Source organism: Rhinoderma darwinii, chromosome 10 (genome assembly GCF_050947455.1).
Source record: "Rhinoderma darwinii isolate aRhiDar2 chromosome 10, aRhiDar2.hap1, whole genome shotgun sequence".
Classification (NCBI taxonomy): domain Eukaryota; kingdom Metazoa; phylum Chordata; class Amphibia; order Anura; family Rhinodermatidae; genus Rhinoderma; species Rhinoderma darwinii.
The window spans coordinates 65,935,979-66,080,157 of NC_134696.1; the positions used below are offsets into that span (position 1 = coordinate 65,935,979).

The 144,179-nt window shown below is 42.2% G+C and overlaps 1 protein-coding gene across 1 annotated transcript; it reads left to right on the top strand.

Moving 5' to 3' along the window:
- The first annotated feature begins 50,488 nt into the window (after positions 1-50,488).
- On the top strand, positions 50,489-114,787 carry IL11 (interleukin 11). Its single transcript, XM_075840818.1, has 6 exons — positions 50,489-50,596; positions 86,653-86,662; positions 90,498-90,661; positions 91,669-91,755; positions 107,305-107,463; positions 114,620-114,787. Exons 1-6 carry the CDS (start codon positions 50,489-50,491, stop codon positions 114,785-114,787), a joined length of 696 nt encoding a protein of 231 aa, XP_075696933.1.
- The last annotated feature ends 29,392 nt before the right edge of the window (positions 114,788-144,179 follow it).

The following is a 144,179-nucleotide window of genomic DNA, read 5'->3' on the forward strand; positions in this document are numbered from 1 at the left end:
CCTCAACGTCGTCGGTGGGTGTCATCTTCTGCAGAGATGTCTGTACCGCTGCACGAGTGGTTTGGCGCAAGCCATGAGGCCCCGCTGACCTCTCCACTGAGGCCTGAATTTGGTCTTGCAAATGGCGATTAATTTGCTGCTGTCCTTTTAAGGCCAGTCTGTGGGCTTCACCCAGCAGAATATTGGTTTCAGCCTGTGCACACATGGCTTCCTCATGCACCATTCGCTGAGTCGCGCTGGCTTCTTGCAGAGCTGTGCTTATCTTCCCCTGGTTGATATTAGCCTGAATCAGCTGTTTAAGTATTTCATCCATTTTAACAGTCTCTTTTTCCAGCCCTGTTGCCGCCGTCACCCAAGACATACACTTCCAAGCACTCTCGGGGAGAAAAAAAAATTGTGTTGTTGCCCCTAGCAACGATTTTCTTTTTTTTGGTTCTGCAAAAGTCCTTTTAAATAGGTGTATGTCTCTTTAAGACCGTGCCCGCATCGGCCACCATATGTGAGGGTTTAGCATCAGGAGAGGTTGGTACAGCGGTTTCTTAGTAGCCAGAGACAGGGACACCGTGCATTAAAGTTCATAACAGGGCTTTGCCTGTGTTTTATTCTTGTCAAAGAAACAGCCTCTTGTACAACAAGGCAAAATACAAAAATAAATCCTGCTCGTCTGAGCGCTAACTAAACAAGAGATTATCTAACTATACTAAGTGCCTTCCTACCAGGCACTGGACACAAAGTAACACAGGTCTTTACTCACATAGAATACAGGCTACTCCAGACTTAGTAGTCTCCGGTCTGAGTCAGGGGTGAGACTTTCACACACTGTGTCTGCACCTTTTTATACACAGGCTGCAGGTGCAGCTAATTGAGCTGCAGCCTTGTCCTACAACCAGAGATGGACTAGGGATTGGGGAACCCGCCCTGCTCTTCCCCAATCCAACTCCAGGCCCTTTTTCCGGCTTTTCCTTAAGCCGAGATTGGAAAGCTAGAGCTTTCTATTGCAAAAAATACTCATTCCCTGGAGCCTAGGATACATATGACAGGATTCTAGTGGAAATGTACCTTCCCTCAATGACTTTACCTGTCACTGTCTCACACCATCTGTTTTACAAGAAGGTGCATTGAAATTCTGAAAAATGCTATTTTTTATAAATGTTATCTAAATTTTTACATTTTTCACCAATTAACACTGAATATATCGTCCAAATTTTACCACTAACATAAAGCCCAATGTGTCACGAGAAAACTATCTCAGAATCGCTAGGATAGGTTTAAGTATTCCGACGTTATTACCACATAAATTGAAATATGTCAGATTTGAAAAATGGACTCTGAGCCTTAAGGCCCAAACTAGGCTGCGTCATTAAGGGGTTAAATGGCAGTAATGCCCTAGGAGTGCTCCTTTGGTCTTTTTCTGGTTTTTTTTCTTGAATCCGCATTTGCTGACCGTTCATCTGGAACGGTTAATTAGAGTGAGCAGCCTTGGTGTGGAGCATTCTGGCATACACGTGGATTAATCATTGTCTCAACACAGGGTTGTGTTGGTCTTATACAACTTGAAAAGGTGAGAGTTCCTCTATTTGCCCCTGAGCCCACTCCATAGAGCGAGTGTGTCAACTGTGTGTTGCAGCCGACACTTCCGGGTAACGAGCGGGATCCCGCTCGTTTCCCGGAATTGACGGCTGTAACCCGTTAAATGTCGCGGTCAATAGCGATCGCAGGATTTAAATGGTTAAAAACAGGGGGCAGTCTGACGTAGGCCTGGGCTTCATAGGATCTTGCTGCTGACACTTTGAATCTTGCTACTGGCGCACATTGCACTATGCTGGTTACTATCAGCAGTGAACATAACTTTTAATTTCTATGTAGTGTGTCTTTGCTATAATAGCCTAATAAAAATTTGTTATTTTATCTTGCTTGTAGTTGTTAAAAAGGGCCTTTTGCCGGCAGGCAAATATTTCTATTCATCCAATACTATGGAGCAATTCTTACAATCGCTTCCCTTATGGCGTCTGTCTGCCGCACAGAAAATTGAGTTGGATGGCCCGATTATAGTTGAAGAAATAGAAACTGCTATTCAATCGTTGCCTTCTGGAAAAACTCCTGGTCTTGATGGATTAGGGCCAATTGTGATATTCTGGTACCAGGACTTCAGGACGTCTATTCTAGTGCTTTTGAGTTTGGCATCTTGCCGGCCTCTATGCGGGAGGCACTTATTGTGGTATTGTTGAAGCCAGGGCGGGACCCTACTTTATCGGACTCTTATCGTCCTATTTCACTTATTAACTCAGATGTTAAGATACTGGCCAAAATGCTTGCCAATAGATTAAAGAAGATCATTTTATCCTTAGTTCACCAGGATCAAACTGGCTTCATGCCTGGGAAGGGTACGGACATTAACATACACAGACTGTTTTTGAATATTGAATACCTATAAATATACGTGAGGACATATAATATATCCAAAACTGAATAAATACCACAAAGTACACAATATGTACCGTGAAAAAATATAAATACTTTATTACAATAATCATAAGAACATATTGACCATCAAAAGTTAAAAAACAATTATACAGACAGATTAAAAATAGTGTGGAGATACGACGAAGACTACATAAATGACATGCTAATACCATATAGACATCATGTGATGCGGTAATGTACAGAAAACTTGGTTCAAAAGAGATGTATGTGCACTGAAAAAAGTATCATAGGGCAAAAAGCCACGTATAAACTACACAAATGGCCAGTGACACAAGAGATTGTTCAAAAATATATAGATGCAAGTCCAATATAAGATTATATAGGTCAAAGAAAGAATCACACAAACTAAAGGGCCAAAGAACTGTACCGACTCACCATGTAACCAACGGGTCGGTGGAGTTCTTTACATACTCCAGAGGATGGGAGCATTAACTTTGGATAGTTGTTTTCACTGCCAGTCAGATGTTGGTACTTATATACATTGTGTATGGATGTGTACCAGAATTGCCCCATTCGGTCGGAGGTAGTAGAGTTCCTTCATAACCATTGAATTTCCACCACTCCTTACACCTCAGATATGCCTTTTGGGCATTATGAATGAAGTTACACAAAACCATTATGATAAGATATTTTTTCGCTTTGTTCTTTTCTGTGCCAGAAAGATTGTGATTATGGCTTGGAAGAATACGGAGGGTCCGAGTTTGATACACTGGAAACAATTGGTGAATAAATATGTAACTATGTATCAAAAACTTTATCTCAGCAAAAAATGTCCAGATAAATTTGGTAAAATCTGGTCAAGGTAGTTAGAGACTGCGGTTTAAATGTTACTTACATGAGCGACAAAGGTTTGGGGGGGTGGGAAGTTTAGAGCACTAGGATGAATGTAAGTGTATGTTAGTTCTGAGTTAGAGCCGGTTCACATCAGCGTTGGCTTTCTGTTCAGGGGTTTCTCAGAGGTTTCCTTCGTGGAACCCCTCAACGGAAAGTCAAACGTTAACCTTAGCTTCCGTTTGCATCACCATTGATATCAATGGTGATGGAAACATTGCTAAAAGTTTCCATTTGTCACCATTCCGGCAGGTTTCCGTTTTTTTCAATGGAATCAATAAAGCAGTCGACTTTGGCCGAGGATTCTGCTCCTGGAGTGCTCCCCTTCATGACTCTATCCATATATGGACAGTGACATCAGGGGCAACTCCTGAAGCGGAATCCCCGTACACAGCATTGTGTAGACGGGGATTCCGCTTCAGGAATTTCACCTGATGTCACTATCCATACATGGACAGAGACATCAAGCGGGGCACTCCAGGAGCGGAATCCCCAGTCACATGGGGATTATGCTCCTTCAGGGAGCTACAGTGGTGCTAGTAGATAGCAGAGCAGGGAGACACCTCCCTGCTCTGCTATAGTGGCATCTCTACCGCTGTAGCAGTTGCAGCGGCTGCTAGTGGCGCCGCTGGAATTGGGTGGTCCCGTCCTGACGGGCGCCCTCATGCCGTGTGTCGCAGCTAACAGTGGCTACAGCGGCAGCGACGCCACTGAGTAAAGAAGCGGCCGGGGGGAAAGGTGACTGCTGAGTCGCCGAGCTCGGGCGCTTCTGAAACAAGCCGGGGAAGGAAGCCAGCGCAGCACCCCCTTCCACCTGCTAGGGTGATGCGCAATGTGCAATGGCACAGGTCGCACACCCCTAAGGCTGGCCCTGGGTCGTCAGGGTCTCCGCCTGGAGCAGAAACCCCAGCAATGCTATGACCGGGGTTCCACTCCTAGCTCACATCCACCTTACCGCCAGGTGCTGCCAGAAGGTGGATGCGGCAGCACCCGGTGTTCATCCGCCCACCATTAAAATAGATAGGATACGGCCCGGACCTCCCTGGGAGCCAGAACTAAAATCGCTGCAGGTAAAGTTTTTAGATCCGGTTCCCAGGGAGGTCCGGCGCCGTACGGCGCCACAACTGATGTCCTCCGTGCCAGAACAGATCCCATAGAATCTATGGGACCCATTCTAGAATCAGTTTGCCCCCGACTTTTCTTCAACACGCCAGAGGTAAACTGAATCAGACGCCGGACATATGTGAACGGCCCCTAAGTTAGGCATTCAAAGTAATTTTGTATATCTTTTATATGAAATGTATCTGCTCTGGAATTGTAATTTTCTTCACTGTATTAATGCCTTTCTAAATGTCTTTTGTTTTTTATTGATTGTGTAATTGTACTGGTTTTGTACAACAAAAAGTTTTGACAATAAAGCCTTTTAAAAAAAAGTAAAAAACAGTAAATTAACGTTTTTTTTAATAAATAAAGATAAAATAAAATGTAAAGTTAAAAGTAAAAACATTTTCCATCAAGCACAATGTAAAAAAATTAAAAAGCTAAAATAACTGCTATTGACGCGTCCGTAAAAGTCTGAACTATTACAATATATCATTATTTGGTCCGCACGGTCAACGACGTAAAAAATAACAAAATTAAAAACCTCAGAATTGCTGTTTTTTGGTCACTTCATCTCCCACAACAAAATAAATAAAAAGTGATCAAAAAGTCTCATGTATCCCAAAATGGTACCAATATAAACTATAGCTCGCCCCACAAAAAATAAGCCTTCATACCGCTAAATCAACGGAAAAATAAGAAAGTTATGGCTCTCAGAATATGGCGACAAAACTCAAAAGTAGTAAAACATAAAAAAAACTATATAAATTTGGTATCGCTGTAATCTTATTGACACGCAGAATAAAGTTAACATGCCGTTTTTACCGCACAGTGAACGCCGTAAAAACAATACCACCCAACAGATTGAGGAATCGCTGTTTTTTTGCTATTCCACCCCACATGTATTGTTTTTCCCACTACATTATATGGTACAATAAATGGTGATGTGAAAATCTACAACTCGTCCCGCAAAAACAAGCCCTCAAACGTCAATATTGATGGAAAATAAAAAAGTTACGGCTTTTGGAAGGTGGGGACTGGGAGGAAAAAACAAAAGTGAAAATCCGAAAAATGGCTGTGGAGGGAAATGGTTAAAATTCACTACAACTACTAATTGTCTTGCCCTACATGCAACACCATCCCCGCGAAGACTAGCTGGGCTGTTAGGGAGAGCAGCATCCCCTAGGGCTGTCATTTCTGAGACTGACACCCTCGCATCATCACTCAACTTGGCAATTTTGCTTGGAATAACAGAAACAGGATTGGCCTTCCTTTTCTTGGACCCCTTTCTACTGCCCCTAACTACATTAACCCAACTACTTGCCTGGTCCTGCTGACCCATGTCTTTACCCTCCAGGTCTACCAGACTAACTGCTTGGTCAGTGAGCAGCATGCTCCGCTCAAGATTGTCTATTGCCCACAGCAGGGGCGTAGAAAAAGGCTCATGGGCCCGATGCAAATGTTCTTCTTGGGCCACCCCCAAACATCTCATGGCTGATGGCCTGCAGCCTTCAGCTGCATCGCTGGGTCTCCTAAGTGATCCAACAATGAAGCACTAGCAGCCAGGGACGTAACTAAGGACTGAAAACATCAGGGGGAATAGCCCCAATACATATGTGCCGCAGACTATCTCACACATGATAGGATTAGATATAGGGCCCAGAAGATTGTATCACACATGATAAGATTAGATATAGGGCACAGAAGACTGTATCACGCATGATAGGATTAGATACAGTCGCTCAGCAGACAGTATCACACATGATAGGATTAGATTTAGTGCCCAGCAGACAGTATCACACATTATAGGATTAGATACAGTGGCTCAGCAGACAGTATCACACATGATAGGTTTAAATATAGGGCCCAGCAGACCGTATCACACATTATAGGATTAGATACAGTGGCTCAGCAGACAGTATCACACATGATAGGATTAGATATATTGGGCCAAGCTCGCTGAAATTGCAGCTCCAGTGCTGGACCTAGGAAAGGTAAGTATAAGAATTATTTTCCGTCTTTATGTGTTACTAATTATTTATGTGTGTTTGTGTTTTTTTACAAGTTCGGTTGTTGGACTACTTCGGATTCAAGGACTTTGATAACTGCATTTTTTTTATTCTCAATAAAAAGGGATAACGAGGATTGCGTGTCGGATTTTTATTTCAATAAAATATTTTTTCTATTTCTATTTTTTTTTTAATGTATTACTACCACCTTAGTAATGGCTGCTGGCTCATTGACAATGCCCATTACTAAGGCTGGGCTTAATGTTACACATGAAGAGGCTAACACTAACCCCCATTATTACCCTTGTACCCACCGCCACCAGGAATACCAGGAAGAGCCGGGTGCGATCCAGTACCCGACCATCTGTAGCAACGGAGAGTACTGGGGCGGCCGCAGGCTGGTATTATTAGGCTGGGAAAGCCCAAAATCAGTGGCCCTTCCCACCCTGGTAATACTAGCCTACTGCTGCTGTGTTATATCTGGCTGGTTATGAAAATTGGGGAACCAGTTACAAAAAAACAGTGAACAATTTCAGAAGTAAAAGAAGAGTACTTACAGGGACTTTTATTCCACCTTTTAAGGGTGTATTCACATGATGCGGTTTTGCCACGTTTTTTTGCCATGCGACGAAAAAACGCACTGAAATACGCCTGTGTTTTTTACAGAGATTTGCATAATTGCAGGAAGTTGGAGTAAATACGCATGCGTGTGAATACATGCTAACTCCGGTTTATTAACTCCACTTATGCGCAAGCGACTTGTGTCACAACAAATCATTCTCATTATCGCTTGAATAAGTAAATACATTCCAAAGTTCTTACCACATAAAGTGACACATGTCAGATTTAAAAAATGAGGTTCTGTCAGGAAGGTGAAATGTGGCTGCAGCAGCAAATGGTTAATACCAATCTTTATAACTCAGAATATTTACATACTAAGAACATATGCAAATTAAAAATGCAAAATATAATGTATATAAAAACAACCTGTCTACAACATGGGGAAAAGGTCTTTGAAGGCAGTCTCCATCAGCATCACATTTTTACTAGGGGTGTATTCACATAGTGCGGTTTTGCATCGAGAAACAAATGCGTTTCTACCACAATTTGCAGAGATTTTGTAAATCGCTGTAAAAACGCATGCGTTTTTCAGTGCAGTTTTCGGCCACCGGTCAAAACCGTGGCAAAACTGCACCGTGTGAATACGCCCTAAGGCCTTATTCACACGAACGTTTATTACGTCCGTGCTACGCGCGTGGAAATCACAGTTCACAGGTCAGTTCATAGACAAATCACAGTTCTGACAGGTTGTGATTTTCACACAGCGTATGTCCGCTGCGTAAGTCAATGGGTGCGTGCAAATCGCACTCGGCACACGTGATTCGCGCTACAGTAGTAAAATAAATAAATCAAAACAGAAAAAGCACCTCCTGCTTTTATGTTTGTAAACATAAAAACAGAGTGTCATAATGATGTCGGCTGCGCGAAAATCACGCAGCCACGCACCATATACAGATGCCACACAGAACTTTTGCGCAAACAAAACGCAGCGTTTTTTGCACGCGCAAAACTGACACGTTCGTGTGAATAAGGCCTAACTGTGATAAAATCTCCTTGCCCTTGGCCATCCACCCCTGACTTAAATGCACCAAAATCATAGATTTTTAACATGCTCCTGGGCACTTCATCCCCACCAGGAAGTCACACATGTTGCCAGTTATGATGCATGACCCTTTCCTTGTACACCTATACCTCCCAACTTTTGAATTCGGAAAAGAGGGACATTTTAAGCCACGCCCCCTAACCACGCCCAATATCCCACATCAACACATCAAATCACGGCCAGATCCTCCTGCAAATAACAAGCGCATATTCTCACTGCGGATCTCTAGACTGTCTGGATATCACAGATATTATGGATCCGGTTATATCGTCTATATGTTACTTTTCCTATCTTGGGTATAACATTTGCTCATCACGGCAGCAGCACCTGCAGGACAAACCAAAAGGCTGAGAACAATGAAAGTCAAGAGGGAGACACTGTGGTTGATGACTTTTCAGTTGACAGGTAGCAGAGTTACATGATGGGGATTTTTTTTTCCAGTTGTGTAACTCTGCTACCGGTCAATGGAAAAATCATCCACCAGAGCCCCCTGTAGATAGCTCCACACGCAGCCCCACTGTACATAGCGACAGACACAGCCCCCCTGTAGATAGCTCCATATACAGCCCCCTGTAGATAGCTCCAGACACAGCCCCCTGTAGATAGCTCCACACACAGCACCCTGTAGATAGCTCCAGATACAGCCCCCCTGTAGATTGCTCCACACAGCCCCCCATGTACATAGCGCCAGACACAGCCCCCCTGTAGATTGCTCCACACAGCCCCCCTGTACATAGCGCCAGACACAGCCCCCCTGTAGATAGCTCCAGATACAGCCCCCCTGTAGATAGCTCCACACATAGCCCCCCTGTAGATAGCTCCAGATACAGCCCCCCTGTAGATTGCTCCACACACAGCACCCTGTAGATAGCTCCAGATACAGCCCCCCTGTAGATTGCTCCACATAGCCCCCCATGTACATAGCGCCAGACACAGCCCCCCTGTAGATTGCTCCAGATACAGCCCCCTGTAGATAGCTCCACACATAGCCCCCCTGTAGGTAGCTCCAGGTGAGGTCAGATGACAGGTCAGGTGACTGGACTGGTCCACTCCCGTGCCGGCATAGATCCCAGTGAGAACGCCGCCACAAGACTCCAGCCGTCTTCTGATCGCTGCTGCAGTCGTCTGGCATGCAGAGCGCCTTGTAGCAGCGATCAGCTGTTTTGATACAGCTGCAGCGCCCAGCGGGACATTTTGCAGACCGCCCGGGACAGCGGTGAGAAACCGGGACTGTCCCGCCGGATCCGGGACGGTTGGGAGGTATGGTACACCTGACAATAATTTTCTGCATCTTTTCCCCGCCAAAGACTCAATACTCATACGCTGCTATGACTAAATTAAATTAACCCCTTAATGACCGAGCCTGAAAGGGCCTTAAAAAGGCTCTGTCACCAGATTTTGCAACCCCTATCTCCTATTGCAGCAGATCGGCGCTGCAATGGAGATAAGAGTTATGTTTTGTTTTTTTTAAAAACGAGCATTTTTGGCCAAGTTATGACCATTTTTATATTTATGCAAATGAGCCTTTCTTAAAGGGAATGTGTTGCCAGCAAAACATGTTTTTTTTTTTTTTGTTAAACAATTAGTGTGTAGGTGATTAAACATTGTTCTAATTTTTTTTATTTTTTTCACGAGTCAGGAAATATTATAAATTGGATTCAATTTATAATATTTCCCAGCACTGGTCACTAGATGGAGCAATTCCCAAAATTGCAGCATTGCATGTGGTAAAGCAACCACATTGCTTTATGCTGCAAAATTGGGAAAAAAATCCCTCGCTCTAGTGAGCTCTCAGAATCCCCCCATCCTTTATCCTGGCTAGTGCCGGGAGAAACGAGTGGTTTGAACGGTCTAACCTCCTACACTGTGTGTCACCATTTTTTGAGCTAACACACAGTGTAGAAGGTTTACATACACTAGTAAACACACACTGAAACACGAACATACATAGAAATCACTTACCTGCTCCAGTCGCCGCCGCTCCCTCCGGTCCGTCCGCTCCGTCTGCTGCCGCTGCTCCATGTGCACAAGTCCGGAAGCCGCGACCGGAAGTAGTAATCTTACTGTCCGGCCGCGACTTCCGGTCCACAGGAAAATGGCGCCGGACGGTGCGCATTTCAAATTGGACTGTGTGGTAGCGGCGCATGCGCCGTTCCCACACACACAGCGTACACCATAGTGGATGGAACGGGCCCCGTTCGCATTCTCTATGGGACTGGAGCTGCCGTATTCCATGTCTGTATGTGTCGTTAATCGACACATACAGAAATGGAAAAAAAAATGGCAGCCCCCATAGGGAAGAAAAAGTGTAAAAATAGAAAAAAGTAACACACAAACACACAAATAAATATAAACGTTTTTAATAAAACCCTAACATAAAACTGATATAAAAAAAAAATATTTGGTGACACTGTTCCTTTAAGTACAACTGGGCATGTTTAAAGTTATGTACAAGTGGGCGTGTATTGTGTATGTACATCTGGGCGTTTTTACTTCTTTTACTAGCTGGGCGTTGTGACTAGAAGTATCATCCACTTCTCTTCACAACGCCCAGCTTCTGGCAGTGCACAGACACACAGCGTGTTCTCGAGAGATCACGCTGTGACGTCACTCACTTCCTGCCCCAGGTCCTGCATCGTGTCTGACGAGCGAGGACACATCGGCACCAGAGGCTACAGTTGATTCAGCAGCAGCATCAGCGTTTGCAGGTAAGTAGCTACATCGACTTACCTGCAAACGCCGATGCTGCTGCAGAATCAAATGTAGTCTCTGGTGCCGATGTGTCCTCGCTCGTCCGACACGATGCAGGACCTGGGGAAGTGACGTCACAGCGTGATCCAGGGTCGCCATCAGGGGGGTATTAGGGGTACTGGTGTGAGGGGCCCGGCCAAACCTAATTGAAAGGGGGGCCCGGCAACTGCCGCGACATTCTTTTGGTAGGAAAAAACGGGCCCCTGCAATGGGGCCCGTTTTTTTCACCAAAAGAATGTTGTGAGCTGCTGCGGGCCCCCTCCCCTCGTCATGGGGGGCCGTCAAACCATCCGCCCGATCGCGCGCACAAGGAAACTCCCGCGCGTGCGCACTCGCGAGCGCGCACCCACGAACGGCCGCACTCGAGACCGCCCATGCGCGGACCCGCGAAAGCCCGGAAGCGCGCACCCGCGATCGCGCGCGCGCCCGCGCGCGCACCCGCGAGCGAAGCGCGCGCAGCCGCGGACACACATGGACAAAACTTACCTGGAGCCTGGCTGGAGGTGAAGGACTGGACGTCTGGACCGAAGACCTCGCCTGGAAGACATCGCCTGAAGAGGATTGGAGTGGGAGCAGCTCTTCTGACACAGTGAGTAAATTATCTCAAAGTGCTGTTTATGTATGGCCCTGTTCACACAGTATTTTGCAGGCAAAAAAAAATCTGCCTCAAAATTCCTTAAAGAATTTTGAGGCAGATTTTGACCTGCCCACACTATCTTGCCGCGTTTTTTTGCTGCGTTTTTTGCACGCGGCGATTAAGGACAGCAGACAAAAAACGCAGCGAAAAATGCATTTTCTGCCTCCCATTGATTTAGATGGGAGGTCAGAGGCGGAACCGCGGCAAGAAAGGACGTGCTGCTTTTTCTTTTTTCCGCGACTGGCTCCCATTGATTTCAGATTAAATCAATGGGAGGCGGTTTTGGAATTTGTTTGGTGCTGATTCTGACGCAGTGTCCGAGTCAATATCAAGGCCCAAAAACTCTGTGAACTGGGCCTTATTGTTAGGGCTTATTCAGACGAACGTGTAATACGTCCGTGCAACGCGCGTGATTTTTACGCGCCTCGCACAGACCTATGTTACTCTATGGGGCTGTGCAGACTGTCAGTGATTTTCATGCAGCGTGTGTCCGTGTGTCCACTGCGTAAAACTCACGACATGTCCTATATTTGTGCGCTGTTCGCGCATCACGCACCCATTGAAGTCAATGGGTGCGTGAAAATCACGCCCAGCACTTCCGCAGCAGTATAAACTCCCCCACTTCTTGTATATAGTGCTACGCAGCGTTTCCCTCCTCCTTGTATATACTGCTACACAGCACTTCCCCCCCCTTCTTGTATATAGTGCAACACAGCGCACCCCCCTTGTTGTATATAATGCTACCCAGCGCTTCCCCCTCTTCTTGTATATAGTGCTACACAGCGCTTCCCCCCTTCTTGTATATAGTGCTACACAGCTTTTTCCCACTTCTTGTATATAGGGCTAAACAGCGCTTCCCCCTTCTTGAATATAGTATTACACAGCGCTCGCCCCCTTCTTGTATATAGTGCTACAAAGCACTTCCCCCCTTCTTGTATATAATGCTACACAGCACTCCCCCTTCTTGTATATTGTGCTACACAGTACTCCCCCCTTCTTGTATATAGTGCTACACATTGCTCCTCCCTTTCTGTATATAGCACCGCACAGCGCTCACCCTTCTTATATATAGTACCACACAGCGCTCCCCTTTCTTGCATATAGTGCTACACAGCGCTTCCCCCCTTGTTTTATATATCGCTACACAGCGCTCCCCCATGTATATAGCGCTACACGGCGCTCTCCCCTTCTTGTATATAGTGCTACACAGCGCTTCCCCCCTTCTTGTATATAGTGCTACACAACGCTCTTCCCTTGTTTACTATAGGGCTACACAGCACTCCCTCCATCTTGTATATAGTGCTACACAGTGCTTCCCCCTGTTGTATATAGTGCTACACAGCACCCCCCTCCTTGTATATAGTGCTACACAGCGCTACCCCTTCTTGTATATAATGCTACACAGCGCTTCCCCAACTTGTATATAAGGCTGCACAGCGCTTCCCCCTTGTTTATAATGCTACACAGCGTTCCCACCCTTGTATATAGTGCTACACAGCGCTCCACCCTTGTATGTAGTGCTACTGTAAAGGATCTGCCAGACACAGCTTCTGCGTCGACGCCCGTGGTTAGTCAGTCTGCACCTGCTCCTAAGTCTGGTCGAGTGACCCCTCCTTCTACCAATCAGGCTGGGAGACTGAGGAGTGGGAGAGCCTATCACAGCCTGGCCAGACGGAGCTAGCTCCCACCCTCTGTCTATTTATGCCTTCACTTCCTGCTCCTCCAGTGCCTGTGATTCTGTCTGTTTCCTGGCTCTGCTGCTGCTGCTTGTACTTTTGTCCTCTGCTCCATATAGACCCTGGCTTACTGACTACTCTCCTGCTCTGCGTTTGGTACCTTGTACACTCCTGGTTTGACTTGGCTCGTTCACTACTCTCCTGCTCTGCGTTTGGTACCTCGTACACTCCTGGTTTGACTCGGCTCGTTCACTACTCTTGTTGCTCACGGTGTTGCCGTGGGCAACTGCCCCGTTCCCCTAGCTTCTGTGTACCCTTGTCTGTTGAGAGGACTAATCAGTCTCTAGAACAATATTTAAGGTGTTTTATCTCTGACAGTCAATATGATTGGGTCTCCTTCATTTCCCTCCCTGAATTTTCCCTTAATAACCGGGTCAGTAACTCGTCAGGGGTCTCCCCCTTTTTCTGTAATTTTGAGTTTAATCCACGGTTCTCCTCCCTTTCACCTGGTGGTTCCAACAATCCTGAGGTAGATGTCGTTCATCGGGAACTGTGCACAGTCTGGGCCTAGGTTCAGAAGAACCTAGAGGCGTCCCAGAGCATACAAAAGGCTCAGGCAGATAGAAGACGTTCTGCTAACCCCTTGTTTGTGGTCGGGGATCTGGTGTGGCTGTCTTCAAAAAATTTGCACCTTAAAGTCCCGTCCAAAAAGTTTGCTCCCCGGTATATAGGGCCGTACAAGGTCATTGAAGTCCTTAACCCTGTCTCCTTCCGATTGGAGTTACCCCCGTCTTTTCGAATACACGACGTGTTTCATGCCTCCCTCCTGAAACGCTGCTCCCCGTCCTTGGCTCCCTCGAGGAAACCTCCGGTCCCTGTTCTCATCCCTGAAGGGGTAGAATTCGAGGTGGCCAAGATTGTGGATAGCAGGATGGTCCAAGGCTCTCTCCAGTACCTGGTCCATTGGAAAAGATACGGGCCTGAGGAGAGGACTTGGGTACCCGCCCGGGATGTTCACGCTGCAGTATTGCTCAGGAGGTTCCATCTTCGGTTCCCCAATAAGCCAGGGCCACCTAGAAAGGGTCCAGTGGCCCCTCATAAAAGGGGGGGTACTGTAAAGGATCTACCAGACACAGCTTCTGTGTCGATGCACCTGCTCCTAAGTCTGGTCGAGTGACCCCTCCTTCTACCAATCAGGCTGGGAGGCTGAGGAGTGGGAGAGCCTATCACAGCCTGGCCAGACGGAGCTAGCTCCAGCCCTCTGTCTATTTATACCTTCACTTCCTGCTCCTCCAGTGCCTGTGATTCTGTCTGTTTCCTGGCTCTGCTGCTGCTGCTTGTACTTTTGTCCTCTGCTCCATATAGACCCTGGCTTACTGACTACTCTCCTGCTCTGTGTTTGGTACCTCGTACACTCCTGGTTTGACTCGGCTCGTTCACTACTCTCCTGCTCTGCGTTTGGTACCTCATACACTCCTGGTTTGACTCGGCTCGTTCACTACTCTTGTTGCTCACGGTGTTGCCGTGGGCAACTGCCCCGTTCCCCTAGCTTCTGTGTACCCTTGTCTGTTTGTCTGTCGTGCACATAGTGAGAGTAGGGACCGTCGCCCAGTTGTACGCCGTCGCCTAGGACGGGCCGTTGCAAGTAGGCAGGGACTGAGTGGTGGGTAGATTAGGGCTCACCTGTCTGTCTCCCTACCCCGGCATTACAGCTACACAGTGCTTCCCCCCTTCTTCTATATAGTGCTACACAGTGCTCCCCTTTTCTTGTATATAGTGCTAAACAGCGCTTCCCTCCCTTGTATATAGTGCTACATAGCGCTTCCCCCCTTGTATATAGTGCTACACAGCGCTCCACCCTTGTATATAGTGCTACACAGTGCTCCCCCCTTCTTGCATATAGTGTTACACAGTGCCCCCTGCCCCCCACAAAAAAAAAACAAATAAAAGAAAAAATATTTTACTTACCTTACTCCATTCCCGTGATGGATGGAGCGCTACACATCCTCCGGGCGGGTTGCATGGTCAGACCAGCGTGATGCAGTGATGTCATCACACCAGCCTGCGCATCGAGTCTTCCCAGTGCCTGCCTAACGTGGCCTGCAGCCTATACTATTCATTTGTATTTGCGTCCAGCGGACGCAAATACAAGTTAATGTGGCTGTCGCTAGCACCGGGCCCCCTCTGGTGCTAGCGATGCCACCGGGAATGAGGGGGCCCGTGCGGTCATGTTCGGATCGGGCCTAATGATGATCCACCACTGGAAACAAGATTACAGAACCATTTCACCTACAACGTTAGCAAGGATGAGGGGGATTAAGCAATAGTGCCGCTTCTCCTCCTCCTCCTATTCTTTACTTTGATCAGGCTTCCATCCAAATCTTCTTCTTGACTTCTGGCTTCAAATGGACCCTAAGAGGCCCCTTGAAACACACATAAACCTTCCCTTTTGCCGCATCCCCCAGCGTGTTACCCAATTTCTTCTCCAGTACAGCTATCGTCGACTACCAATCTGCATCCTGCTACCAATCTGCATCCTGCTACCAGTCTGTATCCTGCTACCAGCTGCCAGTATGTATCCTGCTACTCAGAGGCGTAACTTGAAGCTCCTGGGCCCCAATATAAAATCTATAAGAGGGCCCCCACCTACCATATATCATTTGTAATACTGATGTCTTCTTATGTGACTTAGGGGCTTTTGGGCTCCCTTAGGCTCCAGGGCTTCTGCACCCCATATAGCTCCGCCCCTGCTGCTACTGGTTTCTTCAGCCGCTACCACCACGCTATGATGTGAATTCAAAGTCTTGCCAGATCCATATCTGTCTGTATGCCAACCACTTCCCCACCGACCAGACCAAGATTGCGTTTATAGTCTCTCTGTTGTTGGGCCAAGCATGGCATGGTCCAATCCCCTATGGGAACGTGGGGGATTTAAGATCTCCAGTTTGCAGGTTTTCTTGGCTACATTCAGGACTGTCTATAAAGAAGCTGCTCGAACCTCGTCGGCGTCAGCTGCACTTGTGAATAACCACCAGGGTAGTTTGACGGTGAGTCAGTACGCTATCCAGTTCCATACCCTTGCTGCAGAACAACTTGGCCTGGAACAATGAAGCTCTGATCGCAACCCTCTGGCAGGTGTTGGCTAGACGAATAAAAGATGAGCTGGTAGGTCATGAACTACCTTCCTACTCTTGCCATGAGAATCAACCAACACTTCAGAGAATGCACACAGGAGAGCTCCCAGGATGCTATACGTGGGAGAAGGTTCCCCAGACTCACTCCATCCTTATTGAGACCCCTATTTACAAAGGCTTCTGAAGAACCTATGCAGGTTGGAGAAGTCAAACTCATGGATCAGGAACGCCAGCGAAGGCATACGCACAACTTGTGTATGTAATATTTCTGAAAAGGGAACCTAACTGCCCTTTGAAGTTGGGAAACTCCAACACCTAGGGTTGGAAGGAGGGACAACCCTAGGTGGAGAGCACTTCTCTCCGAAATTGACTATGCTGGTTAATTTGTTCTGCGGTAATACAGTACTACTACCACAGTTTGGGCCTCTCTCGCCTCTGGTGCCACCAAGCCCTGGTGACTCGTCTCAAATTGTTAACTTTTCTTCTGGAGAAACCCTTAGCTGTGCTTTCTGTTGATGGTCAATGTCTTCCTGATCCCATTCTGTTCACCACACAGCCTCTGACTTTACAGGTGGGAATGCTTTATTCAGAAAAAAATCTCCTACTGGGACTAACCTGGGTATGGCAGCATGCACTAGACATTTATTGGAATTGTGGACAGGTTCTTCAGTGGTGGTCCCGCTGCCGTACTAATTGCCTGATCTGAATCTGTCTCTGCACCGCCTGTACCACAGAACCTGTTCAGCCTGCCTCCTTGCTACTCATCCTATGCTGATGTCTTCAGTAAAAAGGGAGCCTAGACTTTACCTCCTCATCAACCCTATGATTGTCCAATTCATCTGTTACTAGGGACAACTCCTCCTCGGGGTCGAATCTAGGACTTCTCCTCTTGCTTCTGTTCCTGCTCCTGTTGGTCCTGAGCATGAGTTTGAAGTTGGGGAAATTCTTGACGGCAAGAGAATAGGGGAGAAGACTTTTTATTTTGTGAATTGGAAGGCCTTGTGTCCCAAAAGAAAGATCATGGAAGCGTACAGAGAGCATCAATGGCCCGGCACTTCTCAGGAAATGTCATTCTATTGCTGAATCCAAGAAGAGGGGGCGTAAAGGGGGGTGCTATAATGCTGGAGGTGTGTGCCACTCCTGCTGGCGGTCCCTACCGCTGTGTTGCTCACCTTTTCCGCTGTTGTCCTGTAGCTTCACCTGGCTGCTGCTTCCCCACTCTGCCGCTCTGCATGCTTCCTGGAAGTTTTCTAAAAATTATTCAAAATGTAAAACATTCTATACATTACCAATGAATATGAAAACAACCTGTCTACATCATTCATGTCCTTGAAGGCAGTCTCCATCCCCTCTCCTAAAGCCCAATTGCCATTCAACAGGACAAACATCGACCTTCAACTCACCTCAATAAACAAAGAAATGGCCGAAAAAAACATACTGCGGAAACTGAAAGAAACCACAAACAGTAAAACATCTAATGAAATACTACCAGACCCAAATGCGACCTTCTTTCCAGTCTTCACAACAACTGAGGGTGAATGTACCCCTTGAAACAAGTGGATTTGCAATGCACAATTTTCTTAATAACGAATTCACCAAATCCCAAACGAGCCGCTTTAGTAGTTGCCCCTATTCGGAGGGAATATTCCTCTGAATCCATGGATAACTAACATTTGCAAAACACATAATGAGCTGGTGCCGAGAAAAAAACCTCCCCATCCACATGCACAAGTAAAGGAAAACCACCAGTAGGGTGAATGTCCAAAAACCCCTCCACATATCTCACGGGACACAAACTAGACCCAGGCAGCCATGCCAATACAATGCCTACACTCTTACCTATCACATCCATCTTCAACCATCTCAAAAAAAAAGTCAACTGATCCCACGCAAATAACGTGGGCGAAAAGGCCTTTTGAACAAACAAGCCTCATACATAGGACTACATTAAAATTCTACTCACTCGCCCAACAACCCCAGTAAAGTAAGACACTTGCTTGTGAATATCCTGCCTAAAACCATGCCTCCTATATTCCCGCTGTGCCTTTTCAACCATTAAACTTTAGTAATATCCGCAAAACCACGCAAACAACACCAGAATACCACAACTGCTACCCACTTGGGAGCAGTAGAAAAAGACACCACTTCGCTAAATGACAAACCCACCAAGTACAACAACGTAACCAACTCATCTTCAGTCTCTTTAACCCCCATCTATATCATAAGGTCTTCCAAACGAGCCCACACCTTCAAAAATGGCACTTACTGTACATACTTTTACTCACAGACCATTTGATTAAAGCCACTGACATCCAAGGCCATTCCCAACAGCCACAGTGGTCAATACTCTTCATCCTGTTCCACTGAAACCGAGAAAATGGATTAGAAATATCATTGACTTCCCCTGGCACATGCACAGTCACAATACATGCATTCAAGCCTTTCAAAACCAAATGATGAAGCAGGCGTACCACTGGTGGCCAATTAACAGTATGATTATTAACCGCCTGAACAACCGACATGTTGTCTCAATAGAAATGTTTTTCTTTTTTTATACCGCAAATACTCCCCCCATATTTTTATCGCCACCACAATCGGGAACAATTCTAACAGCATTAAATTAGCAGCCAAACCCACCTTCTTCTAATCCTCAGGCCAACCCCCGTTGCACCACTGATAACACTGATGGTAATAGGCAATAAAGCCGTGTGCTTCAGATGCATCGGTATGCAATTCCAATTCAATGCTAGACACCAACAACTCCATTCACTCTCACCTGTCATTATACAAGCCCAGAAACTCCTCCCATACAGCTAAATTAGCACACACCACAATAGACAAGCATGGAAGTGATGGGTATCTTCCACTCCTCCTTAGCTATGACCAGCTGGCAGCAGAACGCCCGCCCCAACGGGAATAATTCTACATGCAAAATTCAGCTCACCCAGCAAAGACAGAACCTGCAGCAGTTGAACCTTCTTTGTCTGCTGTACTTGAGCAATGGTTGCACATAAAAGAATCTTGTCCTACACTACATTTGATCGGTATCTTCAACTACACCTGAAAACTCAAAACCCATGGAAACATAACAGTCAAAATAAGACTATCGGATACTTTCCAAAATAAGGGGGCATCTCAGTTAGTTTAACTGATGTCACCCTTCTTCTGGTTAGCGTCGTGTAGCTTCGCTTTACCACGCTTAAAGCATCATGACAAGCTAATCGCGTGTCTACCTCCGGAATTATGCTTGTAGTAACATTCGGATAGGAACTTTCAACAGCAGCCTTTTGTGTACCAGCCAATGACCCACTGCCGAGAAGCCTCCGGCTGTGCGAGATAAGGACTGCCCCTGTAAAGGATCTGCCAGGCACTACGTCTGTGGATACTCCCAGGATTAATCAATCGACACCTGAGGCCGGACCTCTTAGACTGACTCCGGCTCCCACCAATCAGGGTGGCAGGCTCAGGAGTGGGAGAGCCTATCGCGGCCTGGTCAGTCGGAGTTAGCTCCGCCCCCTGTCCATTTATACCTGCCGTTTTCTCTTCCTCATTGCTTGTGATTCTTCCTGGTTTCCTGGCTGTGCTACAGCCTTGCTCCAGCCTGCTACTGCCTTGCTTCAGCCTTGCTACAGCTGCCGCTTATCCTGCTTCGCTCTGACCCCGGCTTGCTTCCTGCTCCTTGCTCTGCATTCGTATACTTCGTGACATCCAGATTCTGACTGCTCGCTGACCACTCTAGTTTCCTCACGGTGTTCCGTGGGCCACTGCCCCTTCCCTTGCTTGTTCCCTGTTTGTATTCCCTTGCACTTAGTCAGCGTAGGGACCGCCGCCAAGTTGTACCCCGTCGCCTAGGGCGGGTCGTTGCAAGTAGTCAGGGACAGGGCGGTGGGTAGATTAGGGCTCACTTATCCCCTTCCCCTTCTTCCTGCCATAACATAATCACAAGCCGTTACCTAGTCTACCCTTTCTCCTACTCTATAATGGACTCCCTTGAGACCCTGACCCAGCAGATGCAGGGCCTCTCCCTACAGGTCCAGGCCCTGGCTCAGAGGGTCAACCAGCCTGACGCTGCCATAGTAGTACCCCTCGCCTCACCTCTAGAACCTGACCTCAAGTTACCTGACCGGTTCTCAGGGGACCGTAAGACTTTTCTCTCCTTTCGGGAGAGTTGCAGACTTTACTTCCGTCTAAAACCTCACTCCTCAGGTTCCGAGAACCAGCGGGTGGGAATCATTATATCCCGACTCCAGGAAGGGCCCCAAGAGTGGGCCTTCTCCTTGGCTCCTGACGCCCCTGAACTTTCCTCCGTTGATCGTTTTTTCTCTGCCCTCGGACTCATTTACAACGAGACTGACAGGACTGCCTTGGCCGAGAGCCAGCTGGTGACCTTACGTCAGGGTAGGAGACCTGTTGAGAAATACTGTTCGGACTTTAGAAAGTGGTGCGTAGCTTCTCGGTGGAATGACCCTGCCCTAAGGTGCCAGTTTAGGTTAGGCTTATCTAACGCCCTGAAGGATCTGCTTGTTAGCTACCCCTCTTCTGACTCCCTAGACCAGGTTATGGCCTTAGCAGTACGACTTGACCGACGTCTCGGGGAACGACAGCTTGAACGTTTCAGTGTTTTCCCCTCTGACTTCCCTGCGATCCCCCCCCGAGGTCCCGTCTCCTCGCTCTTCCACGGAAGACTCGGAGGTACCTATGCAACTCGGGGCCTCCGTGTCCCCCCGACAACGTAGAGAGTTCCGCAGGAAGAATGGTCTCTGCTTCTATTGTGGGGATGACAAGCACCAACTGAACACCTGTCCCAGGCGCAAGAATAATCCGAGACAAGCAGCCGGAAAACTTCCGTGCCTAAGTGATCATCGGGGAGGTCACTTGGGCGCACAGGTATTTCCCGTTAATATGAAACGCAATAAAATTTTGCTTCCCATTCAGGTCTCGTTTGGTGGTCGGTCTGCCACCGGCAGTGCCTTCGTGGATTCAGGCTCATCTGCTAATATCATGTCTGTGGAATTTGCTATGTCTCTAAAGATGCCTTTTATTGATTTGCCTAATCCTGTCCCGGTAGTGGGTATCGACTCCACTCCTCTTGCTAATGGTTATTTTACTCAGCATACTCCTGTTTTTGAACTCCTTGTTGGCTCCATGCATTTGGAGCAGTGCTCTGTACTGTTGATGCAGGGATTATCGTCCGATCTGGTATTAGGTCTTCCCTGGTTACAGTTGCATAATCCCACGTTTGATTGGAATACTGGGGATCTCACCAAATGGGGTAGTGAATGCCTGACGTCATGTTTTTCGGTTAACTCTATTTCTCCCCGTGAGGAGGTAAACACGCTACCTGAGTTTGTTCAGGACTTCGCTGATGTTTTCTCGAAGAAGGCCTCCGAGGTGTTGCCCCCTCATAGAGATTACGATTGCGCTATCGATTTGGTACCAGGAGCTAAGCTTCCTAAGGGTAGGATATTTAATCTTTCATGTCCTGAACGTGAAGCAATGAGGGAATATATCCAAGAATGCCTGGCCAAGGGTTTCATTCGCCCCCTCTACTTCTCCTGTAGGTGCTGGCTTCTTCTTCGTGGGGAAGAAGGATGGTGGTCTTAGGCCGTGCATTGACTATCGTAACTTGAATAAGGTCACCGTAAGGAAGCAGTATCCCCTTCCTTTGATTCCGGATCTTTTTAATCAGGTTCAGGGGGCCCAATGGTTCTCTAAGTTTGATCTACGGGGGGCGTATAAGCTTATCCGCATCAAAGAGGGGGATGAGTGGAAGACTGCGTTCAACACGCCCGAAGGTCATTTCGAATACCTGGTCATGCCCTTTGGGTTGTGTAATGCCCCTGCTGTCTTCCAGAATTTTATTAATGAAATTCTGAGAGATTACCTGGGAATTTTTCTTGTAGTGTACCTTGATGACATACTGGTGTTTTCCAAGGATTGGTCCTCCCACGTGGAGCATGTCAGGAAGGTGCTCCAGGTCCTCCGGGAAAATAATCTGTTTGCGAAAACCGAAAAATGTGTGTTTAGGGTACAGGAGATACCATTTTTGGGTCAAATCCTCACTCCTCATGAATTCCGCATGGACCCTGCCAAGGTTCAGGCTGTGGCGGAATGGGTCCAACCTGAATCCCTGAAGGCGCTACAGTGTTTTTTGGGGTTCGCTAACTATTACTGGAGATTTATTGCCAACTTCTCGGTCGTCGCTAAGCCTCTTACGGACCTAACTCGCAAGGGTGCTGATGTCCTCCACTGGCCTCCTGAGGCCGTCCAGGCTTTTGAGACCCTCAAGAAGTGCTTTATCTCGGCCCCAGTGCTGGTTCAGCCCAACCAAAGGGAGCCATTTATCGTGGAGGTTGACGCGTCCGAGGTGGGAGTGGGGGCTGTCTTGTCCCAAGGTACCAGGTCCCTCACCCATCTCCGCCCCTGTGCTTACTTCTCCAGGAAGTTTTCGCCCACGGAGAGTAACTATGATATTGGCAACCGCGAACTGTTAGCCATTAAATGGGCTTTTGAAGAGTGGCGTCACTTCCTGGAGGGGGCCAGACACCAGGTAACGGTCCTTACTGACCACAAGAATCTGGTTTTCCTAGAATCTGCCCGGAGGCTTAATCCGAGACAAGCTCGATGGGCGCTATTTTTTACCAGATTTAACTTTTTGGTTACCTATAGGGCTGGGTCCAAAAATATTAAGGCTGATGCCCTGTCACGTAGTTTCATGGCCAATCCTCCTTCGGAGAAGGATCCTGCTTGTATTTTACCCCCTGGTATAATCGTTTCTGCCACTGATTCTGATTTAGTCTCTGATATTGCGGCTGATCAAGGTTCAGCTCCCGGGAACCTCCCTGTGGACAAGTTGTTTGTCCCCCTGCAATACCGGCTAAGGGTACTTAGGGAAAACCATGACTCCGCACTATCTGGTCATCCTGGCATCTTGGGTACCAAACACCTCATTACCAGAAACTATTGGTGGCCTGGGTTGCCTAAAGACGTTAGGGCTTACGTCGCCGCTTGTGAGGTTTGTGCTAGGTCTAAGACCCCCAGGTCCCGACCTGCGGGCTTACTACGTTCTTTGCCCATTCCCCAGAGACCTTGGACCCATATCTCAATGGATTTTATCACCGATTTTCCTCCATCTCAAGGCAAGTCGGTGGTGTGGGTGGTAGTAGACCGCTTCAGCAAGATGTGCCACTTTTCGCCCCTTAAGAAACTACCTAACGCCAAGACGTTAGCTTCTTTGTTTGTTAAACACATTCTGCTTCTCCATGGGGTCCCAGTCAATATCGTTTCTGACCGAGGGGTACAATTTGTTTCATTATTTTGGAGAGCCTTTTGTAAAAAGTTGGAGATTGATCTGTCCTTCTCCTCCGCCTTCCATCCCGAAACTAATGGCCAAACGGAGAGGACTAATCAATCCCTGGAACAATATTTAAGGTGTTTCATCTCTGACTGTCAATTTGATTGGGTCTCATTCATTCCCCTCGCCGAATTTTCCCTTAATAACCGGGTCAGTAACTCGTCAGGGGTCTCCCCGTTTTTCTGTAATTTCGGGTTTAATCCACGGTTCTCCTCCGTTTCTCCTGGTAGTTCCAATAATCCCGAGGTAGAGGTCGTTCATCGGGAACTGTGCACAGTCTGGGCCCAGGTTCAAAAGAACCTAGAGGCGTCCCAGAGCATACAAAAAATTCAGGCTGATAGAAGACGTTCTGCTAACCCCCGGTTTGTCGTTGGGGATTTGGTGTGGTTGTCGTCTAGGAACTTGCACCTTAAGGTCCCGTCCAGGAAGTTTGCTCCCCGATTTATTGGGCCTTATAAGGTCATTGAAGTCCTCAACCCTGTATCCTTCCGTCTGGAGCTGCCCCCATCCTTTCGCATACACGACGTCTTTCATGCCTCCCTCCTTAAACGCTGCTCCCCGTCCTGGTCCCCCTCGAGGAAACCTCCTGTTCCCATTCTCACCCCTGAGGGGGTGGAATTCGAGGTGGCCAAGATTGTGGACAGTAGGATGATCCAGGGCTCCCTCAAGTACCTGGTCCATTGGAGAGGATACGGGCCGGAGGAGAGGACTTGGGTACCTGCTCGAGATGTTCACGCTAGGGTATTGGTCAGGAGGTTCCACCTTCTCTTCCCCACTAAACCAGGTCCTCTTAGTAAGGGTCCGGTGGCCCCTCATAAAAGGGGGGGTACTGTAAAGGATCTGCCAGGCACTACGTCTGTGGATACTCCCAGGATTAATCAATCGACACCTGAGGCCGGACCTCTTAGACTGACTCCGGCTCCCACCAATCAGGGTGGCAGGCTCAGGAGTGGGAGAGCCTATCGCGGCCTGGTCAGTCGGAGTTAGCTCCGCCCCCTGTCCATTTATACCTGCCGTTTTCTCTTCCTCATTGCTTGTGATTCTTCCTGGTTTCCTGGCTCTGCTACAGCCTTGCTCCAGCCTGCTACTGCCTTGCTTCAGCCTTGCTACAGCTGCCGCTTATCCTGCTTCGCTCTGACCCCGGCTTGCTTCCTGCTCCTTGCTCTGCATTCGTATACTTCGTGACATCCAGATTCTGACTGCTCGCTGACCACTCTGGTTTCCTCACGGTGTTCCGTGGGCCACTGCCCCTTCCCTTGCTTGTTCCCTGTTTGTATTCCCTTGCACTTAGTCAGCGTAGGGACCGCCGCCAAGTTGTACCCCGTCGCCTAGGGCGGGTCGTTGCAAGTAGGCAGGGACAGGGCGGTGGGTAGATTAGGGCTCACTTATCCCCTTCCCCTTCTTCCTGCCATAACAGCCCCACTCCCTGCGATGTCACCATGAGGAGCATTCACAGACATATCTTTGTGTTCCCATCGCAAACTGGGCTTCACCGCCTTGCCCTGGCAGAACTGCTCATAGTAACTGAGCCAAGCTATGCCACCGTACACCCTGTATGCCTCTTCTATCCTGTCCATGTAACAAAAAAGCATGAAACAACATTCAGGCGCCTTTTCACCTACAACACTAGCAAGGATAAGGGGATTAAGCGATTGCGCCGCTTCTCCTCCTCTTCTTTACTTTGACCAGGCTTACATCCAAATCTTCTCCTTGAAATCTGGCATCAAATGGGCCCAAATAGGCCACTCGAAACACACATAAACCTTCCCTTTTGATACATTCACCAGCCTAACATCCCCAACATGCTTAAACTTACTGACATCACCCCATCACCCAACTACTTCTCCACTACCGCTACCGTTGAATGCACGGGCACTACACTCCTGTTAATAGAACCCAACGTAGACTTACCACCACAGATGGAATCCGCCACAGATATGCCAGCAAATAACTCACCAGCCGATGGGACCGCCAGTGACCCTACAGACACTGGTGCTCTACAACTCTCAACAACATTGGCCCACATGCAAAACAGACCCAACAAAACTACAGACAACAGCTCCTGAACCTGTCCTGACCAGCCACTCCTCCTGGCCCCCGACACCCCCACAAAATGCATAATCTTCTCCATAGTACAGCCCGGTTGTGCCAAAGCGCCATCAGCTGACCATCCCTGGAAAAAACCTTCCACCAGCCACTGCGGGAACCTCCAGACGGTCCCTCTACATCTGGGACACTCCACCAAGACGATCAAGCTGCACATGAAGCATGAATGGGGAAACGGGAAACCTCCTCAAAACCGTGCAGGCCTCTGTATGTGGCCCACCCACATACACATTGTGTTCAGCACATTACCTCACTTGACTTGTCATAGATTGTCGCCAGCCCCTCATGTCCAGTAGGTCATTGCGCTGCTCTCAAGCAACAGAAGCTTCTCAATGCCGCATGCTACTGCACAAGCAAGAGGCGCCGTTGATCTGCAACACGAAGTAGAGCCCACCCGCCACTGTAACCATGTCAGCGTACAACCCACAAGCATCAACCCCCGCTGCCCCTGCATATAAAGTAATAACACAGACCACTATGGTGCTACATCCTGCAGCAGACAGGATAGAAACCCCTTCTTGGTATAAGGCTTGGAGTCAGAGTGAACAGTTGGCGATGGCAGATAAACTGACAGAATCTTTTAAACAGAGTCACAGATTTTTTTAAACAGTTTCACAGGATACAACAAAATTTTTATGCCAGTTGGAGTGATTTGGCAAGTCTTTGCTGCAGGAGCACCCTTTGCTGTCAGCTCCTTGCTCCAGCATTAAGGAAGCGGGACCAGCGCGGTGAGCTCTGTGTGGCTAAGGGGGCCCTGCGGGCCCCCCCAGGTTTACTGGCCCGGTCGCAATTGCGACCGTTGCGATCCCTAGAGCTACGCCACTGTATACAGTAGCCTATTGCAGAGCAGGGAGATACCTCCCTGCTCTGTCATAGTGTTCAATAGTATCTGCATCCGAACGACGCAGAAACTATTGAATGTGCTGTCGCTACCGCTGTATCAGCCATAGCGGCTGCTAGCAGAGCCTCTGGGCCCCCATACGTTGCTGTTGGCATGGGCCCCTTCATGCCGTGGGCCCCGTAGCAGCCACTATGGCTGCTACAGTTGTAGTTACGCCACTGGGTGCCAGACAACAGTGAGAAAACGTGACATACTACCCAAATTAGTGACTTCTGTAACAATACCATGGAATGGACTTGGAGGGGTGACACATCCGTTAAGTAGACATCTGTGACAAGTTTTAGTCTCGGACGCATGCACAGTAAGCCTACTGGGATCCGATATATTGTCATCAGTCCAAGAGGTAATCCGCTATGGACCCAAAGGGATGAAGCTTGCAGATCCCCTTCCAGAAGACATTCTGACTCTTTTAATCAGACATATAGCAGTAGAAGACCGTTCATAGGACCAGAATGAACTTGAAATTTAGAAGTAATTGGCTGAAATGCCATCTTCTCTATGGGTGACAATCAAAACAAATGTGGGAAATATAAATGTTACCTCAGTAAACGTGACCTTAACCCCTTAAGGACGCAGCCTAGTTTGGGCCTTAAGGATCAGAGCCATTTTTCAAATCTGACATATTTCACTTTATGTGGTAATAACGTCGGAATGCTTAAACCTATCCAAGCGATTTTGAGAATGTTTTCTCGTGACACATTGGGCTTCATGATCGTGGTAAAATTTGGTCGATATATTCAGTGTTTATTGGTGAAAAATTGCAAAACTTAGAGAAAATTTTGAAAAAATTGCATTTTTCAGAATTTAAATGCATCTGCTTGTAAAACAGACGGTTATACCACCCACAATAGTTACAAGTTCACATTTCCCATATGTTTACTTTATATTGGCATTGTTTTTTGAACATTCTTTTATTTTTCTTGGACGTTACAAGGCTTAGAACATAAACAGCAATTTCTCATATTTTTAAGAAAATTTCAAAAGCCTTTTTTTGATGGTACCTCTTCAGTTCTGAAGTGGCTTTGAGGGGCCTATGTATTAGAAACCCTGATAAAACACCCCATTTTAAAACCTAGACCCCTCAAAGTATTCAAAACAGCATTTAGAAAGTTTTTTTTAACCCTTCAGGCATTTCACAGGAATTAATGCAATGTGGAGGTGAAATTTGCAAATTTAATTTTTCTTGCTGAATTTTAATTGTAATTTTATTCAATTTTTTTTCTGTAACACAGAAGAATTTACCAGAGAAACACTACTAAATATGTATTTTCCAGATTCTGCAGTTTTTAGAAATTTCCCACATGTGGCTCTACTGCGCTCGTGGAATAAAACACAAGCCCTAGAAGCAAGGAAGCACCTAGTACATTTTGAGGCCTCTTTTTATTAGAATATTTTTTCACAGAACTTATTTGAATTGGGCTGGGAATTAAAACAAAATTAATTTTTTCCAATAATATGTAGTTTTGGCTGAAAATTTCTTATTTTCACAAGAAACAAAATAATTTGTTCCGAGCGCCGCAATACCCCATTTGTGGTGATAAACTGTGGTTTGGGCCCATGGGAGGGCTCAGAAGCAAAGGACCACCATTTGGCTTACTGTGGATTTTCTGGTGCGAAGTCATGTATGCAGAAGCCCCTTCGGTACCAGTACAGTTGAAACCCGCAAGAAGTGACCCCGTTTTAAAAACGACACCCTTAAGGCATTCATCTAGAGGTGTAGTGAGCATTTTGACCGGAGACATACACCCCATAAACTGTAATGTGGGTTCTCCTGGGTACAGGAATACCCTACATGTGGCTGTTATCAGCTGCCTGGGCACACAGCAGGGCCCAGAGGGGAAAGACGAGGGGGTATAAGCTGTGCGGAGTACATCAGGGTAAGTTAATTTGGAGTAAATTAAATCAAGGGATGTATGATACATTTTAAAACACTTTCATACAGAGCCCTGGTTTTTTCGGGACACGTGTCACATTGATATATTGTGTCCTCCCTTATCCCCGTGCCAGTTTGGGGAACTTCTCCTGGAAAGTGCTGCCCTGGTACGATGCGTGTGGCCCCGCTTCCAAAAGTACTGGGTGCCCCCCCCCTTCTTGGTTCTTGATAATCACCTCTTGAAATTCCAGGAAAGTTCCCCTCTGGCCTGCACATCGACATGGCACGTACATTGTACAATGCCATCTGTATGATGTGCACGGCCAGCTTCTTATACCACACCGCATGGCGCTGCAGGGCTTCAGGACTTGATCTGACAAGTCCACCCCTCCCATGTACCTATTGTAGTCCAGGATGCAGTCTGGTTTGGGGGTCTCTGTACTGGTACCTCGTACTGGTACATGGGTACTGGTGTGGCCATGTATTGTTGTCAATACAAGGACATCTCTCTTGTCTTGTACTTGACACACAATATGTTGCTGCTAGAATGTGCACTGCTCTCACCCCTTCCTGTTTGCCCAAGCAGAGTCTTAGGGAGGCCTCTCAGATTTCTTCTAGCGGTGCCGCATGCCGCAGGACTTCTGGGGGCACTTGAAGAGTGGGACGCTGGTATAAAAATTATCCAGGTAGAGGTGGTAACCCTGGTCCAGCAGTGGGTGCACCAAATCCCACACAATTTTTGCATTAACTTCCAGTAAGGGGGGCATTCTGGGGGCTGAATACTGGTGTCCTTCCCTTCATATATCCTAAATTTGTAGGTATACCCTAATGCACTCTCTCACAGCTTATACATCTTCACACCATACCTTGCCCTCTTACCCGGCAGGTACTCGTGGAATTGAACCCTCCCTTTAAAATGTACCAAGGACTCATCAATAGAAATACACTTCTCGGGGGTGTATGCTTCGGAAAACCGGGCACTGAAACGGTCTAATAGGGGTCTCCATTTATACAAACGGTCAAAACTGGGGTCATCTCGGGGTGGGCACGGCTCATTATCAGTATAATGTAAGAAGCGAAGTATTGCCTCATTTATTTATTTTTTTAGGTTACAGTTCAGTTCTGAAGTTGCTTTGAGGGGCCCATATATTAGACACCCTTATCAAACACCCCATTTTAGAAACTAGACCCCTCAAAGTATTCACAACAGCATTTAGAAAGTTTATGAACCCTTTAGGTGTTTCACAGAAATTTAGAGCAAAGTAGAGGTGAAATTTACATTTTTTTTTTGTCAGAAAATCCTCTTTATACCATTTTTTTTATAGCACAAAAAGTTTTATCAGGGAAACGCAACTTAAAGGGGTTGTCCGAGATACCAAAATTTTTTTTAAAACTGTGTCATACATTACCCCTTATACAGACAACCTAAATAAAGCATTATTTTAAAAAAAAAATTCTTCTTTGAATTTAGCACAGCTTGATTACATGCAGTTCAGGTCTGGTTTGTTGATCTTTCCTTGTTATGAAACTTTTTTTCCCGTGCACGCTCATTGCAGGCTGCAATGAGCGTGCACGTACCTTCCAAGAGTTCACGTGAGCTGTCCTTGCTCCTCCCCGCTGACATCCTTCACTGGACTTGTTTCCTTGCTGACATTCTTGAAGGATGGTGAGCAAATGAAATGTTACCCCCCCCCCCATTATGTTTTTCACATTTATGTTTTCTTTCTCTTTTCAGGTCTATAAACCTCTTCGTGGCTACCCTAACCCTCGTCCACCCTCCTCTATCTCATGTCTCTCTCCACTAAGGCTATGTTCACACAGAGTTTTTTTGCAGGAGGAATATCTGCCTCAAAATTCCGTCTTGAAGTTTGCGGCAGATTTACCTCTCCCTGCACGTTGATTTTTGCATAATTTTTCCCGGAGTTTTTTGTGCGCTGTTTGCAGCTTTGTTTGCGTTTTTGTTTGCCGCTTTGTTCGGGCCGTTTTTCGCTTAGTTTATCTTGGCGTTTTTTGCTTGTTTGTTTGCGTCTTTTTTTGCGATGTTTTTTGCAGTGTTTTCCGTTGCGTTTATCATAGCCTTTTTCGCGTCGTTTATAGTTTTTCTTTTTGCGTCGTTGTTTGCGGCTATTTTTGCTGCGTTTTTCGTGGCGTTTTCCCAGTTGTTTTTCGCGGCGTTCTTTGCCTCTTTGTTTGCGGCTTTTTTCGCGGCTTTTTCCGCTATGTTTTTCGCAGCGTTTTCCGTGGCATTTATCGTAGCCTTTTTTGCGTCGTTTATCGTTTCTTTTTTTGCGTCGTTGTTTGCGGCTATTTTTGCTGCGTTTTTCGTTGCGTCTTTCGTGGCGTTTTCCCAGTTGTTTTTCGCGGCGTTCTTTGCCTCTTTGTTTGCGGCTTTCTTCGCGTCTTTTTCCGCGATGTTTTTCGCAGTGTTTTCCGTGGCCTTTATCGTAGCCTTTTTTGCGTCGTTTTTCGCGTCTTTTTTGCGTCGTTGTTTGCGTTTTTTTTTCTGCGTTTTTCGTTCCGTCTTTCGTGGCGTTTTTCCTGTCGTTTTTCGTGGCGTTCTTTGCCTCTTTTTTCGCGGCTTTATTTGCGATGTTTTTCGCTGTGTTTATCGTAGCCTTTTTGGCGTTGTTTTTGCAGCTTTTTTTGCTGCGTTTTTCGCGTCGTTTTCCGTGGCGTTTTTCGCCCACGGCAATTGAGCGCCGCGGGCATAAAACAACGCGAAATACGCTTTCTCTGCCTCCCATTGAAGTCAATGGGAGGTCAGAGGCGTAAATGCCCGAAGATGGAGCATGTCGCTTCTTTTTCCCACGAGGCAGTTTTACTGCTCGCGGGAAAAAGACGCCGACGCCTCCCATTGAAATCAATGGTACGCATTTTCGGGCCGTTTTTGACAAGTTTTGCGACTCTGTTTCCGCTTAAAAAAAACTCGGCAAAATACTCTGTGAGAACTTAGCCTAATGCTGCCTCCGTTATTGTACTTCATGTACCATTCCTCCTCCTCACATGCACTTTGTGCTGTGAGGAGGAGTAATTTATTACATAGATGACACACTACCCCTCCCCCCACCTGTACCTAGCGCTATCGTGCGTAGCGCTATTGTAACTTATCGGAGTAGTGGAATCCCACTATGGTCGGGGATTCCGCTCCTGCACGCTTTGCTTGGACATAGACCTAGGCAGAGACATGAAGCAATCTGTTGTGGACCGGAATCATAGTGGCGCTGTCTACCTAAGGGCAGATTTACACGAACGCCATATACGTCCGTGCAAGCCGCGTGTTTTTCACACGTGTGGCACGGACCTATGCAAGTCTATGGAGCAGTGCAGACTGTCATTGATTTTTGCGCAGCGTGATTCCGCTGCGTAAAACTCACGACATGTTCTATATTCCGGCGTCTTTCGCGCATCACGCACCCATTGATGTCAATGGGTGCGTGAAAACAACGCATTGCCACACGGAAGCACCTCCGTGCGAACTGGCTGTTTTGCACAACAGCTGTCAAAAGGATGAATGTAAACAGAAAAGCACTACGTGCTTTTCTGTTTACAAACATCCAAATGGCGTGTCATAATGATGGCGGCTGCGCAAAAACCACGCATATGATGCTGCCTCACGGAGCAGGTAAGTGGCTTTTGCGCAGGCAAAATGCCGCGTGTTTTGCCTGCGCAAAAACGCCACGTTCGTCTGAATCAGGCCTTCTACACATTTTTAGGCAAGTTAGTTCAGACATTGATGAAAACTCCGCTGCGGACGATAGGCTGCGGTGCAGAAATTTCTAGCCGCAGCATGCACTGTCTGTTGCGGAGAAGTGGAATGGCACAAAGTATTTCAGCCTTTGCAATGCAAAAACTGAAATCTGTGGCAATTCAGCTGTGTTTTCTGCAACGTCTGAATTACCTGTCAAAACTGCAAATATTGGTGCAGATTCGTTGCGTACTTTCCCCTAAATCTGCAACAACATTTGAAGCATAAAAACTCTGCCACGTCTGAACGTGCCCTAAAAATAACAGCCAGCGCTGTAGCCACCACAGTATTAGCGATGGTCAGCTACTGGATGTTACCCAGGTATGCTATTCCCAGTACCCCTGGTGGCGGAGGGTACCAGGGTCATAGTGATGGTTAGTGTTCGTCCAGCCCCGTCTTATGCCTCATGCACACTTGCGTGTAAGATTGACGCCCGTGAGAAACACGTATGAATCGGGTCAGTTTGTGTGCGTTATGCATCAGTGTGCTTAGCAAGTGGCATACGTTATTCACGCACTCAGAAAGGCCATTTTTTTGTTACAACAAATTGCAGCATAAATCACGCACCAAACACGCTTGTTTGGTGCGTGGTTTTCACGCATGCATCTATTTAATGTGAGTGTAGGTGCATGATAACGCGCCAATAGAGGACATGCAGTATGTTTCACGCAGCGGACTCTCGCTGCGTGAAAACGGCCGCATTGAAATAAATGGGTCGCGTGTGCTGTGCGTGGTTTCGACGATCAGCACACGGACGAGATTCACCCTGGTGTGAATGGGGCCTTAGGCGCGATTTACACTAGCGTGAATCAAGTCTGTGTGCTGTGCTTTGAAAAAACGCACAACACACGCGACCCATTTATTTCAATGGGGCTGTTGACACATGCGTGACTTTTCACGCAGCGAGAGTCCGCTGCGTGATACATACTGCATGTCCTCTATTGGTGCGTTATCAATCACCTACACTCACATTGAAGTCAATGCATGCGTGAAAACCACAAACAGCACACACGTGTTTGGTGCGTGATTTACACAGCAATTTGTTGTAAAAAAGAAGAAAAAAATGGGCTGGCTTTGTGAGTGCGTGAATAACACATGACAATCGAAAAGCACACTGATGCATAAGGGCGGATTTACACGAGCGTGTGCGTTTTGCGCACACAAATACGGTGGTGTTTTGCGTGCGCAAAATGCACTTGACAGCTCCGTGTCATGTTCATACGGATGCGCAGCTGCGGTTTTGGCGCAGCCGCCATCATTATGACACGCCATTTGGATGTTTGTAAACAGCAAAAGCATGTGGTGCTTTTCTGTTTACATTCATTATTTTACTGCTGTTGCGCGAATCACGCTCGTCCCACGGAAGTGCTACCATGTGGTGCGCCTGATTTTCACGCACCTATTGACTTCAATGGGTGCGTGATGCTCGAAAAACGCAGAAATATAGAACATGTTGCGAGTTTTACGCAGCGGACTCACGCTGCGTAAAATTCACGGACTGTCTGCACTGCCCCATAGACTTGCATAGGTCCGTGCGACCCGCGTGAATACCACGCGGGTTGCATAGACGTATAGCACGTTCGTGTTAATCCGCCCTAACGCAAACACACGGATGGGATTGACGCAAGTTTTTCACGCGCGGAAAATACACACGCTAGTTACACGATGGATGTTCAGCTATATAAACAAAAAAAAATAAAAATATAAACAGATGGAGCGGGCTGCACAGGCGGGTACTGTAGTGATAATGGGAGATTTTAATTTCCGGGATATTAATTGGTGTCATGGTTCGGCTTCAACTGCAAAGGGGAGACATTTCCTCAACCTGTTGCAGGAAAATTTTATGGGCCAGTTTGTGGAAGACCCGACTAGAGGTGAAGCTCTGTTGGATCTGGTCATTTCTAATAATGCAGATCTTGTTGGGAATGTCAATGTTCGTGAAAACCTCGGTAACAGTGATCATAATATATTTACATTTTACCTATACTGTAAAAAACAAACGCAGGCTGGGAGGGCAAAAACATTTAATTTTAAGAAAGCCAATTTCCCCAGGATGAGGGCTGCAATTCAGGATATGGACTGGGAAGAACTAATGTCAAATAATGGAACAAATGATAAATGGGAGATTTTCAAATCTACTTTGAGTTATTATAGTGCAAAATGTATTCCTACAGGTAACAAGTATAAACGACTCAAATTAAACCCCACATGGCTTACACCTTCTGTGAAAGGGGCAATACATGACAAAAAAAGGGCATTTAAAAAAATACAAATCTGAGGGTACAGCTGTAGCCTTTGTAAAATATAAAGAGCTTAATAAAATCTGTAAAAATGTAATAAAATTAGCAAAAATACAAAATGAAAGGCAGGTGACCAAGGATAGTAAAACAAATCCCCAAAAATTCTTCAAGTATATAAATGCTAAAAAGCCAAGGTCTGAACATGTAGGACCCCTAGATAATGGTAATGGGGAGTTGATCACAGGGGATCAAGAGAAGGCAGAGTTACTAAATGGGTTCTTTAGCTCTGTATATACAACTGAAGAAAGAGCAGCTGATGTAGCCAGTGCCAGTGCTGTTAATATATCTGTTGATATACTGAATTGGATGAATGTAGATATGGTCCAAGCTAAATTAAATAAAATAAATGTGCACAAGGCTCCGGGACCAGATGGGTTACACCCTAGAATTCTTAAAGAGCTTAGTTCAGTTATTTCTGTCCCCCTTTTCATAATATTCAGAGAATCTCTAGTGACTGGTATAGTGCCAAGGGACTGGCGCAGCGCAAATGTGGTGCCTATTTTCAAAAAGGGCTCTAGGTCTTCCCCGGGTAATTATAGACCAGTAAGCTTAACATCCATCGTGGGGAAAATGTTTGAGGGGCTATTGAGGGACTATATTCAGGATTATGTGACAATAAATAGCATTATAAGTGACAGCCAGCACGGTTTTACTAAGGACAGAAGTTGTCAAACTAACCTAATCTGTTTTTATGAAGAGGTGAGCAGAAGTCTAGACAGAGGGGCCGCTGTGGATTTAGTGTTTTTGGACTTTGCAAAGGCATTTGACACTGTCCCCCATAGACGCCTAATGGGTAAATTAAGGACTATAGGTTTAGAAAATATAGTTTGTAATTGGATTGAGAATTGGCTCAAGGACCGTATCCAGAGAGTTGTGGTCAATGATTCCTTCTCTGAATGGTCACCGGTTATAAGTGGTGTACCCCAGGGTTCAGTGCTGGGACCACTATTATTCAACTTCTTTATTAATGATATAGAGGATGGGATTAATAGCACTATTTCTATTTTTGCAGATGACACCAAGCTATGTAATATAGTTCAGTCTATGGAAGATGTTCATGAATTGCAGGCAGATTTAAACAAACTAAGTGTTTGGGCGTCCACTTGGCAGATGAAGTTTAATGTAGATAAATGTAAAGTTATGCATCTGGGTACCAACAACCTGCATGCATCATATGTCCTAGGGGGAGCTACGCTGGCGGATTCACTTGTTGAGAAGGATCTGGGTGTACTTGTAAATCATAAACTCAATAACAGCATGCAGTGTCAATCAGCTGCTTCAAAGGCCAGCAGGATATTGTCGTGTATTAAAAGAGGCATGGACTCGCGGGACAGGGATGTAATATTGCCACTTTACAAAGCATTAGTGAGGCCTCATCTAGAATATGCAGTTCAGTTCTGGGCTCCAGTTCATAGAAAGGATGCCCTGGAGTTGGAAAAAATACAAAGAAGAGCAACGAAGCTAATTAGGGGCATGGAGAATTTAAGTTAGGAGGAAAGATTGAAAGAATTAAACCTATTTAGCCTTGAAAAAAGACGACTAAGGGGGGACATGATTAACTTATATAAATATATTAATGGCACATACAAAAAATATGGTGAAATCCTGTTCCTTGTAAAACCCCCTCAAAAAACAAGGGGGCACTCCCTCCGTCTGGAGAAAAAAAGGTTCAAGCTGCAGAGGCGACAAGGCTTCTTTACAGTGAGAACTGTGAATCTATGGAATAGCCTACCGCAGGAGCTGGTCACAGCAGGGACAGTAGATGGCTTTAAAAAAGGGTTAGATAATTTCCTAGAACAAAAAAATATTAGCTCCTATGTGTAGAAATTTTTCCTTCCCTTTTCCCTTCCCTTGGTTGAACTTGATGGACATGTGTCTTTTTTCAGCCGTACTAACTATGTAACTATGTAACTATGTAGTGTGCATGAAGCCTTACTAATGGACGCTGTTAGAAAAAATATTGTAATAAAATAACACACATAACACTGGTTAACGATTTTATTAAAAATAAAAAAGGTGTCATTGAAGTAGTCCTTGAACTTGATGTAGTACCAAGGACCCAAACGGTAAAAAACACATAATAACTAAGAAAAAAAAAAAAAGAGGGATGCTTAGATACACTGCTCATGTGTGATACTGTTAGACCATGTATCTAAGCCTACCACAAGGTAGCCTTAGTAACATTACCCAAGCAGACAGTGTCACACATGGGCCATGTATCTAAGAATACCACATGTTAGGCTTAGATACAGGACCCCAAAACACTAATCTTAGGGTATGTTCACACGGCAGCGTCCGTAATGGCCGAAATTACGGGGCTGTTTTCAGGAGAAAACAGCCTCGTCATTTCAGCCGTAACGGCATGTGCAGGCGCTTGAACGCCACGTCCATTACGGATGTAACTGGAGCTGGTTTTCCATGGAGTCCATGGAAAACGGCTCCATTTACGTCTGAAGAAGTGACAGGACACTTCTTTGGCGCGGGCATCTATTTACGCGCCGTCTTTTGACAGCGATGCGTAAATATACGCCTCGTGTGAACAGCCAAACGTCAGCCCATTGCTTTCAATGGGCAGATGTTTGTCAACGCTTTCAAGCCGTAATTTCGAACGTAATTCGGGGGTTAATACGCCCGAATTACGTCCGTAAATAGGCCGTGTGAACATACCCTTAGGGTATGTTCACACGCACTAATTACGGACGTAATTCTGGCGTTTTTGGCCCGAATTACGTCCGAAAATAGCGCCGAAAATAGCGTTGACAAACATCTGCCCATTGAAAGCAATGGGCAGACGTTTGTCTGTTCACACGAGGCGTATATTTACGCGCCGCTGTCAAATGACGGCGCGTAAATAGACGCCCGCGCCAAAGAAGTGACCTGTCACTTCTTTGGCCGTAATTGGAGCCGTTACTCATTAACTCCAATGAATAGCAGCGCCAATTACGTCTGTAATGGACGCAGCGTTCAAGCGCCTGCACATGCCGTTACGGCTGAAATTACGGGGATGTTTTCAGGCGGAAACATCCCCGTAATTTGAGCCGTTACGGACGCCCTCGTGTGAACATACCCTAACAATCTAGGCTTAGATACAGGACCCCAGAAGATCTTATCTAGTTCAGGACCGGGCTATTTTGCGCCTTCAGGACCAGACACCGTTTAGCCATTTTTAGCACGTGTTAGTTAAATGGCTATAACTTTTTTATTTGTTGTGCTAACGACGTGATTTTTGCGACGTTTTTTCCGTAGACAATGCAGGTTTCATTTTTTATAGTTTTTATACACACCTTTTTTGCCATTTTAGAATTTTCGTTCATAAAGTTTGAAAATGATAGTAAAAAAATATGCTTTTTTACGTTTCAGCTATTTTTTTTATGGTAATAACATAGTTTTACCCTAAAATAGACCTTTTATTTGTGATCGTCTACCGTAAATTTTTATATATTACATGTCTATATTAGGGTAATAGGGTCAGCGCTAGCGTTACAACAATGATTGGCGGGGGGAACGGTATTTTTTTTTGCATGGGTATTTTATGTGTATTTATTATTTCATTTTTTTTGTACTTTACTATTTTTTTATTACTATGATCTGTCCCTCAAAGGTCAGAAAAGACCTTTGGGGAACTTTATATATTTTTTTTCTTTATTTTACACCATCTTTTCCACTGTAACTGGAGCTGCACAGCAGCCCCAGTTACAGGGTGAAATCAGCCCTCTCATAGTGATGATTGTCACTAACTGGGCTGTGCTGGGTCTAGTAAGACCCAGCAGCAGTCTGTCACTAATGGCACCCGGCGATCATGTGACCTGTCACATGATCACCGGGAGGAATAGAGACAGCGGCGCGGGGCCGCTGTCTCTATTCATATACACAGCGTTCATTGAACAAACATCGGAGAAGACAGAAGCAGCTAAAGCTGCTTCTATCTTCTCCTCAGGGTCCCCGGCAGTCACTGACAGCCGGAGACCCGACATTCAGCTGCCCGATCGCGCGGGCAGCAAGTTAAAACCCGAGCCGTAGAAAGTCTATGGCTCGGGTTTTAAGGACCCGTCCCTGACCGCTGGCCGTAAAAATACAGCCAGCGGTCGGGAACCAGTTGTTAAACAGTGTGCTATTATAGGCTCTGCTCCGAGACTCGCCTGACATCGGAGCAGAGCCTATACTAGCGTAGTGCGGGTCCTACGGCGCAACGGTGTCCCGCTGGCCGCAGATAACAGCCTCAAGGGCTGCATGCGACCCGTGTGCTGCATCGTATTGTATAATTCCCTATCAAAGCCTACTATGTGTAGGCTTTGATAGGGAAGAACTAAAAGTACAGATGCCACTGTACCTCTCTAGTCCGCAGGTGCCGTCCCTCTTCACTTTTTTCACTTTGAACACGCATAGGCGCTCTCACAGTGAAAAGATGCATAGGCTGGGCGGGCGGGCACCCGCAGAAACGACACGTCTCCAATGACGTGTCGTATCCCATCCGAGGTCTCACTGGGGCGAGACCATGTGATCGGGATACGACACGACAGTGGAGGAGTAAGAAAACGTGACGTCAGAAGACACGTGATCGGCAGAAAAGAGCTGCCAGAACGGAGAACAGAAGCAAGATTGCACAGGTAAGTATATTATGGAATATTTAATGTGTGCATTGTGTGTTTAAATTTAAAATAAAAATATATCTCGGACAACCCCTTTAATACGTATTGCCCAGATTCTGCAGTTTTGAGAAATATCCCACATGTGGCCCTAGTGCGGTAATGGACTGAAACACCGGCCTCCGAAGCAAAGGAGGACCTAGTGGATTTTGAGGCCTCTTTTTTATTAGGCACCATGTCCGGGTTGAAGAGGTCTTGTGGTGCCAAAACAGTGGAAAAGTGACCCCATTTTGGAAACTAGACCCCTTGAGGAATTCATTGTAGTTTTCTTGGGGTGCATGCAGCTTTTTAATCAGTTTTTATTCTATTTTTAGGTGGCGTGGTGACTAAAAAACAGCAATTCTACTATTGTTTTTTTATTTGATTTTTTTTACAGCGTTCACCGTGCGCTATAAATGACATATTCACTTTATTCTGCGGAGCGATACGATTATGGCGATACCATATGTTTATAGGTTTTTTTTATGTATTATGGCGTTTGCACAATAAAATACGTTTTGTAAAAAATCATTCACTTTTTGGGTTACCATATTCTAAGAGCCAGAACTTTTTTATTTTTCCATCAATAAAGCCGTGCGAGGACTTATTTTCTGCGTAACGAACTGTAGTTTCGATCAGTACTATTTTTAGGTACATGCGACTTTTTGATCTCTTTTTATTCCATTTTTTGGGAGGTGAAGTAACCAAACAATTGTGATTCTGGTACGGTTTATTATTTTCTTTTACGGCGTTCACCGCGCGGGATAAATAACAAAATTATTTTGTAGTTCAGGCCGTTACGGACGCGGCAATACCAATTATGTATAGTTTATTTGTTTGTTTATATATTTTTATTCATAATAAAGGACTGATAAGGGAAAAGGGGGGATTTTTACTTTTATTACTTTAAATCTTTCATTTTCTTATTTTTACACATCTTTTTTTAACTTTTTTTTTACTTCATTACTTTGTCCCACTAGGGGACTTGAGGGCAGGAGGCCCTGATCGCTATTCTAATACACTGCACTACATGCGTAGTGCAGTGTATTAGAACTGTCAGCTACTTACTGACAGCAAGCACTAGGCTTCCGTCTATGGCATAGCCGGACGCCATTGTTTGGTGTCCGGTTGCCATAGTCACCATCGCCAGCCGCTATCGTATAGCAGGCTGGCGATTGTAGCTTAACCCCTAAAAAGCCGTGATCGCTATTGAACACGGCTTTTCAGGGGTTAATCAGCGGTGACACAGCGATCGGTCCCCGCTGTAGGAGCTGTGACAGCTGCTGTACGAGACAGCAGCTGTCACAGCTCCTGTATGTGTCGGGAGGACGGCCGTTACTCCCGAGACGTACTGTTAGGTCATGGAGCGCGAACGCTATGGTTACCTTGACCTAATAGTACGTCTAGGAGCGGGAAGGGGTTAAAACCAGGAGTTGTCCCAGTTTAAATCAGACAATATCCTTTAAGTAAGGAGCAAGGTGCAGCAATTACAGCCCAATTATGGGAGTATGTAGCTGCAGGGGTAATTAGGGAATAAAAAAAAAGACCCCACCCGGACCCCTATCCGCTTGCCGAATGGTGCATGATCTCTGAATGATTGACACACCAATAGTTCCAAATCCACACACATTACTCAAGCAAATACCCAGGGGCGTAACTAGGAAGGACTGGGCCCCATAGTAATCTCTTGACGGCCCCCCCCCAAGTGCCACACGCAGCCCTCCTTATAGATAGTTCCCCCTGTAGATTGTGCCATACAGCCCCCCTGTAGACAGTGCTATACAGCCCCACCTGTAGACAGTGTCACACCCCACTTGTAGATAACCCCCCACCACCACCTCCCCCTTGTAGATAGTGCCATACAGCCTCCCTGTAGATATCGCCATAAAGCCCCCCTGTATATAGCGCTATAAAACTCCCAGTGTATATAGTGCCACACAGCCACCCTCCCTTGTACATAGTGCCACATAGACCCCATTAGTAGACAGTGCTACACACAGACCCCTGTAGATAGAGTCACAGCCATCCACCTTGTAAATAGTGCCATACAGCCACCCTAGTAGATAGTGCCACACAGCCCCTTGTATATAGTGCCACACAGCTCCCCCTTGTGTATAGTGCCACATAGCTACCCCTTGTGTATAGTGCCACACAGCCCCCTTGTATATAGTGCGACACAGCCCCCCAAGTAGTACAAGGCAATGGCGCATCTGAGAAAGCCAGGGGGATGTCAATCAAACATGCAAAGGTGGGTTTGGAGGCAGGATTATGTGACTCTTCAGGATAGCGGCACCACCAGATGACCCTTTAATGAGTAATTAGTTTATAGTGTTTTAAAAGTTGATTTTAAAGATTTTGCTGCATCTGAAAAAAACATACATTTGGAAATATTGTCAGGTCATGTATTACCGCATGGTGGCGGTTCAAGGGGTTAAAACTACCGGACAGGTTCCCATGAAATATACGATTAATTGAGAACAATTCCATCTGACCTGCAATTTTGTTATTATAAATATATCCTATATAATTACAGCTCCAGAACCAAGCTCATACATATATACAGCACCACAACCAAGCTTAGTTCATAAATACAGCACTAGTACCAACCTCAGTACATATATATTTAGCACAAGAGCCAAGATCAATACATATATACAGCAACAGAACAAACCTCCGTACATAAATACAGCACTAGAACCAAGCTCTGACATATATACAGCACCAAAACCAAGCTCAGTACATAAATACAACATCAGAACCAAGCTCAGTACATATATACAATCCCAGAACAAAGATCAGTACATAAATACAGCACCAGAACCAAGCTCAGTGTCACGATGGGTCTGTGGACTCACTGGGCCGTACCGCCATAGCGGGAAAGCATCTGGCCAACAGGATACCAAGTCAATGTCTATAGTTCGAACAAGGGTATGGTGTAACACAGCAGGCGTAGTATGCGGCACAACATGACTTCAACTCTCAATGGCACAGAAACAAGATAGCACGGGATACAGGATACAGGTAGCAGGTACGGGAACACTGGGAACTGGAAAATACTGAGAGACCATTTGCAAGGACTAACATGGGTAAACACAACAATGCTCAGGTAATGAAGGAAGGGGCAGGGCCCTTCTTATAGTCCAGGGTGATCATGGGCTAATTTGACATACTTTTCAGGTTCGCGCGTAGAACCATACAGGACACAGCATAGTGAAGCGGAGGTGAGTGCTGGCGTCTCCTGAGGAGGAAATGCCCAGCGCTCACTGTTAAATGGCTGCGGCCGTCGGGGGGGTGAGTAATCTTGGGGCCAGAGCAGGGGAGAAACTTCTTCAAGAGGGTAGGAGCATTGAGGTTCTCCTCTGGCTCTAACGACCTCTCTTCTGGACCAAACCCCCTCCAATCCACCAAATAAAAAGTTCTTCCTCCTACTTTCTTGGTGTCCAGGATCTCCTTAACCTCAAATGTATCTGATGAACGGCTGGGGGCAACTGCAGGACTAGGAGTCTTGGTGTAGCGGTTCAGAACCACAGGCTTCAGGAGGGAGACATGTAAGGAGTTGGGGATCTTAAGGGTAGGAGGCAGCCAAAGCTTGTAGAAGACAGGGTTGATCTGTTGCAAAATCTCGAAGGGTCTGAGGAACCTGGGAGCAAACTTGTATGACGGCCCCCTCAGCCAGATTTTCCTTGGTACAGCCAGACCTTGGTACCCGGAAGAAACTGGGGAGGCTATCTTCTCCTTGTGTCTGCCTTTTGTTTCATGAGGTCGACTGCCAGAAGAATAGAGGATAAGTTTTGCTGCCAGATCTGCAGGAAGTCCCTGAAAGCAGAATCAGCTGCGGGCACCTCGGGGGTAACGGACACTGGGAGAGGAATTTGTGGATGTTGGCCATAAACGATAAAGAATGGTGTGGCTCTTGTGGACTCGCTTGTATGGTTATTATAAGAGAACTCGGCCCAAGGAAGAAGCTGCACCCAGTCATCATGCTGCTTGGAGATGAAGTGTTGTAGGTAGTTCTCCACGATCTGATTTGTCCTCTCCACTTGACCATTGGACTGGGGATGGTAGGCTGAGGAAAAGTCAAACTTTACATCGAGGAGTTTACAGAGGGCTCTCCAGAACTTTGAGGTGAATTGAATCCCCCGATCAGACACGGTATGGAGAGGTAAGCCATGCAGGCGGAAGATGTGTTGGATGAAGAGGTTGGCCAGTCGAGAAGTTGAAGGTAGGCCGGTCAGAGGAATGAAATAAGCCATCTTCGAGAATCGGTCCACCACCACCAAGACCGTACTGCATCCAGAAGAGGGAGGGAGATCCATGACAAAGTCTATTGATATATGCTGCCAGGGAGCGTTGGGCACAGGCAGTGGCTGGAGCAGACCAGCAGGTTTGTAGTGAGCAACCTTGTTAGCCGCGCACACCGTGCAGGACAATACAAAGTCCATGATATCTTTGGGCAGTGTGGGCCACCAGAAATGACGGGCAATCAGGTCTCGGATTTTACGGGCACCCGCGTGTCCTGCTAGTTTGGAGCTGTCTACCAGGTGCACAAATGTCCTCCCCAGACGGATGTCTCTAACTTTCAGAGGGTTGACAGAGATAATGCAGGATGAATCAATAATATTTTGTGGAGACTCCATGGTGTCCTCTATCTCGAACGACCTGGACAAGGCATCGGCCCTCACATTCTTGTCAGCAGAGCAGTAGTGGAGCTCAACCTGGAACCAGGCAAAGATCAGCAACCACCATGCTTGACGGGGGTTCAGCCATTGGACCATCTGGAGATAGGTGAGTTTCTTGTGGTCAGTAAATATCATGATGGGATGAGCTACGCCCTCTAGTAGATGTCTCCACTCATCCAGGGCCAATTTGATGGCCAGTAACTCTCGATCCCCAATCGAGTAGATGTGCTCTGCGGATGAGAAGAATTTAGAGTGATAGCAACATACCACTGCCTTGCCTTTGTGACCTCTCTGGAACAGAAGTGCACCTGCACCAACAGAGGAGGCGTCCACCTCCAACAAAAACTGTCGAGATGCATCAGGATGATGGAGGATTGAGGCTGACGTGAAGGCACTCTTCAGGCTTTTAAATGCGGATTCTGCTTCTGGAGTCCACACCTTGGCGTTCATGCCTTTTTTTGGTGAGGGTAGAGATAGGAGCTGTCAGTGAGGAGAAGCTTGGGATGAACTGCCGGTAGAAGTTGGTGAATCCGAAGAAACGCGGCCATTCCAGTATGGCCATTACCTTCTCAGGATACATCTTCAGACCTTTATCCGAGATGATGTAGCCAAGGAAGGGTAGAGAATTCCTCTCAAACATGCACTTCTCCAGTTTGGCATACAGGCATTTCTCCCTCAATAGCAGCAGAACTTGACGGACATGTCTCTAATGTGTCGTCGGGTCTAGGGAAAAAATTAAGATGTCATCAAGATAGACCACAACACAGACATAGAGAAGACCCTGCAAGATGTCATTGACAAATTCTTGAAAGAACGCAGAAGCGTTTCACAGGCCGTAGGGCATCACCAGGTATTCATAGTGCCCATCTCGGGTGTTAAATCCCATCTTACATTCGTCACCCCGGCGAATCTGGATTAGGTTGTAAGTCCCATGCAGGTCTAGCTTAGAAAAAATCTTGGCTCCTCGTATGCGGTCAAAAAGTTTTGAAATCAGTGCCAACGGATATCTATTTTTGACCGTGATCTGGTTGAGGCCCCGGTAGTCGATGCAGGGTCGCAGAGATCCGTTCTTCTTTTTGATGAAGAAGAACCCTTCCTCTCTCCAAATTCTCCTTAATATAGACCGACATAAACTAAGTCTCTGGCAAGGAGTGAGGGTATACCATACCGCGGGGAAGGCATGCATCAGGAACTAGTTCAATAGGGCAGTCATACGCCCGGTGTGGGGGCAGCCTCCCTCTTGCTGAAGACATCCGAGAACAGAGAATACTGATAAGGCAGTCCTGCCAATGACTGAGGCAGAGGAGACCGTACCGGGTGGATCTGCCCCAGGCAGCAGTCGAGACACTTGGGACCCCCCTGGAGAACCTCTCCGGAACTCCAGTCCACAACTAGGGCATGTAGTCGGAGCCAAGGCAGACCCAACAGCACAGGGTTGATGGACTTGGGCAGGGAGCACTGTGAACTGGAAAACACTAAGGGACCATTTGCAAAGACTAACACGGGTAAACACAACAATGCTCAGGCAATGAAGGAAGGGGCAGGGCCCGTCTTATAGTTTAGGGTGATCATTGGCTAATTTGACCTACTTTTCAGGTGCGCGCGCTGACCTTACGGGACACAGCAAAGTGCAGCGGAAGTGAGTGCTGACGTCTTCTGAGGAGGAGATGGGGGCTAGCGCTCACTGATCCGTCGGGGATAAGTAATCCCGATGGTCTGTGGCCATGGGTGTCACACTCAGTACATATATACAGCACCAGAACCAAGCTCAGTACATGAATACAGCATCAGAACAAAGCTCAATACATAAATACAGCCCCAGAACAAAGCTCAGTTCATATAAACAGTACCAGAACCAAGCTCATACATATATACAGTACCAGAACAAAGCTCAGTGCATATATATATATATAACACCAGAACAAATACAGCTCAATTTAGTGCAACCCCTACCGTATAGGTTTGTACGGTGTAAAACTACAGCTCCCAGCATGGCCCGAACAATGGTAACGATATGCTGGGAGATGCTGTTTCACGAAAAATAAATCATACCACCCATCATCTCGCTGCAGATCATACAGTGACTACAGTACTGATTAGAGGCAGAATAAACATTTACATTAACAACGTCGCAGATTCTAGTTCTTTTCTTCTCCAGACCTCCATGATGAATTTCTCCTGGCCACGACCCATTTCTGCAGTTTTTTCGCTCAGATGTCTTCAGCTTCTCACTTTAAAAAAAATTCTGCACCTATAAACGAAGATAAAATTCCCAACACCTCTAAATATAATAAATCTCCATACACTGCACCACTAACTATAATAGTGCCATACACTGTGTCCATGATTATATTAGTACCATACACTGTACTAATACACTGTATCCCACACACACAAACACTGTGCCCCCTGAAGATAGTGGCCCCATAGCCGCCTGTAGATAGTGACCCCCCCATAGAGCCTCTGTAGATAGTGCCCTACATAGAAGCCCCTGTAGATAGTGCCCCACATACAACCCTCTGTAGATAGTGCCCACATATTGACTCCAGAGCTGCAAAACAATAGTGCTAACCACTGAGCCACCGTGCTGCCCTACATATAGCTTCCCCTATAGAGTGCTCCACATATAGCCCACCTCTGTAGATAGTGCCTCACATATAGCCCACTCCTGTAGACAGTGCCCTACATATAGCCCCCTTGTAGATAGTGCCCCACAGGTAACCAACCCCTGTATATAGTGTCCCACATATAGCCCACCCCTGTAGATAGTGCTCTACAAATATCTCCCCCTATAGATAGTGCTCCACATATAGCTCACCCCTGTATATAGTGTCCCACATACAGCCCATCCCTGTAGATAGTGCCCCACATATAGCTTCCCCTGTATATGGTGTCCCACATCCCCACATATAGACCCCCCTTTAGATAGAGCCCCGCTGTAGATAATGCCACTCACAATTTTAGTAGAAAAAAAAAATATTTACATACTCACTATGATCCCGTTCCCGATGCAATGCAGATCTGCTCTATTCTGAGCAGGTCTGTTGGAGCTGAACGACGCAAGCGGCGCGTCATTGAAAAGGCGCTGATTGGCAGGACGGAATGACTTGCCCTGTCAATCAGCGCATTTCAAGCACGGAAGCGGCGTGATGACTTCATCGCGCCGCTAGAGTCGTTGAAAGGGGCTGATTGGCGGGGCAATTTTGCCCCGCCAATCAGTGTCATTGTAAGGCGCTGAATGGTCGAGCACGGAACGTGCCCAGCCATTCGGCGCTAATGCATGTATTTGTACCTGCGTGCTATAGACGCAGGTACAATTACTGCAAGAGGGGGTGGCTGACGCTAGCACCGGGGCCCCCTCCGATGCTAACAACACCACCGGGCATGAGAGGGCCCGTGCCGCCCGGCCCATAATGTTAGATGCTCGGTGGTGTGGACCCCGTAGTAGCGTTGCTACTGCTGTAGCAGCCATAACGGCTACGCGTTTCGACATTGAACTAAAGTCTTCATCAGTTCAAGGGTACAATGATAAGTAAGGCCCACTTATAAAAGGAGTAAAACATAGAAAGAAAATAACAAAACAAGGGTCAAAGCTCAGCTCTGATGTCATATGAGGTCAGAGTGATGCAAAGCAGAGAGCTGAGGTCAAACTTACAAATGAAAATAAAAACTATCTCAATTCATAAACATATAGTGAATCCATAATAAAAACGGTACAAGTTAAGAGATATATATCACTGTAATGTTTATAAATATAGTTATGCTGGGAGTAGATCGGAGACATGAGTAGCTGGGAAAGGAGGAAAACCCAGCTACTCAACCCTTCCATTTGCCTTTGTTCATCAATACCACATCAGCAGCGCCTCTCATAGGTCCACAAACAACATAATGTTTTTCCCTAACCTTACTCTTTCTTTCGCTGCGGTAACCGCTTCGGGGTACCGTATTAGACCTGGCTGCAGCTGATTCCTTGGATTAACTATTATACTTCTGCTCACACCAGAGTTGTGCCTGTGAATTTGCACAACCCCAAAAGCTGTGCACCTTTGTACCAGTGTTTATCTGCACTATGTGGCGCTGTGCAATTCTGCTTTTTGTTTCTTCTTCAGTCGTCTAATGAAACTAAAAGCTGTTTTAAACAAAGAAAAGCTAAAGAAAGCTGTGCTTGCAGCACCAGCTCTAGAAATTTCTAATTACAAATTGCACTTCATATTTTTCTGTCATGAACACCAGGGACACGCACAAGAGGTGTTGACCCAGCAACATGGGAGGGAAAACAGAGACCCTTATTCTACTAGACTCAGTTATCAGTGGAGCACAATCTTGCATTAGCAGTAGCAGCATGTGTAATGCTCAAACACAAAAGTTATTGACATTGTATTAGAACATACACTGGTGATACAAGTAACTCATTCAGTACAGGAATTGTTGTCACAAGCTAATACTAAACATCTGTCAATGGCGAGACTAAGTATGAGGTGGCTTTACTCACGCCATCTAATGTGACCATCAAAAGATTTGTCACTTTGAATCCAGCTACTTTGTTCCCAGTGACACTAGAGCAAGGAAATTAAGAAGATATCCTTGAACATGATTGAATGACAGGTTTATATCTTGTTGATAGATGAAAAAATAGTAGTAACAATTATAATAACACAATAGCTGTTTCCATGGATAAAACGTTATGGTGTCCAAATGATTCCACAATCCCAAACCGGGGGGCCTGGGGAGAACACATCACAGTCCGAAATACAAAACCAAAAGTTAATATTGATAATATAGTTAAAGTGCCCTCTACCTATAAAGAAGACGACGCGTTTCTTTCTGGACCGGACTGGTCCCTTCGTCAGGTGAGTATACAATAGTTGCACGTGTAGTGTGCACATATATATGCAGTAAAAAGACCGGGAACACACTGGTGCACTACACTTCAATTTACATACAAATTATCAAGAGCCGTTACAGGATGACAGATCCTTCGTGGCTTCAAAGTTTAAAACATCATGGTTTATACAGATAATATATGTTATTCACACATATTCACATGTGTTCTTATACATTTATTCATGATTGTGTATATTCTGTTCTAGCATCATGTTTTTCACATAGATTCTCATGTACCTTCAGAAGAGAAGTGCAATTTCACGTCCGGACGTTTACACAGAGCTCTCCAGACTTTGGATGTGTACTGGATGCCACGGTCAGAGACAATGTGAAGAGGTAATCCGTGCAGGCGAAAGACATGCTGAATAAAGAGACTTGCCAGGCGAGGAGCTGAGGGGACGCCAGACAGAAAAAAGAAATGTGCCATTTTGGAGAAAAGATCAACGATAACCCAGACAGTGATGCAGCCAGCAGAGGGAGGAAGATATGTAATAAAATCCATGGCAATGTGCTGCCAAGCACCATCAGGAACCAGAAATGGTTGGAGTAGGCCCATAGGCTTGGAATGAGCAATTTTATTTTGGGCACACTTGGTACATGTGGAGACATAGTCTTGAACATCCTTGGGTAGCGTGGGCCACCAATAGTGGCGAGAGATGAAGACCCGAGTTTTTCGAATGCCAGAATGATCTGCCAATTTGGAGTTGTGACCCCATGCAAGAATATTTTTTCGATCAGCAGAAAAGACGTAGGTTTTTCCTGGAGGGAAGTCTTCGATCTGCAGAGAAGTAAGAGCTATTATGCATGAGGGGTCAATGATAGGCTGAAAATCCTCTTCTAGGTAAGCTGTCTCAAACAAATGGGATAGAGCATCTGCTGTGACATTTTTATCAGCTGGACGGAAATGGAGTTGAAAATGAAATCTGGTAAAGAAAAGTGACCACCTGGCTTGATGTGTATTCGGATCTTGTGCCGACTGTAAGTAGGTGAGGTTTTTGTGATCATTGTAAATGACAACTGGATATGCAGATCCCTCCAACAGATGTCTCCATTCTTCTAGAGCCAACTTGATAGCTAGGAGCTCTCGATTACCAATGGAATAGTTCCTTTCCACAGCAGAGAAGAGTTTGGAGAAGAAGCCACAAGAGACAGCTTTTCCCTTAGAGTTTCTTTGGAAGAGAAGTGCTCCAGAACTAATGGAAGAGGTGTCAAACTCCAACAATAACTGTCGGGAGACATCTGGATGATGTAGAACGTAGGCAGTAGTGAAGGACTTTTTAACCACTTCACCACATTTGTCGTAGGTATACATCATGGAAAGACAGTGCTTCCCGTAAAATGTTGTATACTTATGAGAAACAGGGAAGCGGTTACTGTGTTAAAACACACAGTTAAAAGTAAAGATGGCTGCTGTTCATGACAGCAGGCCATCTTTACACAATGTCCAAAGGGTTGGCGCCCCCCTACCCCGTATCGTCGATTGCTGCGGTTGGACGGTCAATTCAGACTGGCCAATTGCGGCTCTTTGCGGTTTTAGCAAATCACTGTGCCACAGGGCACAGTGATATGGTGGTGATGGGTGCTATCTAGGTGACTGGTGTTGTTCCTTTGAAATTTGATATCCACATGAAAAAGCACAACTCAAACAACCACCTCTGTAAAAATAAAATCAGTATTACACGTGTTCAAGCACTACACACCCACTATATAAAAATGTCCCAATCATCCCAAAGCAATGGCGTACAACATCCTGGCCTCTGACACTGATACGGCCAGTGAGGAAGATGAGGAATATGCCCCAATCTTCTTGTCTTCCTCCTCATCATCCTGGTCCAGTGATGAGGTACTCCGGCAAAGGTGCCCCAAGACAACAGAGGAGGCAACCCCCAAATGAGTGATACCATGTGGAACCCGCTCCCTGAGAATTCTGAGCCTTACATTAAAGATTTCATAGGTAGCTCAGGAATTCGGTTTGAGATTGCAGGCCTCACAGAAACTGACTTTTTTAAGGTAATTTTTTCTGAGGATTTTGTTAATTTAATGGTGGCCCAGACAAATTTATATGCCCAGTAATCTTTAGCCCAAAACCCCAGGTCATCATTTGCTAGGTGGAACTCCATAGATGCAGCGGAGTAGATAAAATTGTGGGCACTTGTTCTACATATAAGTCTAGTAAAATACCCAGAGATTAGGCAATACTGGAGTATGGATCTTTTACACAGTACCCCATTTTATCGCATGGCAATGCCCCGGACACGTTTTGAAATAATTCTGAAATGTTTGGATTATAATGAGCACCCGTCCCACGATGACCGCACATATGACTGCCTATTCAAAATCAGGCCAGTCATTGATCATTTTTGCACCACATTTGAACAATCATACACCCCCAAAAAGAACAATGCAATAGACCAGTCCCTTGTACATTTTAAGGGGAAACTAAAATTCTGCCACTACCTGCCCAGGAAGAGGGCGAATTATGGAATTAAAATGTACAAGCTGTGTGAGAGAAGCTTAGGGTACACCTACAGGTTTAGGGTTTTTGAAGGTAAGGGCCCTAGGATAGAACATCCAGCATGCCCCAGGTCCTGGGAGTTAGTGGGAGAATAGTGTGGGATTTGATGCACCCACTGCTGGAACAGGGTTACCACCTTTACGTGGATAACTTCTAAACCAGGATCCCACTATTTAACTGCCTCTCCACCAGAAGTACTGGAGCAAGCGGCACCGTGCGCAAAAACCAGAGATGCCTTTCTAAGACTCTTACTGAGCAACCACTAAGAAAGGCAGAAATCAGGGTACTAAACAGCGAGAACATGTTGCTGGTCAAGTATAAGGACAATAGGGATATCCTTATATTGACCACAATACACGGTAGAGGCAGAACCCCTGTCCAAGGTAGTACTACAATGACACCCAAGTCAGATTGCATCCTAGGCTATAATAAGTACATGGGAGGGGTTGGTCTCCCTGATCAAGTATTGAAGCTGTACAGTGCTATGCGGAAAACAAAGGTGTGGTACAAAAAGCTGGCCGTGCACATGGTACAGATGGGATTGTATAAAGCATATGCGTTATCCCAATATGCAGGCCGGACAGGGACATTCCTTCAGTTTCAATAGATGGTTATCAAGACCCTTGTATTTGGGAACCAGGAAGGTGAGGGCCCCAGTGTAAAGGATTTGCCAGACACAGCTTCTGGGCCAAGCCCGTGGTTAATCAGCCTGCATCTGTGCCTAGGTCTGTTACCGTGTTTCCCCGAAAGTAAGACAGTGTCTTACTTTCTTTTTATCCCCAAAAGCCCCACTATGTCTTACTTTCGGGGTATGTCTTATATTGGAAAAAAATATATATATTTTTTTTTTTTTCACAAACTTTATTTAACTGTTTTACATTTTTTTTTTTAGTCCCACCAGGGGACTTCACTATGCGATGTGCCGATCGCATATATAATGCTTTGGTATACTTAGTATACCGAAGCATTATTGCCTGTCAGTGTAAAACTGACAGGCAACCTATTAGGTCATGCCTCCGGCATCGCCTAACAGGCAGATGCTGAAGGCAGACCTGGGGGTCTTTGTTAGACCCCCGGCTGTCATGGAAACACGACGGTGACCCGCGATTTGTTTGCGGGGGCGCCGATCGGGTGACAGAGGGAGCTCCCCCCTCTGTCAAACACATTAAATGCCGCTGTCACTATTGACAGCGGCATTTAATGGGTTAAACTGCCGGAATCGGCGCGCGCTTCGATTCCGGCAGTTGCAGCAGGAGCCAGGCTGTGTATAACAGCCGTGCTCCTGCCGCTGATCGCGTGGGTACAGTCTCAGTACCCGCGCCATCACAGGACGGATATATCCGTCCTCCTGCGCGAACTAGCAGCTGCGGAGGACGGATATATCCGTCCTTCGGCGTTAAGTGGGAGTGGAAGTGGGCAGGAGGCGGCAATACCCCCGTGTTTCCCCGAAAGTAAGACATATGTCTTACTTTCGGGGTACGGCTTATATTAGCCGACCCCCCTGAAACCCCCGATACGTCTTACAATCGGGGGTGTCTTACTATCGGGGAAACACGGTAGAGTGACTCGATCTGCTACCACTCAGGCTGGTAGGTTGAGAAGTGGGAGAACCTATCACAGCCTGGCCAGACGGTTCTAGCTCCCGCCCTTGGTCTATGTATACCTTCATTTGCTGCTTGTCCTTTGCCTGTAATTCTCATGTTTCCTGGCTCTGCTGATCCTGCTATTTACAATTGACCTCTGCTTCATATCGACCCTGGCTTGACTGACTACTATTCTTCTGCTCTGCTTTTGTTACCACGTACTCTCCTGGTTTGACTCGGCTCGTTCACTCTCCTGTTGCTCACGGTGTTGCCATGGGCAACTGCCCCACTTCCCTGCTTCAGTGTACCCTTGCCCTGTGTTGTCTGTCGTGCACATATTGAGTGTAGGGACCGTCGCCAAGTTGTACGCCGTCACCTAGGACCGGCCGTGCAAGTAGGCAGGGACTGGGTTGCAGATAGATTAGGGCTCACCTGTCTGTCTCCCTACCCCGACATTACATATACACAACGTGTTCCATGCCTCCCTCCTGAAAAGCTGCTCCCCGTCCTTGTCTACCTCGAGGACACCTTCTCACTCCTGAAGGGGTAGAATTCGAGGTGGCCAAGATTGTAGACAGGATGGTCCAAGGCTCCCTCCAGTACCTGGTCCATTGGAGAGGATACGGGTCTGAGGGAGGACTTGGGTACCCACCCGGGATGTTCACGCCGGGTTATTGCTCAAGAAGTTCCAGCTTCGGTTCCCCAACAAGCCAGGTCCACCTAGGAAGGGTCCAGTGGCCCCTCATAAAAGGGGGGGTACTGTAAAGGATTTTCCAGACACAGCTTCTGTGTCAACGCCCGTAGTTAATCAGCCTGCATCTGTGCCTAGGTCTGTTAGAGTGACTCGATCTGCTACCACTCAGGTTGGTAGGTTGAGAAGTGGGAGAACCTATCACAGCCTGGCCAGGCCGTGCAAGTAGGCAGGGACTGGGTTGTGGGTAGATTAGGGCTCACCTGTCTGTCTCCCTACCCCGACATTACATATACATGTACACTACCGTTCAAAAGTTTGGGGTCACCCAGACAATTTTGTGTTTTCCATGAAAACACACTTATATTTATCAAATGAGTTGCAAAATGACTAGAAAATATAGTCAAGACATTGACAAGGTTAGAAATAATGATTTTTATTTGAAATAATAATTTTCTCCTTCAAACTTTGCTTTCGTCAAAGAATGCTCCATTTGCAGCAATCACAGCATTGCAGACCTATGGCATTCTAGCTGTTAATTTGCTGAGGTAATCGGGAGAAATTTCACCTCATGCTTCCAGAAGCCCCTCCCACAAGTTGGATTGGCTTGATGGGCACTTCTTGCGTACCATACTGTCAAGCTGCTCCCACAACAGCTGTATGGGGTTGAGATCTGGTGACCGCGCTGGCCACTCCATTACAGATAGAATACCAGCTGCCTGCTTCTTCCCTAAATAGTTCTTGCATAATTTGGAGGTGTGCTTTGGGTCATTGTCCTGTTGTAGGATGAAATTGGCTCCAAGCAAGCGCTGTCCACAGGGTATGGCATGGCGTTGCAAAATAGAGTGATAGCCTTCCTTATTCAAAATCCCTTTTACCTTGTACAAATCTCCCACTTAACCAGCACCAAAGCAACCCCAGACCATCACATTACCTCCACCATGCTTGACAGATGGCGTCAGGCACTCTTCCAGCATCTTTTCAGTTGTTCTGCATCTCACAAATGTTCTTCGGTGTGATCCAAACACCTCAAACTTTGATTCGTCTGTCCATAACACTTTTTTCCAATCTTCCTCTGTCCAATGTCTGTGTGCTTTTGCCCATATTAATCTTTTCCTTTTAGTAGCCAGTCTCAGATATGGCTTTTTCTTTGCCACTCTGCCCTGAAGGCCAGCATCCCGGAGTTGCCTCTTCACTGTAGACGTTGACACTGGCGTTTTGCGGGTACTATTTAATGAAGCTGCCAGTTGAGGACCTGTGAGGCATCTATTTCTCAAACTAGAGACTCTAATGTACTTGTCTTGTTGCTCAGTTGTGCAGCGGGGCCTCCCACTTCTCTTTCTACTCTGGTTAGAGCCTGTTTGTGCTGTCCTCTGAAGGGAGTAGTACACACCGTTGTAGGAAATCTTCAGTTTCTTGGCAATTTCTCGCATGGAATAGCCTTCATTTCTAAGAACAAGAATAGACTGTCGAGTTTCACATGAAAGCTCTCTTTTTCTAGCCATTTTGAGAGTTTAATCGAACCCACAAATGTAATGCTCCAGATTCTCAACTAGCTCAAAGGAAGGTCAGTTTTATAGCTCCTCTAAACAGCAAAACTGTTTACAGCGGTGCTAACATAATTGCACAAGGGTTTTCAAGTGTTTTCTAATCATCCATTAGCCTTCTAACACAGTTAGCAATCACAATGTACCATTAGAACACTGGAGTGATGGTTGCTGGAAATGGGCCTCTATACACCTATGTAGATATTGCATTAAAAACCAGATGTTTGCAGCTAGAATAGTCATTTAGCACATTAACAATGTATAGAGTGTATTTCTGATTAATTTAATGTTATCTTCATTGAAAAAAACTGTGCTTTTCTTTAAAAATAAGGAAATTTCTAAGTGACCCTAAACTTTTGAACGGTAGTGTATGTTTTTGGCGGGTTACCACTGTTTTGGCCACTCAGGGGCTTTGAAATGCGACATATGCTCCACAAACCATTCCAGCTAAATTCCAAACAACAGTTTATGACCACATATAGGGTATTGGCATACTCAGGAGAAATCGATCTACATATGTTATGGTGCTTTTTCTCATTTAGTTCTTTTGGAAATGAAAAAAAAAATTAGCTAAACCTACATTTTATTGTCAAAAATGTAGATTTTCATTTTCACGTCCTAATTCCAAACATTTCTGCAAAAAAAAACCTGTGGGAACAAATTGCTCACTATACCGCTAAATCATTTCCTTGTGCGGTGTAGTTTCCCAAATGGGGTCACTTTTGGGGAGTTTCCACTGTTTTGTCCCCACCGGCTAAATTTGAGCTCCAAAACCCAAATAGCTCTCTTTCTTCTCTGAGCCATGCCGTGTGTCCAAACAGTCGTTTATGACCACATATGGGGTATTGTTGTACTCAGCAGAAATTGCGTTACAAATTTTGCCTTGCTTTGTCTCCTTTAGTATTTGTGCCAATTAAAAAAATTCCTCGAAATCTACATATTATTGGGAAAAATATAGATTTTCATATTGACAGCCTATTTCCAATTACAATTTTTATCGCGAATTGCAACTTTTGTGCCATTAGCGACTTTTCTATGCAGAAAACTGGCATAGAAAAGTTCAAATATTACCCTCTCAATGTTTCCTGTTGGATATCTGCACATAGTGTTTTACTTTACAGTTATAGCGGTTATCCAACTAAGCACATTTATCACCTATCCACAGGACGGATGTTAAATGTATGATCGCTGATTGCCCCACTACTAAGACCCCCACCAGTCACTAGAATGGGGGTCTCGACCCCCGTTCATCCTTACTGCATGACTGCAGGGCGCTCAGTTGTTTCCTTCAGCCCCGTAGACGTGGAATGGAGCGTCAGAGCACATGCGCAACAGGCCGCTCCATTCAAATCCTCCTCACTGCGATCGTGCAGTTAGGTGGAATGGAGGTCGGAAACCACCCTATAGGCATTGGTAGAGGTTTCAGATGATAGGTGATAAATGTGCTTACTGGGAAAACCCCTTTAATATAAATATATTTTTATTTCTTCAACATTCATGTTAACATTTATGTAGGAGTATTTAATTGAAACTATATATCACAATTTCAGCATTAGCATGTTCCGTTTATCATATTATTGAATAATTCTAACTTTGAGAATTATACATGTCAAGGAACACAATCATAATATTTATTTTTGATCAGTACAAACAGGGCCCCAAATTATACATTAGATACTTGGCCATACTAAAATGTTATACTCACTAGAATCACACACACTCGTATCTCATATATTTTGACTTGCCTCTATTATTTCTGTTGTAAGAATGTCCAGTGTTACAGAATGAGTCAGAAACTTTGCAAACAATCCTGTATACCCCCTCGCACTATGTTAGTGGTCAATGTCTGTGGTCTGTTCGTTTGAAGTATTGCAAAAACACTTTATCACAAGACAAAAATGCAGATTGCTACATAAGTAAAAGAAACAGAAAAAGTTGTTGCTTCATCTCATCTCTAAAATGTGAATATGTGCAGACACCTCTACTGAAAGACCTCCACAAAGAAATTGTTCATCAGTTTTGTTACATAGTTACATAGTTACATAGTTAGTACGGCTGAAAAAAGACACATGTCCATCAAGTTCAACCAAGGGAAGGGAAAAGGGAAGGAAAAATTTCTACACATAGGAGCTAATATTTTTTTGTTCTAGGAAATTATCTAACCCTTTTTTAAAGCCATCTACTGTCCCTGCTGTGACCAGCTCCTGCGGTAGGCTATTCCATAAATTCACAGTTCTCACTGTAAAGAAGCCTTGTCGCCTCTGCAGCTTGAACCTTTTTTTCTCCAGACGGAGGGAGTGTCCCCTTGTTTTTTGAGGGGGTTTTACAAGGAACAGGATTTCACCATATTTTTTGTATGTGCCATTAATATATTTATATAAGTTAATCATGTCTCCCCTTAGTCGTCTTTTTTCAAGGCTAAATAGGTTTAATTCTTTCAATCTTTCCTCATAACTTAAATTCTCCATGCCCCTTATTAGCTTCGTTGCTCTTCTTTGTATTTTTTCCAACTCCAGGGCATCCTTTCTATGAACTGGAGCCCAGAACTGAACTGCATATTCTAGATGAGGCCTCACTAATGCTTTGTAAAGTGGCATTATTACATCCCTGTCCCGCGAGTCCATGCCTCTTTTAATACACGACAATATCCTGCTGGCCTTTGAAGCAGCTGATTGACACTGCATGCTGTTATTGAGTTTATGATTTACAAGTACACCCAGATCCTTCTCAACAAGTGAATCCGCCAGTGTAGCGCCCCCTAGGACATATGATGCATGCAGGTTGTTGGTACCAAGATGCATAACTTTACATTTATCTACATTAAACTTCATTTGCCAAGTGGACGCCCAAACACTTAGTTTGTTTAAATCTGCCTGTAATTCATGAACATCTTCCATAGTCTGAACTATATTACATAGCTTGGTGTCATCTGCAAAAATAGAAATAGTGCTATTAATCCCTTCCTCTATATCATTAATAAATAAGTTGAATAATAGTGGTCCCAGCACTGAACCCTGGGGTACACCACTTATAACCGGGGACCATTCAGAGAAGGAATCATTGACCACAACCCTCTGGATACGGTCCTTGAGCCAATTCTCAATCCAATTACAAACTATATTTTCTAAACCTATAGTCCTTAATTTACTCATTAGGCGTCTATGGGGGACAGTGTCAAATGCCTTTGCAAAGTCCAAAAACACTAAATCCACAGCGGCCCCTCTGTCTAGACTTCTGCTCACCTCTTCATAAAAACAGATTAGGTTAGTTTGACAACTTCTGTCCTTAGTAAAACCGTGCTGGCTGTCACTTATAATGCTATTTATTGTCACATAATCCTGTATATAGTCCCTCAATAGCCCCTCAAACATTTTCCCCATGATGGATGTTAAGCTTACTGGTCTATAATTACCCGGGGAAGACCTAGAGCCCTTTTTGAAAATAGGCACCACATTTGCCCTGCGCCAGTCCCTTGGCACTATACCAGTCACTAGAGATTCTCTGAATATTATGAAAAGGGGGACAGAAATAACTGAACTAAGCTCTTTAAGAATTCTAGGGTTGTTACAATAAAAAAAAATGATCTAAAGTCTGTACATATAATTTAGTAGAGATAATACATTAAAGGCTACGTACACCATTAAAGGTAATTTTTTTTTCAATATATAAATCTGCAGAATTGTCACTGCTTTTGGAATAAACAAACCAGTGCTGCCTGACTTTGGACTTTGTATTGATTACTAAGGTACTTTGAACCTAGTACCCTGCAGATGAGCACCATGTATTTTTGATAGCTTACAGATGTAGCCGTCTTTACCTTGACTTTTAACGCATTAAATAAACAATGGCTAGATCTTTTATCTTGACTTTTTTAATGACTTTTCAATGGCTTTTCTTGTGCGATATCATGCTGCAGCAAATGATCAGAATCAAGTTAAAGATGGCTACATCCGTATTTTTAGCTTGTTTAGTGCTACTAGAATCTTCTCTATTTGTAATTGTTATTTTAATAAATCAATATTTTATGTGATTTGAAACAACTTTTTCACAGAAAAAATTTACTTTTTTAAGTTCAGCATCCATGTATCCTGTATACAGCCTGGATCCAGCTAATAACGATCACATCTATGTTATGAACTTAGATGTGGTCATTATTAGCTGGATCCAGTATGTCAGAGACACGCATGACCAGCTTTCATCTAAGCTGAACTGAAGGCAGCGGCTTTGACAGAACGATACAGCTTTTATGTAAATAGGATACATAGAAGATGTATCTTAAAAAAAGTTAAAAAAAAAAACCATAAAAATCAATTTAGAAGTTTTTTCAAATCACATAAAACATTGATTTCCTTAAAAAAAAATAATAATAATAATAATTCAAATGTGTACATAGCCTAAAGTGAGGGATTAGACTTTCAAGGAATAAGACATTTCTGTGGCAGACGGTCAATGTTTTATAGTTAAAGACTACGGAAACCTTTGACACAGAATTATTATTTTTTTTACATGTCAGTGGTATTTGGAGTTAAAAAAAAAAGTAGCACTAAGTTACAGGCTGCAATCTCTCATTCATTTTCAGACCTCCTGATATTAAGTTTGCAAGCTGCTCTAGCTCAAGACTTTTCTCATGTGGCTGTGTCCTCGCAGTTATACATGCCTAATGTGAGGTCTGTGAACCCAGGCTGCTGCTGCTGCTGCCTTCAGTAGATCTCATATATCAGCACAGCTTTCCCCCTCTGTGATTTTTTCCTATGCTCTTTCCCCTAGCTATACTTGGATAATGTCAGCCTGTGTGATCTGCCCTCCCCTGAACAGTTGGATGCTTTCCCCCCTCTCCACACTCTGAATTGCCTGTACAACCTCACCCCCCCCCCCCCCCACCCCTCTGCTGGTATCTCTAACACTGAGAAAAGGGAGGGGAAAAGCAGATTTCAGCCCGTCAGGAGAAGTGGACTGATGGATTTGAGTTAGTAGCAGCAGTACAGCTAGTTATCTACAGGAGCTGCACAGACTCTACTGGAGCCACACAGGCTCTTTAGCAGCAAAATAGTAGGACATTTTTAATGAAGACTCTTCAGAAAGTTGCTTAGCTTTGCATTTAGGAAGCAAACAAACAATAAAAAAAAATTCAGTGCAAAGGTGTCCTTAGCCTTTAAAGAGGACCAGTCCGCTCTCCTTACATATCTATTTTAGTAAATATTTGTATTCGTTATGAAATAACAATGCTTGAGCATTTTTTATTTTTTTTTTGGAACTACATGTTAGGCAAATTTACTACCATTTTTATTCCTATAAATAGTCTGTCTCAAATGAGAAGGGAACAGCCTATGGCTCCCAAATAGACCTGATATAAACCAAAATCGAACAAAAGGAGCATATAGACTAGAAAATATATATTGTATCAAAAAGATGTTTATTTATTAATTTAAGCAACAACAGAGATAAAAACACAAATATATAATATATTACAAAAAAAAAAAAAAAGAAATGATATCAAACACCAAATATACAACGCCACATTGGTTTCCATGGAGTAAGATATGATATTATTTTGCTACATTAGGTAAAAGCAGCATGGTAAAGAATATACGTTGCCGATATACATCTATAAGTAAAGGTCAGTACATATCACAATAGAGGTGTATTGAATCATCACCTTGAAAAGCCTCTGACATCAAATATGCATGCATATAGTACTGAAATCTTTCCAGAAAATAAAAGATTAAAATTCACATGAAATAAAGTGTAGTGCAGTAACTGGCGTGTATGCCGCCTCGATGCCCGTTTCTAGTTAGTTCTCCTCAAGAGCCGTTTGGTGCATTTTATCACAATTTGCCGCATTTTGGTGCATTTCATTTTTGACCAATTTAAGAACAGCTGTATGTGCCTCACTAGACACTTTTCAAAAGTGTCTAGAAAAGGGGGCTTGACTTAAAGTTTGCCAAAGTGAGCCAAACTAACCTAAGCCAACCAAGAGTTTGTATACAGAAGATAAGAGTGTTTTGCATGTCTACCAAGTTGCGCCAAATTTATCATAAATCTTAGACAGCTTAGTAAAATTTGCCCCAATCTCTTTTTCTAGTCTATTATTATTTCCTTATTGTAGATTTTTGTAATTATTTTTTATGTGCATGATTATGGGGGCAGTCATCTTGCCTGAGCGGCTGTTAACAGCATTTAGAGATATAGGAACATGTGAATAGGAAATAACTCATTTGCCTTCTATTAGAGATGGTCCCAGGCATGCTCTGGGACCTGTACAGAAGTCATTGGGCAGAAAGAGATAAGAAAGAGATATTATCAACGGTGTGATCCTTTGTTTTATATATATATATATATATATATATATATATATATATATATATATATATATATATATATATAGAGAGAGAGAGAGAGAGAGAGAGAGAGAGATGTTACCTTTCATTGTCATTCTGCCTGTAATGATAATGAGATGATGCCTTCCAGAGCAGAAAGTATCATCCTAATTATGAAGCTCAGTGGCCAGAGTGAAAACTACAAGATTTCAGGTTTTATTTTCAATATAGATAGTGACATGGAAAAGTTAAAAGAAAAGGAAACAAAAATTCTTAAAAAAATATGTTTAACCTAAAAACTCGATTTAAACCTTAGGCCATTTTTTTTTGATGATACATTCTCCTTATTGCCAGAAGTGGATCAAAAAGGAAGGAAATGTATAAAGAAAGTGCTGTTGCACCTCTTCTCTTTTGTGTTCACTTCTGTGTTTAAACCGGATTTTGTTTGTGGCGCTGTCCCTCATTTTGGCTGGTTGCTTCTTCTGATATATATATATATATATATATATATATATATATATACACTACCGTTCAAAAGTTTGGGGGCACCCAGACAATTTTGTGTTTTCCATGAAAACTCACACTTATATTTATCAAATGAGTTACAAAATGACTAGAAAATACAGTCAAGACATTGACAAGGTTAGAAATAATGATTTTTATTTCAAATAATTATTTTCTCCTTCAAACTTTGCTTTCGTCAAAGAATGCTCCATTTGCAACAATTACAGCATTGCAGACCTTTGGCATTCTAGCTGTTAATTTGCTGAGGTAATCGGGAGAAATTTCACCCCATGCTTCCAGAAGGCCCTCCCACAAGTTGGATTGGCTTGATGGGAACTTCTTGCGCACCATACGGTCAAGCTGCTCCCACAACAGCTCTATGGGGTTGAGATCTGGTGACTGCGCTGGCCACTCCATTACAGATAGAATACCAGCTGCCTGCTTCTTCCCGAAATGGTTCTTGCATAATTTGGAGGTGTGCTTTAGGTCATTGTCCTGTTGTAAGATGAAATTGGCTCCAATCAAGCGCTGTCCACAGGGTATGGCATGGCGTTGCAAAATGGAGTGATAGCCTTCCTTATTCAAAATCCCTTTTACCTTGTACAAATCTCCCACTTTACCAGCACCAAAGCAACCCCAGACCATCACATTACCTCCACCATGCTTGACAGATGGCGTCAGGCACTCTTCCAGCATCTTTTCAGTTGTTCTGCGTCTCACAAATGTTCTTCTGTGTGATCCAAACACCTCAAACTTCGATTCGTCTGTCCATAACACTTTTTTCCAATCTTCCTCTGTCCAATGTCTGTGTGCTTTTGCCCATATTAATCTTTTCCTTTTATTAGCCAGTCTCAGATATGGCTTTTTCTTTGCCACTCTGACCTGAAGGCCAGCATCCCGGAGTCGCCTCTTCACTGTAGACATTGATACTGGCGTTTTGCGGGTACTATTTAATGAAACTGCCAGTTGAGGACCTGTGAGGCGTCTATTTCTCAAACTAGAGACTCTAATGTACTTGTCTTGTTGCTCAGTTGTGCAGCGGGGCCTCCCACTTCTCTTTCTACTCTGGTTAGAGCCTGTTTGTGCTGTCCTCTGACGGGAGTAGTACACACCGTTGTAGGAAATCTTCAGTTTCTTGGCAATTTCTTGCATGGAATAGCCTTCATTTCTAAGAGCAAGAATAGACTGTCGAGTTTCACATGAAGGCTCTCTTTTTCTAGCCATTTTGAGAGTTTAATCGAACCCACAAATGTAATGCTCCAGATTCTCAACTAGCTCAAAGGAAGGTCAGTTTTATAGCTCCTCTAAACAGCAAAACTGTTTACAGCGGTGCTAACATAATTGCACAAGGGTTTTCAAGTGTTTTCTAATCATCCATTAGCCTTCTAACACAGTTAGCAAACACAATGTACCATTAGAACACTGGAGTGATGGTTGCTGGAAAGGGGACTCTATACACCTATGTAGATATTGCATTAAAAACCAGACGTTTGCAGCTAGAATAGTCATTTAGCACATTAACAATTTATAGAATGTATTTCTGATTAATTTAATGTTATCTTCATTGAAAAAACTGTGCTTTTCTTTCTAAAAATAAGGAAATTTCTAAGTGACCCTAAACTTTTGACGGTAGTGTATATATATATATATATATATATATATATATATATATATATATATATAGGGTCTAATGTCCAAAATTGCAAGATTTTTCTCATGTTCTGTCACTAAAGGCATCCAATCATTTTATTTCTTCTCTCCTTCGCATTTCTACACATCGACGGTGCCCTGGTGGCCCCCGAATAAAATCCAGGCTGCAGTCCCATTTCACAGATACACGCATCAGGACATTGTGCTCATAGCACAATGCTGTCAGGTTAGCATAACCATATCACCTCTGCAACTTTTCTTGGATATTCATTGGATGATGCTCTATGTGCACCTTGTGCTCTCTCTTTTGCCTTTTTTTCCCTCTCTATTAGTCACTTCTGTGTTTCGCTCAAAAAACGGAGCCGAAAACTGTATTAAAAATTGTGTCAAAACATCATGTGTGATCCAGGCCTTAGGCTTAAATCACACATGCCGTTTTTAGGGCAGCTTTTGATGCAGGTTTTTTAGCCAAATACAGGAGTGGATACAAAAAAAGGAGAAGTATTCGTTTTAGTTTATTCCAGGATCACACTCACGAATTTGATGAAGTTTTTGATGCAGGTTTGGCGCAGGTTTTTTTTTTAGCCAAAGCCAGAAGTGGATCCAAAATGAAGGAAAGGTATAAAGAAAAGAGTGATACATCTCCTTACTTTGTGTCCACTTCTGAGTTTGGCAAAAAAAAATAACTGAGCAAAAAACGGTGTGTGATCTTGAGCTCACTAATTAGGCTGTAAGGCCAGGATCACACACACAGTTTTGATGTGGTTTTTGTAGCAGTTTATTGCTAATTTTCTTTTTAGCCAAACACAGAAGTGGACACAAAAGAAAGGTGATGCATCAGTCTTTTCTTTGTACATTTGCTTCAATTTGGACCCACTTATGGCTTTGGCTAAAAAAAGTGACACACAAAGTGCATCAAAACTGTGTATGTGATTCTGGCCTAAGAATCATAATTTCGACTTTACTTTATACACATGTAGATTCTGTGACATAAATACACAAGCAATTACATAATTCATTCTACGTCCCCAATCATTTTGCAAACAAAGACCTAAAACCAAATTTTTTTTTATAAGACAAATCACTTCCTACACTGTATTGTATTAACCTTAACAAATACGAATACAAATATAATTTAATAATACTGGTTCATTGTTCCTGAGCTGAGAACTTTTTTTATGTACAGAATTTTATGTAAAAAATTGACACAGGAGAGTGGACAATTTAGAAAATGTAAGTTGATTATTACCTGAGCCATAAATAAGCTTTTTTTTGTTGTTGGGGGTGGGGGACATTATATGCATAAAACAATATAAACTGAGTACCACATACAATAAAAAATATACACTACCGTTCAAAAGTTTGGGGTCACTTAGAAAATTCCTTATTTTTGCAAGAAAATCACAGTTTTTTTCAATGAAGATAACATTAAATTAATCAGAAATACACTCTATACATTGTTAATGTGCTAAATGACTATTCTAGCTGCAAACATCTGGTTTTTAATGCAATATCTACATAGGTGTATAGAGGCCCATTTCCAGCAACCATCACTCCAGTGTTCTAATGGTACATTGTGTTTGCTAACTGTGTTAGAAGGCTAATGGATGATTAGAAAACACTTGAAAACCCTTGTGCAATTATGTTAGCACCGCTGTAAACAGTTTTGCTGTTTAGAGGAGCTATAAAACTGACCTTCCTTTGAGCTAGTTGAGACTCTTGAGCATTACATTTGTGGGTTCGATTAAACTCTCAAAATGGCTAGAAAAAGAGAGCTTTCATGTGAAACTCGACAGTCTATTCTTGCTCTTAGAAATGAAGGCTATTCCATGTGAGAAATTGCCAAGAAACTGAAGATTTCCTACAACGGTGTGTACTACTCCCGTCAGAGGACAGCACAAACAGGCTCTAACCAGAGTAGAAAGAGAAGTGGGAGGCTCCGCTGCACAACTGAGCAACAAGACAAGTACATTAGAGTCTCTAGTTTGAGAAATAGACGCCTCACAAGTCCTCAACTGGCAGCTTCATTAAATAGTACCCGCAAAACCCCAGTATCAATGTCTACAGTGAAGAGGCGACTCCGGGATGCTGGCCTTCAGGTCAGAGTGGCAAAGAAAAAGCCATATCTGAGACTGGCTAATAAAATGAAAAGATTAATATGGGCAAAAGCACACAGACATTGGACAGAGGAAGATTGGAAAAAAGTGTTATGGACAGACGAATCGAAGTTTGAGGTGTTTGGATCACACAGAAGAACATTTGTGAGACGCAGAACAACTGAAAAGGTGCTGGAAGAGTGCCTGACGCCATCTGTCAAGCATGGTGGAGGTAATGTGATGGTCTGGCGTTGCTTTGGTGCTATTAAAGTGGGAGATTTGTACAAGGTAAAAGGGATTTTGAATAAGGAAGGCTATCACTCCATTTTTCAACGCCATGCCATACCCTGTGGACAGCGCTTGATTGGAGCCAATTTCATCCTACAACAGGACAATGACTCAAAGCACACCTACAACTTATGCAAGAACTATTTAGGGAAGAAGCAGGCAGCTGGTACTCTATCTGTAATGGAGTGGCCAGCGCAGTCACCAGATCTCAACCCCATAGAGCTGTTGTGGGAGCAGCTGGACCGTATGGTACGCAAGAAGTGCCCATCAAGCCAATCCAACTTGTGGGAGGGGCTTCTGGAAGCATGTGGTGAAATTTCTCCCGATTACCTCAGCAAATTAACAGCTAGAATGCCAAAGGTCTGCAATGCTGTAATTGCTGCAAATGGAGCATTCTTTGACGAAAGCAAAGTTTGAAGGAGAAAATTATTATTTGAAATAAAATCATTATTTCTAACCTTGTCAATGACTATATTTTCTAGTCATTTTGCAACTCATTTGATAAATATAAGTGTGAGTTTTCATGGAAACCACAAAATTGTCTGGGTGACCCCAAACTTTTGAACGGTAGTGTACATCTTTTGATAAAGGAAGAGGGAAGTTTCCTTATATCAGCCTCAATTAGGGAACAAAAGGTACATTTAATGTAAAATATAATCTAGTCAACAACATTCCTTACTTTTATTTCTTATGTTACTAATATTTGTCAACTAAATTATTAATAACAACTATTATAATGACCTGGTTTACTACCAGACACTATTTCATTAGACTATAAAACAAATAAGTGGGAAAAGGACAGTGCAGTGTATCTTGTGTGACCTTATCAACCTTTCTTCCTGCTGCATCCTGCACCCACTCCTTTCAAGCTTACATTTTAAAGAGAGCAAGTAAATTGCAGTAGAATGTGTCATAGTCTTTAATGCATGACGCCCATGCAAATTTTACTTTTAAGAAGGAGGGTTTTGGGTATGAGGTATTTTTTTTTCTCAATGGAAAAGATGTGAGTCAAGATGTGTCATCTTTTGAAAAAAAGAAGAAAAAAACCTCACATACACATACTGAGACTTGCTTTACTCCATCAGTGGTGTATATAAACCCCCAATTTTGTAGTGGTGTGAGTTCAAATGCTCACACATATATCCACTTAAGTCAGTCACATTCCCTCTCTTCTTCTCTCAGACACTGTTAATAGTGAATACGGGGATTGCTTTGCTCTTTTCTACCTCAGAGCTGGGGAGCAGGTGAATTAAAGAGGAGCTCTGACAGACCCCGGTAAAGGCGGAATATGGTAGCCAAGAAAGATTAAAAGAAACAACAAAAACACAGTGCGAATATTACAGAACAGAAAATAACTCACAAAAGCAACTTACTGAAGCAACACGAAATATGAAAAGTAAGTATACCTACCTTAAATGTATGTTTTGTAAAGTTTTGTTTTGTGCATTTTAAATGTCAAGATTTCATAGTATGCCTCAGATTTGTTCTACAACTATGGGAGAAGATTTCTAATCCTGTGACTTAGGGCATCATTGTGAACTTTTTTGCTTGGTACCCAAAGACTAAGAACTCACCTCTGCTAAAGTAAATGTGCAACAATGCTTCATGAGCTAATAGCGCCGCCTGCTGCCTAGAGATGAAATTCCTCTTTGTACTTCCTTTCATAGAAGAAAAGTTTATGTCCAAGCAATTTTGTGAAATTTGCTATTACATAAATTGTCTATTAAAAGGTAACATAACTTACATCAGCAGTTCAAAATATACTTAAAAGCTAAATGACTTAATAAGATAATGTAAAACATTGACACTATATAAGTAAAATATTAATTGGAACCAATATTTAGAGGTATTTAAAACAGCCTTGTTCCAAAGTACTGTACTGTAGCTACGAGAAGATAACATTGTTTTGCATTGGGTAATAATGAGTCTTAATTGCCAATTTATTTAGTATATTAAACTAGCAGCGTTCATCCCTACGTACTAAAAGTTGCAAACATTTTTTTACGTTGTTTTGTAACAATGTACCGTACAAAATCTATTATCAGCCCCATTGTGTTGAAAGAACTAGCTTCCTAGAAGATACTTAGAACACATATAATGAGTTGTTAGACATTTTCATATCTAGTCGTTTTCGTCCCTGCCAATACCGTATCTCCAATTGGTATTATAGTGCATAATTTAATACATTTAATATACTTGAAGTTTTATCACCAAGTGTAAATTTTGTTAATGAGAAGTTTCTATATGTTACAATGTCTTTCGTTCAAAAAGAGAGAGCACTTGTTTAAACTAAGGATGGATTCACACGTGGCAGAATTTGTTGCCGAAATTTCTGCGACTGAAAATCAGTGGCATTCATCTGAATGGGGTTATTTCTGCAGCAAGCACAGGAATTTCAGCAAGTCCTTTTCAAATGAATGGAACTGGTTTTCAGAATATGTTTTCAGAACAAAATATGTTGTGTGTGTGAATCCACCGTTAAGGTTAAATCACACACAGTTTTGATGCAGTTTTGTGGCAGTTTTCGGCTCAGTTTTTTGAGTCAAAGCCAGAAGTGGATCCAAAAGGAAGGAAAGGTATAAAAACAAGACTGATTCATCTCCTATCGTTTGTTTCACTTCTGCATTTGGCACAAAAAACGGCATCAAAACTGTGAGTGTGTGTGTGCGCGTGTGTGCGTGCGTGCGTGTGTGCGATCCTGGCCTTAGGTTTCAGTCACATGCGGCAGAAAATTTCTGCAACTGAAAATCAGTTCCATTCCTTTGAAGGGCGCTTGCAGAAATCCATACTCCTGCTGCAGAAACAACCTCATTCAGATGAATGGAACCGATTTTCAGATGCAAAAAAATTCTGCAACAAAATCTGCTGCCTGTGACTGTACTGTTACACAGCTTTTGCACCAGCATATTTTGGATAATATGTAAAGTGGCAGCAAACTGCACGCAACCTGTTTGTCAGTGCACAGAGCCTATATGGCTCGTTTATTACGAAGCCGTATAGCTTTCATGCACTGCCATACAGGCTCCGTCAAACTTCTTGTAAAGAGATATTCTCTTCTAGCAGAAATGCTTCTGGGAGAATACCCCTGTGCTTACGGACTCATGGAACATGCAACAATTTGGAGTCCTGATCGAGTCCAACAAAAAAAGCCTCCATATGCCTCTGTATGACATCGGAGGCATATTCAGGTGCAGTAGATGACCCAAGCACCTTTATGGAAGTCTTTTTACGGCCATGTGCACGAGCCCTTTATTCACTTTAATGATTTCAACTTTCATTAGTTATATTACATTAATATGTTTTTTCGTTAAATGTAGATATCCCACTCAGATCTGCAGAAAAGCAATCCTAGGACTTGCAAAACAGCAAACATAGAATACGTTTGTCTGGCTAGAATTGTGGCATTTAAACTTCTAGGGTTGAGCACTATAACCGCATTAAGTCAGGGCAGAAAGCCATTTGGAAAAAAATATTATGAAGCAACTTTTCCCACGTGACTCAACCCAGACAGTGTTTAAAAACAGAATTCTGTAATTAGATTATCCCTAAAATGAGGAACATAAAAGGTTTTTTATGTATTAATACTAGAAAATATGTTTTTAAGGCCAGGGAGTACAAAATGTTAAGTATTGTATCTTCACCTCTAAAAATGTTTTCACAGTTTGTACATAAATATGCATTAAATGTTTAGTAACTTTGGAAATACATATCATTACATATATCTTGCATGGATCCTCCTGAGTAACAGATTGTATTATAGCCAATAGCTGCATTCACAGTTCTGCTGGCTGCTGTTTGAAACAGTCTACAAGTTTGTCGATAGGAACACCCCATACAGCTTAGCTGAGCTCTTAATGCAGGGAGAGTTAGTTTTTCCTATACCAGATTACTACAGCGCCTAGTGTAAACATGACATTTCCCAATTCACCATCACTACTAAGTACCGAGATTGTTTTCACTGTGGCAGTTAAGCAAATTGAGGCAAACAAAATGTATGTCCAGTTTAGAGCCCCACAAATGGGGGTAGCAGAACTACAATAAATGTAATTCCCTAATATATTGCTTATGAAAGCTTAAAAGAAAAAATCCCTACATTTACCCTGCATAACAGTCAGTAACATCAGTAAAACACAGGCTGCTTGTATTTTTTCAATGCAGTGGAAAAAAGTCGCGGTGTTGGGTTTTACACCACCAAAATATTAATGACAGCTTATCGTGTGCTGTCTAATCCTGCAAGGCAACCATACAGCACTGCAGGTTGTAATTACATTTCTCTGACTTGTAAGAGTTGCATTAACAATAATATTATACATTAGAATTGCTTTTTACAGGTTATAATTCCCTTATATAGTTACATAGTTACATAGTTGATAAGGTTGAAAAAAGACACAGGTCCATCCAGTCCAACCTACCGGGTTAATCCAAAGAAAGGCAAAACCCCCATGAGGTTGATGCCTATTGCCTCATTAAGGTAAAAATTCCTCCCCGACTCCAAATATGGCAATCAGAATAAATCCCTGGATCAACGTCCCATCTCCAGAATCTAGTACGGATAGCCTATAATATTCTATTTGTCAATAAAGGCATCAAGGCTCTTTTTGAACTTGTTCAAAGAATCACCCACCACAACATCCTGTGGAGAGTCCCACTGCTCTCACAGTAAAGAATCCCCATCTGTGACAGTTACACGTAGAGGATGCCCCCTTGTCCTTGTTACAGGCCTAGGTGTAAAAAGGTCATTAGAAAGATCACTGTACTGTCCAATTATATATTTGTACATTGTAATTAAATCGTCCCTAAGACGTCTTTTTTCTAAACTTAATATCCCCAGGTTTGATAACCTTTCTTGTTACTGCAATCCGTCCATTCCCTTAATTACCTTGGTCGCCCTTCTTTGCACCCGTTCTAGTTCAGCCATGTCCTTCTTATACACAGGTGCCTAAAATTCTACACAATATTCCATGTGTTGTCTGACTAGTGATTTGTATAGAGGCAAAACTATGTTCTTGTCATGTGCATCTATGCCTCTTTTGATGCATCCCATGATTTTATTTGCCTTGGCAGCAGCTGCCTGACACTGGTTGCTAAAGGTAAATGTACTGTCCACAAAAATCCCCAATTCTTTTTCATCTTTTTACCTTACATTTATCCACATTAAACTTAATTTGCCTCTTAATAAATGTGTCGCATCTTACTTCAACCTTCTTTCTACTAAGATTGGCGTAGAAAACGACAGTCTTAATAAATTTCCCCCAGTATTTGTATTATATTTACTTTACAAATTTAAAGGGAATCTATCACCAGGACAGACCCCAAACAAGTTAGTGAATACTTTTGCACCCACTGTTTGCTGAGCTGCTGCTTGTTCAGCAGATAAAAGTGTTCCCTGTATATTTATTAAGCATCAGTCGAGCAGGACCACACTGTTCTAATTAATTTAAGCCAATTTTTTTTTTGTCTCAAATGAATTATAACACCCTATCCGCCCCATATACATTAACTCAATACATACCTTCTCATCGAAGATCATGAGCTTGCATTGACGTCCTTTGGAGAAGGGCAGGAAATTCTCTGTCCAAAAGCAGCGGAGGAGGTTGAGCCCACCTCCGCAAACAGTTCTAGCACAGCTGTAGATTCTGAACATATACACACATCGAGTATGTTTGCTTTCACTCACATGTGATCTACTAGTAGACTTCTTAAATCCACAATTATGTAGGTTTTATATAACTTTTGTGCTGCAATCCAACAAATTTAAAAACTTTTTTCCAATTTCAATCTTTTTCGTATGATCTTATGGGTATAGTATAACTGTTATAAGGTTTGCTTATTAATATGGTGTACATTATATCCATTTGTAACATTAAAAAGCAATCATTTAAAAAACTGGTTTCAGATCCTGGTTAATTCAAAACTAAAAGATATACATGAACATTTTTGTTGAAAATAAACATTTTAGTCAATTGAATGTATAGCAAAAAATTAATTAAATAAACACAAGCGGCATGTTGGAATGTCAACGTATAGGGACAATGCCACATTTTAAGCATTATAACTAACCCATCTTTTAACATCCTCGGATTAGCCAAAACATCAAGCATGTTCTTCCAGCTCTCCTAATACTATTAGCAGCATATACAGCTAACATAGACAGTTGACGTGGCAATGCAGTCTCTGCCTAAAAGTAGCAAATAGTTCATGTTACTATTAGAGTAAGTATTTCATAGTAAAATATATTATGTAAAGTAAAATAAGTTGTGATCCTGTCTGATAAGACTAAGAAATGGCTGAATAACAGTTGTAATAACCTCACATAGGAAGACAGACTAAAAACCTATATTAAACCCTCACATTGCCAACATATATATTTACATCCAGGGAGCGAATACCATATGCTGGCTTAGTGGGAATATATAGTGTAAAGGTCCAGTTACATGCCTAGATATATGTATTACGATCATCGATATGATTGCTGTAAGTGATTGAATGGCAATTACAGACAAGTATTACACACAACATTACCGTCTCAATAATCATTAACAATTTATAGTTTAGTCTCCTATTTAACAATGACAGGCTGACACTGCAGCAAATCCACTGCTAAATCTGCAACAAAATGTAACATATGCAGATTTTGCCACAGATCTATTGCAGGTTTGCAGCGAATTTGTGGCTAAATCCGCAGCAGAGATTGTCCGCCACGTCTGAATGTGCCCTTAGAATACGCCATTACAAAACATGTAATACACACTACATTGGATATACTGTATGTTCTGATTGTGTTTTAAACACTATTAACACGATTCAGCGCTCTTCACCGCCCTACCTAATAATGTTTTTATAGCAGATCATAGGAGCGGGGAAGCCACAATATATGTCTACACTCCCTTTCTCTTTATCCAGTTCACTCTAGTGATCTTATGCCATCTCACTAAGAATGCACGGCTAATAGTCATTTATACAAATGAAAAATTCTGTCTCCCAAATATTCACCCTATATAAGGCTGAATTTACTCTACGTCTGTGGTGGACAGGTTCATATGTCAAAGTGCCATTTGGGCTTGTTTTTCTTAAATTATTTTATAAAGTTATTTCATCAATAATTTAAAAATGTATTTTTCTCCCAATCTCTCAAGTTTGTACTTTGTACCACAAAAAAAATCACTTTCAGTATTGTGTATAGCCCTTCTGGTAGAAGTTTTTATACTTAAATGTTCTTTTTACTACTCAGTTCTGCTTAATTTTACATGACAGTAATCAAAACCCTAAAGACTGCACAGCTGGTCTGGATATTTGTGATCCGCCCACCCTACCACAGTGATTTCACCTACACTGTGAACTTCTGTATAAAAGCATTCATTATACTAAGAGATTAACTATCACAGCACTCAGTGTAATATAGGATTCTCTTAAAAAGCAAAAGCATTTTGCCTATTGCAGCATATTTAGGAGCAGACTTACTGTCTCTACTACTGGAAGAACATGAAGTATTCCAATAAGATTTTGGTTTGGTTGGAAAAAGAATGGCCCATTCAATGGCACCTCTTTCTAAATGCCATTTTCCTTGATCTTTACAGTCCACTTTCCATAAAATATTTGACTTCATCCAGCCTCACCTCCTTGGAAAGCTTGAACATCATCAGTGTTTCCGAATTTCACTTTAGCCTTTCTCTGTCCTTTTTTTTCCCCTCTTCTACACTGCTTTACCTCTTTTATGGCGTGGAAGAATTGCTATGGAGACATAAGATGTTCTCACATGGCAAAAATTTTCTTTGGACGTCTCAGCTCAAATGCAAAACCCATTCACCGGTTAACCCCGCCCTACCTAATGATGTCCTCATGGGTCTGTTCTAATAGGTTTGTTGAATGACTGCCTAAAAGGCATGTCGCTGCCAGCTAAGCTGGCAGAATGGAATTAATCATTGCTTTAGTCTTTTTGTCAAAAAGACACAAATAATTTTTAACTTACCTACACTAGCCTATTTAAGGTTGATAGCATTCCCTGTGTGCAGTCCTAAGCACAGGATTACATGACTGTTAAATGTAAAGGCCAGGTATACAGAAAACTTGAAATAGTCACTACCACAGGATTAAAGGTATTTTCAAAGGAGTGTTGAAAAGACACACGCATGAAATAACTTGTGGAAAAATAAAACAGTAATCACCAAACAAAAACGATAAAGCAAAGATGTTTCTCTAAACTCAGAGTTCCAGAATCACGACATATTCCACTTCATTCCATTAGAATTCATTTTCATTCCAAATGCACAACCTAGTAAATAGCAGTAATATTAAGACCATACCACACAATGAGAAAATCACAAATCAATGTATAAGAGAATGTAGAAATTTACTGCAGGACACACTCAATACTGTAATTTGCACTCCGTAAGTGCTACATCTCATTACCAGGGCACCTTCAGATAAAAACGATCGTTATTAAGTATTGAATACACAGTCATCATCATCCAGGAATTATAGAACAGACAAGGGCGAATTTACTTTTTGGAATTTTAGATTTAATTGTGTTATGATTCGGTAGCGTGCTCCAAAATTTGTTTGACAAATTTTATATTCTATTTTAATTACCTTCCACTTTTATCGAAAGCTTTTAATGATGTTTTATTCATTTTTACAGCAAATCAGAGGAGTGGGAAAGCCACAATATATGTTTACACCTCCTTTCTCTTTATCCAGTTAATTCTAGTGATCTTATGCCATCTCACTAAAAATGCACGGCTGAGGCTGGATTCACACGAGCATGTTCTGTCCGTAATGGTAAAACTGACCATACTGCAGGGAGCCGGGCTCCTAGCATCATAGTTATGTACGACACTAGGAGTCCCTGCCTCTCCGTGGAACTACTGTCCCGTACTGAAAACATGATTACAGTATGGGACAGTTGTCTCGCAGCGAGGCAGGGACTCCTAGCGTCGTACATAACTATGATGCTAGGAGCCCGGCTCCCTGCAGTGTGGTCGGTCCGGGACTTGCGGCCGAAATACGTTCCGTCCATTACGGACAGAACATGCTCATGTGAATTCAGCCTTAGGGTATGTGCACACACACTAATTACGTCCGTAATTGACGGACGTATTTCGGCCGCAAGTACCGGACCGAACACAGTGCAGGGAGCCGGGCTCCTAGCATCATAGTTATGTACGATGCTAGGAGTCCCTGCCTCGCTGCCGGACAACTGTCTCGTACTAAAAACATGTTTACAGTACGGGACAGTTGTCCGGCAGCGAGGCAGGGACTCCTAGCATCGTACATAAGTATGATGCTAGGAGCCCAGCTCCCTGCACTGTGTTCGGTCCGGGACTTGCGGCCGAAATACGTCCGTCAATTACGGACGTAATTAGTGTGTGTGCACATACCCTTATAGTCATTTATGCAAATGAAAACTTCTGTCTCCCAAATATTTACCCTATATAAGACTAAATTTACTCTACGTCTGTGGTGGACAGATTAATATGCCAAAGTACTTTTGTGACTTACATTTAGATGGTAGGCCCCACTGTATTGAAAAGGGCAGTAAACAACGCTTTTTAATGCAACTTAAAAACGTAAAAAGTAAACTGCACTATAGGTTTTTTACTTTTTTTATGGAAGGTAATTGCAGAGGTATGCAACTATATCTGGATGTGGTATGTGGATGTGGTACTCTTTTGCCAATCACGTCAAGAAAATAAATAATTTGGTTCCTTGCTACATCTCTGGAAATTGAGTTTCAGCTACAGCATATTTATAAGCTAGCAATCCTGACAACTTTGACAGGACTTGAATTTATGAAGCGTATCATGTACAGTAATAGTTATAATGGAAGCCACTCTTTTTCATACAATTAATTAGGATACTAGCGCATGTCTAATTACAATCAATAAGGTTGTCTCACGAATAGGACATAAGGAAATCATAGAGGGGAGTCTGTAAGAACAGCTCCTGCTCTGGCAGTCCCCAGGTGTCAATGCATTCAATTTTAAACTATTTAGAACAGGAGGTCAGGCAAGGGGGAAAAATAATGCCATGATTAATAAGTATTCAGTGTTTCTTTTCTTGCAATATAGTTTTCACTGATTAAAAAAAATGAAATACAACATTACAAGACATCGTCTGATGAATAAACGGATTTGAATAGAGAATAGCTATACAACACTGAAGAGGAATTCTAGGGATTTGACCCCACACATTGCTCTGTGCTGTAATGCTGGCAAGCATAACTGTCAATCATCTCATTACTGGGACCACACACAGTTTTTGGATATGCATCTTGGATTTCTGTCCCTCTCTGTTGTGCTAAGATTTACCCTTTGCTTTCACAATTACACACAACACAGTGAACCTTGGTCAGGTAGCCCAGATTTCATTTTTGAAAATATATTCTTATTTCAAAACAAGTTTCTCTTAAGTTAGCATTACTAATGGCATTAGGCAACTACTAGTTACAGCAAGAATAAGAGAAATGCATGGCAGTAATACTCTTGGCTACAGTACAACAGCATCTTTAATAGACAGATTTAGTAGTAATAGTTACGATGCAGACATTTTTATTAGGCTCCAGGGAAGAAGTGGCAGGATGTAGTATAGAGGTAATTGGAATAGAATCCTATTTGTTCCTGCGTGTCAAAATAACAGCATGCAATACAAAGAATGCACTCATTGTCAAAGGCTTACCCATTGATGAGTTCATCAGATGAAAGTTTTATCTCACTGCCTTTTTGGCTAAAATAGGGGAAAAAAATTAAACTTGGAATTTCAGCTAAACCTCAAAAGTTCAGTTCAGCAATATGAATATGTAATTTCCAAAGAGTTCAAAACGTGACAAAAACATTGTGATAACTTTTTAAAATTGTTCTGAAATAAGTAGTAATTTTATGTACAGTGAAAACACAGACAACCCTTTCTGTGCACAACAGTGCAGTGTATTTGTTAAAGACGAATAGACCAAGTCCTCGAAAGTTCAAAAGGGTATTCCAGTTTTATCACCTGCCCACAGGTACTCATGTCTCCTCTTGCACTCTAAAAAACATACTCAATGGCAGATAGTCATTGGGTGTTTTGGGCGGCCACCCGAGACCCGAGGCTCCCCCATGGCCGCCCCAAGTACAATGCGTTTGTGCCGCGGCAAAAACCACGACAAAACTGCATTCTTTATGTCCTGTAAATGACCTGCAGCCATAAAGGTCACATGAACTTATTTCTGCAGTTCTTGTTACTGATTAGAGACCTGCTGGTCACATGACCGCAGGTCCTACAAATGCAGCAAGAGAGAAGACCGTGAGGTGAGCTGCTAGGTAAGTATAGGGGGATCATGGATTTGTTTAAGGGGTCTGGGGTTTGTGTTTAGGGGGTCTGTATTTAGGGGATCTGGTCTGGGGTCTGTATTTAGGGGGTCTGGTCTGGGGTCTGTATTTAGGTGGTCTGGGGTCTGTATTTAGGGGGTCTGGTCTGGGGTTTGTATTATTTTAAGGGGTTTGGGGGTCTGTATTTAGCAGGTAAGGTTTTGGGTCTATATTAGTTTAAGGGGTCTGTATTTAGGGAGCCTGTATTAGTTTAAGGGGTCTGGGGGTCTGTATTTAGGGGGTATGTATTTAGGAGGTCTGGGGTCTGTATTTAGGGGGTCTGTATTTAGGGGATACATATTTAGGGGGCCTGTATTAGTTTAGTGGGTCTGGTCTGTCGTCTGTATTCAAGGGGTCTGGGGTCTGTATTTAGGGGGTTTGTTTTAGTTTAAGGGGTCTGGGGTCCGTATTTAGGTGGGCACGCGTCTGTTAGTTTAAGGGGCCTGTATTTATGGGGTCTGGGGTTCTGTATTAGTTTAAGGGGCCTGGGGTCTGTATTTAGGGTGTCTGGTCTGGGGGTCTGTATTTAGGGGTCTGGTCTGGGGTCTGTATTTAGGAGATTTGGGGTATGTATATTTAGGGAGTCTGGTTTGGGGTCTGTATTTAGGGGGTCTGGTCTGGGGGTCTGTATTTAGGGGTCTGGTCTGGGGTCTGTATTTAGGTCTGGGATCTGTATATTTAGGGGGTCCGGTCTGGGGTCTGTAAATTTAGGGGGTCTGGGCTGTGTATTAGTTTATAGGGGTCTGTATTTAGGGGGTCTGGTTCTGTATTAGTTTAGAGAGTCAAGTTTGGGGTCTGTATTAGTTGATGGGGGTCTGTATTTAGGGGGCTTGGTCTGGTTCTGTATTAGTTTAGGGAGTCAGGTCTGGGGTCATTATTAGTTTAGGGGGTCAGGTTTGGGGTCTGTATTTAGAGGTCTGGTCCGAGGTCTGTATTTAGGGTGCTTGTTCTGGAATCTGTATTTGTTTAGGGTGCAAGTTCTGGGGTCTGTATTTGCTTAGGGGGGACTGGTCTGGGGACAGCAATAGTTTAGAAGGTCTGGGGTCTGTATGCATTCCAATTTATTAGTCTGAGTAAAAGGGGTTGTCCGGGCACTTCGATAGGTCATCAGTATGGAAAACCGGTCCGTGCCAGGACAACCCCTTTAATTTATGGTCCTGGGCTTTGGTGTCTGAATTGTTTTGTTTCTATAGAGGCTGGAAATGGCTGCAAAAGCGAGGAGCAGAGATGTCTCATCAGGAGAAGTCGCCATAAAGATCTGTGTCAGATGGAGAACAAAAGAGAATGACTCCCATCAGAGAAGACATCACTTGTGAGTCACTGGATCTATAGAGGATCTGTCCCCTCTCCTGACATGTCTGTTGTAGGAAATCCTTGTATTTCACATAAAGTCTTTGTGTACACAGACAAATGCATGTTACCATTCCCATTGTCAGGAGGATGTGTCCCTACACAGTGTTATACTGTCCGCGATGGTTGGAGACTGTCAGTATGTAGGGACACAGCCCTTTGACAAGAGGAATCATAACACCCATTTGTCAATGCTCGCACAAAAAGGTGGTGTTCACTATAGACACAGCAGAGCGGCGGTGGGGAAGGGGGGCTCAAGTTTGTGGAACGGCCCTGGGCCTATGGTCTTCTTAATCCACCACTGAACATACTGATAGTTTGATCAGCTTCTGTTGAAACTTGCACTAGTATAGTATGTGTATGACATACCTAAATAATAGAAGTAAGTAACAGTTATCATTCATGCTTTAACCCGTTAGTGACCGCCAATACGCCTTTTCACGGCGGCCACTAATGGGCTTTATTCTGATGCATAAGCCTTTTTACGGCGCTGCATCAGAATAAATAAACAGAGCAGGGAGCCGTTAAATCTCCCTGCTCTCAGCTACCAGAGGTAGCTGAGGGCTGGGGGCGTCCCTGCTCGAACGTGTGAGATCGATATCAGTATCGATCTCACCCGTTTAACCCCTCAGATGCGGCGCTCAATAGCGAGCACCGCATCTGAGTTGTTTTGGAGAGAGGGAGGGAGCTCCCTCTCTCTCTCCCACCGACACCCGGCAATAAGATCACCGAGTATCTGTGTCTCCGATGGCAGCCGGGGGCCTAAAAAAGGCCCCCAGGTCTGCCTGTAGTGAATGCCTGCTAGGTCATGCCTCTGGCATGACCTAGCAGATGCCTGTCCATTTTAAACGGACAGGCAGTAATACACTGCAATACAAAAGTATTGCAGTGTATTATAAAAGCGATCGGAGAATCGCATATTAAAGTCCCCTAATGGAACTAGTAAAAAAGTAAAGTTAATTAACTATTTAAAAACCAAAATAAAGTAAAAAAAGTTACACATATTTGGTATCACCGCGTCCGTAACGACCCTAACTATAAATGTATTACATTATTTAACCCGCACGGTGAACGCCGTAAAAAAAATTAAATAAAAAACTATGGAAAAATTGCTGTGTTCTGTGAATCCTGACTTAAAAAAATCTGATAAAAAGTGATCAAAAAGTCGCATCTACTCCAAAATGGTACCAATAAAAACGACAAGTTGTCACGCAAAAACAAAGCCCTCATACAACTGCGGAACAATAAAAACGTTACGGCTCTTCAAATATGGAGACACAAAAACAAATAATTTTGAAAAAAAAGCGTTTTTAGTAAAGTAAAGTAGTAAAACATACAAAAACTATACAAATTTGGTATTGTTGCAATCGTAACAACCCGCTAAATAAAGTTATTGTGTTATTTATACCACACGGTAAATTTAGATAGACGTTAGATTTAGGACGCAAAAAAGAGTGGCAAAATTTCAGGTTTTTTTCTATTTCCCCCCCAAAAAAAGTTAATAAAACAGTTAATTAATAAATAATATGTACCTCAAAATGGTGCTATTAAAAAAATACCACTTGTCCTGCAAAAAACAAAACCTTATACAGCTATGTCGACTCAAAAATAAAAAAGTTATAGCTCTTGGAATGCGACGATGGAAAAACGTAAAAAATACCTTGGGCATTAAGGTTTAAAATAGGCTGGTCATTAAGGGGTTAAAATTATTCGAGGTTGTTGGCGGTTAACATTGCAACTGTAACATCTTTGTCAACATTTTTATTATTAACATGGAGCGTGTATTAGAGGTTTTGTCTACCTTTCTGGTAATTTTAAAGTCAGGGAGAGCGCATTCTACAATGCTATTCATGGTGTCAACTTACAAGAACCCCAATAGGTCCCCATTAAAATCAATGAGGTCAATCAGGGTGTGCCGGAATATATTTAAACGAGCGTTATAAACAGAAATATGGCGCTAATGTGAACAGGGCCTTACTTTGTTATTGGCTGTGAAACTGTAGGCTAATGTAAACACATAATATTTCCCACAATATAAATGATTTTTCATGGAGAATATGATTTTTATCATGGGAAATATTAATGTGGGCACCATGATGGCTCAGTGGTTAGCGCTGTTGCATTGCAACACTGGGGTTCTGGGCTTGAGTCTGACGAAAGGCAAAATCTACTAAGGATAGAAGTTGTCCAACCAACCTGATTTGTTTTTTGAAGAGGTGAGCAGAAGCCTAGACAGAGGGGCTGCTGTGGATATAGTGTGTTTGGACTTTGCAAAGGCATTTGACACTTTCCCTCATAGATGTCTAATGGGTAAATTAAGGTCTATAGATTTAGAAAGTATCGTTTATAATTTGGTCAAGGACCGTATCCAGGGAGTTGTGGTCAATGATTCCTACTCTAAATGGTCCCCGGTTATAAGTGGTGTACCCCAGGGTTCCGTGCTGGGACCACTATTATTCAACTTATTTTTTAATAATATAGAGGATGGGATTAATAGCACTGTTTCTAATTTTGCAGATGACACCAAGCTATGTAGTGTAGTTCAGTGGAAGATGTTTGTAAATTGCAAGCGGATTTGAACACACTAAGTGTTTGGGCGTCCAGTTGGCAAATGAGGTTTAATGTAGATAAATGTAAAGTAATGCATCTGGGTACCAACAACCTGCATGCATCATATGTCCTAGGGGGAGCAACACTGGGGGAGTCACTTGTTGAGGAGGATCTGGGTGTTCGTGTAGATCATAGAATAAATAACAGCATGCAATGTCAATCAGCTGCTTCAAAGGCCAGCAAGATATTGTCGTGTATTAACAGAGGCATGGACTCGCAGGACAGGGATGTAATATTAACACTTTACAAAGCATTAGTGAGGCCTCATCTAGAATATGCATTCAGTTCTGGGCTCCAGTTCATAGAAAGGATACCCTGAACTTGACAAAAATACAAAGAATAGCAAGTACACTAATATGGGGCATGTTATGCCCAAGTTATGAGAAAAGATTAAAAGAATTAAACCTATTTAGCATTGAGAAGAGACGACTATGGAGGGACATGATTAACTTTAAATATATGTATGGCCCATACAAGAAATATAGTGAAAACCTGTTCCATGTAAAACCCCTCAAAAGATAAGGGGGCACTCCCTCCGTCTGGAAAAAAAAGGTTCAATCTGCAGAGGCGACTAGCCTTTTTTTACTGTGAGAGCTGTGAATCTGTGGAATAGTCTACCGCAGGAGCTGGTCACAGCAGGAAAAGGAGATGGGTTTAAGAAAGGCTTAGATAATTTCCTAGAACGAAAAAATATCAGCTCTTATGTGAATGTATAGAGTTATTGTTTGAATCTTGATTCAGTCGGCTTGCCACTTGGGATCAGGAGGGAATTTTTCCTTTTTAGGGAACATTGGTTAATGCCTTATGGGCAATTTTTATATTTATAATTTTCCTTTTTTCGGTTTTTTCTTAAACCTTCCTCTGGATCAATACAAATATCAAAACAAACTTCTATAATTTCTCCCATCCCTTCCCTTTCTACTATCCCTTTGTTGAACATGATGGACATGTCTTTTTTTGACCGTACTAACAATGTAAAATCTGCATAAAGTTTGTATGTTCTCCTTGTGTTGGCATGGGTCTCCTCCAAGTATTCCAGTTTCCTCCCACACTCATATACAGGTCATTTGGGTTACTAAAAAATCTGTCCTGGTGTGTGCGTATGTGTGTCTCTTATAAGGAAATTATACTTTGAGTCCCATTGGGGACATGGGCTGAAGTAAATGGTGACAATCTCAGTACTGTGCCGATGAATATGGTGCATTTTATATGCAACAGGAAATAAAACAATTAAATAATGGTGCCCGTTTTTCAAAAATATTCCAACTGAAATAAATAAATAAGTCTATGGCTTTTTTTTTTTTGTAAAAAAAAGTTTGAATGTGGCAACTTTTTGTAAAACAGTATGGTCCTAAATTCCATAACTATATGTTGGAAATTACTCTTTAAAGGTGAGAAGAATGTACATAAAGTTGTTAGAAAGAGGAGCAAATAGGGAAGCATATGTAACTGCAAGAAACGTATATGTCTACCCTGTGTACACTTATGAATAGCTGGCTGTGCTCCAGAGTTCAAGTGATTTCAATAGCCCAAAAGAGATTTAGTGATCTTTAAACCAGGTTTAAAATAGATGCCTTCAGGGAAATAATGCCAATTAGAGAAACAACCAGAGAAAAACATTTCATGCGGTTATGACTTTAACCCTTTCATGACCAAGGGTCAATGATGCCCCTGTGTTCAGGTCAATTTTCCATTTTTGATATGCACTTCTTTAAACAATAAAACCTTTGTAACCACTTTGAATATCATAACTATTTTTACTTTGTTTTTTTACAAGACTTATGAGGCTTTCCTTTTCTAGATTAGTTTAACCCCTTCCCGACATCCGCCGTATATACAGTGGAGGAAATAAGTATTTGATCCCTTGCTGATTTTGTAAGTTTGCCCACTGTCAAAGTCATGAACAGTCTAGAATTTTTAGGCTAGGTTAATTTTACCAGTGAGAGATAGATTATATTAAAAAAAAAAAAGAAAATCACATTGTCAAAATTATATATATTTATTTGCATTGTGCACAGAGAAATAAGTATTTGATCCCCTACCAACCATTAAGAGTTCAGCCTCCTCCAGACCAGTTACACGCTCCAAATCATCTTGGTGCCTGCATTAAAGACCGCTGTCTTAAATGGTCACCTGTATAAAAGACTCCTGTCCACAGACTCAATTAATCAGTCTGACTCTAACCTCTACAATATGGGCAAGACCAAAGAGCTTTCTAAGGATATCAGGGACAAGATCATAGACCTGCACAAGGCTGGAATGAGCTACAAAACCATAAGTAAGACGCTGGGTGAGAAGGAGACCACTGTTGGTGCAATAGTAAGAAAATGGAAGACATACAAAATGACTGTCAATCGACATCGATCTGGAGCTCCATGCAAAATCTCACCTCGTGGGGTATCCTTGATCCTGAGGAAGGTGAGAGCTCAGCCGAAAACTACACGGGGGGAACTTGTTAATGATCTCAAGGCAGCTGGGACCACAGTCACCAAGAAAACCATTGGTAAAACATTACGCCGTAATGGATTAAAATTCTGCAGTGCCCGCAAGGTCCCCCTGCTCAAGAAGGCACATGTACAGGCCCGTCTGAAGTTTTCAAATGAACATCTGGATGATTCTGAGAGTGATTGGGAGAAGGTGCTGTGGTCAGATGAGACTAAAATTGAGCTCTTTGGCATTAACTCAACTCGCCGTGTTTGGAGGAAGAGAAATGCTGCCTATGACCCAAAGAACACCGTCCCCACTGTCAAGCATGGAGGTGGAAACATTATGTTTTGGGGGTGTTTCTCTGCTAAGGGCACAGGACTACTTCACCGCATCAATGGGAGAATGGATGGAGCCATGTACCGTCAAATCCTGAGTGACAACCTCCTTCCCTCCACCAGGACATTAAAAATGGCTCGTGGCTGGGTCTTCCAGCACGACAATTACCCGAAGCATACAGCCAAGGCAACAAAGGAGTGGCTCAAAAAGAAGCACATTAAGGTCATGGAGTGGCCTAGCCAGTCTCCAGACCTTAATCCCATCGAAAACATATGGAGGGAGCTGAAGAGCCGAGTTGCCAAGCGACAGCCTCAAAATCTTAATGATTTACAGATGATCTGCAAAGAGGAGTGGACCAAAATTCCATCTAACATGTGTGCAAACCTCATCATCAACTACTAAAAATGTCTGACTGCTGTGCGTGCCAACAAGGGTTTTGCCACCAAGTATTAAGTCTTCTTTGCCAAAGGGATCAAATACTTATTTCTCTGTGCACAATGCAAATAAATATATATAATTTTGACAATGTGATTTTTTTTTAAATATATAATCTATCTCTCACTGGTAAAATTAATCTAGCCTAAAAATTCTAGACTGTTCATGTCTTTGACAGTGGGCAAACTTACAAAATCAGCAAGGGATCAAATACTTATTTCCTTCACTGTATACGCCGGGTGGGGGAATATGGAGCGGGCTCAAAGGGCTGAGACCGCTCCATAGATCGAGTGTGTCGGCTGTGTGTTTCTCCTGGTGGAGCTACCTCACAGCCTCTGATTGTCCTATCAGCATGAAGCTCCTTCACACAGTGTGAGAGACTGAAGCTGGAGGGAAGGGGGATCACTTCAAATATCCATATCTCCGGTGGTGGATGACCTAAAACAGTGGTTCTGGTGGCATATGAAAGATGATTGTAATATTTCATATGGTACCAGGATCACAGTTCTAGCTGAGATACAACTGGAGATATCACCAGTTGAAAACGCAGTGCGGAATCGAAGCTGTATACTATATGATCACACTCTGTCGTTGGGCAGGGAAGGGGGGAAGCTGTATGATGATTGGACGGCGTCATACAGAAAACATTACACCGCCCAAAGTGAAAAGAAAGAGTAACCTCCTATTTGGCAAGTATAGCCAAATTAGCATATTTAGAAAAATGCTTATAACTTTGCAAATAGTAAACATTTTTGAAAAAAATTACACTGTAGTTATCAGCATGACAGTGCTTAGTTGGGAGATAGGGTATCAATAACCTAGTGACAGAGCCTCTTTAACCTGGCTTTGTGCACAGGGATACAGTAATTCTGGAACAGGAAAAAGCCTTCCCCAAACTGTTGCCACAAAGTTGAAAGCATACTGTTGTCTAAAATTTCTTTGGATACAGTTGAATTAACATTACCCTTCACCCTGATAAATAGCCAAGACCATTATCCCTTTTCCACCAAATTTTATAGTAGGGGCTATGCATTGCAGTAGGCAAAACTCTCCTGGCATCCACCAAACCATCCATCGGCCATATAATGAAACGTGATCATCACTACAGAGAAACCCATTTCATTACGATCCCATGGCGCAGTTCTTTTACTAATGCCATTTCCAGAGGCAGTTTGGTACTCTGCAGTGAGTGATGCAACAGAGGTTATTCTTACACACCTCACACTTCAGCCCCATTCTGTGAGTATTCATGGTGAGCTGATGTTACTAATACACGTTTCCACTTCCAAATAATAGCACTTACAATTGTGCAGGGCAAATCTAGCAGATCAAAACGTTCGCAAACTAACTTGTGACAAAGGTGGCATCCTCTGACAGTGCCACTTTTAAGGGAAGAAAAAGAAATGATGTCAGCATTCCAAAAAAAGCAAATCTTTTATTGTCACATAGTACAGACACCAGCAACGTTTTGGCTCTAAGTGAGCCTTTTTCAAGCCACTTTTAAAGTCACTTAGTTCTTCAGTACAACTCATACTACTACCGCCAATGTTTGTCCATGGAGATTGCAAAGCTGTGTGCTGGATTTTATGCACCTGTTTGCAATGGACGTGCCTGAAACACCTAGTATGTTTGTCTACATATAATATGTATATCTTTTTATATATATATATATATATACATATATATATATATATATATATATATATATATATATATATATATATATATATATATATAGATATATATATATATATATATATATATAGATATATATATATATATATATAATAACAAACTTACTATTCATTCTTCACATGGGAAGAATGGGATATATTTGCAGTTTGAAATTAAATTAAAGGGGTTGTTCAAGATTTTATTATTGCTTTAGCAAATACATAATTGTGCTTATCTATTAAAATTAAGACACTTACCCATTAGAAGTAATAAGAAGTTTGTCCAGCTCAACCCCTGCTCACCGTAGGCTTTCTCATTGTACATGTTATCACATACTCTGACCTTGTCACCATGTATAGTGTACCCTGTATGGAATATTCCATGCAATGCAGTGAGAGAATATGGCCCTCATCTATGAAAACTTGTGCAGACAATTGAAAAAAAACTGAGATGTGCTTAAAAAAAAGAAAAAGAAAGAAGAATGATGAAAAAGAATGTTCACTCCTTTCTTTTAGTATTTGTCTTTTTGTTTAGTGTCAAGCAGGTATACAGAATTCAGGATGTACTCAAAAAGAATCAAGAAAGACAAATGTAATGTCTTGCATTTTTCATTTTCTTACTTTCCATTACATTAATTTATTTTAGTATGTCCCACAAAACAAATTTAAACTAGGGGGAAAAAAAACAGACAAAAAAAACAAAAAGCTCGAATTTTCACATTTGTTTCCTGTTACTGATCTGGCAGCGGAGGTAGAGTGCTCTGCCAAGAATGCCAGGAATATACGTCACAATGACAGGGAGAGCTGGGAACAAAAGGCTATCCATTCAGAGATCTCACCGTTAATGAGAGGCTGGTAAGGAAATGTTGTACTCCCTGATTGCTTCAGAGTTTGAGGACAATGCTCAACTTACCCTAAAACAGCGTTCAGTAATCGGGTTAATGAATAGCTTGCTCTCTATAATAAAACCATACACCTAATTTGGAGCAATTTTTTAAGGAAGACATACTGTATTTTAAGTTTATATTGGTTTTATGAATAGAGGGTGTGGCTGGCACATTATAATGTCAGTACATTAAAAACTTGTTATATACACATTCTAGGTCTATATGCGTACATAATCAATCTTCGAGAGAGTACTAATTTAGAAATGGGAAAATCATTTCATCATTCGGGGCCCTCACAGCTGCGTGGGATGCCCAGATTTTAAATAGAAGACTTAGTGTCCCCTTTTGAACATGTACATGAGAAAGGATTTTCCTTTCTGAACAGCTGCAATTGCTTGGTACTGTAATTGAAAGAAATTGTGCCATCACTAGTAAGCAATTTACATTTACCATGTTCCATATTTGTATCACTTTCTTCCGCGTTGGTGTTCCCAGTATGTAGAAGAAACATTGCCTTTTGAGTATTCTGAATATTCTGTTATCCAGCTGTTCTAGACCACTTAAATAAACATAGTGGCCCACACACCATCTTCTCTTTTAATAAGGTGGCATGTTTACAACAGTGGTTATGGCACTGGTCCCTTATTAGTTAACCCAGACAAAGTGAGACTTTCAATCTAACATGGTTCTTTTATCAAGTTGCTTTTCCACCACGTTTCAGGTGGATTTTTATTGGCTTGTACCAGAATATCCCAATATTAATTTGTCCTAGTCATTATGCAAAAAAACTGTTATGAAAATACATTTGGTCATGTTATTCTTTCTACGTAAAATCAAGAGTTGCTGGATTTGTAGTCCCATAAATCTAGCTACAGCTTTTACCTGGTATATTTTTGCAGAAAACTATATACGGTGAAAGATACAGAGCTGGTACAAGACAGCATCAAAGACACTGCTGGAATGGGGTTAATAAAATGAGAAAGCGTAGAGGATCATTTTTATTGCATTTTTCTGTACAGTTAAACTTTACTGCCCAATTAAAGTTTCACAGTGCGGACGTCTGACTGATACTAAACAATACTGAGAACATCCTATATACATGACTGTTCAACCAGACCTAAATTTAATTTGTTCCTTTAATGTCAGAATAAGGTACAGATTAATGTTTTCTTTTTGTATTTTTATGCAACTGCTTAGTCTTTTTGAACACGGCAGAATTGCACGCGCAGAGTTTCCACAAACTCATTCGGAGTCCATACAGCTGTCCTCTTTACTGCACCATGTTACCAAGAATCATTGCTTCTAGGGGAGTATAGCTCCAAAATATGCCTTTGATGGAAGTTAGTCCACATACAATTAAACTTCACCGCTCAGACGCTCTGGACATGAGACTCAGCTGGGTCCGTGTGCACAAGGGGGAAACTGGACAACGTTTGCCTCAATGGAGTAGATGCAGCAGATGGAAAACACCCCTGTGTACAATCTTTTGCAGAAGTTAGGGTATGTTCACACGCAGTGTTTTCAGGTGTATTTCTGGGCGTTTACGCCTCAAAAAACAGAAGCTGAACGCCCACAAACATCTGCCCATTGAAATCAATGGGAAAAACAGCATTTAGTTCATACAGGGCATCTTTTTACGCCTCTGTTTTACGCTCCATAAAAAGAAGTAGCATGTCACTTCTTGAGGCGTTTTTTGGAGCTGATTTTCCATTGAACACTATGAAAAACGCCTAAAAAAACACTGAAAATCAGAGGCTGTTTTCTCTGAAATCAGCTCCGTATTTCAGACGTTTTTTGTTAAGCGTGTGAACATATCCATAGTGCAGGATAGTGCAGTATCGCCACACACTATTTTAAAGCAAAAAAGTACTTTATTATACTCACAATAAGTATAATAAAAATGCGCACATAAAATATCAAGCAGCAGGCCAAATAGTGGCCCGACCCTGAAGTTGGCGCTTTTTTTCCTGTTCGAAACCGACAGAAAAACTCTCTGTAGCATATTTTGGATCCTAAGGCTATGTTCACACGGGGTATTTTGCCGAGTTTTTTGACGCGGAAACCGCGTCGCAAAACTCGGCACAAACGGCCCGAGAACATAGCCTAAGGGGGAAAAAAAAACTGAACTGACATAAAAGTATACAATGCATTCAAAAAGTCTTCAGACCCTTTCAATTTTTTCATATTTTGTTATGTTGTGGCCTTGTGCTAAAATAAAATAAAAAAATTCATGTTTTTTCCCATCATTCTGCACTCAATCTTCGATAATGACAAAGTGAAAACTGAATTTTAGTAATCTTTGCTAATTTATTGAAAAAGGAAAAACTAAATTATTGCATTGAAATATGTATTCAGACCCTTTACTCAGTTCTCAGTTGAAGCACCTTTGGCAGCGATACCAGCCTCCAGTCTTCTTGGGTGTGATGCCACAAGGTTTGCACTGATGAGTAGTGCCTGGTTTCCTCCAGACATGATGCTTAGAATTGAGGCCAAAAAGTTCAATCTTGGTTCAACAGACCACAGAATCTTGTTTCTCACAGTCTGAGAGTCCTTTCGGTGCTTTTCTGCAAACACCAGGCAGGCTTTCATGTGTCTTTTACTGAGGAGAGGTTTCCTTCTGGCCACTCTGCCATAAAGCCCAGATTGATGGAGTGCTACAGAGATAGTTGACCTTCTGGAAGTTTCTCCCATCTGCACACAGGATCTTTGGCGCTCAGCCAGAGTGACTATTGGGTGCTTGGTCACCTCCATTACCAAGGCCCTTCTCCATCGATTACTTAGTTTGGTTGGGCGGCCAGCTCTAGGAAGAGTCCTAGTTGTTCCAAACGTCTTCCATTTAAGAATTATGGAGGCCACTGTGCTCTTGGGAACTTTCAGTGCAGCAGAAAAAAAAATCTTACCCTTGTGCCTTCACACAATCCAGTCTCTGAGCTCTACAAGCAGTTCTTTCCTCCTCATGGCTTTGTTTTTGCTCTGATATGCATTGTCAGCTGTGAGACCATATATGGACAGGGGTGTGTCTTTCCAAATCATGTCCAAACAAATTAATTTACCACCAGTGGACTCCAATCAAGGTGTAGAAACATTTCAAAGATGATCTAGAGATATGGGAGACCCCAGATCTAAATTTCAAGTGTCATAGCAAAGGGTCTGAATACTTCTGTCCATGTGAAATTTGAGGTTTTCATTTTTAATACATATGTAAAAAAAATAAAAAATTCTGTTCTCACTTTGTCATTATGGGGTATTGTGTGCAGAATGATGGGGAAAAACGTTTTTTTTGTTTTTTTCTTTTATCACAGGGCCTCAACATAACAAAATGTGAAAAAAGTAAAAGGGTCTGAAGACTTTTCGAATGTAACTGTAACTGATGCATTTTTGTATTTGAACAAATAAATTCACTTGTAAGCATATTTACGTCAAAAAATAACTGTGTTAGTTTCTGTTCTGTTTTTTTATGTATTGTTTACAGTAAAGCTTTTTGTCTTTTCAGGTAGCTTCTACCAGGTAGCTTTCGCTATAATGAGTGTATGTGAAGGAATATGGTCGATTCCTCTTATGAAGCCAAAGCCTTCAGATCCTAAAGCAGAATTTGACAGTGTATTGAGCATGGCAAAACATCTTTTAAGTGATACCAAGCATCTGTACAACAACTTTGTAAGTCTACCCTCTAGTAGTCATGTTAAGTGATCAGTAGGTATCGTCAATTTACTACAATCTATTGAATGAACCAACACAGAGCCATGTGATGAGGACTGCCTCCCCCCCCCCCCCTCTTTGTGTCAGTACATCACCGATTACGTGACCTCAAGGGGCTTGAACAGAATAATATTGCCAGACCCCTTGGGAAAATGAAAAACAATGTTTTCTTATGTTTTGAACTTTTTTTTTCTGCTATCAGATAACTAAACTATGCTGCAAATATATTTTTAGCATTTTTAACAGATAGCCTGGTAACTATACACACTTCTATAGGTATGCTTAGAGTACAGGTCTTGAAAATGTCCTTGTATTCATGTCTGAAAGCAGTCCACAGATTCATATAGCTAACTATTCCCGGAGACCTAGATGTGGGTTGTAGAATACAAGAAACATTGTGTAGAATGTGGAGATCATCGCTCCTCCATGCATTGAGGACTATAAATCTTTTCAAAACCAACACTTTAACATAACAGTTTCTTAACGGAGAACATTTATTATACAAACTTTCTCTTTTTTTGGTGGAATACTCTGCCTAATCATTTTGAACTGCCTGAACTTATTTTTCCCCGTTTTTTTCTCAGCGTTTTTCGACCGCAGCCATTGAAGAAAAGTGCTCAGAAAAGAGCGCTGCAGTTTTTTTTTAATCTCACATTGATTTTAATGTGAGGTCAGAGGCAGGAACCGTGGCAAGAAAGGACATGCCACTTTTTTTTCCCCCGCAAGCTTCCAAAAGCTGCCCAAGAAAAAAAACGCCTCTGCCTCACATTGAAATCATTGGGGAATGATGTTGGCCTTTAATTGGCGCTTATTACTATGCATCTTCCGTGTCAAATCACGCTAAAAAAAACTCTGTGTGAGCTTACCCTAACTCTATGTGTGTAGATATATAAATATTTGTTTAGTAGATTATTTCATTTTCATGCTGTATACTCATGTTCATTTGGACTATTTGCATTTTGCAGAAAACCAAGTATCCTTATGAAGGAGAACATAAACTTGAAAGTTTACCTGTACTCTCTATAAATGCTGCAGAATTGTCTACTATTCAGGTAATCAGGACTAAATCGGTTTTGAAATAGCCTTATTTTCCTGTCTCTTCTATCTATCTATCTATCTATCTATCTATCTCTATCTCTATGTCTGTCTGTCTATCATCTAACTCATTTTAAATCTTTTCACTCTCTCTCTTTCGTGGCTTTGCTGTAGCATAAATTATTATTTGTGAAAAATATCATGGATAAACACATGGTTACAGTGTTTTCACGTTTGTAGTTGCAGCAAAATGCAGTTCAACACAGTAACCCACATTTATCAATTTTGTGTCATTCTTATTTTCTCTGGCAGCAAGTCTTTTGGAGTTTATTTTGCGACAAATGCATCTAATTTTGTAAGCCATTTTTTATATTTGTTGCATATTAAATTGGAGGTGTAATGCTTTTGGTTTAGTTTTATGGCTTACTGTACATCTTACGCCAGCCTGCTGGTGACATGGAAAAGTAACTCCACCCATAACCTAGCCAATGTGGCTAAGATGACTCGCAAATGGGCACACATGGTGCAAACAGTAATTCTTTTTGGCACAAATACTTAAACAGTAAACACCATTATTTCCACCAAAAGTGCACAGAAATAAAAGTGCCTCTTTACGGAACCGGACGCATACGAAGGCACATTCATTCATATGAGCACAGCATTATAGCTCTATAGAATGGTGGTTGTACAGAGCTGGCCATGTGCATGACATTTAATACTGAGGGTATGTTCACACGCTTATTTTCAGAAGTTAACGGCCCGAAAAATGGCTGAAAAAACGGAAGCTGAACGCCTCCAAAAATCTGCCCATTGATTTCAATGGGAAAAAAAGCATTGTGTTCCGAGGGGACGTTTTTTTACACGGCGTTTGAAAAAAATGACACGTAAAAAAACGGCCTGTATAAAGAAGTGCATGCCACTTTTTGAGCTTTTTTTTGGAGTCGTTTTTTATTGTGTCAAAAGAAAAACAGCTACAAAAACGGCCTGCAAAAGACCGCAAAAAAACGTTTGTAGTTTCAAAAACGTCTGAAAATCAGTCTGTTTTCCCTTGAAAACAGCTCTGTATTTTACAGCCGTTTTTCATTTTGCGTGTGAACATACACTTATAGTTTACTAACTGCTTCCAGTGAGCTAAACATCCTGGATTCCACAACAATACACTGACACAAAGTAGCAAACTATCAGGACAGGAGATTTTGTGCTACTGATGTATTTAGCTCACAGACAACAGCCTCCTATGATAGTCACACCCATAAGCTGTATTTTTGTGGTTTCTTACACAAATCCCCACCACTTTAGGCTTTATACACGCAAGTGTTCAAATTAAAAGCTTGCCAAAGCCGACCCGCATTAAACAACTGTTTGTAAAACTTTTACCAAGAGTTTATCTAAATACTGCCTGCCATCATGGCTAGAGCATTAGAAATGGTTTAACCAGCGCGTAACGCAGACAGATGTTGCGTTCAATGTAGGTTTTAACGCACGCAACACAAGCACTTCATTCTGACTAATAAAGTGTTGAATCATTTGCATTGTAAAGTTATTGGTCATTAAAACTTAAAGACCAACTTAGCCATTGATCAATCACAATCACTAAGGCCCCATGCACACGACCGTAAAAAACCTCAGTTTTTGCGGACCGCAATTGCGGTCCGCAAAAACGGACCCATTCACTTTCATTGAACGCGGACACCTTTCCGTAGCACTACAGAAGGGTGTCCGTGCCGTGGAAATGTTCCGGGAATTATGGAACATGTCCGTTCTTTTGCATTTTGCGGGCCGTGCTCCCATACTTTCGGGCCGTGATTGCGGGCACGGTCGTGTGCATGGGGCCTAAGGCTGGGTTCACACGACCTATTTTCAGGCATAAACGAGGCATATTATGCCTCGATTTACGCCTGAAAATACGGCTCCAATACGTCGGCAAACATCTGCCCATTCATTTGAATGAGTTTGCCGACGTACTGTACCGACGACCTGTAATTTACAGCTGTCAAACGACGACGCGTAAAATGACGGCCTCGTCAAAGAAGTGCAGGACACTTCTTTGGATGTAATTTGAGCCATTTTTCATTGAATTCAATGAAGAACAGCTCTAAATTACGTCCGTCAATGACGCCTCGCAAAATGCGAGGACGAGCAATTACGTCTGAAAACAGCTCCATAATTTCAGCCGTATCGGACGCTGCCGTGTGCACATACCATAAGGCTGGATTCACACGAGGTCATTACGTCCGTAATTGACGGACGTATTTCGGCCGCAAGTCCTGGACCGAACACAGTGCAGGGAGCCGGGCTCCTAGCGTCATAGTTATGTACGATGCTAGGAGTCCCTGCCTCGCTGCCGGACAACTGTCCCGTACTGTAATCATGTTTTCAGTATGGGACAGTTGTCCGGCAGCGAGGCAGGGACTCCTAGCATCGTACATAACTATGATGCTAGGAGCCCGGCTCCCTGCACTGTGTTCGGTCCAGGACTTGCGGCCGAAATACGTCCGTCAATTACGGACGTAATGACCTCGTGTGAATCCAGCCTGAGGGTATGTTCACACGGCAGGCTCAGTTACGGCTGAAATTACGGAGCTGTTTTCAGGAGAAAATAGCTCCGGAATTTTAAACGTAATGGCAAGTGCAGGTGCTTTTTGCTGCGTCCATTACGGACGTAATTGGAGCTGTTTTTCCATGGAGTCAATGGAAAACGGCTCCAATTACGTCTCAAGAAGTGACAGGCACTTCCTTGACGAGGCAGAACCGATAAAAACAAGGGGACATATACAAAAACACCGAAAAAGGCCATACTTACAAATGGACACAGCCAGGTCAGAAACGCTGATGAAGGAGTGTGAGCAGGTGCTTAAATAATAATAGCCACTCCTTGAGGGGAGTGGTGTGTGGTGCATGGGATGTGTAGTAAGAAATAATAAATGAATAGTGTGTGTGCAAGTGTAATACTATAAGTGAAATATAGGGGGCAGTAATGAGTGAAGTGCCTCAATAGAAATAAATGGATAATGGGGTGCAAGTGTGTGAAACATGGAGGGATAGTGTGTACGTCATGAGGCACAACGTGTATAGCCAGGTAGAAGCCTATTTGTGACGCCTTGATAATTCATAGAGCGGGCTACCCTGCTTGCTATGCCAAACAACAACACACCATGCTCTCCCAGCATCAAAGACCCGGCTGTGTCCAAGAGAAGCGAATATACGTAATAATGAAAAATACCTGGGGTTTTAGTGATCATTTTGGCCAAAAGGACGCAAGCTCGCAATCCACGACAAGGATCCCCAGACTTGCGAGTCCCTAACTCCTTAACTGGAACAGAATGTTCCTGATGCACAGACAGAACCGATAAAAACAAGGGGACATATAGAAAAACACCGAAAAAGGCCATACTTACAAATGGACACAGCCAGGTCAGAAACGCTGATGAAGGAGTGTGAGCAGGTGCTTAAATAATAATAGCCACTTCCTTGACGAGGGCGTCTTTTTTACGCGCCGTCTTTTGACAGCGGCGCGTAAAAAAAATGACCGTCGGCACAGTACATCGTAAAGCCCATTAAAATGAATGGGCAGATGTGTGCCGACGCTTTGGAGACGTATTTTCGGACGTAATTCGAGGCTAAAACGCCCGAATTACGGCCGTAAATAGGGTGTGTGAACCTAGCCATAGGATGATGGCAATTTGGTTAAACGTTCTTGTAATGCTTTCCATATTTGAGATATGGAAATTAAACGGATTGAACTGTGGTAGCCTATTTTTGCAACTGACTAGTATGAAAAATCATGTAATTTGATGATCAGAACATTATGTCATGTTAATTTGCGAGTGCGGATACTTAATTTATGAGATCCATGGTGGTTTTATTTATAGATATCATAGGGATAACAGTGTAAGTAGAAATACTATAGGTCTAAGCACATCCGTTAAATGTTGTTTTGTTGTAGCTTGTTTTGTGATGTTTTTTTTATGCATGAGAAATGCTTCCAATTCATGTGACAGTATATTTTATATTAGACCTCATTTCCCATGCATGACTACTATTTGCAGAGTGTGTAATCTGATTTAGCAAGGAATGACTGGAAAATGCTCACTAAGATGCGTATTCTGTAAGTGACACAAGTATCAGTAATATGTCCTAATAACTTATAAACATAGTGCTGGGAAAATCTACAATTTGTAAAGAGACGCAATTTGAATACCGACTAGGAGTTACAGTGTAATTCATCATTATTTGTAAATGCCAGTTCTATTTTTATAAGTATTATGCATGTGAGATGATATCATACTCCAAGAGAATACAACTCAGAGAAGTTGTGTCATTAAAGTAGAACAATAAATTGTCATTGGGGACAATGTGTTCCTTTTAAATAGATGATGTCACATGGACATGTGATACAATCCCAGGTTTATGTTACATGGAATGTAATATTCAAAGAGTTTGATGTCACGGACAGCTGGAATCTTTTGGAAACAACTTGCAAACATGGGGCTCAAACCGAAATTCCTGACCCCAGGAAATCAATGCTTAGCAAAACTGCCACAATCATAAGCAATGTTCATCCAAGCAAGCAGAGAAATATAAATCATTTCCTGTCTCCGTTCACTGTCGTAACTGGAAGTATTAAGCAAATGCACGTCTGAAGTCACAACAGGAAAATAGTCAAAACAACACAGCACCAACTAAAAAGGAGAGTGGAGGGAAAAAACGTGAACTTTGTCTACACACGCACAGCTGTGCGACTCTCCTCAGACAGTGAGCTGTGCTGACACCCAATGGCTAGAATAAAGCAAACCTGATGACTTTTCCTATAGCAATCATAGTAAAGTAAAATGTATTTATTACAACTAAAAGTATTTAGGTATAAAAACCAATGTAACCATAAAAAGTATAATATATATATATATATATATATATATATATATATATATATATATATATATATATATATATATGCAAAGAGCTTGGATGCTTGGTGGTTAGCACTGCTGTCTTGTATCACTAACGGCCGTCACACGGACCTATGTAATTCAATGGGGCCGTTCACGCGGCCGTTGTTTCAATGAACCCAGTGAAGGGTCCGTGAGAATATAGGACATGTCCTATTTTTTCACGCTTCACGCATCCGTCCATAGACTATAGTCTATGGGGGATGCGTGATAACGCGACCCGCAGCGTACAGCACGGATGCACCACAGATGTGAAAAACGACAGTTTTTCACGTCCGAGGTTCGCAACGTTCGTGTGAATCCAGCATTAATCTGAAAACAGCAATATCTGCAGAGTTTATGTGTTCTGTCTATGTTTATGTGGATGTCCTCAGAGTACTGCTGGAACACATCAACAGTAACCGACAATCTATACAACTGGCCCTAGTTTGTGTGCTTGAGTTATAAAGTAGATTGCCAGCCCTAACAGCGATAGGGCTTAATGTAGAAAAATACAGTATTTTACTGTGCTTTGCACAGAAAGTAAGTGCTGACATTCAAGATGTACATGAGCCTCCAGTCCAGCATCATGAATGTGGTGACATGGAATATGTCTATAAAGAGCAATAGACGTATTCTGTCCATGGAGTTGCCTGTACTAAAGAGACGTAAGTAAACAAAAAATTCCTCAACCTCTTTTTTCCTTTGCAGCTACAGTCAATGAGACACGCTTGCTGAATCCGAATTTTAAAACAGTATATATTACACGTGCGCTGTTATTTTAGTAATAGTTACAACATTCCAGAGAACCCCTTTAGTTGAATATGGAATGCTTTCTGTTGATAAAATCATTGAAGCTGGACGCTTGGTGAGTTTAACTGCTTTGTTAGTGAAAATGTATGCCAGGGGTGGTCAGGCACGCAGCTAGTGATTCTTATAGCAGCTCTGTTTGTCTGTAACTTAAAGAGTCTCTGTCACCAGATTATAAGTGCCCTGTCTCCTACATAATCTGATCGGCGCTGTAATGTAGATAACAACAGTGGTTTTTATTTTGAAAAACGATCATTTTTGAGCAAGTTATGAGCAATTTTATATTTATGCAAATTCGTTTCTTAATGACCAAGTGGGCGTGTTTTTACTTTTTACCAAGTGGGCGTTGTACAGAGGAGTGTATGACGCTGACCTATCAGTGACCAATCAGTGTCCTACACTTCTCATTGTTCCAGCCGAGCTTCTTTCACTGCACAATCACACTGTAACAATGGGCTGGAAGAATGAGAAGTGTATGATGCTGATTGGTCACGGATATTGTCGCTGATTGGTCAGCGTCATACACTCCTCTGTACAATGCCCAGTTGGTAAAAAGTAAAAACATGCCCAGTTGGTCATTAAGAAACTAATTAGCATAAATCTAAAATTGCTCATAACTTGCTAAAAAATGATAGTTTTTCAAAATAAAAACCACTGCTCTTATCTACATTACAGCGCCGATCACATTATGTAGGAGATAGGGCACTTATAATCTGGTGACAGAGCCTCTTTAAGGGAGAATGGCAGGCCAACAATTCCATCCTACTGGGTCAATGCTAGCATCCCTGGTGGTCTAGGGTAGTTAAGAGGTTTATGATAACATTCCTGGCGTCTAGGGCAGAAAAGAGGTTAATACCTGCATTCCTAGTGGTCTAGTGTAGTTAAGTGGTTCATAGTAACATCCCTGGGGTCTAGGGCATAGAAAATGTTAATACCTGCATCCCTGGTGGTCTAGTGAAGTTAAAGGGTAAATGTCTGCATCTGTGGTGGTCTATGGCAGTGAGGGGGTGAATGTCTGTTCCATGGTGGTCTAGAGCAGTGAAGGGGTTAATGTCAGTATCTCACTAAAGAAAGAGTTCAGGGAGTCTGCACGTGAATAGACTTTCCATAGGATGGGGGGCATTTTCTAAGGAAATATGAGGGAATGTTTCCTGTCTCCCTTAAGCCATGCTCTGATCCTTAGCCTGATCTAAAAAGACATACAGGGGAATGTACCTCCTGTAAGTCATGTAAATGGGGTTTTGAATTACAACAGTGTTACAGAGTTCTCTTGGTATTTCCCTGTACTTCCATTATCATTCCAATATACTAAACTTTTTGTCAGACAATTTGGTGCCATATCACAGGAATTCAGGTCAAGCCATAAAAACATCAATGAAAAGAAAGGATGAGCAATCCACGGTTACAATTTAGTAATTCGAACGTTCTTTACGCTGCTGTTAGAAGCACAAGTTTGGAGAACTTACACAGTCTAGCAAACAAATTAAGAAACTTTTAAAATCCATTTTAATTAATTTCCTTCCTTGAACAGAAGTCTCATTCTTAGCAGGACTTCTATTAGGTTGCTAGCCCAATTCTAGGGTTAAAATAATTAAATCTACTAGCAGTGTGTCTAAGAAAGTGGTCTCAAAATAGTTTTTTTTAAATGCCTGCACTGCTAGTAGTTCATTCTGTGCCATTTTTCCCACATTAGCTATAGCAATGGAGAAACGAAAGCCTTTTTTTAAAGAGGGCCCTGTGCCTTAAGATTTTCCATGTGATTGAGTCAGTCTCTCCTTCAACCTCGAAACAAGGTAACCCTTCATCTGCCAGCAGTTTTCTCATTTTCAGCAAATGACTGTATCACTGTGTCGGCTTCATTTTCATAAGCGAACTGAATACACAGACATTATTCCCTTTAGAACTCTACTCGAACCATTTTTAATGTATATTGTTCCATACTCTGGCTTAATAAGAACTGTACTTTTATAAAAAAAAAAACAACCCTCCATGATCCATGAGGAACTTCTACAACCAAATAGTAAATATAACCTTTCTAATTTATAACTCTACCAAAATATATTTGTCTTTTTTTTTCAACAGTGTTGAAGGCTATGTAAACCTTTGCACACTTATATACTAAAAAGTTGTTTAAAATACCATAACACTTCGTTTTATTAAAAAAAAAAAAAAATGTGTGCAATGGTTTACATAGCATTCAAGATCCAAATTTAGAACCAGCATCTTTACAAAAGTTGTCCATGGTTGTTTCCCACATAGTTTAAAGATAAACTCCAATTAAAAAAATTTATATTATAGTTCATCTTCCCGAATTAAAATGTTTTGTGCTTGGAAAGCAGCTGCTAAGTAAGTTTTGGTGGGCTCCTAGAATCGAGCACCTCTGGCAGTTGATGACACAGCTTAGGCTCTGTTCACATCAAGTTTCCTGAATACATTCAGCGCATACATCTGCAAGATATCCAAAAATATACTGTAACATCCCCTTAGACTTCTATGGGGAATAAGCAAGCCAGTAGAGTATCCTGCACTGAAAATACGGTTGTGTGTGACCCTCCGTGTGGGTAAGACTAGAGGACCACTATTTGATAGCAAAGGAGGGTGTGAGTTTTAGCAATTTAGTAAGAGCCACATGGTTGGTATTAATGGGGATATCAAAGTTGCCTATTATGTGGGCAGGGATTTTAGTGAAATGTAAATATATAAGCCAGGTAGTGAAGTGATTGAGAGAGGTTAGTGTTGTTGTCTACTTAGCAATGATGTTTCAAGGTTTCTAAGTATAATTATAACGTATTGTACATATATTCAATGTGGCCTCTCTCTATGGACTCAACTGTAGTCTGACTAAGTGTAATTTTATAATCTGTAAAAAAATCAAAGAAAAGAGCGCCTCATGGTGTAGGAATCCCAAAAACAATTAGACTAAAACGATACAGATGTAGGAGCGACCCTCACCTGGGATGGACGCACGCAATAAATCTTGTAGTTGCACCTGCTTCCTAACCAGTGGGACAGCAAGACTCCACCGCATAGTTTTGCATTAGATTCAGGGGAAAAGGGGGAAGCCAGGCAACGCTACTTCATCAAGATAAAATAGGTAATCAAGTTTGTTATTCGTAGTTTCAGCTTTTAATAAAGGCATCAGAATTGTGATAACACTTAAGTTCCATTGCAGGTAATCTTGTTTTAACCTGTCTTTCCAGGAATAATTTAGCTGTAGATTTGCTACCTTCTAGTGCTGTTGCTCTGTAGTTTAAGGCCGGGTTCCAACGTAGCGTAAATGCTGTGGAATTTCTGCAATGGAATTCTGTGCGGAAATTCCGCTGCATTTACAGTAGCAGCAAAGTGAAAGAGATTTAGAAAATCTCATGCTCATGCTGCGGAAAAAAACCGCAGTAAAGTTGTGCGGCAAGTATTCTGCAGTGCGACTTTCAATTCCACAGCATGTAAATTTTAGCTGCGTATTCTCCACGGAGATGCTGCGTGTTTGGCCCATAGACTTCAACGGGGTGCAAAGATTCCGCAGCAAATTTGTATAGTTGCCATTTTTACACCGTTTACGTAGTGGAACCACAGTAAAAACTGCTGCAAATCAGCTGGTGCACATATACTTTGTTCTAAACAATGTTCAACACTAAATTCGCAGGTAAAACCGATGTGCAAAAACCGCAGCTTTTCCGCAGCATTATGAGCTGGAAAAACGCACTATTTGGTACAGATTTTTGAGTTACCAGCGTTTTTCTTGAGATTCTGCTGCATATTTTCTAAAAATAGTAAAAAAAGAAATAGTAAAAACTACGCAGCGTATCCGTCCTGGCACTCGCAGCTCATTTTGTCAGAAAAAACGCTTGTGTGGTTTTTCGGCCGGAATTTTCGCTGCAGTAAGCAGCGTAGAAATAAATAAAAAAACACTCATACATACCTAGTCCATTGTCATGGTGACACGTCCCTCCATGGCTGTCCGATCCGGCCTCCCTGGCTACAGTGGCCACATGGAATGAAACGTCATCCCAGGAGGCTGGCCTGGGCGAAGAACACACAGAATTCAGGATAAATATAAGAAATATATTATTTCTTCTAAGTGACATTGCAAAAAAACCGCAACATATGCTATTTGTTGCAGGGTTTATCTCCCCATTGAATTCAATGGGGAAATCCTGCAAAAAATAAACAGCATCTACGCAAATACAATTGACATGCTGCGGATTAAAAAAACACACTGCATGTCAATTTCTGAACTTTTTTTCCACTCAGCATTTACGCAGCATGTGGATGAGATTTTCCGGCAACAAAATCCGTTGCCAGCCTGCCATAATGGAGTCGCAGCTGGCCAAACAAATATATATATATCAGTCACTTGGTCAAGGGTACCTGGATGGCAGGTTGGTGCCAGATAGCTGCAAACTGACTTGTGCCAGATTGTCAGATAATAGGAAGCTGGCTTGTGCTGGATTATTGGAAGCTGACTTGTGCTGAATTATCGGACTGTCACGCACACTTGACATGGACACCGGACACAGATATTGAAGTCATCACGGACACTAGACTTGACATCTCTTCTTAGGTCCCGAGCGTAGAAGGAATCTTCTGATAATAGCGGGAGCATCAATGTTCTTCTCTAGTTCTCAGGACCTCTCTTTAGGACTAAAACCCTTCCAGTCCACCAGATAACAGGTCCTCCCTCCAACCCTCTTGAAATCCAAGATCTCCTTGACTTCAAACACATCGGTGGAACTTCTGGGAGCAGTAGAAGAATCAGGAGACTTACTGTAACGGTTGAGGACCACAGACTTCAGGAGGGATACATGGAAGGAATCGGGAACTTTGAGAGTAAGAGGTAGACGTAGTTTGTATGACACAGGATTGATTTGTTGCAGGATTTCAAAGGGACCAAGAAATATAGGAGTGAATTTGTAGTAGAAAATTTTCAGGTGCATGTTTTTTGAAGGTAACCAGACCTTAACTCCCAGAAGGAACTGGGGAGGAGGCCTTCTCTTCTTATCGGCATACTTCTTCATGCACATCCTGTAGGATCGCAGACTTGGTTTGCTGCTAGATCAGAAGAAAACTCTCAAAAGAAACACTAGCTGCAAGCATTTGAGATGTAGCAGGTACAGAAAGCGGGACATGCGGATGTTGAGTGTAGACAATGAAAAATGGAGATGTAGAAGTAGATTCACTCGTGTGATTATTGTAAGAGAATTTTGCCCATGGAAGTAGATGTACAGAGTTGTCGTGTTGAGCAGGCACAAAACGACAAAGATAATTCTCAAGCACTTGGTTATTTCTTTCAACTTGAGGGTGGTATGCATATGAATGAAAAGTCCAACTTCACATCCAGAAGTTTGCACGCCCCGATTAGACACGATATTGGGGCAATCCGTAAAAATATGTTGAACAAATAGACTTACCAAGCGAGGAGCTGAGGGAAGGGCAGACAGGTGAACGAAATGTGCCATTTTGGAGAAGCAATCCACCACAACCCAGTTAGTGGTTCATCCAGCAGAGGGAGGAAGATCTGTAATAAAATCCATGGCCATAAGCTGCCACGGACTATCAGGAACTGGCCGAGGTTGGAGTAGACCCGCAGGCTTGGAATGAGCAGCTTTGTTTTGGGCACAGTTGGTACACGTAGAGACATAGTCCACAACATCTTTGAGTAATGTGGGTCACTAGTAGTTGTGAGAGATAAAGTCCCGAGTCTTTCGTATACCTGAATGACCTACCAGCTTGAAATTATGACCCCAGATGAGAATTTTCTTCATGTCAATAGGACGAAAAAATATTCCCAGGAGGAATGTCTTTAATCTGCAGAGGGTTAACAGGAATAATACTGGAAGGGTCAATAATATGCTGAAGATCCTCTTCAGCGTCATCTGTCTCAAACTAATGAGACAGTGCATCGGCCTTGACATTTTTATCAGCAGGACGGAAATGGAGTAGGAATTTGGATCTGGCGAAGAAAAGTGAACGTTTGGCCTGATGAGGTTTCAGGCGTTGTGCAGACTGTAAGTAAGTGAGATTCTTGTAATCAGTGTAGATGATAATTGGATGAACAGCCCCCTCTAGCAAATGCCTCCACTCCTCTAAGGCTAACTTTATGGCAAGTAGCTCACGGTCCCCAATGAAGTCGTTTATTTCTGCTGCAGAGAATAGTTTAGAAAAGAAGCCAAGGACCGCTTTACCCTTTGAGTTTCTTTGAAAGAGAAGTGCTCCAGCACCAATGGAGGAAGAATCGACCTCCAACGAGAACTGCCGAGAAACATCAAGATGGTGAAGAACAGAGGCAGAAGTGAAGATCCTCTTGAGATTAGTGAATGCCGACTCTGCTTCAGGGGTCCAGATGTTAGCGTTCACTCTCTTCTTGGTGAAAGCAGAGATAGGGGCGAAGAGAAGATAGGGTGGAATGAACTGGCAATAGAAATTTGCGAAGCCTAAAAATCTTTGTATGGCACGGAGACCGTGAGAACGTATTCACTCTAAGACCGATTTTACTTTTTCCGGATCCATATGAAGTCCATGATTGGAAACTATATAACCCAGAAAGGGGAAAGATTTCCTTTCGAATACACACTTTTCTAGTTTGGCATAGAGGTTATTCCCCCTTAACCGCGGCAGGACTTGGCAAACATACTTCCGGTGAGTAGTCAGATCTGGTGAGTAGATCAAGATATCATCCAGATACACCACCACACAGACATACAGTAGATCCCGGAATATGTCGTTCACGAATTCCTGGAACAAAGCTGGAGCGTTACATAATCCAAAGGGCATCACGAGATATTCGTAGTGACCGTCTCTAGTGTTGAATACGGTTTTCCATTTGTCACCTTTGCGGATACGTATCAAGTTATAAGCCCCGCTTAGACCCAGCATTGTGAAAATCTTGGCCCCACGTATTCTGTTGAAGAGCTCTTGTTTCAGTGGTAAGGGGTACTTGTATTTGACAGTGATTTGGTTCAAACCACGATAATCAATACAAGGCCGGATCGATCCATCTTTCTTTTCCACAAATAAGAATCCGGCTGGAGAAGTAGATTTCCTGATAAACCCCATCACGAGGTTCTCCTTGACGTATGCCGACATGGCGTGGGTTTCAGGCAGAGAGGATATACCCGTCCACCAAGAGGTGAAGTCTTATGAAGCAACTTAATCGAATAGTCGTAAGGACGATGAGGAGGCAGGTTCACAGCTCCCTTTGTCACCGATCAGCGGCACGCGAATGCAATTGCCGACCGCCGACGGGTTGCCATGGCAGCCGGAGGCCTAACAAAGGCCCCCAGGCCTTCCCTGGCTGTATGCTAGAGGCATGGCCTAATACTTTGCCTGTCAGTTTTCCACTGACGGGCAATAATGCTTTGGTATACTAAGTATATCAAAGCATTATATAAGCGATCAGAAGATCGCATCGTAAAGTCCCCTAGGGGGACTAATAAAAAAAAAATTAAAACAGTTAAATAAAGTTTATTAAAACTTAAAAAAAAGATTACACTAAAAAGTGGTTTTATTTACTAGAAGTGCAAAAAAAACAAAAACACACACATATATCATATCGACTCTCTCTCTCCCTCCTCTCACCTTTTATCCCTCACCTCTCCACATTTCAGTCATTCGAAAACATCTATTGCGGAAGATAAACTTTCCAGTAGCTCCAGGTTGCTTTACGACTTTTCACAAATTTATGGGTAATGGCAGGGCCGTAGAAAAGGCCTTACTTGTAGTTATGATTTGGTGCTTGCAGTAGGTATGAGAGGAAGAGCGAAATATATGGAACGGTGGGAGGGGGAGCTGGGAGCGTCCTATTCAGATGAGCAGTGGGTACTGGCCTCTAACTGGGCTTCGAAACACTCTAAATGCGTGAATCACGTAGAATTAATGCGGAACATTCATCTCAGATGGTATTTAACTCCCTCCAGATTGGCACGTATTTTTGCAAGTGATTCTAACTCTTGTTGGAGAGGGTATGGCCGAATAGGCACTCCTTTGCATATGTGGTGGTCATGTCCGATCATAACTAAGTTATAGGAAGATGTATATGATTTAATGTCGGAATTTTCTAACAAGCCTCTAGAAAGAAATCCTGCTCTTGCAATTTTAAATATATCCTTAGACCAGATGCCTTCATCCTCCAGAGTTATCATTCAACACATTTTAATTTCTACTAGACTATCTATTGCGCAATCCTGGAAGTCTCCCATATCTCACTTCTTATCTGACATAATACGTAGAGTTAATTGTCAATGCTCTCACGAATCCTCCTTGATCTTTGATATTAAATCTCATGATCGCATCCGAAAGCAATGGACCGCGTGGATTACATCTACGTACTTCATGTGAATGTATTTCTTATTATTGTACTCTCCGTGATGTGAGGTGATGTTTATATTGTTTTGATGTATTTTCTGTTTGCTGTCCGCAGTTCTCTTCCAGTTAAGAGAACTATGTCTTGTATTTGTGAATTTTGTTTAATAAAAAATGGAAAGTTAAAAATAAAAAAGTTTGCCTTTCAAAGGTTTACATAGCCTTTAAGAGTATTGTTAAAAGATCTCTACTACAAGACAATCAACCAGGTTGGTTTTAGGGACAAAGCATGGTCACGTGTATGATGCATGAATCATGTGCTGCAGAGAAAAAGTTAAAGCTTTTTTTGTTGGCATTCACTGTAATCCAACAATCCACCCCTATTTTCAAGAACCCAGGGACGAGATATGTTCATGTTCAGATTTTAAAACACTCGCTTTCGCCAAAGCCCACCAAATGTATCTTAAATTTGTGAATGTTCAAGTGCCTTCCTCAGTCCATATCTCTGTATGAACTCCTTAGCTTGAGAAAATCTACATCATATTTAGAGTTGTGTCAATTCCATGGAGAACATCTTCAATATAATCTCTAGAGGGTATTATATACAATTTAAAATATGAAAAGTATACAATTTGCAGGATGATACATGCGGGAGATGCAAAAGAGAGCAAGCTAATTTTCTACGTAAATGGTGGTTAGACCCAGACTTCATGGAAAATATATTTTAAACAATAAACTATAAACAAAATGGAAAACTTTGACTGCTCCATAATAAACTGGCACATTTTGACCAGATTTGCCCCATCTTTGCAAAATCTATAGATATACGGGAAACTTGGGCTTTATTTAGACCATTTTAATTGCTTAAATGTTCATAATTCCCCAGATATTTCAGTGATGGTGCCACAATGCTCCCCCACTCCTCACCTCTTTCCTTCCCTACTTCCCTCTATTCAAATTACCTCTTTTTTCTCTTTTCTTTGTGTATTTGATCTTGTGTTTTTTATTATATGACATTTATACTGTCTGAAAACTGAAAATGTATTAGTGGAAATGGCAATGTTTAACTTGTACCTTTAATTGCTAACTTAATAAAGAGAGGGAGGGAACAGACAAAGTCGAAGTGGAGGTATTGACATGAGAGGCATTTGTCGTGGATTTAGAAGATGTTAAAGAAAGGTAAAGGGGAAAAGAAGGGATTGGTTAGATTAGTAGAGGTTCCTTTTAAGTAGGAAGAAGGAGCAATTCACGCCACAAGCAGGATTTGAAGCAGGCCACCTACCTCTATATTGGTGATAATTCTGATTTATGGTGTATTTACTTGGCAGCAGACTGTAGTGATTTACACAGTAGATAGCTGCCAGGTAGATTTCGATTTAAGACGGGCTGGAGCACCCCCTTTAAAATGGAGTACATTTTATAAATTTGCACATAGTTAATAATATTTAGATCTGTTGTTTAAAGTATTCCATGACTATGATAGTGGCTTGATGTTGTTGGAAATACATTTTCTTTATTTATTTTTTATAGATTCCAGCTGGTTTAACAAAGCTCAGCTCAGAACTGTTCATATATCAGAAGCATTTTGATTGGCTGAAGAAAGCTGCACATGTTGTCCGTCCCTTAGATCATGAATTTACCAGCATTCACAATCGTATTGAGAAGCTGGGGAAAAAAATTGACTTCTTGGTAAGCAGATGATCACAGTTGCAAACAAGTTTAAAGTCAAATAACATGTTTAGAAAAAATACACATATCACTTTTTATCTGATTTTAACCCTTTCCCGCTGCAGTCAGTTTTGATCTTCCTGACAGAACCTAATATTTCAAATCTGGCGTGTCACTTTATGTGGTTATAAATTTGTAGTGTTTTTACTTATCCAAGTGATTCTGAGACTGTTTTCCCATGACACATTGTACTTTATGTTAGTGGTAAAATTTGTTAGATACATTCATTCAGTGTACATTTGTAAAAAAAACAAAACGCCAACGTATTGAGAAAATTTTGAAAGATTAGCACTTTTTTCAAACTAAATGTGTCTGCTTAAACAGAAATTTATACCACACATATTTGTTACTGGTTAATATTTTCCATATGTTTACTTTATGTTGGCATCTTTTTTTAACATCCTTTTATTTTTCTATGACATTGCAAGGCTTATAAGTTTAGCAGCAATTTCTCACAATTTCAAAAACCAATTTTTTTTGGGACTAGTTCAGTTCTTAAGTAGCTTTGAGTGGCCTTATATATTAGAAACCCCCATAAATCACCCCATTTAAAAAAATTGCACCCCTCAAAGTATTAAAAAAAGTATTTTGGTTGGAAGTTTCTTAACCCTTTAGGCGTTTCACAGGAATTAAAGCAAAATTAAGGTGAAATTTGAACATTTAATTATTTTTTTTGCAAATATTCTAAATTATTCCTTTATTTCTATAACACAGCAGCCGTTATCAGAGAAACACAACTCAATATTTATTATCCTGATTCTGAAGTTTTTAGAAATATCCCATATGTGGCCCTAGTGTGCTGCTTGACAGCAACACAATTGCAGAATTCAAGGAGCACCTTGTGGATTTTAGGGATTTATTTTTATTAGATTATATTTTAGCCACCATGTCAGGTTTGAAGAGGTCTTGTGGTGTCAAAACATAGGAATTAAGCAAAGACAGCATTTTGGAAACTATACCCCAAAGGAATTAATCTAGGGGTGGAGTGAGCATTTGGACCCTACAGGTGTTTCATAGATTCGAATTGGGCCATGAAAATGAAAAATTAAATTTTTTCCCAAAGAGTTGTAGTTTTAGCTCTATTTTTTTCATTTCCACAAGGAATAGAGGAGAAAAATCCCCCAAAATTTGTAAAGCAATTTCTTCAGAGTACGGAAATACCCCATATGTGGTCATAAACTCCTGTTTGGACACATGACAGGGAGTGCCATTTGACTTTTGGGAAGTAGATTTTGCTGGATTGGTTTCTGGGCGTCATGTCGCATTTTCTGAGCCCCTGTAGTACTAGCACAGTGGAAACCCCTCAAAAGTTACTCCATTGGGGAAAGTACACCCCTTGAGGAATTAATCTAGGGGTATAGTGAAAATTTTGACCCCAAAGTTTTTTTTAATAAATTAGTTATAATTTAGCAGTGAGATAACTATATGCAATAAGATATAGTTTCAGATCAAAATGTTAAATTTTAACAATTTTAACTTGTTTCCCAAGTACAGTAATACCCTATATGGGGTTGTTTAACTGCTGTTTGGACATATCGGAGCACTCAGAAGGGAAGGAGCGCCATTTGACTCTTGGAGCATAGATTTTGCTGGAATGGTTGGACGCATTGTCGCATTTGCTTGTGCCACTGGAGAATCTTACCTCCTGGGTATGGCAATGCCATACATGTGGACGTAAACTGCTGTTTGGGCACACTGAAGGGCTTAGAAGGGAGGAAGCGCCATTTGGCTTTTGGAGCGTGGATTTTGCTTAGTAGTATTTTTCTTTTGAGTTTTACTGGTATTTCAGTTTATAGTGTTGGGGTATATGTAATCTGGGCTGAGTACATTAGGGCATCATAAGAGGGTATAACTTTGTTTGGTATGCATTGAAGAATTCCTTTATGCACAGGCCTGTGTTACACCGATGAATAATGTTTTTTCTTATTCGCCTTTTGGAACACCCTCTGCACTTTTTTAGGACATTTCCGCATCTGTAATTTGGAAAATATTGCTGAGAGTGTTTCCCTGGTATAATACGGGCACCCTCGCTTTCAGCAGATGCTATTGGGCCCACCCCTTCCTGGTTCCCAAATACTAGGGCCTTGATAACCACTTCTTGAAACTGAAGGAATGTTCCCCTCTGGCCTGCACATTATGATGACACATTACTAGTAGCATAATATTATTTTTTTTCTCATCCACGTATAAGGGCTTTTTTTTTTTGTGGAACGAGCTGTAGTTTTCTATTTTCGGGGGCATGTTACTTTTTGAAAACTTTTTATTCCATTTCTTGCGAGGCTAGGGACCAAAAAACTGCAATTCTGGCACTGTTTTTAACTTTTGTTTTCTCTGTGCAGTATAAATGACATGTTAACTTTATTCAGCGGGTCAGTATGTTTACGGCGATACCGAATTCATATAGCTTTTTATGTTTTACTGAAAGAAGGAATGTTTCCCTCTGGCATGCAAATCAGACTGTTTTTTCCTACTAGAGCCATAACTTTTCTTATGCGTTAAAACACCAGTTCCCATCACGTAACTGTACGTGATTTTGCGGGAAGGGGTTAAATGTCATCTGTCTATCCCAGGAAAATTTGCAGCGCCGCTTCAAAAACACTGAAATAGACAAATCACCGGGTCCGGATGGTATACACCCCTGAGTTCTGCAGGACTGAAGTACCATAACAGACGGGCCCTTATTTCTAATATATAAGGATTCTATCATAACAGGGTCTGTTTCACAGGTCTGGTGCATAGCAATTGTGGTGCCAATATTAAAAAAGGGTTTAAAAAGTGCATGGAAACTATTGGCCTGTAAGTTTAACCTCCAATGTGGGTAAAATATTTGAAGAGATAATATCCTGAAGTATCTTGAAAATAAAGTTTTTACATATCATTCATGAGGAGGCAAATTCTAGACTGACCTGGGTAAAGCTGTGGATGTTGTGTATCTAGACTTTAAAAACATTTGATACTGTGCCGCATAAAAGGTTGGTACATAAAATGAGATTACTCAGACTTGGGGAAAATATGTGTAATTGGGTTAACAACTGGCTCAGCGATAGAAAACAGAGGGTGGTAATTAATGGTACATCCTCAAATTAGATTGGAGAGGCTAGTGTGGTTCCACAAGGGTCAGTATTGTGCCCTCCTTTGTTAAATATGTTTATTAACCCAATGGAGACACAGCCAGATTTAGATTTTCTTTATTTTCTCCCTGCCTTCTAAAAGCCATATTTTTGTATTTTTTTTCCGTTGATTTAGTCATATAACAGATTTTTTTTGGCGGGGGCTAGTTGTAGTTTTTATTGGCACCATTTAATATACCATATATATATATATATATACACTGGGAAACTGGCAAAAAAAATTTTGTGTTGTGAAATGGGGAAAAAACCTGAGATTTTGCCAAATTTTTAGGGTTTTGTATTTACGGCGGTCACCATGCAGTAAAAAGGACTAGTTAACTTTATTCTATGGGTCGATTCAAATATAGCGATACCAAATTTAAACAGTTTAATTTATGTTGAACCAGTAAAAACTATTTGTTAAAAAAAAATTGTTTTGTGTTGCCATATTCTGAAAGCCATAACTTTTAGATTTTTCCTTCGATTGAGCAGTGTGAGGGCTTGTTTTTTGTGGGGCAAGCTGTAGTTTTTATTGGTACCATTTTAGGGTACATGAAACTCTTTGATTACTTTTTATTTTATTTATATGGGGAGCTATGGTGACCAAAAAAAAGATTATGGCTCTTTTAATGTTCCATTTTTTAGTGTTCAGCATGAGAAAACATTATATTAAAATAGTTAAACTTTTATAGATGGGGCGATACCAGTTATGGTAATTTTAAAAAAAAATTACATTATTTTATAGGAATAATTTTGAAGTTTTTTTTTTAACTTTAAATATTTTTTTGAATAAAAAAAACAACTATATTTAACTGTTATTTACTTTTTTTTATTAGTACCCCTAGGGGACTTAAACCAGCAATCTTTTTGCACAATCAGGAGACCGCTAGAGCTGCCACTTAGAGCAGTGGGACGAGGCTTGCAGCATGACATGCAGAAGTACTTGCACACCAAGTCCCGCAGGGGGAATTAGTGTATGTTCACACGGCTTATTTTCCGCCGTTTTTCAGGCCGTAAACGGCCGAAAAAACGGAAGCTGAAAACCTTCAAACATCTACCCATTGATTTCAATGGGAAAAACTGAGTTTCGTTTCGACGGAGCGTTTTTTTTACACAGTCATTTAAAATAACGGCATGTAAAAAAAAAGCCCCATAAAAAAAGAAGTGCGTGTCACTTCTTGAGCCGTTTTTAGAGCCATTTTTCATTGTGTCAATAGACGAACAGCTCCAAAATGGCCGCAAAAAACGCATCAAAAAACGCTCGATGCTTAATTCCCAGCCAGTCTTCTATGCCGACACCAGCCGGGCCCACAGCCGTGCAACATCTGCAATCAGGCACTCTAACCTTAGCTATAGGATAAGGCAATGTTATCAAGTCAGGTAGGAGCCGAACCCACAATCTTGTTATTCGTAGCCAGACGCGTAATCCATTGCCCTGCTCAGCAGAGTAGGCCCTTCAAAGCGCATACTTGAAGATTTGACCTGACCTCAGCAGGGACAATAGTACGCCTTGACAATCTTGGCGATAGCCATATAAATCTTTGGAGGAGGAACACACTGCTCAAATGTACCTCGTCCATAGGAAACCTGGACCATACTCCGGATGTTTCCACTTTCCATTATAGCTTTTTTCAAAGCTTCATCCACTTTGAAGGCCCTAGGCCCCCTAGAAGTGGAGACTAGAGCTTCCCCCTGGTAAATATTCTGGTCCATTGAAGGGATGGACTTCAACAATTTCCATTAGAATGATAAATTGACTGGGGGCATTGCCCATGGCTTAGACTTTCCTGATAGAAGGAAGATGAATTCTTTCATCTCAGCATGGATTTTTGGACAGACCTTAAATTATATCATCTCATTTTGCAGAGATGGCTCACTAGCAAGGTTACAATGTTGACAATCGTAGCACTTAAAGTTCATAGCTAACAGGCAGGCGAATGTCACAATCCCTGCAACTACAGTGCTTTTAATTGGAGGCTGTTTTTCATTTCAAAACCACAGCTGGCATGTGACTGCTTCCTGCTTCTGCTGAGGAGCTTCCTTCCAACCTCTGTCGCCAGAACCTGCTTTAGACATCTAGGAAATAGATTAATTTAAAATTTATACCAAGAAAGTTAAAAATACATATCTTGTATCACAGAAAATAAGTATAAAACCAAGGGATAGCTTTGCTCAATGAGGCAATGCAGCACTATGCCCAGTTTAAATAGTGGGAACTAGAGCAAAATAGAGGCAAAGCTTTGTCTACTGCACCACCAAACAAAGGAACCTTGTTCCAAACAAATTAAAAGGCTTCCTCTTCATACAAACACAAATTTTCTCAGGAAAACTCTTATCTGAGAAACGCTGAAAATTCAGGACGCCTCCACGCCAACGCGTGAAACGCTAACTCAGACTTCCTAGCGGGTTAAAAAAGGTTAATGTGAATTAGTGCAACAACAAGCCAAAACATTCAATACCAGGCAGCAAGCAGCAGCTTCACGGATTACATAGGGTTAAGGAACACCCTTTGTACACCTCCAAGTTCAATCTAGGCAGTCCAGCATAATAAATAAAAACAGAAACATAATGCAAAGTAAACAAGCTGAGCATTATCCACAGGACAGAAAAAAAACACCAAAATGTCCAAACAGCAAAAGTATTAGGCATATGGGATAAGGAGTTAGGCTCTACCACTGTGTAATGACCTCAAAATCCAGCCATTGATAACAGAAGCAAAGTGGTCTTTATAGCCTTGTAAGTCACTTAGAGCTTGGGGGGAGCATGTTGTTAGAATTTAAGACAAGAGGAGCTTGCCTCCATGGCTACTTATAGGTATATATGTCTGGAACTAACATTCTGGTGTTTGCCTTAAAAAGAGAGTGTTCCACTAAATGCTGTAGAGTAGGAAATATCAGAACTACAATGCTATATTATGCTGTTACAATACTGTTATACAATGCTGTACAAAAAATATATATATATACATACTCACACTGGGTGCATGTCTTGCGTTATTGCCAGAGCAATGACATTTGTGATGGTTCCATTGTGTAACAGATCCTGTTGGATCTCAAACTTCCAATGGGTTGGTTAGGTTTTTATTTTACTAGAAAAAAAAGCAAAGCAAGCTGCACAATTCTGGCTGTCAAAATCAACAGGAAGCTGACAAAATGGACCCTGCGGTAGTCTGAACAGAGCCTGATATACTCTGAATGGCCAATTTATTAGAGACACCCATGTAGTAGAGTGTTGGATCTGCTTTGGCCTTCAGAACCGCAGCAAATCGTCGTTACATAGATTCCACTAGGTGTTGAAATTGTTCTGCAGGAATATTGGCCCATGATGACAAGATAGCTGCTCGCAGTTGCCGCTAAAGTGTCTTTCTTCCATAGGGTAAACAGCTGCCATGGAGGGTTGAACTTGGTCAACCACATTGCTTAGGTAACACCTACTGTAAAACTGTCCGTTTACATGTATCAGAGGACCCAGGCTGTGCTATGAAAACATTCTCCACACTATTACTCCACCTCTACCAGCCTAAAATGTTTGCACATGACAGGAAGAGTGGAGAAAAAACAGGGTTGGCAGTTTTTTTTAAATACTGGCCGCGGCTAATCTAGCACTCATGATCATGCCTCGTTTGAAGTTGATCAGATCACTCGATTTTTACATTCTACTGTAACTGATCAACAGAAAACTTGTTCACTTGATATTATGCTGCACTACGGGGTCATGTGTCTAATTTCAATACACGGAAACTCCAATCGTGAATGAACAGGTGTCTATAACAAAATGGCCATTCAGTATATATCTAAATGTATTCCACCATACATTTTTTTTTCCTACATTTGGTTTATGCGAGGCATAGTTTGGCATATGTCGGGTACATTAAACCCTATGGACATATCCAGCATATATTTTTCAAAAGCATTTTCCAATGTATTTTGCCGATATAGGGAACAGCGATGTCTTAACATATTGATTTGTCATTTACATGACCTAATTTTTCTTCATTTTTCTTTCAGATGACAAAGATGAACATAGCACGTGTAAGTGACCCGCCTTTGCCACAGCTTCCTAACACAACCACTCAGTGGGGTGTAGTGCAAACTGGCCATGCTATTTTCCACCACTTTCACCTGTTCTTGGATTATACTACACGTGTTGTAGTTCTGATGAAAAATAAGTTGTAGAAAAAACTCCCAACTTAAATATCTACTCCAGGAATAGTAGAAGTGCAATCTTAAGAAAATGTGCCTTTATGAGAAAGAAATTAAGATACCTTGATTCTGAAAGTTCTAGGATTCTTACAGAAAACAATCATTGATCTACTCCTATATTGTGCCTGGTTTATGGAGCTGGTACATAATGACTCTGTATGCTTTTTCCATGCATGGTACACTGATGTCTCCGATCTATTTATAATTCTGATTATTTATTTATTTATTTATTTTTCTTATTAATATTTAATTTTTTAAGTAAGTCAATATGATATATGATCTGGAGGATTTTTCTGACAAAATTTTATTTTTCTTATATTTAATTATGGATTTTATTTATATTAAAAAGTGTTCGCCATTTTGTTTACTTTATATGAATGACCTCAATAATATGACACCGTTGACAGTCAAAAACGGACAAACTTCAGATCATTGGAAATAATCCTACTAACTTGTCTTCCTTTCTACTTTTCAAAATGTTTTACTACAATAGTAAAACAACATAAAAAGGAAAAAAATAGATTGAATGAAATATTTCGTTATTAAAGGGAGAAAAAGAAAACTGGTTAATCAATAAGAATGTTTTTATTCAGTTTTACTGCTTTCCGTATAAGGCCCCTTCAACTCCATGTATTGGAGGTCCACTCTGCTGTATGTCATTTTAGATCAAAAATATAATCAGACTGCTGCAAAAAGTATAGGGGAAACATTCCCTATGGAAATATTAGGGATTGTTTCCCCTCTCCCGGTTGCTCCACTCTAATCCTCCTTTTCATCTAATAAGGCATATACATAGGAGAGCAGATCTCCCGAATGTGATGTAAAAGAGGCCTAGCACAAATACTTGAATCTTGAAGAGTTGAGAATTATTTTGATTTGATTAGCTTTTTTTGTTGTCTACAGTAGTAGTATGTAAAAAAAAGGTTTGTTTATTACAGTTTCTTCTTAAAATGTATCTAAATCGAACCAAATTCACATAGATAATGACATATATGCAGCTTTAAAACAGCCGATTAGGAAACTGATTTTTCTGGGACTATTCTGAGAGCATATGGACCACTTGGCTCATATTCCAGTGAATATTTGACAATGTTATTTTATTGACATTGTGTAAAAATGAAAGCACATTAAAGAATATATGTGTTGTCGCAACTTGCAGAGCATGTACTCTGGTTGAGCAATGCTGTGCTCTCAGGCCATGATCGCACATACAGTTTTGATGCAGTTTTTGATGTTTTGTTTTTTTTTTTGCCAAACACAGGAGTGAACACAAAAGAAATCAGATGCATAAGTCTTTTCTTTATACCTTTTCTTCATTTTGGATTTACTTCTGGCTTTGGCTAAAAAAACGAAGCCCAAAACTGCATAAAAAAACTGCATCGAAACGGTGTGTCGTTCAGGCCTAAAAGCGGTTTTCCATCCTTTTAAAAAGTCTTTCTATTAGTTTCAAAGTCCCACGACAGTCTCTGTTTACAATGCTACAGCGATGAAATGTCGTCAGGACATGTAACTGTGGCAGACAATCACATCAGTCTCAATACTGAAGCCAGTGATTGGCCACCTTGGTCATTTATTAGAACAACTCGTCAATGTAGTGTTGTAAGTGGACTCGTGGGGTAACCTGGGTTATATTAACCTATATCCAGCTGATTTTAACATTTTCAACAGATCAAAAATGGCACTGGCAGCTTTGACATCCCAAGTTGGTACCTGGAACAATATAATTTTGTTTTTGCTGTCTACGTATACAAATGCCTTATGGCTCACTAAAAACATACAATATAGTTTCATTTAGGCATCTATCTAGTCTTCCAACCTGTAACAATTATTTTGGTGTTTGGCACTTTAGCCATAAGGCAGAATAAGCTCACATGTAACCAAAATACATATTGTATCTTTTAATCTGTGCCAGATATGATAGTGATGAGTTAAAGTATGTTTAAAACTTAAATCTCAGGTTACTGGAAAATAAATCATTTTTAATATTAAGGCTTGTTTGATTCTCCTAACATTTGGTTCATAGCATTTCTATGATTTTCCTCTTGTTTTCGTTCACCTTCTCATTTGTGGACTGTTCTGAAAGGGTGTGACACACCAAGTATCCCAGCACTCACTCCTTCCACTTAGAGATGTGCAGAAATATTATGTCTTGTTATAACAAACTGGCTTTTCTCAGCTAGACTGGATGACATATATACAGTACAAAGAGTAATTCATGAAGTATCAGGGACACCTAGTGGATGCTTGTGTAACTTTACATTTATGTATTGAATACGCTTAATTGTAAATGATTGCTTCTGGAAAGTTCTTATTTTTTTTAATGAAATCCTAAAACATTCTAGTAAAACTATTATAAAAATGATTCTACTAGTTATTCAAATATCCAACTGACCTGCATGTCAAATTCACCAGGATGCTGAGACGTGGGGAGTGGTTTGGTGGAGTTCACTGTCTGTGTGATTGTCTGTGACATGGAGGGTACAAGATAGTAACTGACTGCTAAGTGTTTCTCTTTTGAAGTAAAACCCCAAATTTTGTCCTAAATTTCTCTTTCTTTCTATCATTTTCATTTCATTCCTTCTAAAATCGATCACATCTAAGTTATTTACTTAGATGTGATGGATAACAGGGGGATCCTTCGTGTCAGAGACACACAGGACCCGCTGACACTAAACCCATCAGTCCCGCTGATCTCCCGGGTACAGAATTCAGCGTAAGCTACAGCTGCTTTGTATATAGAATACAGAGCAGCTGTATCTCAAAAAGAAAAAAATATTTTTAATAAAAACTAATTATAAAGTTGCACAAAACACACTGATTGACCTTTTTACTTAAAAAAAAAAAAAACATCAATTTCAAAGGTCCATTTCATAGCCTTTAATAAGCATTGTAGCATTTTAGCAAACCAAATTATTTATTTTGTCAGGTAACATACATTAATGCAAATACATTCCATCTCGGTGATTTCCTGTTTAAGATATGGTATTTAAATGCAGTATATAGATAGGTTATAGATTTTTGATAAAATATTTGCACAGAGATTGCCTTGTATGATATTTAATGTTCTCTTTTTATCATGTTATTTATAACTTTATTTATAAACCTGAGGTGTGGGAAAATGTCATTCTTATTTCCAATATACCTCACTTTCATTAGATATTTATATTAATCATAATGCTTTGTTTATCTATTTAAGTAATATGTATTTCAACCTATGTGTATGACTAAAAGTAAAAGTTTTAGGGTCTGGTCTTCTTGACAAATAATTTAACATTAGTTCACTTTATCACTTGTTTATTTATTTATTCTAGTTATGTTTCCATTCACACCATGTTTACTATATGAGGGTATTGTGTGTAGGGGGGTTCTCACCTTTTTTGAGTTATGGTAACAAACAAAATTAATGTAAACTCCTTTTATGCTGAGATTTATGATTTGTGAATTATTATGAGGGGCATGGAACAAATATCTTGGATTTAACTGTAATCTGATTTGTAATGTATTAAACTAAGAGCATATGCATTTTGGAATCCCTCATTTAAACAAGACGATTATTTAAATTTAAACATTTTGTATTCTTTTTGTAATTTATTTATTTAATGTATTTTGTATTGTAGTTATTTATTAATTTGTATTTTGTAACTTTTATATCTTATTAAATAAAATGATTCTAAAATCATTAAATATTCATGTTTAAAGCAATTTATTGATTTTGTGGCATGTACCATCAGCGTCATTATTATGTATCTCACATCAACAAATAATAAAAGTCATTTATGAGAATGTAAAATATGTTGACACACAAGGGATTTATCTAAACAAATATAAAGGAAAGGTGGAGAAGTTGCCCATAACAACCAATCAGATCTCTGTTGAAAAATGAAAACTGATATCTAATTGATTTATATAGTGTGGGAGTAGCCTGGGTTTGGGAGAGCTAAAGGTACTCTAAGATTCCAGCCTCTGAGTTCTAATCAAGATAACGATGCACTGGAGGCAGGGCACAGACACGGAAGTTTATCATTCTCTACTGATTGATGCCTTGTGTCATTTATTTATACAGAACAAGACAATACAGAACAAAAAACAAACCAATAGAAAACATATATTATTCAGATACAGTCCAGTTATAGAGGTAGCTTAAAGAGACTCTGTCACCACATTATATCTCCTACATAATCTGATCGGCGCTGTGATGTAGATAACAGCAGTGGTTTTTATTTTCAAAATTTATCATTTTTGAGCAAGTTATGAGCAATTTTAGATTTATGCTAATTAGTTTTTTAATAGACAACTGGGTGTTTTTTACCTTTTTACGAAGTGGGCGTTGTAAAGTGAAGTGTATGACGCTGACCAATCAGCGTCATACACTTCTCTCCATTCATGTAAAACTGAGAGGAAAAGAAGTCATATCGCCACAAATAGAGTATAAAAATAGCAAAATTTTATTAGGACATACAATACGGAAATATTATTACAGATAAAATTCAAAGATGGATCCGAATAAAAGAAGGGAAAAGCAGTGCGGTAGCTTCAAAAATATTGAAGGTTGGGATATAAGGCCCACTGTGGACACACAGAATCTGGTACGGAAACACTTCCTAGTGTGAATCACACGTGACAACGTCTAGCTCATATACTGTCTGCACACATAATAAACTAGTAATGACGAGCAGCGGAATTAGGAATTAATCATAACACCAAGTCAGTACAAGTAGCCCTAATGCTTGTGACATCACTAGAAAATAGTATTTAGGTGTCTATAGTTAATTTGCGCTTTGCAGAGGTAGGTGAGAAAAATCTGAACCAAGGTGCCAGAGTAAAAATAGAACTGCCAGAGACGCAGTCCAATGTATCTGGTCTGGTCTGGTACCCTGAGGAAGCCATATTGGCGAAACGCGCGTCGGGGCGCAACACCTTTCAGGCTGCAGTGCGGGGCCTAACTACATTCATCTTTATGGGTAAGCCCACCATTATACTCTCCATACTTGACTCAATGTGATTTCACACGGACCAGATACATTGGACTGCGTCTCTGGCAGTTCTATTTTTACTCTGGCACCTTGGTTCAGATTTTTCTCACCTACCTCTGCAAAGCGCAAATTAACTATAGACACCTAAATACTATTTTCTAGTGATGTCACAAGCATTAGGGCTACTTGTACTGACTTGGTGTTATGATTAATTCCTAATTCCGCTGCTCGTCATTACTAGTTTATTATGTGTGCAGACAGTATATGAGCTAGACGTTGTCACGTGTGATTCACACTAGGAAGTGTTTCCGTACCAGATTCTGTGTGTCCACAGTGGGCCTTATATCCCAACCTTCAATATTTTTGAAGCTACCGCACTGCTTTTCCCTTCTTTTATTCGGATCCATCTTTGAATTTTATCTGTAATAATATTTCTGTATTGTATGTCCTAATAAAATTTTGCTATTTTTATACTCTATTTGTGGCGATATGACTTCTTTTCCTCTCAGTTTTTCATGATTATATGAAGTTTTGCTGTGTTACTTACATATAGCGGGGCGCATTGGATACTTGCTTATGGTGCCTAACTCTTTACCTAACCTGGTAAGTCCTTATATTTAAATTCTCTCCATTCATGTCCATTTATACTCAGCACAGTGTGATCATGCACCCACTTTAACTATACTGAAGTGTCTTGAGAGTGAATAGACATTGCCTCCAGCCAGGACGTGATGTCTATTCACACTCCCGACACTTCGGTAAAGTTTGTGTGGGACTTAATTGTTTATTCCCAGTAACAGATCAACGGGCTGGTTCCCGTTATACCTTCCAACTTTAAAGCAAATAAGGAATGGTGTATAAAATATAACTTTTAATTTTACCCATATAAAATGGAATAGCAATATTAGTATGAATTACACTCTTATAGTGTATGGCATATACAGCACTCCGTATTTAGCTTGGCGAATACTTAATTTACGTTCCTTAACAAATACAGCAGGGTTGCTCAGGATCATTGGAGTTACACAATGGTATTGAGCCTGTCCATTAAAGAGGCTCTGTCACCACATTATAAGTAGCCTATATTGTACATGATGTGATCGGCGCTGTAATGTAGATTACAGCAGTGTTTTTTATTTAGAAAAACGATAATTTTTGACTGAGTTATAACCTATATTAGCTTTATGCTAATGAGTTTCTCAATGGACAACTGGGCGTGTTTTACTATATGACTAAGCGGGCGTAGTACAGAGGAGTGTATGATGCTGACCAATCAGCATCATACACTTCTCTCCATTCATTTACATTGCAAATAGCGATATAGCTATATCGCTATGTGCAGTCACATAAACATACTATAACGCTACTCATGTGTCATGACAATGAATATACATTACCTCCAGCCAGGACGTGATGTGTATTCATTCTCCTGACCACATCTGTAGCGTCTGTGCGAGTTACAGCATAGCAGGCGTAGTCTCACGAGATTACGCTGTAAACTGTCATTCACAGCGAGATCTCGCTGTGCTGCGCTTTCACTCACAGAGACGCTACAGAAGTGGTCAGGAGAATGAATACACATCACGTTCTGGCTGGAGGTAATGTATATTCATGGTCATGACACATGAGTAGCGTTATAGTGTGTTTATGTGACTGTACTTAGCGATATAGCTATATCGCTATTTGCAGTGTAAATGGATGGAGAGAAGTGTATGACGCTGATTGGTCTCTGATTGGTCAGCGTCATACACTCCTCTGTACAACACCCACTTGGTCATATAGTAAAACACACACAGATGTCCATTGAGAAACTCATTAGCATAAAGCAAATATACGTCATAACTCCGTAAAAAAAATGATCGTTTTTCTAAATAAAAAACACTGCTGTAATCTACATTACAGCACCGATCACATCATGTACAATATAGGGCACTTATAATGTGGTGACAAAGCCTCTTTAAGTCTAGTCTTAAACCCTGACTGTTGACAATACACCGGGCACTTGTTCTAAAAAGAACGACCCTGTTGTCTCTGGAACCTGTCCCTATGATTCAGTCCATTTTCCTAACTAAAGCACCTGCTCCTACGCGTTTCACCAGTTTACACTGGCTCGTCAGGGAGATATTGAGCATAACAGCTTGACAGATAGTGTGGCAATGGCAGCGAGCGCTTGGAAACACGCTCTTTTTGTATATGAGTTAGCTCCGCCTCTTCTGGGGGCTCGGTCATCAGACATCCAATTAAATACGAGCGCTACTACGTCATCACCCTCCCATTAATGTCGCGTCCTCGCTACCTCCACAGTGGGCTGGATTATCGGTATCGTATAGGGGATTAATTCAGCCATACCCCTATTTGCTTTCCTAAATCATTGTTGCATTAGCAAATTAATTACCCTCATAAGGTTATTAAATACAGTTTAATGAAATTCGTAGATTAAAAAAGAAAAAACCAGGATGGATGGTTGGGAGTGTGCAATCCTGGTAGTGTAAGGAAAAAAAATCAATAGTGAATGAAGCCTACGCGTTTCAGACGCTACACGCGTCCTTAGTCATGGCTGATGCTGACCTTCTGGTTTGTTTGACTGAGATATATATCCCTGTTTACAGGTGTTGCTAGTAAATTTGATTGCCTTTCCCCTGAATCTCTGTTTCGTAATCTAATGTTATTAGATTAATATACATATTTGACAACTAGATCACACATGTGGATTGGGGATAAGCCATAATATTGGGATTAGTTGAATTGTTTATTTTTGGAGACATAGTGTATCATGGCTTTAGTCAAAATAATACAGATATATTTGGCTCTGATTTGTCAAGGGACATGACTTCCGGTTCACTGAGTGATAATTTGTGTTTGCGTTCCACAGTGCTTAGTAACCTTGGAACGCACTCCGGAGACGTAGCAGCAGCTGGAAGCAGACGCCAAATTGGGAGGTAAATTCAATGAGTGGATATGAGAGGGGAAGAATATAACTTAATATCTGTAATAATTGACTATAACAAGTGTGTTAAGGTGTGATATAATAGTATATTTGGGATTTGTGTATTGGAACGTAAAAATGTTTATTTATATGACGATTCATTTGTAGGGGATGAGCTGGAGGCGTGTTAAATATCATTATTAGGTTGACAATCTCAGTTTAGTCATAATAGTATAACCAGAATATCTGTTTTTTGTTTGGAAGGTCAGTAGATGATGTAGATACCACGTGAAAGGTAAAAGCTATCTTGAAATTTATAATTTTTAGAGAAAGAAAGGACAGATTATATATGCACAGTGATATGTATGGTTGGTTTGGTGACTTGTTTTAAAAAATGTAAAGATGCAAGAAATCTATAACATGCACGATACATTGTTAAAAATAGTACGGACCTGGACATAAAGAATTGGTAGACTGAGTGTTTGAATTAACCAATGGAGAAACGAAAATTATTGTAATTAGTTACGTATTTGTGAGGTGACCATTGTGTATCATGTTATTTGTGTAGGTACATGAATTGGTATGTTATCATGTAGACAATTCATAGTGATTGTAACGTCTGTATATCAAATGGTATATAGATGAAGCCAGTGTGATACTATACATGAGTGGAAAAGTGGTTAAAAGTAGTTAGTTGAATGTTACGTTTGGCTAGGTAATGTATATAGGAGTCACACTAAAGATTGTATCATGTATGTTAATAATGAAGACTCAAATCATTTCTTATGTTAAGTGCTTTAGAATATCATCTAGCCATTCACAGTCCATATACAAAAAATTTTCAAAAATATATTTTGCAGGTATTGATGTTCCTCATGACTCATAATTATTTCCAATTCAACAAACAATTCTACCTACAACTCAGCGGGGTCTCCATGGGAGCTAAATTTTCCCCATCAATAGCCAACCTAGTGATGGCCTGGTGGGAGGAACATACCATCTTCTCCACCAATAATCCTTATGGACACCAAATTGAATGGTATAAAAGATACATCGATGATTTACTGTTTATCTGGACAGGAGATGTCTCAACCATCCCAAAATTCCTTGATTATATGAATGATAATGCTCACAATCTAAAATTTACCCATGGCCATAACGAAACTGATATTGTGTTTTTGGATCTAGAACTAAAAGGATCAGAAGGCCAAATTATTGAATCCAAATCCCATCGGAAACCGATTTCCGCCAACACCATATTGCATGCAAACAGTAACCACTCGAAAAGAACAATCACAAACATCCCTGTAGGAGAAATGCATCGGGCGAGAAGAAATTGTAGTTCTGATATACAATTTAATATTGAACAAAAACAAATACACTCTAGATTAAAAAACAGAGGCTACTCAAATTGGTCACTTGATAGAGCTAATACCATCACAGCCAAATTAGAAAGAAATCGTCTACTGTGTGAATCCAAGAAACCCAGAGAACTTGACCATCATGTTCCAACTCTGATATTACAGCAAAGCAACCAATTTTCTGAAATTAAACATATAATAAACAAATACTTACCAATTCTACTTGATGATGACAGTCTACGTTCCATCCTCCAAGAAGGTGTCAGAATAGTTGCACGTAAGGCTCCATCCCTCGGTAGCTCCCTCTCTCCTTCATTTTTTTCATCAGACGAAACAAAAACGACCTGGCTAGAAAGTAAAGGCTTCTATAAATGCGGACACCACCCATGCAAAACTTGCTCTTATGCTCACCCCAGTAAAACTTTTACCAATGCAGACAACACAACCACTTTCACAGTGCAAAATTATATAAACTGTAATTCAACTGCGGTTATTTATACTATCGAATGCACAGAATGTAAACTAAAATATGTTGGATGCACAAGCAGAAAATTCAAAATCAGAATACTAGAGCACTTAAGCTATATCCGCAACCAGAATATCGTTAATACCTCCAATGCAGCCAAGCATTTTATATATCATCACAACAGAGCAACCAAATCCTTCCAATGCCAAGCCATCGAAAAAGTACATCTACCCAAAAGAGGGGGAGACCTACAACACAAAATCCATCAACGCGAAGCGTATTGGATTTTTATGTTAAATACCCGTTTCCCCAGTGGTCTTAACATAAGAAATGATTTGAGTCTTCATTATTAACATACATGATACAATCTTTAGTGTGACTCCTATATACATTACCTAGCCAAACGTAACATTCAACTAACTACTTTTAACCACTTTTCCACTCATGTATAGTATCACACTGGCTTCATCTATATACCATTTGATATACAGACGTTACAATCACTATGAATTGTCTACATGATAACATACCAATTCATGTACCTACACAAATAACATGATACACAATGGTCACCTCACAAATACGTAACTAATTACAATAATTTTCGTTTCTCCATTGGTTAATTCAAACACTCAGTCTACCAATTCTTTATGTCCAGGTCCGTACTATTTTTAACAATGTATCGTGCATGTTATAGATTTCTTGCATCTTTACATTTTTTAAAACAAGTCACCAAACCAACCATACATATCACTGTGCATATATAATCTGTCCTTTCTTTCTCTAAAAATTATAAATTTCAAGATAGCTTTTACCTTTCACGTGGTATCTACATCATCTACTGACCTTCCAAACAAAAAACAGATATTCTGGTTATACTATTATGACTAAACTGAGATTGTCAACCTAATAATGATATTTAACACGCCTCCAGCTCATCCCCTACAAATGAATCGTCATATAAACAAACATTTTTACGTTCCAATACACAAATCCCAAATATACTATTATATCACACCTTAACACACTTGTTATAGTCAATTATTACAGATATTAAGTTATATTCTTCCCCTCTCATATCCACTCATTGAATTTACCTCCCAATTTGGCGTCTGCTTCCAGCTGCTGCTACGTCTCCGGAGTGCGTTCCAAGGTTACTAAGCACTGTGGAACGCAAACACAAATTATCACTCAGTGAACCGGAAGTCATGTCCCTTGACAAATCAGAGCCAAATATATCTGTATTATTTTGACTAAAGCCATGATACACTATGTCTCCAAAAATAAACAATTCAACTAATCCCAATATTATGGCTTATCCCCAATCCACATGTGTGATCTAGTTGTCAAATATGTATATTAATCTAATAACATTAGATTACGAAACAGAGATTCAGGGGAAAGGCAATCAAATTTACTAGCAACACCTGTAAACAGGGATATATATCTCAGTCAAACAAACCAGAAGGTCAGCATCAGCCATGACTAAGGACGCGTGTAGCGTCTGAAACGCGTAGGCTTCATTCACTATTGATTTTTTTTCCTTACACTACCAGGATTGCACACTCCCAACCATCCATCCTGGTTTTTTCTTTTTTAATCTACGAATTTCATTAAACTTGGAACATTGTTCCATTTTTCCACTAATCTACGCTGGATCCAAAATCCTCCTTTTTTCTACTGCTGTCTACCTATCGTGTGCCGACACGAGGATCCGTGCGAGATGATCTGAACTATACATATAAGGTGAGCTGGAGGTCTCTTTCTCTATATTTGTCTATTAAATACAGTGTCCGAAACTTCATTTAGTGGCGTGAAGAGTAGATGTCTTAGTACTTTAAACAGTCATGTATCTTCTGAGCTTACTGCCTAGTTCTGACATTGCAGGTATTAGAGCGCCACTCAAATGCAAAGACCGCCAGTCCAAATAGTACAGTATGGTGTGTCTCATATATTCTGTTTATACGGATACCTTTTTTTTTTTTTTTTTCGATAAACATTTTTTTTTTTTTTTCAAACACAACAAATACATTAATCAAAAACAGACATTTTCCAGACAAATTTCTTTCAGGAGCATACATTAGCTAGCATTTAAGTAGAAACAAAAACAATATCCTTTTTAATACAGATCACATCCATAATCCACTGTGCAGTGCGCCTTCTACCAAAATCTTTGCCTCCTCATTTTGGATCTTTATCTTTCTGGACCATATTCCTTTACTTAATTACCTCTAATTTACCTTATTCAAGTGCCACGACCTAACTTTGTTAAGCCCTTTTCAACTTGCCCAAAGTTCCTTTTACGTCTTCAGTGAGATACCACTTTGTATATTTAAAGCTATTTACCACCTCACCAATATCTGCATCTGGTAGTTGTTCCAGAAAGGGTTTCCATTTCCTAAAAAACCCAGCTGTCTTTTCCCCTTTGTGCTTTGCTGTTTCTATCTTATCCGAAAACAGACAAATTCTCATTTGTTGTGTTAGTTGCGCTAAAGCCGGTATACTGGGTTCCAGCCACTGTCTCAACAGGCTCCTTTTAGCTATGACAAGTATAATATGTACCAGGGGGGGGGTGTGCGTCAAAAATCCCTCCCCCGTCATGTCGGTTGAGCTCGCTGAGTGGAAGAGAATTTTCATAGGATCCATTGGGAGTGTAGCCCCCCACAGCATTTGTATGTAATCTAACACTATTTCCCAGAATCTCTGGGTCTCCGGGCACGACCATATGCTATGATATAAATCTGTGTGTGGTTGTTTACATTTCGGACATGCCTGCAGTCTGCTGAGATTTTCTACGGTAGGTGGTATATTAAAAGCATAGATGGCTGCATACATTAGTTTAAATTGTGACTCCCTCCACACCTCGTTCACCACATGTTTTCGGACCAATTGCCACCCTTTCAAGATGGAAGTATTAATGTCTGGTACATTCAGTATGCGTCTCCAGTAAGGGAAATGGTTCCCCGGGCTCATTTTTGTGTACAAATCCTTAATTGTTTTATAAAGTTCCGACAACGACTTTCTATGTGTTCCTTCTCCTATGATCACGTCAAAAGAATTATCTATAATTTCTGGTGTCAGGTTTCTCACTAATTTGGTGCAAAAAGACTTAACTTGCAAATACTGCAAGAAATGACACGGTGATATCCCAAATTCTCCCACCAACTCAGGTAAAGTTTTTAATCTAGGTTCCGTGGTATGTAAAACATGGCCTACTGTCTGTATCCCCTGTTGTTTCCACGTGGTAAAGAGGGAGCTGGTGCTCCCGGCCGCAAAATTTATATGGGACCACAGTGGCAGATGTTTGGATAGCTGGAATGATAACCCTGACTTTTTTCTCACTTCCTTCCAGCACATGATAGTGTCCCTCAATAACAAAGAGCCCTTCACATGTCTCGGGAGAGATGCTAGTTTGGTATGTAATAATGCAGTGAGGTCAAATTTACCTGCTAGCGCACTTTCCAATGCCCAATTTGAATAATAATCGGTGTGATGCATCCAATCCAAGACATGCCGGAAGAGACTGGCTACATTATACCCCCTCAGATGCGGAATATTTAAACCCCCCTGCCAATGATATCCCTGTAACTTAGCTAAGGAGATGCGAGGACGTTTATTCCTCCATATAAACTTTGAGATAGCTGTATTAAAGTTTTGTACATCTTTATGCTTCAAAAGAATGGGTAAAGTCTGTAGTGGATATAACAACCGTGCAAAAGATATCATTTTAACCAAATGACATCTACCAAACATTGAGAGCGGTAAGTTCGCCCATTTCTCCAACTCTCCCTTTATTCTATAAAGCAACGGTTCAAAATTTAATTTATACAGGGATCCCGGTGATTTCCCTATCTGAATCCCTAAGTATGTGATGTGAGTCTTTGCAACCTTAATGCCCGTTTCCTGTATTTTCGGGTCCTCAGAAAGATTAAATGTTGACAAACTCAGTATTTCACATTTATTCGGGTTTATCATGAATCCCGTAAAGGATTGGTAATCTTGAAATAATTTAAAAACTCTCTGTATATGTTGTGATGGATGCGAAAGAAAGAGTAGAATGTCATCCGCGAAAACTGCTGTTTTCACTTCTTTTTTCCCTACTGCTATACCAGTAAACACATCATCACGTTCTAACGCACGTATCAGCGGTTCCAACGCCAGATCGAAAAGCAAAGGTGACAAGGGGCATCCCTGACGCGTCCCTTTATGTAGTGTGAAATTCTGGGACCTAAATCCCGGTGTGCACACCGCTGCTGTGGGAGTATTATACAGTGCTTTTAAATATGTTCGAAAACTACCTTTTACATTGAATTTATCTAGCACCTTGTTCAGCCATCGCCACTCAACATTATCAAATGCCTTTTCTGCGTCCAACAGCACCAATGCTGGATGGTTGGATGGCGATGGCCAAGCCTTGATCTCGTCCATAACCCCCAAAACCTTCCTAATGTTTGTCACCGCCGCTCTTCCCTTAATGAATCCCACCTGGGATGGTCCCACTAGCTGGGACATCAGAGCTGCCAATCGATCTGCCATGATCTTGGATACCAGCTTCAGATCTTGATTTATTAGCGAGATTGGCCTATACGATCCTGGCTGCGAGGGATCTTTTCCTGCCTTTGGTAAGACTTTTATGTACGCAGTGTTTGCTGCTATTGGTATGTCAGTACCCTGCAATAATGAATTAAAGTAGGCCAATAATGTTGGGGTTAGTTGTTCTAATAGTATCTTCTAAAATTCAGCCGGGTATCCGTCAGGCCCCGGGGACTTCCCATTTGCTAAGCCTTTTATAGTGTTTTGCAGCTCTTCTAACGTTATCGGAGCATTTAGACTTTCCAATTGCTCTGATGTCACAGTGGGCAGTTCTAAATTTGAGAGGAAATGGCTCCCCCTTGTATTATCTATTGTCAGATCTGTTTCATACAATTTCTGATAAAAAGACCTTAAAGCATCATTTATTTTCCTAGGGTCAGTGTGCAATTGCCCTGTGTGATCTGCCAACTTTGTTATATGTGTCCTTGGGCGATATCCTCTGGAGAGCCCTGCCAGTAACCTCCCTGCTTTATTCCCGAAGCGGAACAGTTCGGCTTCATAAATTGATCTACCAAATCTTTCTTTCTTGTCTAACCACTCTTCAAAGTTTCGTTTGGCTGTTACCCATTTGTGTTTGTTGTCTGATGACGGATCTGTCAGGAAGAGAGAGTAGGCCTCTCTAAGTCCATCGCCATATTCCCTGTACTTCTGATATGTCTGTTTTTTTTTTAATGAAACATAACCGATGAGCCTTCCCCGCAGGACCGCTTTAGCTGTTTCCCAATACAAAACCTGGTCTGTTTTATGGGCCGCATTTTCACTTTCATATTCCAGCCACCAACCCTTTAGGATGTCTTTGAAACCATCACCAAATAAAGTCTCCTCCTTTTGGGTAAGTATCTGCCAAATGTAGACACATCGGAGCATGATCAGATATGATCAAGTCCGCTATGTCAGTTTGTTCCAGATTTTGTAGTAAATGCGAGCTTAGAAAAATATAGTCTAGTCTGGACCAAGATTTGTGACATGCTGAATAATATGTATACTCCCTGCCGTCTGGATGTGTATGTCTCCAGCTATCTCGCAGTTGCGTGTCCCGTAACAGGTCAGGTAGAATTCCATCTGTGGTCAGTGGTTGTGTTGGTATCTTACGCAATCTATCTTCATCTATTTGTACGACCGAGTTGAAGTCTCCCCCCACTATTTTCTTTGCATTTGTGTCCGCCAAAATTTTACATTGAAGTGTTTGGAAAAACTAACGATTATTCGAATTTGGTGCATATACATTGTATATACTCAGTTCCCCCACCTGCGTGTCTAATAAAATCTGCATAAGGCGTCCCTCTGAGTCCACCAGTTTTGAGCGTAGCGTGGATGCCAAATTCTTATGTATCAGAATCATTACCCCGATTTTCTTGTGGCTAGCTGATGATCCGTAAACCTCTCCCACCCAATATTCCGCATGCGAAAGAAGTCTGCTTGGTCCAGATGTGTTTCCTGAAGTAAGGCTATATCTATCTTCAACTTTGCTAGATGTCTCAGTATCATAGATCTCTTGTGAGGGGATAGTAGCCCTTTAACATTCCAAGACACTATTTTCATATACGACACGTGCGTAGGAAATTATGAGAGTTTGCTTTGTTTCTAATCTTGTACTTTAGTAATATATTGATATGTGTCTGCTGCCCCAATAACTCAAAGCTAGGTTTCCATAAATGTCTGCTTTTTAACATTAAACCAAAACCGTTAACAACCATGTAACCATCCCTTTTATCTTCCAGGGACCCCGTCTCCTTGTATTCCTGTACTTCACTTTCTTCTGACATGTGACTTTCACCAGTCTACCCGAAGATATTAAACGTCAAACACACATGACCTCACATCAATCAATATGTTATTTCAGCACCCCTCAATACCTGCCCCCTCAACATAAAGCGCATATTCAGGGTATGTTTTCCCATTAAGTCTCAGGGAGTCCCGTATATCATGCCATTAAGTATTACCAACGTGTATGAACATCGTACAATTTTTATACGGATACCTTTCATTACATCCTTGATCCTTCTTCCCTCCAATTCGTATCTAGTAACTTTTAGATGTCATTATGTGTCTGTAACGACGGGGGTAGGGAAACGAACAAGTGAGCCCTAATCTACCCGCCACTCGATCCCTGCCTACTTGCAACGACCCACCCTAGGTGACGGGGTACAACTGGGCGGCGGTCTCTACGCTCAGTAAGTGCACGAGACAAACATACAAGGGAATACAAAGCAAAGGGAAAGGGGCAGTTGCCCACGGAAACACCGTGAGCAACCAGAGTGGTGAACGAGCCAAGTCAAAACAGGAGAGCACGAGGTACCAAACGCAGAGAAGGAGAGTAGTAGTAAGCCAGGGTCAGTATGGAGCAGGATCAAATAGTTAGGAGCTGTAGCTGGGCCAGGAAACCACACGGAAAGAATCACAAGCAAAGGAGGAACAGGAAAGGCAGGTATAAATAGACAGAGGGCGGGAGCTAGCTCCGTCTGGTCAGGCTGCGATAGGCTCTCCCACTCCTAAGCCTGCCATCCTGAGTGGTGGAAGATGGAGTCAGTCTCAGAGACGTAGATTCAGGTGCAGACTGATTACCTATGGGAGTTAACCCCGAAGCTGTGCCTGGCAGATCCTTTACAGTACCCCCCCCCCTTTTATGAGGGGCCACCGGACCCTTTCTAAGTGGACCTGGTTTACTGGGGAAACGAAGGTGGAACTTCCTGACCAATGCCCCAGCGTGTTAAACCTAGAAACGAACCAATTGGGACATATCCCTAAAAAGAATATTGTACTCAATGTAAAAAGCACAAAAAATATCTTTATTAAATATAATGACAAAATAACACAATAATAGAAAAGGAGAAATGATACAACATATGCGGAGACATATACAGCAGGGTCAGATGTAAGAGACCATGACCGACAGAATCAACCGTCCACTGATAACCTCAGACACGCTCAAATAATATGAAATAGTACACAAGCCCAGGGGTGTGTGATGTAAATCCCACATATAGCGGAGTGCTGTCGGCTAAAAAATAGCAATACAATGATAACCTATAAACTATCAAAGCCTGCACAAAATATGATAATGCGTGGGAAGGGCGATATATATATAGCATAAAGAGGCATAAATATAATACTAGTACGTCAGAGCCAGCACAGTATATGAAGATACATAGAAGGTGCAGCTAAATGAATATGCATATAGTAATGCGTTTGAAGTCAGCACGATGCAGCTAAATGAATAATACATTTGAGTCAGCACAGGTAAAAGGTGCAGCTATTGACGTATATCAGGAGGTATTATGGCTCAGATAGCCAGAAAAAAGTATAGCTGCCAAAGCTAGACAGTATGGCCCAAAGGTTAGTACAAGTTTAACAAAAACACATGCACATACCCTGAGACATGTTTAGAGAGCGTGGAGTATCAGAAGAACTGGGTGAACAAGCGCCTCGACGCGCGTTTCGCCCGATAGACTGGCTTCGTCAGGAGGCTAATTTTAAGTGGTGCTCAAGGGTTATAAATAGGTAAAATAAAGTTAGGCTCACCAGTGATGAGCGCAAATCGGCGCTCGGAACCCACGCCCTGTGACGCCCACATAACGGGACGCGCCGCGCGTCAGATGGACAGACGCCGCATGATGAAAAATCACCATGGCGACGTAGGACGCTGAGCGGCACTCCCGGATGTAAGCCACACTGCGCATGCGCAGCCGAGCGTCTGTGCGGACACCACAGGGGAGACAACATAAGAAAGAACTATCACTATGACAGTTTAGAGTGGGAAATAACTACGAAAAAATGGAATAGATAAAACGGGATCTAATAATAGAGGATGGATACAAATAGGGCAAGATATTTATAAAAATGAAAACAATACAATATGATGAGAAAAGGGGAAGTGCGCACGTGACAGGAAAAAACCGTGCACAATAAGAAAAAGTGACAAATAATAATAAGCTATGACCGAATAGGTATAAAAGACAGGTGAAAAAAGGGCATATTTATATAATACATAGTGTAAAAAGTGTATTTATGACTAAATATAAATAAATATACATAATGTGAATATGCAATACCAAACACCATGTAAAAATAAGTGTGTATAATAAAAAAAATTGTGTATCAAGTGAATCCATATACATATATAAATATATATACATAAAACAGGCATAAAAGAGTGAAATACAAAAAGATATATGAATAAAATAAATCAATATAATCCATCCAATTATATACAAAAAATAACAAATACTATGAGACCCAATATATGATAATAAAATAGAATCAATAGTACCATCAATAAATACATACATATAGATACATTAGTGGATGTATAAAATGCTGCAACAGAAATAAATATAAATATAATTAGAAAATACTGTATAGTGTATAAAAAATATACTTTAACATGAATAGTTAATTATCCATATTGCAGCACTCACTCCACATATTTGAAAATTACATATATTAACAGCAATAGCACTACAGAAGGTACACAATACATCGAAATCATATTCAATATAGGGACAACAAATGAAAGTCTTCTCCACTTCTAGTTTACACAAACGACTAGATGCGATCTTCGTAGATATATAGAGAAGTAGACCCACTCACTGGACAGGATATAGCCCAGCGTGAACATCCCGGGCGGGTACCCAAGTCCTCTCCTCAGGCCCGTATCCTCTCCAATGGACCAGCTACTGGAGGGAGCCTTGGACCATCTTGCTGTCCACAATCTTGGCCACCTCGAATTCCACCCCCTCAGGGGTGAGAACGGGAACAGGAGGTTTCCTCGAGGGAGCCAAGGACGGGGAGCAGCGTTTAAGGAGGGAGGCATGAAACACGTTGTGTATACGAAAAGATGGGGGTAACTCCAGCCGGAAGGAGACAGGATTGAGGACTTCAATGACCTTATACGGCCCAATAAACCGGGGAGCAAACTTCTTGGACGGGACCTTAAGACGCAAGTTCCTAGACGATAACCACACCAGATCCCCGACCATAAACAAGGGGTTAGCAGAACGTTTTCTATCAGCCTGAGTTTTTTGTACGCTCTGGGACGCCTCTAGGTTCTTCTGAACCTGGGCCCAGACTGTGCACAGTTCCCCATGAACGACCTCTACCTCGGGATTGTTAGAACTACCAGGTGAAACGGAGGAGAACCGTGGATTAAACCCAATATTACAGAAAAAGGGGGAGATCCCTGACGAGTTACTGACCCGGTTATTAAGGGAAAATTCGGCGAGGGGAATGAATGAGACCCAATCATATTGACAGTCAGAGATAAAACACCTTAAATATTGTTCTAGAGATTGATTAGTCCTCTCAGTTTGGCCATTGGTTTCAGGATGGAAGGCAGAGGAGAAGGACAGATCAATCTCCAACTTTTTACAGAAAGCTCTCCAAAACAAAGAAACAAATTGTACCCCTCTGTCCAAAAAAATATTGACAGGGACCCCATGGAGACGCAGGATGTGTTTGACAAACAAGGTAGCTAACGTCTTGGCGTTGGGTAGTTTCTTGAGGGGCACAAAGTGGCACATCTTACTGAAGCGGTCTACCACCACCCACACCACCGACTTGCCTTGGGATGGAGGCAAATCGGTGATAAAATCCATGGAGATATGTGTCCAAGGTCTCTGGGGAATGGGCAACGAACGTAGTAAGCCCGCTGGTCGGGACCTGGGAGTCTTGGACCTAGCATAAACCTCACAAGCGGCGACGTAGGCCTTAACGTCTTTAGGCAACCCAGGCCACCAATAGTTTCTGGCAATGAGGAGTTTGGTACCCAGGATGCCTGGATGACCAGATAGTGCGGAGTCATGATTTTCCCTAAGTACCCTTAGCCGGTATTGCAGGGGAACAAACAGCTTGTCCTCAGGAAGGTTCCCGGGAGCTGAACCTTGATCAGCCGCAATTTCAGAGACTAAATCAGAATCAATAGAAGAAATTATTATACCGGAAGGCAAAATACAAGCAGGATCTTCCTCCAAAGGAGGGCTGGCTATGAAGCTACGCGACAGTGCATCGGCCTTAATATTTTTAGACCCAGCCCTATAGGTAACCAAAAAGTTGAATCTGGTAAAAAATAGCGCCCATCGAGCTTGTCTCGGGTTTAGACTCCGGGCAGATTCTAGGAAAACCAGATTCTTCTGTTCGGTAAGGACCGTTTCCTGGTGCCTAGCCCCCTCCAGGAAGTGGTGCCACTCTTCAAATGCCCATTTAATGGCTAAGAGTTCGCGGTTGCCAATATCATAGTTACTCTCAGTGGGCGAAAACTTCCTGGAGAAGTAGGCACAGGGGCGGAGATGGGTTACATAGTTACATAGTTAGTACAGCTGAAAAAAGACACATGTCCATCAAGGTGAGGGACCTGGTACCCCGGGACAAGACAGCCCCCACTCCCACCTCGGATGCGTCAACTTCCACGATAAATGGCTCCATTTGGTTGGGCTGAACCAGCACCGGGGCAGAGATAAAGCACTTCTTAAGGACCTCAAAAGCCTGGACAGCCTCATGAGGCCAGTGGAGGAGATCAGCACCTTTGCGAGTGAGGTCCGTAAGAGGCTTAGCGATGACCGAGAAGTTAGCAATAAATCTCCTGTAATAATTAGCGAACCCCAAAAAACACTGTAACGCCTTCAGGGAGGCAGGTTGGACCCATTCCGCCACAGCCTGAACCTTGGCGGGGGCCATGCGGAATTCATGAGGAGTGAGGATTTGACCCAAAAATGGTATCTCCTGTACCCCAAACACACATTTTTTGCAAACAGTTTGTTTTCCCGAAGGACCTGGAGCACCTTCCTGACATTCTCAATGTGGGAGGACCAGTCCTTGGTCATCAAGGTACACTACAAGAAATATCCCCAGGTAATCTCTCAAAATCTCATTTATGAAATTGGACCGCCGGAGCATTACACAACCCAAAGGGCATGACGAGGTATTCAAAATGACCTTCGGGCGTGTTAAACGCAGTCTTCCACTCATCCCCCTCTTTGATGCGGATAAGGTTATATGCCCCCCGTAGATCAAACTTAGAGAACCATTGGGCCCCCTGAACCTGATTAAAGAGATCAGGAATCAAAGGAAGGGGATACTGGTTCCTTACAGTGACCTTATTCAGGTTACGGTAGTCAATGCACAATGCATGACCTAAGACCACCATCCTTCTTCCCTACGAAGAAGAAGCCAGCACCTACCGGAGAAGTAGAGGGGCGAATGTAACCCTTGGCCAGGCATTCCTGGATATACTCTCTCATGGCTTCACGTTCGGGACAAGAAAGATTAAATATCCTACCCTTAGGAAGCTTAGCTCCTGGTACCAATTCGATAGCGCAATCGTATTCTCTATGAGGAGGTAACACTTCGGAGGCCTCCTTAGAGAAAACATCAGCGAAGTCCTGAACAAACTCAGGTAGCGTGTTCACCTCCTCAGGGGGAGAAATAGAATTAACAGAAAAACATGACGTCAAACATTCATTACCCCATTTGGTCAGCTCCCCAGTATTCCAGTCAAACGTGGGATTATGCAACTGCAACCAGGGAAGGCCTAAAACCAAATCGGACGATAATCCCTGCATCAACAGTACAGAGCACTGCTCCAAATGCATGGAGCCAACAAGGAGTTCAAAAACAGGGGTATGCTGTGTAAAATAACCATTAGCAAGAGGAGTGGAGTCGATACCCACTACCGGGACAGGTTTAGGCAAATCAATCAAAGGCATAGCAAGAGACATAGCAAATTCCACAGACATGATATTAGCAGAGGACCCTGAATCCACGAAGGCACTGCCGGTAGCAGACCTACCACCAAAAGAGACCTGAAAGGGAAGCAAGATCTTATTACGTTTCATATTTACGGGAAATACCTGTGCGCCCAAGTGACCTCCCCGATGATCACTTAGGCGCGGAAGTTCTCCGGCTGCATTCTTACGCTTAGGACAGTTGTTCACTTGATGCTTGTCATCCCCACAGTAGAAGCAGAGACCATTCTTCCTGCGGAAATCTCTACGTTGTTGGGGCGACACGGAGGCCCCGAGTTGCATAGGTACCTCTGAGTCTTCCGGGGAGCAACGAAGCAACGGAACCTCGGGAGGCATCATGGGGGAGTCGGAGGAGAAAACACATAAACGTTCACGTTGTCGTTCCCTGAGCCGTCGATCAAGTCGTACCGCTAAAGCCATAACCTGGTCTAGGGAGTCAGAAGACGGATAGCTAACTAGCAGGTCTTTCAGGGCATTCGACAGACCCAACCTAAACTGGCACCTTAAGGCAGGGTCATTCCACCGAGAAGCTACGCACCACTTCCTAAAGTCAGAACAATACTCCTCAACAGGTCTCTTACCCTGACTTAAGGTCACCAGCTGACTCTCGGCTAAGGCAGTCCTGTCAGTCTCGTCATAAATGAGTCAGAGAGCAGAAAAGAAACGATCAACGGAGGAAAATTCAGGGGCGTCAGGAGCCAAGGAGAAGGCCCACTCTTGGGGACCTTCCTGGAGCCGGGACATAATTATACCCACCCGCTGGTTCTCAGAACCTGAGGAATGAGGCTTTAAGCGAAAGTAAAGCCTACAACTCTCCGAAAGGAGAGAAAAGCCCTCCGGTCCCCTGAGAACCGGTCGGGCAACTTGAAGTGGGGTTCAGGAGGTGAGGTGAGGGGAACTACCAAGGTAGCATCAGGCTGGTGGACCCTCTGAGCCAGGGCCTGGACCTGTAGGGAGAGAGCCTGCATTTGCTGAGCCAGGGTCTCAAGGGGGTCCATAGTGGTGTCAGGGACCAGGGTAGACTAGGTATGGGCTTGTGATTATGTAACGACGGGGGTAGGGAAACGAACAAGTGAGCCCTAATCTACCCGCAACTCGATCCCTGCCTACTTGCAACGACCCGCCCTAGGCGACGGGGTACAACTGGGCGGCGGTCCCTACGCTCAGTAAGTGCACGAGACAAACATACAAGGGAATACAAAGCAAAGGGAAAGGGGCAGTTGCCCACGGAAACACCGTGAGCAACCAGAGTGGTGAACGAGCCAAGTCAAAACAGGAGAGCACGAGGTACCAAACGCAGAGAAGTAGAGTAGTAGTAAGTGGTATTAATAGACAGAGGGCGGGAGCTAGCTCCGTCTGGCCAGGCTGCAATAGGTTCTCCCACTCCTAAGCCTGCCATCCTGAGTGGTGGAAGATGGAGTCAGTCTCAGAGACGTAGATTCAGGTGCAGACTGATTACCTATGGGAGTTAACCCCGAAGCTGTGCCTGGCAGATCCTTTACAGTGTCCTTAGATATTGGGTATAACCCAAATGTTAGAGGAAACAGGTATAGATAAGATTTTCATTCAGGCCTTCTGGGGTTACTGATCTCATTCTATGAATCCAACGACTCTCCACTTGCAATAGATCCCTATCCCAATTACCAACTCTTGAGTTAGGCTCGATGTATTGCATTCCCTGAAATTTGATGACATTCGGGTTACCTCCATGCATTGCCCATATGTGTCTAGCAATTGGCATGTCTATTTTATTAAGGATATCGTTGTAGTGATCCCTTATGTGTCTCCTAAATTCACGATTAGTTTTGCCTATGTAATCCATAGGGCATGTACATTTGGCCATGTATATGACCCCTTTTGATAGACAATTAATGAATTCTCTATTAGTATATTCTCTGCCAGTTCTTATACTCACAAAGGTCTTAGATACTAATATGGAGTCGCATGCCAATCATTTGCCACATTTGAAGGTCCCTAAAGGTCTTCTGTTAAGGCAGCAGTCATTTGGAGGTGCTGGTTTATAGTGACTCTGTACCAGTTTGTCTCTCAGACTTTTATTTCTTCTGAAGGTAATCAGAGGTCTTTCACCTAGTAGTTCCTTCAAATCAGCATCCTCCATGAGGATCCCCCAGTGTTTCTGGATAACCCCTCTGACTTGTTCATGAGCCCCATCGTATGTCCCTATGATACACATCTTGTTCTTTTTCACAGGTACTTTTACTTTGGGCATTAGTAGGTCACTCCTTTTGGTTTTAATCGCATTAGTAAATGCATCCCTGAGAATATGGTCTGGATAACCACTTTGGCGGAATCTGTCTCTCATGTCTGCAGCTTGTACCAGGAATACCCTAGTGTTTGAGCAGTTTCTCCTGAGACGGAGGTATTGTTCCTTTGGTATTCCTCTTTTGGGATCATATGGATGGGAGACTATTCATTGCAGTAAATTTCCTAAACACCTCCATTTCAATTTTTTCTCCCATTCCCCTCGACAGTCTAACATCAAGAAATGCCAGGCTATCCGGGTCACTCACTGAGGTGAAGCTGGGACCAATTTGGTTTATATAAAGTTCAGACACAAACTGTTCAAAGTCAGTCTGAGTCCCTGTAAATCTATAAATCTGAGCTAGAGGCCTATAGACTCTTGCCATTCACTGTTAATGTCTGAGAAGACCACATTTTCTTCCCACCAGCCCAGAAGTAAGTTGGCATAAGATGGGGCACAGGGGCTCCCAATAGCCGTATCCCTGAGCTGGTGTTATTAATGCCCACCAAATAGAAAGAAGTTTTTTGTTAAATTAAATTCTATGAGCTCAACAACGAATGAGTTGTGCTCATTGAGATGATTACCTCTTGTTTTCAAGAATTGGGATATTGCCTATATGATGTTGTATTGAGCTATAGCGTGCTTCAACATCAATTGAGGCAAATATCATATTCGATTCCAATATAATGCCTTACAATTTCAGGAGGTCAGTTGTGTCTCTAATATAGGATGGGAGACTAAGGTCAAATGGGCGTAAGATTTGGTCAATATACACCCCTATGTTTTGATTAAGGCGATCTATGCCTGAGACTTTCGGTCTCCCTTTCACTGGATCAGTCCCCTTGTGAATTTTTGGTGTTATGTAAAAGGTTGCTATTTTAGGTAATTCAGGCCATAGAAATTGATATTCCAATTTGTTTATCAATCCTTTGGACAAAGCCCTATCCAGGATATCTTTCAATTGTACCTTGAAAGTTTCAATGGGATTTTCTCTTAAACGATGGTATGTATCTGGATCATTTAGTACCCTTTTACACTTTCAAGATAGTTCCCAGTGTCCATTAGAACCACATTACCACCGTTGTCTAAAGGTGTGATTGTTATTTCTCTATTATTGGATAGAGTTTGTAAGGTGCTTATCTCTACTCTTGACATGTTGGCATAGTCCATTTTGTGGGTGGCTCTCCAATATCCTCAGATCTTTTTCAACCAGTTTTTTTTAAAGATCTCAATGTTGGGATTATTGCAGACTGGTGGCATATGTTTACTAGTTAATTTCAGGTTCGTAAAAGGCCGCTTAGCCCTATCTCTGATATTATCCTCTACTAAATCTGATAGATCTCTCGCTATTGCCAGATCTTCAGGTTCAAGATTATATTCCTGACAAGTTCTCTTATCTTTTTCTTTAAAGAACTTGCGCCAATGGAGTTTTCTGGACAAAAGAGCTATGTCCCTTGTGCACGCAAACGAATCATACTTGTTCGTCGGGGCAAAGAACAGGCCCCTCTTCAAAGACAGGAGCTGCTCCTCCGAGGCTTCCGTACATGGCAACCCGGAGGCCATCATCTGGCCTCTGATTGCCACAAGAAGCACCGTGGGGGCTGCCGATGTGCTTCAAACCCCAAACCCCAATCGGTCGCCGCATTTATGGGGTTAATTGCGATGGTCCGCTGATCGGCAAGACTGGAGTGTCAGCTGTCGGGGACAGCTGACCTCACAGTTCCCGGACACTGTCCGTTAAGACAGTGTGCGCCGGGAACCGCTCCGCAACTGTAAGTCCTGCGGGAAGCAAACACTCTTCAGGACGAATAGTTGTGGCACAGTGGGGGAAGAGGTTAACTGCTAAACTTACAAGTGTTAAAGAAAAATCTTGCGTATACTGGCCCAGACATTAGCTAATTTTTAATTTACAACTGGTAGTTTCCCTTAACTTAAGTTCCATCACATTGACCCTTTTCCAATTTTCTGAGGGTCTCTTGCCTATAGTCCATCATCCTTGGGTTTGCATTTTTGGTAATATTGGCCACCCACCAATAGTCAAAAACATGCCTCACTATTGGAAGAGTGAAACTAACATTTGTCCACTTATTATAGTAATACAACGTCAGGTTCCAACAATCGGGCACAGAGAGTTGCTCTTCTTTATCTATTGTAAAAATTTAAAGATCTGAGCTAAAACCACATTTTATTAGAAAAAATGTAGATTTTAATTTTCACAGCCTAATTCCACTAAATTCAGCAAAAAAAACCTGTGGGGTCAAAATGCTCGCTATACCCCTCAATAAATTCCTTGAGTGCTTTAGTTTCCCAAATGGGGTCACTTTCAGGGTGTTTCCACTGTTTTGGTCCCTCAGGGCTTTGCAAATGCGACATGGCACCCGAAAACCATTCCAGCCAAACTTGAGCTCCAAAAGTTAAATGGAGCTCCTTCCCTACCGTGTGTCCAAACAGCAGTTTATTTCCGTAATCGGGAGAAATTGCTTTTCAAATGGTGGGGTGCTTTTTCTCCTTTGAGGCTGGATTCACACGAGCACATTATGTCCGTAATAGACGGAACGTATTTCGGCCGCTAATCCCGGACCAAACACACTGCAGGGGGCCGGGCTCCTAGCATCATAGTTATGTACGATGCTAGGAGTCCCTGCCTCTCCGTGGAACTGCTGTCCCGTACTGAAAACATGATTACAGTACAGGACAGTTGTCCTGCAGCGAGGCAGGGACTCCTAGCATCGTACATAACTATGATGCTAGGAGCCCGGCTCCCTGCACTGTGTTCGGTCCGGGACTTGCGGCCGGAATACGTTCCGTCCATTACGGGCGTAAGGTGCTCGTATGAATCCAGTCTGGGCCTTGTAAAAATTAAAAATTTCTACATTTTATTGGCAAAAATTTAGATTTTCATTTGTACGTCCTAATTCCACTCAATTCAACACAAAAAACCTGTCGGGTTAAAATACTCACTATACACCTTGATAAATTCCTTGAGGGTGTAGTTTGCCAAATGGTGTCTTTATTGGGTGTTTCCTATGTTTTGGCACCACAAGACCTCTTCAAACCTGACATGGTGCCTAAAATATATTCTAACAAAAAGGAGACCCCAAAATCCACTGTTTTTCTGAGACCTGTGTCTGAGTCCAGTAGCATACTGAGGCCACATAAGGGATATTTCTAAAAACTGCAGAATCTGGGCAATAAATATTGAATTGCGTTTCTCTGTTAAAACCTTCCGTGTTGCAGAAAAAAATGTGTATTCAAATTTACTTCCTGCAAAAAAAGAAATTTGTAAATTTTACCTCCACTTTGCTTTAACCCCTTAAAGGGAATGTGTCGCAAATTAAACCTTTTTTTTAAGTGTCGTTACTTATTTCTATTAGATTTTTTAAGTTTTTTGCTGTATTTTTTATTTTTTTTCGTATGGTGGAAAGTATTAAAAATTAAATAATAATTTGACATGTTTTCCAATGTTGGCCACCAGGGGGAGCACTTCCCAGAATTACAGCAAGGTGAATAAGGCAAAGCAACCTGACTCACAGCTGCTGTAAATGTGGGAGGGAACCTCACCCCCCCCTCTCACAAGCCAGGTAAAGGTGTCTTCAAATTGCTAAGCAGTGTCCGGCAGCCATGTTGGGTGTGATTCAGCATCTGGAAAAAGTTCTAGGACACACCAAAAGGCTAAGTGTATGTTCACACGCTTACTAAACAAAGGGAAAACCGCTCCTGATTTTCAGCCATTTTTTAATCAAACTCGCGTTTTTTAACGGCCGTTTTTGGAGCTGTTTTTCTATAAAGTCAATGAAAAACGGCTCCAAAAACGGCCCAAGAAGTGATGTGCACTTCATTTTGGTCGGGCATCTTTTTACGTGCCGTTTTTGGAAAACTACCACGTAAAAAACGCCCTGTCGGAACAGAACGCCGTATTTCCCATTGAAACCAATGGGCAGATGCTTGTAGGCGTTCTGCTTCCTGTTTTTCAGCTGAAAACATTGTGTGTGAACATACCCTTAGGGTATGTGCACACGCTAACTGCATTTACGTCTGAAATGACAGAGCTGTTTTCAGGAGAAAACAGCTCCGTCATTTCAGACGTAATTGCTCGTACTCACGTTTTGCGAGGCGTCAATTACGGCCGTAATTTGGAGCTGTTCTTCATTGAATTCAATGAAAAACGGCTCAAATTACGTCCCAAGAAGTGTCCTGCACTTCTTTGCCGAGGCTGTTATTTTACGCGCCGTCTTTTGACAGCGACGCGTAAAATTACAGGTCGTCGGCACAGTACGTCGGCAAACCCATTCAAATGAATGGGCAGATGTTTGCCGACGTATTGGAGCCGTCTTTTCAGGCGTAAATCGAGGCGTAAAACGCCTCGTTTACGCCTGAAAATAGGTCGTGTGAACCCAGCCTTATAATGATGAAAGTGAAGTGAATGACTTTTCAGTTGACCAGTTCACACGCCGTGTATTTGACATGTTTTTTTTTTTGCACATTTTACGTGCAATAAAAACACATAAAAAACGCTTGATTACACTTGATTTTGCGTGTTTGGGGGATTTGTGTGTGTGTGGGGGGGGGGTGCTCGCCGCTGATTCTTCAAAACAGCTGATAAGCGGCTATGAAGTATCAGCGGCGCCCGTGCACACCCCGCTCTGCCACACACACACGGGAAAAGTCTTAAAGGGGTCGTCCAGGAAAACATGGCGCCGCACCTGTCCTCAGGTCGTGTGTGGTATTACAGCTCTGTCCTATTCACTTCAATGGAGGTGAACTGCAATACCAGACACAACCTGAGGACAGGTGCGGCACTGTGTCTCCAATCCGGACACCCCTTCTGTCCTGAGATTACCCGATGGGGGAGGCGGGTGTCAGAGCCACCCACCGCCATCACCGCAGACAGAACCACAACTACGGCATGAGGGCAGGGCTTGTCCTGAGTGCACTGTCTCTTGTTATGGACAGAGTTATAGTCACATGAACCCCGTCTGATGAACCGGTAACCTAGGTCCGATCACATGACAGAGGGGGATCACCAAAAACCCTGTGCACCCTC

Bases quoted from the DNA above. Each gene is read 5' to 3' on its own strand.
- IL11 (XM_075840818.1), top strand. From the start codon at position 50,489: ATGGCGTACAACATCCTGGCCTCTGACACTGATACGGCCAGTGAGGAA. The intron at 90,662-91,668 runs GTAAGTCTACCC...TGCATTTTGCAG, and splicing joins AGCATCTGTACAACAACTTT to AAAACCAAGTATCCTTATGA. The intron at 107,464-114,619 runs GTAAGCAGATGA...TTTTTCTTTCAG, and splicing joins GGAAAAAAATTGACTTCTTG to ATGACAAAGATGAACATAGC.